The sequence below is a fragment of the Vigna unguiculata genome, chromosome 9 (assembly GCF_037176805.1).
Source record: "Vigna unguiculata cultivar grain cowpea cultivar isolate G323 ecotype 2 chromosome 9, ASM3717680v1, whole genome shotgun sequence".
NCBI classification, from domain to species: domain Eukaryota; kingdom Viridiplantae; phylum Streptophyta; class Magnoliopsida; order Fabales; family Fabaceae; genus Vigna; species Vigna unguiculata.
In genome coordinates, this window is record NC_140800.1 from 15,602,014 (window position 1) to 15,746,192 (window position 144,179).

The 144,179-nt window shown below is 34.9% G+C and overlaps 6 protein-coding genes and 1 pseudogene across 8 annotated transcripts; 1 reads left to right on the forward strand and 6 right to left on the reverse strand.

Annotated features, from left to right (window-relative positions):
* Nucleotides 1-6,408: 6,408 nt before the first annotated feature.
* Nucleotides 6,409-7,264, reverse strand: LOC146883605 (uncharacterized). Its single transcript, XM_085666643.1, has 4 exons — nucleotides 7,130-7,264; nucleotides 6,955-7,056; nucleotides 6,810-6,866; nucleotides 6,409-6,720 (listed from the first exon to the last, which is right to left on the reverse strand). The coding sequence occupies exons 1-4, from the start codon at nucleotides 7,262-7,264 to the stop codon at nucleotides 6,409-6,411; spliced, it is 606 nt and encodes a 201-aa protein (XP_085522769.1).
* LOC114195926 (uncharacterized) lies at nucleotides 7,262-10,289 on the reverse strand. 2 transcript variants are annotated; one of them, XM_085666062.1, is made up of 11 exons: nucleotides 10,120-10,289; nucleotides 9,417-10,043; nucleotides 9,216-9,341; nucleotides 8,637-9,034; nucleotides 8,469-8,553; nucleotides 8,298-8,387; nucleotides 8,101-8,223; nucleotides 7,894-8,022; nucleotides 7,704-7,807; nucleotides 7,523-7,613; nucleotides 7,262-7,429 (listed from the first exon to the last, which is right to left on the reverse strand). In XM_085666062.1, exons 1-11 carry the CDS (start codon nucleotides 10,201-10,203, stop codon nucleotides 7,319-7,321), a joined length of 1,968 nt encoding a protein of 655 aa, XP_085522188.1. In that variant the 5' UTR covers nucleotides 10,204-10,289; the 3' UTR covers nucleotides 7,262-7,318. The 2 variants fall into 2 exon arrangements, 1 of the variants encoding a protein (XP_085522188.1); XR_003606600.2 differs by lacking the exon at nucleotides 7,262-7,429 and having other exon boundaries at nucleotides 7,528-7,613; nucleotides 7,894-7,943.
* Nucleotides 10,290-14,272: 3,983 nt separating this feature from the next.
* LOC114164097 (zinc finger CCCH domain-containing protein 67-like) lies at nucleotides 14,273-18,562 on the forward strand. The gene is made up of 6 exons (XM_028048612.2): nucleotides 14,273-15,004; nucleotides 15,326-15,391; nucleotides 16,812-16,934; nucleotides 17,059-17,331; nucleotides 17,541-17,810; nucleotides 18,196-18,562. The coding sequence occupies exons 1-6, from the start codon at nucleotides 14,459-14,461 to the stop codon at nucleotides 18,370-18,372; spliced, it is 1,455 nt and encodes a 484-aa protein (XP_027904413.1). The 5' UTR covers nucleotides 14,273-14,458; the 3' UTR covers nucleotides 18,373-18,562.
* An 8,959-nt stretch (nucleotides 18,563-27,521) lies between these two features.
* On the reverse strand, nucleotides 27,522-84,237 carry GSL8 (glucan synthase-like 8). Its single transcript, XM_085666465.1, has 51 exons — nucleotides 83,774-84,237; nucleotides 81,902-81,999; nucleotides 81,599-81,762; nucleotides 80,842-80,965; nucleotides 80,417-80,527; nucleotides 80,083-80,208; nucleotides 78,507-78,596; nucleotides 74,054-74,151; nucleotides 73,851-73,968; nucleotides 71,434-71,562; nucleotides 62,538-62,614; nucleotides 62,380-62,467; nucleotides 62,185-62,277; nucleotides 61,464-61,566; nucleotides 61,256-61,379; nucleotides 59,583-59,772; nucleotides 59,433-59,485; nucleotides 58,985-59,045; nucleotides 57,856-57,937; nucleotides 57,322-57,371; nucleotides 50,322-50,408; nucleotides 47,269-47,354; nucleotides 46,755-46,782; nucleotides 45,471-45,568; nucleotides 45,014-45,095; nucleotides 44,743-44,909; nucleotides 43,909-44,029; nucleotides 43,221-43,315; nucleotides 42,334-42,424; nucleotides 42,095-42,255; nucleotides 41,886-41,995; nucleotides 41,349-41,483; nucleotides 41,200-41,268; nucleotides 40,927-41,098; nucleotides 38,348-38,459; nucleotides 38,052-38,171; nucleotides 37,501-37,616; nucleotides 37,316-37,399; nucleotides 36,510-36,622; nucleotides 35,741-35,793; nucleotides 35,476-35,652; nucleotides 35,337-35,384; nucleotides 33,989-34,147; nucleotides 30,342-30,455; nucleotides 30,159-30,247; nucleotides 29,909-30,067; nucleotides 29,365-29,467; nucleotides 28,980-29,099; nucleotides 28,746-28,796; nucleotides 28,471-28,653; nucleotides 27,522-27,953 (listed from the first exon to the last, which is right to left on the reverse strand). The coding sequence occupies exons 1-51, from the start codon at nucleotides 83,979-83,981 to the stop codon at nucleotides 27,717-27,719; spliced, it is 5,727 nt and encodes a 1,908-aa protein (XP_085522591.1). The 5' UTR covers nucleotides 83,982-84,237; the 3' UTR covers nucleotides 27,522-27,716.
* Nucleotides 62,629-71,427, reverse strand: LOC146883606 (uncharacterized; annotated as a pseudogene). The gene is made up of 4 exons (XR_014984570.1): nucleotides 67,569-71,427; nucleotides 67,292-67,481; nucleotides 66,816-67,115; nucleotides 62,629-66,731 (listed from the first exon to the last, which is right to left on the reverse strand). The product of XR_014984570.1 is annotated as an uncharacterized LOC146883606 (transcript).
* Nucleotides 84,238-89,071: 4,834 nt separating the features above from the next.
* LOC114163488 (uncharacterized) lies at nucleotides 89,072-91,248 on the reverse strand. Its single transcript, XM_085666644.1, has 2 exons — nucleotides 89,732-91,248; nucleotides 89,072-89,639 (listed from the first exon to the last, which is right to left on the reverse strand). Exons 1-2 carry the CDS (start codon nucleotides 91,246-91,248, stop codon nucleotides 89,072-89,074), a joined length of 2,085 nt encoding a protein of 694 aa, XP_085522770.1.
* A 23,263-nt stretch (nucleotides 91,249-114,511) lies between these two features.
* Nucleotides 114,512-131,713, reverse strand: LOC114177317 (uncharacterized). The gene is made up of 4 exons (XM_085666645.1): nucleotides 130,427-131,713; nucleotides 129,541-130,372; nucleotides 115,799-115,905; nucleotides 114,512-115,021 (listed from the first exon to the last, which is right to left on the reverse strand). Exons 1-4 carry the CDS (start codon nucleotides 131,711-131,713, stop codon nucleotides 114,512-114,514), a joined length of 2,736 nt encoding a protein of 911 aa, XP_085522771.1.
* Between the last annotated feature and the right edge of the window lie 12,466 nt (nucleotides 131,714-144,179).

The window sequence follows — 144,179 nt, forward strand, 5'->3', positions numbered from 1 at the left end:
TTCTTGCACTATAAAGTTATGATATTATATTATTTTATATATTTTAAAATTATTTAATTATTATGATTTTAAAACACAATATTATATTAGTTACGGTAATTACAATGGTTTTCATGATCCGAAAATTCAATTTGATAACTCAAACTATAATTATAATATTGAAATTACGAAAAATATGAAGTTATACAATTTTCCATTTTTAATTCATTAAAAATACACTAATTCAATGATAATTTAAATTATTTTTCATAACGAGAAATGTTTATTCCTATGTCAATTATTTAAGGCATGATACAACTATAAAAGTAACACTAATTATAGAATGTTTAATATTATGGTTTAATTGACATTTGAATTACTTTGCATATAAATTTTCAATTTAAAATAGAAATACAATATGAAATTTAAGAAGGAACAATAAAAAATCCATTTGATTTTTATAATTTGAAAAATAAATAATGTATTCAATCAAGTGAAAGAAATATTAATAATTAATGCTAAGAAAATAAGTTATTATGATAAATTGGTATCATTGTCTTTCTGAGCATGCATCTGACATGCACAAGAGCTCACAATGCTTTTATCTAATACTTTTATCTAATACTTATATGCTTTTATCTAATAATTATCTTACAATATTATTAAATAGCTTCAAAAAATTATATTTCATATACAAGAGCTTATAATATTCTTATTTTGTTTTCTAATTACCTCTTTATATATTTTATTTGATATGTGAAATATGTTCAAAATCATGCGTATCATAATTTTTAGGTTTAATTATTTCATTATTCATTGTTTTTTAAGAGATATCAAGTTGGTTCTTTAGTTTTGTTTTTCTCAATCTGCTAATAACTTTTTTTAATATGAATTAATTTGGTTTTAAATATTTTAAAAGTGATTTAATTTAGTTATTACTGTGAGTTTTTCACATGTAATGTTAAAATTCGTGACACGTATTAATTTGTGATTTTTTTGAATTTTCTTCTACAAGTGTCACCTCAGAGTTGTACCACGTGGACATAATCAGTGTGACATGATAATAAAGTGTGAAGTGATAATGACATGTGGATAGAGTCTCACTTTGGTTCTTATATTTGTTTTTTAGATTTATTTTAGTCCAATTTTTTGTAAAAATAGAATAATATTGTCACTCTTTAAATTAAAATAATTTTTTTTATAAATCTTATGTTGATGTATTTACTAAAATTGACATTTTAATTAAATATTTCTGAAAATATATTTAAATTAACTTTAAAATCTATACGAAATTTTTAGAACAAGTTGCATGGATGAATTGATAATGGAGTTAATACTTGGATCTTAAGAAATTATACTATTCAACTTCTTAATTTTAATTTGTTCATTTATTTTCTGGTTACATGATTTGTATTCTGTTTCACATTAGATTTAATAATCATATTCAAACTCTAACTAACATGAATAAAATTATATAGATTTTAAAGTTATTTTAAAAATATTTTCAGAAATATTCAGTAAAAATGTTAATTTAGTAAGAATATCAGTATAAGATTTATACAAAACATAAATTGAGTCTCAATCTAAAAAGGGATAATACTTTATTTCTACAAAAATTGGGATGGAATTGAATATAAAAAACAAATGTAGGACCAAATTGAAACTTTGCCCATGTGACATTATCAAATTACAATGTTATTGCCACGTGACACAACTTGTGAAATCATGTGTAAAAAAATAAAATTAAAAAAATTAAAAACATAATCAAAAACGTTTTTAAGAAAACCATGTATTGACACGTGACATTGACTTTAATTCCATTTGTGAAAAAACTAACGAAAATTACCACATTAAATTATTTTAAAAAAAATTAAGATTGAATTCAATCAAATTAAAAAAAGGAAAATGATATGCTGACCCCTTATTTTGACTCCATAAGTGACTCCATGACGTGGCATGCACAGGTGGAAATAATTTTTTAAATTAAAATTAATTTTTGTGAACCATTTTACTCCAGACGTGGCTTGCAGCGGATAGTGGGGTTGGGCGGGTCATAATCGGGTCAGAAGGCGTTTTGGATAGTGGGTTAGGGCGCGTCTTAATTGAAAGGGTAGGAAATTAGGGTTTCGTGTGGAGAGTGGGAGCAAAAACGAGATTTCAGGAGAAGAAAGAAAGAAAGGGAAAACCCGTTCGAAAGGAGAAAGGAAGAAAGGAGAAAGGAAGAAAGGAGAAAGGAGAAAGGATAAAGGAAGAAAGGAGAAGACGAAGAGAGAAGACGAAGAGAGAAGACGAAGAGAGAAGACGAAGGGAGAAGACGTTCCTTCCAGATTTAGGGTTTTTTTTCGTCTCCATTGTTGGATTCTTGTTCGTGAAAAACGAGAAAAGGGAAAAGAAAGAAAGAAAGGGAAAACCCAGTCGAAAGGAGAAAGGAAGAAAGGAGAATACGTGTGTTGTAGTGAGTCGAAAAAGACGAAGGGAGAAGACGAAGAGAGAAGACGAAGGGAGAAGACGAAGGGAGAAGACGTTCGTAGGTATGTTAGGGTTTTTCTTCGTCTCCATTGTTGGATTCAGCTTCGTAGTTCGTAGGTATGTTTTTTTTTATCTGGGTTTCTCCACTACGACAACAGGTTTGTGGTATTTTTTTTCCAAAGTCGTGGTTATGGGTTTTTTGGTTAAGGAACTGAGATTTTTTTTTTGGTTTTCGCCAGCATAGTCAAGTGAGTTATTGTTTAAAGACAAATTTAACATCTATCTTGTACAGGTGAATGACCACAACACTGTAATCCTCGACGAAGCTTGCGAAGTTAGGGTTTGTGGTGCTTTCAGTTGTTCGATTCAGGCAGTGGTTGGTATGTTTGTGTTATTTTTCCTTTTCTGTGATTTTGGTGCTTTGATAGATGCATGAATACTAGTTTTGTAACTAGGTTGATGAAATTTGTCTTATTTTATTGTGATGACATGTTTGCTGACAAGTGATGACCTGTGATGCATTTTGTGCAATAATGTGTTAATTAATGTTTTTTAAATTCGTAGCAGTCAATAGTTGTGGTTTCAAACCCAAGTGGAATAAAGCTGTAGGATTTATTCATGATGACCTGTGTGCATCCAAGTGATGAGTTGTGTTGCATTTTTTGCAATCATGTGTGTTGACGCAATGTTCTTAACTTGCATACTATTTTATTGGTTGATTATGTTTGGATAATGTGAGTTAATTTGTAAATATTCCTTAGATGTGTGGTTTCATTGGCAACTGGAGTACACTTGTTTGATGTATGACTGATGACCTGTCTGCTCATAAGTGATGACCTGTGTTATATTTTTTGGAACCATGTGGTATGAATCAATTTTTTCATGTTTCATTTGATAGCACTGATTATGGGGTGTTTAAATCATGGGTAATATGCAGGTGATTTTGTATGGGTAATATGCATTCATACGTAGTTATCTGTTTGATGTGGTTTCAAACCCAAGTGGAATAAAGCTGTAGGATTTATTCATGATGACCTGTGTGCATCCAAGTGATGAGTTGTGTTGCATTTTTTGCAATCATGTGTGTTGACTCAATGTTCTTAACTTGCATACTATTTTATTGGTTGATTATGTTTGGATAATGTGAGTTAATTTGTAAATATTCCTTAGATGTGTGGTTTCATTGGCAACTGTAGTACACTTGTTTGATGTATGACTGATGACCTGTCTGCTCATAAGTGATGACCTGTGTTATATTTTTTGGAACCATGTGGTATGAATCAATTTTTTCATGTTTCATTTGATAGCACTGAATAGTTGATTATGGGGTGATTAAATCATGTATAGTGTGATTTAATTTTAAATTATATGTTTGATGAAATTATGTATTCAGGTCATAAATATGGCTTCATTCCGTGAGGGAAGTGAATTCAATGTGGACCGCAAGGTATGATAAATTTTGTACTTCAATTTATTTGCAAATTTGTCATGTAAAAAATGACATAACAATTTTTTTTTATTCCAGATCTATTTTAGGCATTCATGTCGGACCAAATTGATTTGTAGTTTGAATAACAAGTTAACAGATGAGCAAAAATCATTTATCCGAGGAACACCATTTGGATGGATGGTTGAGTTGACAGAGTCTGTTAAAATATCTAGGAATCTTTTGACTCCGTTAATCAGTAGGTGGGTTGAAAGGTTGGGAGGGTTTGACATGAGTGCACAAGTTGTTGGATTTACCTATTTAGATGTATGTCTTGGTCTAGGTTTGAGGGTGGTGGGTGAGAACATTGATTTAAACCAGGAAGGGTTAAATAGTGATTCAAGGAATTTATTTGGAGCTTCCCAAGTTGTTGATATCGACATGGTATATGATTACATCTTCAAACATATTAAAGTGCTTTGTTTAGAGGATTTTGGTAAGCTTTATGTTTTGTTAGCAATTTCTGAGTTTTTGTTGCCCAATCATAGTGGAACAGTTTTTTCTATTTTGTTTAACATTGTTGATGACCTGGGTAGTATTGGGAAATTTAATTGGGGTCGAGTGGTGTATGAGTTTTTGGTTGGCAGTATATGTGAAGCTAAATTGTTCTTGAAGGAGAAACAAAGTACCAAACACTTCCACGTAGCTGGATGTGTTTATTTGTTACAGGTACTGTATGTTAAATTAAATTAGAAGTTGTTTCATCCGTTTAAAATATTTGGTTGAGTTATGTCTGATTTTGATTACAATTGTGGCAGTTATGGTCTTTTGACCATTTTTTGATACCGAATTTAAAGGATTGTCAGCGCACGACAAAGTTTCCCAGAATCTTGCATTGGATGGAAATGAAAGCAGGGGACAATGTAATTAAAAGGAGTTTGACAAATAACACTGTAGGTTGGGTATTTTGTTTGATTTTTTTCCTAAATCTGTCATCTATATTGATTGAAGTTTGTTGTGAATTGTTTCAGGTTGTTGCAGATGTTGCTGCCTCTGCAGAAGAGCTGACCAATCCCTTCGTTAAAGAAGGGTTTGAGGTATACGGACGTCAAAGTAAGGGTACTAAAATAATTGACTTAATTAAAGTTGTCGAACAACAAGAAAGTGTGCTAGGGGAATTGCAAAAAGAACTTGAGGACTTAAATGCAATGATGATTGAGAGGACGAAGCAGCGCCAACACCAGCAGGGCAAAATGAATTTTTCTGACTTTGGTGAGGCAAGTGCTGGTCATTCGCAAACACCTAATTCGAACCACCCCACTGGCTGCATTGAATTTGGCAATTCTGGTGACAGGGGTCATGTGGAAGAAGTTAATTATCCAAATCAAGAAACACAAGAATCTGAAGAAAGCAACATGTATGTCCGACGAAGGGAGGGTCCTCGGTTGCGTGTTAAGAGTATAGCAATAAGAACTCCTTTTGCAGCATTTAGTAGGAGGAAGCGCAATAAGTAGTTCATTTATAGATTTGATGTAATTTGGATTTCTATTGATAAATTTGGTTTTTTTTATGTTTAGACATTGTTGTCGTGATTGATTACAATTTCCTTGTTTGGCTCACTCATTGATTTATGGAATTGTGAGTGGTTTATGTTAACTGATAGTTGGATGTTGATCATCTTAATTTTGACTGTGATGAACAGCGAATACATATGTTGTCCAAAATTTAGTAATGTTGGTTACCACACAGATGAGAAGTGATTAATTATGTGCAAGATTTTGTTCACAGGTCAACACTTAATATATGATTGATCCACATTTAAAATGTTAGAGTGATTAAGTCCAATTTTTTGAAGCAGGTCACTACTTAATTGTTCTTGAGTCATCATATAATTTGAATACAGATAACAAAAATATCATGTTGGAGTTGTGGATGAATTATGCCACACGTATTGTTGTTGTTTAATACCTTTCATAAACGCAATATAAGTGTTAAATTTCATTAAGTATGGAGTACTTATTATCAATTATCACACGCCTACTTTGGTAAAGTTAAGTTTCGTAGAATTTATGTTATCAGAGACCACGAATTTGGAAGGTGTGCAAAATGTTTATTGTAGGTCAGCACTTAATACTTCATTGTTAACCAATTAATATTGTCAGTGTTAGGCATGTATGTTATATTCCAGTTGTAGCACAATTTTCCCACAGATTCACCATGGGCAGTAGCCTACATTAAATTTTACTCTATTTGTGTGATTGATTGTAAGTGAGTTTCATACTATAACCTTTTTCATATATCAGAAATTATGAAGGTGTGCAAAATCTTTGTCGGTGGTCAACACTTATTTGTACATAGATGATCATATACTAAGTTAAACTGACAGTGAAATGGATATCACAGTGATAAAATAAGTTTAATATCATAGTTGTAGTTGATCATTCCAACAGTGCCATGAAAATTAAAATCAACATCAAAAACACTCAAGTTAAAAATAAATAACCTAAAAATTGAAGACATTAAAGACTCATGACTTAGGTGAGTGATATATTATCCAGAACAGAAGATTGAACTTTGGAAATCTCCCCAACCTCAACACATGGAATATTTGTGGATGGAGGAACCATCATCCGCAGTATGTCCTCCACATTAGTTGTGTTAGTAGGCTCCACGTTGGGATGCAAATTGGGTCCGAAATTTGTGTTGACATTTGCGTTTGGACTGGAATTTTTACTAGGCTGGGCATCAGTTTCCACATTTTGTTTCACAACATAGTTAAGTCGCACCACAGGCATAGAAGTTTGAACTTCTTCTTCAGTGGGATGAGTGATGTCATACTTGAAAACCTACAAATGTTATAAATGGTAATATTGTGTGACTTAAAGACACAATATGAATTAAAAAAAACATATTTGTGTGAAGATTAGTTATTTACCTTGACAATGTTCCTAAGTGTGATGTTGAGGTACCCAAAAGGTCTAAATATAGCAACCTATTGAATCAAAATTCATAAAGTTTAATGAGTAATTGTACAAGAAGAGGAAAAGTAATCAAGAGACATTATTTCATAGTTCACTAACTTCTTTCAACAGTAATACAGAGCCAACACCAATGTCACTACCAAACTCACGATTTGATAGAACTTTGTTGTGTAGGCTTGCCTTGGCTGTATCAGTAGGGTCCTGACAGAGTCATTTTACACGTGAGTAATAACTAAATAATGGAGTGCAAGTAAATCACTAAATCAAAAATCACCTTAATAGTGATGAGCATGTCCCCCAGGCCGTTCGGTTTGCACTCTTTGACAACACAAGCAACAAAACGCATTCGATTCATTGATTTCCTGTTTGATAGTGGAGTTATATTTTTAATATCCCCGTCGTCAGCCATATCAAAAAAGACCTTAAAGTTACACTATTGATCAACACTAAAATATTAACATTTCTACTTCTTTAAAGATGGTTTAAATATTTCAAGTACAGCCTCCCTATGCTTATTTTCTGGGTGAAGAATCCAGTCACAAATGTACTGCTGCCTGAATTGTTGTAGATCCTCCTGCCACCAAAGAACAACTACTTAATTACATATTCATATCAAAATAACTTTATGCAAGTTAAATGTAAACAGTTCCAAGGATATTATACTCACATCAGTGTAAGCTGGCATGCTTTTCCCATCAAATCTTTTTATGCCATCCCATATCTCAAGATACTTCAACACCATAATACCACAATCATGCCTGGAAGTGGTTAACAAAACAATTATTGAAAACTTCCTAATTACGTAACCAAGTTGTATGAATAGGCTACTCAATTAAAGTTGTGCTTACAAATTAGGCTGTTTAGGAACGTCTTCAATATGGACTTCAAATGTTGGCTTCAATTTATTTTTGTCATTTAAGAATAGCCAAAAGAGATTTTCCACATTTTGTACCTATAACAGATATTAATCGAACATAAATAATGTGAACACAATGAACATCAGTAATTGAAATTTTATAATGTCACACATGGACCTACCACGTGAGTATCAATCTGTTTTCGCCTTCGACATTTGTGTGCAAGTGAATCTAAGACAAAGAACTCTTTCGTTTTACAATTAAAAGCATAACACCACCAATGTTCAGCATAAATGACTGGGGCAAACAACTAAATACAAGTAACATTAACAAACACATTTCATTTTGTAACAAAATATAAGAGCATTTAACAATTAAAGATACTCACAAAATCTGTTGTTAATATATCCTGCACTGAAACCAAATCACGTGTCAGGTAATGCCTGTAGTCATCTAGACACCACTCACGTCTATTCACCTTTCTTTTGTTACAATCAAGGATAACTGCATTCTGAATCACAACAAAAGTCAATACTTATACACTAATTTAAGCATAAATAGTAAAGGAACAAAAAAAAAACTTACTGTATAGAAAGGATTGAATATAACCCTACTAATCTTCCCGGTCAGCATTTTCTGTTTATACATGAACTCGTAGGCTGCAAACATTATAGACTGAACACAAAAAAATAATTATATCAGTACATGGTTGTAGTAACAATAGAAATAGTCATAAACTTAAGTTTCATACTTTACCATGTTATCAATCCAACAACGTGGACGAAAACATTGACATTCATCGCTCCTCAATATCTCACCATTCAAATCAACATAAATAGTTCTGAAAAGTAAAAAGAAACAACTCAAAGTGTTAACTATTAGTGTGTGTTGACGTTGAATACATTATTAATAAAAATAGCATACCTGGGACAACCAACAGCAGTCACATCCTTATACAATTTAGCCTTATCTATAAATAGTGTATTACTTTGACCTTCAGTGTTAGGCTTAATAGCTTTGTCGTCTCCATTATGGTTGGCTTTTGGTTTGTCATTGAGGTCATCTTCCTCACACTGATGAGGTTGCGGACTCTCTTTCCGGTGTGAAGGACAAGCCTGGCCTTCATCAGACTTCCATTGCTCAGAAGGACATTTATCTTCTTCATTAACATCATTTCCTTTTCCTGCACAGGAGTCAGGTTCAGGAGCATCAAAAAATTCATCACGCATCTTCTTTATCTGTTCTTTCATGTCAAGAATCATCCGTTCATGTTTTTCAAATTTTTCTTCCAAATCCACTTGCTGTTTGGAATGAGAAACACCCTACATGCCATCATTATTCACATTATATTGCTCATCAATGTGAATGACATTTTGCACTATTGGGTTGTTCCTCTCCTCTGCAGTTAGGGCCCAACCAAACACAATCTACAAATAAAATAAATCTGTTTGGAACACATTTCGTAATAAAACCAAACATATACAAATACAACTCAAATAAAACCTTATTCTTTTCAAAAGCAGACTCAATATTAGGTGTCCTAATCTTCACGGAGGGCCACCGCAGAAATCTTGGGAATTTAACCTCCCCCTCTACATCTTCTAAGCCAAGACGATGAGCAGCCCAAACCTATAAAAATGTTAGACAAATCAATAAATTATAAAAATGCATAAGGAAAATAAAGGTTGCTAAAACATTAATTACCTGAACAACTACAACAGATCCGGCTAAGTTAAGGCTACGAGTATTTATCTTTTCTCGTACAACCTTACATCCACGATTGAGTGCAGAGATCAAAAAACTATGTACTGACTCTGCCCAATTATATTCGCTTAAGTTGTCAACGTTGTCTAACACTTTGAAAGGCATATTGGTCACTGTCCTAGATGTCCTAGGAAAATAAAATACAGTAAAACAAAGTAACAAATACAACCTACACACATTCTCTACATCATCATCACTAACCACTAGGTTCTTAATCTTCTTAATTATGTCTCGCAAGGTGATTGGTTTCTTCTCAAAAAGTGAACCTACTACCCCACTTACATCATCATCAAATTCAACACATTTACCAACCATACTAAGACCTAAGCATACACAAACATCATAAACCGATAACCCCACCAAATGCTGACCTACACGAATATATTCCCCTTGTGGAACCCATCTACGCAACACTTCCCTCAACAAAGGAAAATTTATTTCCAATGCGTTGTCCACCTCCAAACACCATCTAAATGGTGTTGCCTGAATCCGTTTACGGTGGGTGGCTTTTAGTACATTGTTTACTTCAACAATGTACTTGCTTTCGCACCTATGCACAATTCGCACCTATAGCACCATGAACAAAATATTATTTATTAGAAATAATAAAAAAAGTTAAATAACTTAAAGATTCTAATTATACCTGATCAACATTTTCCACCACCTTCTTCTTCTTTCCCTTATTGCCTGCTTCTGGAATACATTTGCGTTCACGTTTGCTAGACATCTTACTTAAAATTCCTAAATAAAACCAAATATAACTGAAAATTTATCACATGGACCAAAGTAAATAACATCATAAACAATTATTGACTGCCATAACAAAACAGATAAAAAATTCGACTAATACTGATTGCAAAAAATGTATCACAGGTCATCACTTGGGTGCACAAAAGTCATCACCAACAAATTAGAAGTCTTTAACCCCACTAATTACAAATCACATATTATTAACAAAATTTTGTCACCCCAAACACACGAATTAACTGCTATAGTATCACTTCAAAAAAATTGAGTAAAACCACATTTTTGTAACAAATGATGCACAGGTCATCATTTACTTGCACACAGGTCATCACACACAAAAATGCTGCTTATAAGAAAGTCAAATCAATGTTGAAGAGGGTCCAACGCAGCAAATGATCCAATGGGGCCTTTAAAGTTATCCTATCAATCTTCAAAAGACTATCAATCTTCAAAACACTATATTTCTTCATTCAGCTCAAAATCCTAGTTTCCCAAAGTATGCAATTATAGCCATTATTGGAAAATCAATTGTTGATATTGTGACAGAATATATTTACATGAATAACAATTATAAAGTTAAAACCAAAAATGTCTTTTTTTTTCTATAAATGGTTATAAGTTCACCTTCTCTCTCTGTATCATGCACTTTTTCCATTACAGAAGTCAAATCCTAAGAATTTACAAACTTAATATCTATTAATAAAACGTAATTAAAAAGGTAATATTGTAAATTTGAAAAGAAAATTTTAATTTGAATATGAATTTTGTAGAAAAGGTACTTAAAAGGATGATGAGTAATTACTTTTTTAATAAACATGAATCATTACTGATATATAATCTAAATGAAGAATATTTTACAAGTTATATATGACAATTTTCACACTTTGTTCAATAACCCATTACCGATGCAAAACTTCAGACGAAATCAATATATACACAAAGGACTATATATCTTATCTTATCTCATCAATGCTTTCAGACAACTACCTTCTAAATTGGTTTCCATCAAGTTTTTGTCCAGTTACCTCAAACAGGTTAATATATTTTATATGATGTTTGTTCTAAAATATAGATTTATGCAAACTTGTATCTAAACTGGTATCACAAAGCTGATTGAGGAATCATGTGAATTTCTTAATCTGATTCAAAACAGACCATCTAATCCCTACTTTTAATAAACGCCATGTTGTCAAATATCTTGCCACCCACACATGATTTAGACTGTTTTTTATGGCCAAGGAACTGAAGAAAGAAATTGAAGAAAATGAGCGAGATTGCATTACTTTAGCTTGTTAAATTAGAGGAAGTCCCGTTGCTGGATAATCATATACACAAATAAAGAACTCCAAAGGAGTGCAGATTGAACCTTAGCCCAAGTGCCATCTCACGTACTAGTCTTTTACTGCAGCAAATGAACTTTTTCGAAAACCAAGGGCTTTAAGTTTCGTAGTTTGTGTCCTTTTAGCTTCCTCCAGCTTGACAATTCCTAATTTGTATGTACGAATGCGCTCTTAGATCACTAAGAAAATTCAGGCTTTAATAATAGTGCTTCTATGGCAATCCTGATAGGGTCTGTTTTTCAAGTGTTAATAATAGGATATCATCCTCAATGCTTTATTACGTTTTAGAGTACTCTATGTTTTATTGATCTTGAAACTAACCATTAGTCTTTCTGCATGAAAAATCTTACTGCCAATGCCTAAATGGATACATTTAATGCTATCTCACAAAGGAAGAGGTGGGGTGGGGTTAAATTATGACCCTTTTAACGACATATAACATTCTTCTTTAATGCTACATTGACTTTTGAACTAGAAGACGTTCTCAACAATTCTCCTCTCTTTATCAACTAAGTCCAAATTGTCAGATTTATTCTGAACAAGGAAATGATCAAAGAAAAACAGAGGTGGTATACCTCTTCACTTGGAATGCTCCGGTGCATTTATAAGGTGCTTAAGGAGTGATAGGAAAAAACGCTTATTGGAAAAGTTATCTACCTTTTTCCCTGAAATTGTAGTGTATTAATTGGTGAGATATGTGTCTTCTCTGTTAAGCCCCTTAGTTTCTCATAGTTGGTGAGATTCGAACTTTCAATCTATATTACAGATACGCACTATCATGGTGGACAACATTGAAAAAATATTGGAGAGAGGTGACCGGATTGAGCTTCTTGTTTATAAGACAGCAACAATGCAAGATAGTGCATTTCACTTTAGGAAACAGTCGAAGCGCCTTCGAAGAGCTCTTTGGATGAAAAATTTTAAACTACTGAGAGTAAAATTTCTTTCATACGTTACACACAAGAAAATACATTTTGGAAAGTATACATTTTGTATCTGGGATTCAACAAATTCTTTGGATTTAAAGTCATGGGGCTGGGTTTTTTGACATAGGGAAACTTCTAAATTATGTGCTACACACAACACATATATTGATATTCGATAACAACCAAACATTCAAAAATCACACACACAGTTTGATCCCAGAGAAAACGAAAAAGTTCAAATCAAATAAAGAAGCCATATCAGACAGATATTCCAGATTCTAATACTCCTCATCTCTGTCACCATCTTCTCCATCGCCACATCCATCAAGTTATCATCTAAAAATTATATTCATGCACTTCAACAACCCCTAAGACAACAAATACAAATAAAATTGGCATACCTACAATCTGCTACAAAGCCGGTCCTTCGTAGAACTGCGGCCTTTCAAAACAGTGGTTGACTAATGGAGGATATGCTTCGTCAGAACTCCCTTTCACTCCAAAAACCGCTGTAGTTGACGGTGACAATACAACCTACAACTGCGACCACAAAAGGGGGTCAAATGAAAACTGATACCAGTGAGTACGGGGGAGAAAGGAAAGAATGTTGAAATCTAAGACCAAACAACCATTCGCCACCTACACTGAACACCTTGCCGGCGGGAACAAAAAAGGCGACTATGCGGAGAGAAGAGGATCTTCCACTAAGTGCGCCGGAGAAACACCAAAGAGAAACGGTTCAACTCCTCCACAGCAAACGCCCTCCCTGTCCGCAAACCCTAACCCTTTCAAGGTTTAGCTGCCACAGAGATTCCGCATACCCACACTGTGCTATCTTATGCTATCTTCCTTCGCTAGACGAACCACTCCAAAATCTGTTCGCGTTGCCGGTGACAACACAACCTACAACTGCCACGACAAAAGGGAAAGTCAGTACTCATACCAGTGAGCGCGGGGAGAACGAAAGAATGTTCAAAATTTTTACCAATAAACCCTTCGCCATCTACAATGCACACCCTGCCAGTGAGAAGACAGTTGTTGTGCGGCGACTGTGCGGAGACTGTTCGGAGACGGAGTGCGCGGGAGAAGGAGCAAATACAAACGTTCAACCCATTCTCTCAAAATTGCTTCTGACCCGAATATTCACGCCCAAGCCCACTCTCCAAAAACTGCTTCTGACCCGAAATCTCGTTTTTGCTCCCACTCTCCACACGAAACCCTAATTTCCTACCCTTTCAATTAAGACGCGCCCTAACCCACTATCCAAAACGCCTTCTGACCCGATTATGACCCGCCCAACCCCACTATCGGCTGCAAGCCACGTCTGGAGTAAAATGGTTCACAAAAATTAATTTTAATTTAAAAAATTATTTCCACCTGTGCATGCCACATCATGGAGTCACTTATGGAGTCAAAATAAGGGGTCAGCATATCATTTTCCTTAAAAAAATCATAAGACTAAATTGAGATAGAAAAAAAAAACTAGACAATCAAATTGTTTTGAAAAAAACAAAAGTAATGGAGTAATTATCCCTAATTTTTATTAATCGCCCATATAAAATCTTCTATATAACCATACATAAAATTTAAACTCATAAAAAGGGTATTAGTTTAATATTTTTATTTATAAAAATAAGAGAAAAACATGAAAATAGTGTTATGTATGAGTTGACATCTCAACGAAATGTGTCATGGCGGTTCTATGCACTGTATTGAAATACGTAGTAAGGTACATGCACCCATACATACAATAATACAAGACAGTGTCCTAAGTAACATTTACTAAACACACACCATTCCCATTTGTGAGAAAGTAACCCCCTTTTCGTTTCACACTTTGTTCATTCTTGGTCTTATGATTTTCCCACATAAATAAATTCTATTCCTTCTCTTACACTCTTCTTTGTGTTAGCTATCTATCATTTTCTCCATTATTAGGGTTTTTCATTTGAAATGTGGAGGTACATCAATGGAGCCCTCTGAATACGAATCAGTTGGTTCCCCCACCAAGGACCCGCTATTAGGTAAACCTTTGTCCCATGTTCGAACACTCGATCACGATCCTCAGCACTCAGATCTCAATCACGTTGCCCAGGATGATGGTGCACTTGGTGGGGAGCTTCAGGACAAGTTGGATTTGAAGGATGAGGGTGAGAGTGAGGATAAAGGTTCGAACTTGGAAGATGGGGGTGGGAAGCTAAGTGATGAAGGTGCTGCACCTGAAAGTGGTAAGGGAGAAGGGAGTGAGGAGGATGGTGGTGGTGGTGATGATGATGATGATTGCAATGGAGGGGACGAGGGGTGTGATTGGATTGAGAATGTGAATGAGAGTGAAAGTGATAAGGTGGGTGGAGATGTTGAGGGAGTAGAGAGCAGGGATGAGAGGAGCAGTGGGATAGCTCAACAGTACCCGTTGAGGCCAGAGGCTGAAGACTGTGCATATTATCTCAAAACTGGAAGTTGCAAATTTGGATTCAATTGCAAGTTCAATCATCCACTTAAGAGGAAAAACCAGGTCTGTCTCCTTGGTTTTCGCTCTCAATCGCACTATTACTAATTAAGTACTGGTATAGTAGCATGAAGCGTGAAATAGTTAAGTTAAGCATCGATAATTAATTATTAGTATGACTGCATTAGGTGCTAAGTAATTGAAGACAGCGAGTTTAAATGTATGCAATGAGTTGTGAAGGATTTTCTAGGCAAAAAAAAAAAAAAAAACTGAAAGTATTATAGTTAAAGGGTTATAACTAGTTCATATTTGTTGAGCATTTTATGATTGGCAATATCTTATACATGTTCACTTATTGAGTTTTAAATGTATTAACACCACATGAAGGCTAAGAAAGAGAATGCGGGAGAAAAAGAAGAACAGGCAGAAAGATCAGGGCAGACTGAATGCAAGGTAATTTCAGAATACTGTAACTTCTGTTCTTTTTTATTTTGTTTTTTTGGTTTTATACATGTATTTTGCATTAGAAGCATTGTTATCTGAGACATGATTTGAAGCTATGAGCAACTCTCTAGTATGTTTTTGTCAGTATCTGTGGATTAGCCCCTCCCACTAGATCCAAATCCCTTGTTGGTTTGCAAATGCTAGATTGTATTACCTGAATTTTGGACATAGGCATGTAGGTTCATGTTAAAATCTAGAAAATGTAGATATCATAATAATATATGCATGAGACAATAACAACAAAGATGGAAGAGATAGTCCTCTGTAAATAAATACAATCAAATAGGAATAAGCCTGAAATAGATTTGCCAAAAGGGTCCCAGCTACAGGACACTCTCTCTATCAAACCTCCCAATATTCTCTCATAAGTTGCCTACCTGTAACAGATTCCCGCACAATTCTACCCAAAGACTCTATACAGTTATTTGTTATTTCCCCTTCCATTCTGATTCTCAATATATTTCCCAATGCCTCTCTACTCAGACTTTGCTAGCTGTCACCCATCCTTTATGTAGTGCCCATTCTTTCCCATTCGATGTATATTTGTCTTATGTATACTTGGGCCAAGGGTGTATCACATGTATTTATTAAAATGTAGGTTCCGTCTGTGGAAGATTGTGTAAGGTTAACTTGAGGAGGTTTAACCATGTATTACGTTTAGGTTTTATCTGGTAATGTTATTGGTTTACAGTTTATGGCAAATAACTGTTTTTTTTATTGCAATGTCAAGTTTATGAAAATTAAAAAAGAAAGTAAATAGTTTTTTTATTTGTATTCCATACAATGCTTTTAGTTTTTGGGACTTTCATATTATTTTTTATTTAATCCCTTTGCCGTTAAGGGATATTTTACTAGATAATGTAAAAATCATATACTCGAGTTTGATTTGGCGAGTGATAGAACCATATAAGGAATAATATTCTCTGTTAGAATTCTGTGATCATTATTCAGAATTCAGTAGTTGTCAAATGACTGATAGTCGACTGATACCCTTTTTTGATACACTTTCTGATTAGGTATTGGTATGTCTTTCTATATGTCATGCATTTTCCATGAACAAAGATTCTGTCATGGTGGATCATGGCATATTAGTCATGGTGGATCATGGCATATATGTCATGCATTTTCCATGCTATACTACTATATGTTTGGCCATTATGAAGTTCTCTGTTTTGCTTTTCTTTTCAGCATTGTGAATCATGTTGGCGTAGCCTTGCTATGTTGAAAAATGTTGGATCCCTATAACAAATTTTGGATGAAACATGCTTGTATATGTATGTTTAATCTCTTTATTGTGTCGTGTTTTTAAAATGTCGTACTATTTATTACAGGTTCATAACAGAATTTTCTTTTCCTGATGTTGTGGCAGTATTATTTAAGATCTGGTGGGTGTAAGTTTGGGAAGGCTTGTAAGTTTAATCACACAAGGGGAAAGTCTTCATCAGCATCCCCATTTGCAGAGCTTAACTTCCTTGGCCTGCCTATTCGAGTGGTATAACCTTGATTCCTACATAGCATGTTATGCTGAAAATTAGTTTGTGTCCGCAATCTTTTGTTTCTGTTTAATGTGTGAAATACTTGTACCTGAAACTTGATGAAGTTGTTTTTCATGACAGGGAGAGAAAGAGTGTCACTATTACATGCGTACTGGCTCTTGTAAGTTTGGAGCAAACTGCAAGTTTAATCATCCTGATCCTACGGCTGGAGGAGGTGATTCTCCTTCTAGATATGGTAATGGAAGTTCTGTTTCATTACAAGGTGTATCACAGTCATCTATATCCTCATGGTCTTCTACTAGACCATTAAATGAATCCACTCCTTTTGTGCCAATGATACTTTCACCTAATCCAGGGGTTTCTCCTCAAAGTTCTGAATGGGATGGATATCAGGTAAATCAAAAGATTTCAATAACTATCTTGGTACGGACATTCTATTGTATTATTCTGCCAATTTTCTATCATACAAGATCTATTCAATTTAAAGCAAGAAATCTAATGTTCTTTTTATCATTTCACTTTCTGTGAGTTAAATATTCTGTATATTAACCCTTATAATTGATTGTTTTCCCTGCTATTTATTCAACTTGGGTTTTCTACAGGCACCTGTCTATCTACCTGAGAGGAATATGCATCTACCTTCAACATATGTCATGAACAACCCAGTTATGGAAACAAATGTTTATATGAATCATCAAAAACAGGTGCAGGTTGAAGAGTTTCCAGAAAGGCCTGGTGAACCTGAATGCAGCTATTTCTTAAAAACGGGGGATTGCAAATTTAAATCTAATTGTAAGTTTCACCATCCAAAGAATCGAATTGCAAGATTGCCTCCATGCAGCCTTAGTGACAAGGGTCTACCTTTGAGACCGGTAAGTTATTTTGTTCTATTGTCTTTTGCATTCATGGAGACTGTAAAATTTACAAGATTCCTGCAACATTTGTTCCACCGTTTTGGTTTAGTTTTTCTCTTTACACATTCAAGACAAATTATTTCATGAGAAATTTAAAACAAAAAAGACTGTTGGTTCTGAAAAAATGCTAGTTCACATCATGAAAAAACAGTTGGTTCTGAACAAGAAAATGTTGTGGTAATATAGGTTCTTATAAATGAAATTAAAACAGTTATGCCATTTAGTGATTATTTCTTTTCTGATTCGGAAAAGACAATATCTTGTATTCCTTGATTGTTCATGAGACAAAAGGTTAGGCTTGCTGGTTTACCTGATCTATGTTGAATGTGTTATGAAAATTCAGGACCAGAATGTTTGCACATATTACAGCCGTTATGGAATTTGCAAATTTGGACCAGCTTGTAAGTTCGATCACCCACCACCCTCAACTATGAGTGGACTTGATCAACAATCCTCACACACAGATTCTGCTAGTGTTGATGTGGCTGAAGATGGAGGTGTCAGTGTTGGGAATCAATAGTCTCTATAAACATTTTCTGGTTTTGAATATGCACATCAACTAAAAGTTGTAATTTTTATTCTAAAAAACATGATAAATTTATTTAATTTCTCTAGTTATGCCTAATGGGGCGAAAGCTTTGCACAATAGCAATATGTATGTTTAATAGAAGTTTTATTACAAGTAATATGTATATTATTATTTTTCTTGAGTTTCTTTTCTCTCATTTGGATCATCATTAGATCATTGATGTGAAAATGAAGGTGTTTATGTATGATGAGTGTTCAATTCAATTACGAAGTTGTAATTCAGAAGGATTATTTTTTTTTTGTTAAAATCGTGAAAAAAGGTAGTATGATTGTAGATCATATGTAGAATACACCTTGGTGAGGTAAAAGAACCAATGTTTATTTTGTTCAAGAACTACTCTTTAACAAGTTCATTAACACGTTACCAGCAAATAAATTTTTATCCCATATTTTGTGATCATAATATCCCAATTTAAGTTTGTTTTATTGCTTTATTTTCTTCATTTTAGATTTTTGCTTTTATTCATATGTAATGTTATAGGCAAGTATGATTTGTATTTTTGGTAAAATGAGAGTTGCCATTTGCTTTGATCTTATAGGTAGAATTTAAGTTGGTTTAATTATGTTTTTATCCCTATTTTCGAATTAAAATATCAATTTAGTTCCTATTTTTTTTAGCCATCTCAATTAGGTCTCAAATTTAGTTAAAATGTTTCAAAGTTGCACTTTCTTTTAAGTTTTTGTAAAAGTCGTTATCTGAACCAATGGTGAAACAATGACAAGGACCAGAAATCAAGTTGATTTAAGAATTAAAAATAAATTGAAATTAGGGTTTGTAACTAGACTGTAACAATTTCCACCCTACTGAATTTGAGAACAATCTTCTTCACCTTTATCTTCAACACCCTCTATCTCTCTGGGCTTTTATTCATGTTCTATGTCATTGACATACTTACATGTCTTTAAAGAACTAATGCTGCATGGATCACACTGAAATACTAACCAGATCATTCTTCTACTTTCGAGTTACACTCTCTTGTAACAAAATGAGTGGAGGCAGCTCAAGTTCAAATGAAAAATAAATTGGACTTTTTCATAATATTGTGATTCTGTTGTTTCACTCTTTGTAGGATCTCTGGTGGGTTTTTCCTACCATGAGAGGGGAGACACTTCAACATCTGCTAAAACCATATCATTCCTCCAGCAAACGTATTGATTCTTTTCCTTTCTTTACTTGTATGGCTTAGGTGTTTAAAAACGTAATGGATAAATTTGTGGGACTGAATCTGGAAAGTTGAAAGCTGGGTGTTAGAAGAGATTCAAAAAGGAGTAAACTTCATGGACGAATTGGCCCACTAGTACCTCCAAAAAGTAAATTGATGCTTGAAGCATTTCTTCATCTGGGTCCCTAGATGCCAAGTGAAGTGAAACATATGAATTAGTTGGCCCACAAACTGATGCATATAGGATACTGAAGTTATTCGTTTGGGCCTGCACTTTTGCATAAAACAAAAGATTTTGCAAGTAAAGAACTCAGAAGGGAAGAGGAAGAAATGTTTCATGTCTCCCGTAGAGAGATGCTAAGCAAATCCCATAAAAGGAGAAGTCTATATGATACAACCAGTCCATCAAACATAGTTTTCTCCACAAATCCAGCATCATCCACTCCCATAATAACACCCCTAGATACTTACAAAACTATTTTAAAATTTTACGTTTGAATTTATAAGGTTGTTATTTTTAAACTAATTCTAACCTTTGTGTATAAATTATTGATATATAAATATTTGAAACATCAATTTAAACTTGGAGCTTATAATATAAAAAAAGTCCAATGTAAAATATAAATTTAAACAAACTTAACTTTGTTAAAAATATCAATTTGAATAAAAATATTATTGTAACATTTGTATAAAAGTTATAAATTTGGTCTCAATTTGGAATGACGTGAAATAACACACGCACACACACAGACACACAAACACACACACAGACACAGGCACACACACACACACACACAGACACAGACACACACACACACACATACACACACACACAAGCACACGAACACACATACACACACACACACATACACACAGGCACACAGATACACAAACACACACACACACACACACAGACACACACCCATACACACAGACATACAGACACACACAGACACAAGCACACAGACATAGACACAAACACAAACACACACACACACATAGACACACACAGGCACACACACAGACACACACATGCACACACACACACAGGCACACACACACACACACAGACACACGCACACACACACACACACACAAGCACACACACACAGACACACACATACACACACACAAGCACACACACAAGCACACACACACACACACACATACACACTCATAGGCACACAGGCACAAAGACGCACACAGGCACAAAGACGCACACACACACACAAGCATAGGCACACAGGCACACAGACACACAGGGACATATACACAAACACACACAAGCACACAGATACACATAGACACACACACACACAAAACACATTTAAAAAAATAAAACAAAAAACGAAGATGAATCGAAGATTGAAATCTTATATATATATATATATATATATATATATATATATATATATATATATATATAATCAATCTAAACTTAAAAAATCATTATACTTCCATTCCATTTAAATTATATAGTCACGAATATTTAAATATTTTAGATTACATATTTTGAATGCAATCTTTCTCCAAAACATTCAATCCAATTTTGTTGCCATTATCTTTAATTTTCTTGTCAATACTTATATTTGCTATTAATTTTAGTCTTCTTTTCAATACTTATAACACCAAATAACAATTTCACGTCTATTGAAACCCTAGAATCTTCATCCTCCAGGAACATTTGTGGAAGTGCGAGACTTTCTTTGTAGCTAAAAAAAGTCACTAAGTGGATGTGAGGGGTCATATCTCGTGAGAGGGAGCAGGAGAGAAATATTAGAGAAGAGGAAAGGTAAACACAAACTTTCAATATTGTCTTCGTGTGTATTGTTTAGAATCATCCTTACAAAGGTTAAAAGCCCTATGTTAAATAGACTGTATAAAAAGGGGAAAAGGGAAAACTAACCTTAACTAACCATAACAAAAAATAGGGTTCCAGTACCCTCCCATCAAGTTGGATGATGTATACTCATCATTTTGAGCTTGGGAAGAATAGTTTAAAAAATGAGCGATGGAGAGCTTTGGTAAAGAAGTCGACGAGTTGCTCGGAGGAGTGAATCAGAAGTAAATAGGAGAGTTTTCTATTAAATTTTTCCCAAACCATATGGTGGTGCAAGTCGATGTGTTTCGTTCGTTCGTGGAAAGTTGGATTGTGGGCAATATTTCTAGCTGATTGGATGTCACAATAGAGGACAACTTGATCATTAGGTTGAACATGTAGATCGTGTAGAGGTAACCGAACCACTATAGTTCACAGGTGGTGCTAGCTAAGGCTCTGTAGTTTGTTTCTTGGGTTTCCAAGAAATCAAAGATGTCACTAAGAAAACACAATAGCCAGTGACACTATGTCTTGTGGTAGGACATGTAGCCCAATCGGAGTCGCTGAAAGCCTTCATTTTCATATCATTGGTAGTAGAAAAGAAGATACCATTAATTGGACTAGTTTCGATGTATCTTAGGATGTGTTGTGCGACTTGTCAATGGAAAATGGTAGGTGCCTGCACACTCGTTCTTAGTTGGTCACACTCATTCTTAAGAAAAGTGGAAACCACCTCCCTTTCCTTTGTTATTAATTCTACTTCTTTCTACAAGGTTTCCTTTTTTTTCATCAAGAAGCTCCCACTCAACTAGAGATGACAAATAAACCCGTCCTCATGGGTATTGCCCGAATCCGTCCCCGTTTTCACAGGGAATCCCCGCATTAACTGGGTATGGGTATGGGTATGGGTATGGGTATGGGTATGGGGAATCCCCGATTTTTTCAACTGGGTATAGGGATGGGTATGGGGATAACATATCCCCGCCATAATACCCGTCCCCGTTTAAATTATTAAAATATTCACAATTAATTAAGTAACCATATATATATATATATATATATATATATATATATATATATATATATGTGTGTATTATTTATTTATTTCGTCTAATTATTTGGTTTGTCATGAAACTCATTCGCATTTCAATTATATTTTTCATCTTATCATAACTTTTATGTAATTATGTTAAAAATATGTATGTCAATTAAATAACTTTTATGTCTCATATTTGAATATTTCTATTTTTTTAATATTTTTATTTATTGTATATTTTCCTTTCACATGAGAATGTTTAATACTCTCAATGTAAGTATTTAATATTTCTATTATATTTAATATTTATGTCTCATATTTGAATTTTTTTGTTATTTCTCAACTACTGAGTATATACGTTGATATTTGAAAAGTTTTCTTAGATCTCTAAGATATTTTTCAACTTATCATACCCTTAATTATACATTTGTTTTCTTTTGTGCGATTTCTTTCAATAGTCTCTCAAATTGTTTGTAAACATTTGTTAATTTGTTAATATTTTTATTTATTGTTTATTTTCATTATGTAGAATACTATTTTGATATATGTTATCTATTTATTTTTTATTTTCTAACTCATTATCAATTATACTGTAATTTTTTCACTATAATTATATAAATAACTTTTATTTACTACAATATAAAAATCTAATGTAATTGTCATGAATATTTTTTTATCACCATCCAACATAATTGAAGTTCAAAAGATATAAGATCTATGTTAAAATTTTATTATTATGATTATTATTTGTTCTTTGTATCATTTTGATCAAGTAATATATTATAACTTTTATTAGTGTATAAAAAAGAGATTCATTAGAATTTAAAAGATTGAAGTAAACAAAAATTTAAAATATATTTTAATTTGAATACTTGTTTTCCTTTTATATTTTTAAATTTTATCAACTAGGTTTCATTAATGTTTGCAAATTTAATAAATGTGTTGGTTCTCATGAAATTTTATTTGGTATTATAATTTAAAATATAAATAATTATAATTTATTTTAAACTTTTATTATGATTATTATTTGTTCTTTGTATCATTTTGATCAAATGATGTATTATAACTTTTATTAGTGTATAAAAAAGAGATTCATTAGAATTTAAAAGATTGAAGTAAGAAAACATTTAAAATATATTTTAATTTGAATATTTGTTTTCCTTTTATATTTTTTAAAGAATATTTTTAAATTTTATCAACTAGGTTTCATTAATGTTTGCAAATTTAATAAATGTGTTGGTTCTCATGAAATTTTATTTGGTATTATAATCTAAAATGTAAACAATTATAATTTATTTTAAACTTTTATTATAATTATTATTTGTTCTTTGTATCATTTTGATCAAATGATGTATTATAACTTTTATTAGTGTATAAAAAAGAGATTTATTAGAATTTAAAAGATTGAAGTAAACAAACATTTAAAATATATTTTAATTTGAATTTTTTTTAATTTTTAAAAAAATATTTTTTTATATTTTATCAACTATGTTTCATTATATTTGAAAATTTAATAATTATTTTGGTTTTCATGAAATTTTATTTGGTACTATAATCTGAAATGTAAACAATTATAATTTATTTTAAAGTATTTGATATCGAAGAAATAACTATCCTTATAATATTGAATATTTGATAATATTATGTTTCCTTTACCATAATTTTTAATTATTTTATAAAAATTATTTAAAATTAATGAGTAGTAAGAAAATGAGTATGGATATGGGTACAAGATTATACCCGTTATCCGGTGAGAATGGAATAAAAGTTTGATACCCGTTGAATTTTGGTATGGAAATGAGGATAAATTTTTTTTACAAAAATGGGTATGGGATAGCGAAACCCGTCCCGCCCCGTTGCCATCCCTACGCTCAACTTCAAACATTGCCTTCTCAGCTTTGAGCTTGTCTACCCAACCAAAAGCTCCAACTTCTGAGATCTGACAAGGTCAATCTCCTCCTTTAATTTCGGTTACAAAATTGACAATTCACCAGTTTCACTTTTCACAACCTCGAGTCTCTCCTTGTCAATATCAACTTGTCTTATTTTATTTTACAGTGATGCCAACTACTTCTACATATCTTGTTTTGCTTCTTCAATATTATCTTTCTCCTTTAGCAAAAGCACTTTGTTTAACTCAATCTCCTTTTGAGGAACACTCAACCTTTGATCCTTTTCTTTGACAGCACTTGATAGATCCTTCGGTCATGCTATTTCTTTTATTGTCTTCATATTATTATAAGATAATTTTTTCATGTTGTTTTTTTGTTAAATTACTCTTTTGATCCCTCTATTTGTTATGAAATTTTAGTTTGATTATCAAATTTTTCGTTATCTCAGTTTGGTCTTCATTTTCTTAAAAATGATTCAATTTGGTCCTCACCGTTAACTTTTTTTTTTTTTTTTCAAATTTAGGGTGGTGAAAATTTTCTCTTTTAAGAACTCTCTCATCAAACTTCTTAAAGTGACATTTTTAAGTAATCTTTTTTCATCTTTTTAAGATGTTACAACTCAAATCGCGACAGGACAACGAACTAAAACAGAAAAGAATTTTAAAAGAGGTTTTGGATTCGTTATCATAATTTATTTTGAAAAGACTATGGAAAACCGTAGAGTAAAATATAGTCTTTTATTGACATTTTTATATTAATTTTAATTTTAATTATTATTATTATTATTTAATTATCTGTTGTTGAAAACATTTTTTATTATCCTTAGGGTGCAGAAGTTAAAAACACATGTAAATATCGAGGTCCAACATAAGTAAGAAAACAAATAGGATGGGGGGGCTTCTCCCTGCACCTCCAATGATTTCTCCTGTACCCCCAAAACTTATCTTAATTCCGTCTTTGCCCATGGTTAAAAAATGAGTTATTATTTTTCACTGCACTGCACCCCCAAATACCCTGTGATTCACTGCACTGCACCCCCAAAAGCAGATTCCCTCCTCTGCACCCCCTGCCCCCTGCACACCTCTTCTCCCTCTTCTCTCTCTTCTCCCACACACACAACACAGCACCCACACGTATCCTCCCTCTTCTCCCCCTTCTCTCTCTTCTCCCACACACACAACACAGCACCACCCACGTCCCCCCCTCTTCTTTTTTTTTTTTTTTTCAGGAAACGGATTACACAATCCGTTTGGTTTAAACGGGTGAAATCCGTTTGGTTTTTTTTTTTTTTGGAAACGGATTGTGTAATCCGTTTCCTATTTTTTTTTATTTTTTTTTTAGAAACGGATTCTGAAATCCATGGTTATTTGCAAATTTTTTTAGGAAACGGATTACAGAATCCGTTTCATACACTGTGAAACGGATTCTGTAATCCGTTTCCTAAAAAAATTTGCAAACTTTTATGAATGGACCACAGAATGAATGAAGGACAGAAAAGGACCAGGGAGAAGAGAACGAGAGCAATTGGAATGAAGAACGACGAAACGCGAGAAGAGAAAAATACTAAGAGAGTCAAGTTTTGGGGGTGCATGAGGTTGGTGACGCAGTAAATGAGATTTACTGCGTCCCAACGAATTTCACCCACTCTTATAAATGAGGGTATAACGGTCTTTTTTGGGAGTACAGAAGAAGTCTTGGAGGTGCAGGGAGAAGGCGCCATAGGATGGTGGAGTTATTACATGAGTGTGCAAAAAAATAAACAAGCAGCATAAACCATGATTAAAAGCGGGTGCAGGGATTAAAAACAAGGGTGTAGAATGACAAGCAATACTACACAACAAATGTTGTCTTAGCCCATTAAAAGTTGAAAAACAATACTACACAACAAATATTTAAGGGTTTTTGTTTGTTACACTCCTTAATTGCTACCTTCACTCCCATAACATTGAAAATAATCATTATAGCACAAGTGTTTTATTTGAATATTGGATCTTCTACCTTTAAGTCTTGTTTCATGGTAGTTGTTTTACTTCGTGCATTGATGTTTCATTACAAGAAAAGTGAATATTACTGACGGATAATTTTTAACATATATAAATCCATCGGTAATTGTTACTTTCTGGCGTTCAACCCAATTTAACAGAAATAGCATAAATAATACCATTTTTTGAAAATGGAAACCTAATAGAGACTTATAAAAATAAAGGGACCAAATTGATATTTTTGAACAAAAATGGACACCAAAAGCATAATTTAACCAAACTAATATATCATAATATAAGCTATACCTATTCAAAACTATCTTTGTGTCAGTTTCTCTTCCAATCCAGCCTCACAACTACTCCGTTGTCATACCTACACTATCATTTGCTCACACGAATTTTCATGATCGTGACAGACAGATAACAATGTCATTCATAAAATACACAGGGTAAGCTAGAGATGATTTAAAACTTATAAGTTTTAAATAAAAATAGAACAAAACTACTAATTCATAAAATATTCACAAACAATTTCTAACCATGTATCATCCATAGTCATATTAAACTTTTACAAATCATTCAACATCATTACTGACACAACCTCCATATGTTATCACCCTAAGATTTTGCACCTGTTATTGCTCATTCATTCTTGCTTCACAAGAGCTATAACTGTAACATATTTAGACTTCTCTGATTCATACTCTACCATAGAATGTGATAAGGTGAATTTTATGCCTATCAAACTCGATTTCTACCGGCATTAGACAAGAACCTCGTTTGACTCTCACTTCTAACCCTTTTCCTCTATTTGTTTTCAAGTATTAGTAGAGTCATCTTAATCTTATTTCAATCCCTATCATCAATACATCTCACACAAACCACAAACCAATATGATAATATTCCACTTTGAAAATAACTAACTTCACAACTCTTACAATGATGTAAACCATATAAGCTTACTCAATATATCTATTGTAGAATGAGCCATGATCATTGAACTAAAATACAATAATTATTGATTTTATTTTAGTGACTTTTGTATTTGTAATAGTAGATTGAATGAGTACAAATACGGTGACAAATGCATTTTGGACACATCTTAATTTAGTGAAACTATTAAATTTGTTAACATAGTATTCATGATGAATAATACTTACAAAACTAAAGCTACACGAGAGAATGGGTATTTCATCTAAGCCAACCGGACAAAATGCATTATACAACTGAAGTCGTCAAGAAGACAAAATCTAACAGATCCATTAAAAAATACCTTTCATTTTTTTTAGACTAAATGTACAAAAATTCAACACTGAACTACAAAATAATATACATGTATAATAATATACAAGTCCCGCATGGATAGAATATAAGATGGAAAGTCCTAAGCCTCAACATTGGCTTTATTTCCAGCAAGGATGAGAGAGATTTCAAGACCACGGCTGAAGGCTTGATTGAAGAGAAGCCGAGATTGGAAAGTGGAAATGAAAGGAAACCATGATAAAAATGCTATTGGTGCAAAGATGATCATACCCATTCCAGCATCATACATTCTAGCGAACTCACGGACAGAATCCCACAACCCCAGACTCCAAACTATCTTCTTCCATGCAATTGCTATCTGAAAAGTGTACAAAATTTAACAAACGTTAGAAGCTGTAACTTGCTTCAAATGGATCCGTTCAGTCCTCCTCCTGGAAGATTTAAACGTGTATACACAACGTAGTGTGATTCACGAAAAAGGAAAAAACAGAATTTTAGAATGACAGTGACAATCTGAGGCACCAAATAAGAGTGAACAATGAGTTTTACAGTACTACTTAGGCGAATTATTGAGACAGTAATACCACAACTACATCATGTAATATTGTATTCCTGGTGAGAACTTTTTAGGGAAAACCCTTGCAAAAATACCATCCATCACACTTTATTATAAAAATTATGGGATTTTTATGGAACGCCGTTATTTGTTCTTGAAAGAAACATCAACAACCCTTTTCATTTGATGTAGGGGCACCAAAACACGGGCCTTTTCTAGTTACTAATAGCTAATTCCGATAGGCTGCAATTAAGGTAGCTTTCCAACACAGACATCTATTGTCAAAAGAAAAATCATATAGAAATAAATCAGAACTTACTGACAATATTCCCCATCCAGTAGGGATAAATGCAAGGATGCTTGCGAAAAGGTCAGCTATTGACAATCTAGTAAAGGCAACAACAAGACACACAGCTGTAACAAGGCCTATAGATACGACTCCCTGGGAAAATCTCAACACTAGCTGAAAATCGGCCGACTTTTTTGGGCTATAGGTAAAGATCTGCAAAGCAAGGAAATATTAGAATACTAAAATAAGATGTGTTTAAAAACAGAAATTGTGAAAAAGATCATATTATTAGGAAAAGTCCAAACCTTGAATATCAAGACAATTCCAACCAAGACAGCCCACGAGAATCCATATACCTAAAAAAAATATCGAAGACAGTATATAAGCTCTTATTGTTGAAATACCAGAAGCAATAAGCCTTTTCATAAATACGAGTAGAACATATAGTTAGTACAAAGATGAAAGAAGACATTTATATTATGGTTTATACAAGGACAAAATACATGACAAATATCTATTCCACAGACGAAGATTTTTACCGCAAGCGATGTATCTTTTCCGGTAAGATGCAGCTTATACACAATACCATATTGAAACAAGAAGAACCTTGCACTTAAAATTGTCTCCAAAATGCGACCCCTCAAAGTTTGGATATGCATCTGCATAAAAAGTGAGCACTATTAGATGTTAAATTAATAGATCCGGCATCTGCATGAAGGTTATTCTAGCATGTTGTACATGAAAAATATAAGAGATTGTATATACGTGTATATGGTTGAAAATTTAACTAACTGCTTTATAATGATATAGCTCGAGTGAAAAAAGTGTTGCTCCATTTAGAATAACTAAACCCTCAATCAACTTGAGCATTGCTCTATTTTGACCCTAAACTTATTACAATCAAGTGAAAAATTAAATGTTAACCTGTTCTTCGTCCCACCAAGACTCCCAACTATTTTCTCCTTTTACCCCTACACCTCCTTTGTAAAGAAGCCAACTTGTCCAATCATCAAAATCTTCCACAGTCCTGTTTACCAGCAAATCATACTAGGATGATCAACAATTATTCACACAATAGTATGATTTCAGCACCTTTCCAAAAACATAATGACCCATTTAAAAATCTAGCTGCAATCAACTAAAAAATCAAGGAACACGTATTTTGGTCCTCTCAAAAATACATAACTGCCGTAGTTTTCTCCTTTCATAATGAAGACATCAAAGTGGCCTTCCATTTGTCAATACTTTCATATCAAATTAGTCATCAAATGCCACTTTTGACATCTAATTGGTCCACCAGAAGGATTGGTTTGACATCCAAAATAAAAATTGAAGGAACATTTTAATATATTAATAATAAAAAGATCAAAATAACATTTATTCTCTTTCGGAGGGCCAAATGAGGTGTTTACCATCAAGAAAATATAACATTAAAACCAATGATGTAATCAAGTAGCAGGTGACTTACTTTTGCCACTCGAAACCAGAGGGATTGAAAATGTAAGGTGCAAAAAGCCAAGAAATGACAAGGAACCAACTGCTAAGAGTTACCAAAACATAGGTAACAGCACCTCCCTCTGCATACCCATATGCTATATAAACTATAAGAAGCAGTGCCACTTCAAGCCTGTTGCATTGCAAATAATTAATAATCAAAATGCAGTTTCCTTCAACCTCAACCAAAAGAAGAAATTATAAATCAAGAAAAAATTTCTCACGCTTTGACAAAGTGGCTCCTAGAATATAGTCTGTAATTTTCAGCAAACTTTATGTGACGGACAACAAACCCTCTCCCAGTAGCTCGATACTGTGGTAAAAAATCCCAACACAAATCTAAGTCACTCAAAATAACTATATATGTGAGCTTTTCAAAAAAGTCAACACACAAAAAAAAACCTTACTTTTGCACCTCCATGGAGAATGGTACGTCCAAAATAGTGAGTTCTAGTTCCCAATGAGAACGTAAAGAAGACAGAACACAACTGTAGTTGCATTGTGATGAAACTGAAAATAGCCTGCAAACATTTTATAAAGACCTCACAACCATGTAGAATTATAGCAGCAAGATTAGGGAAAAAGCAAATGAGAAGAGCAAGTTCTATAATAAAACTGAAATATATTTGAGAAATGTAATAACAGAAAACATAGTAGTCAAAACCACACCAAAACAATCAATTCTATCAGGAACCCTTCACCAAAACTGGCATTGCGAATAAATATTATAAACCAGTTCAATTACAACCCTCAATACAAGTTTTAGAAATAACCGTTCAAAACTGGGCAATACCATCCATACTTTTTATTTGGATCAGTTTTGATGTAAGTAGAGAATTATTAGGACAAAATTATCCTTAGAATCTACACATTCATTCCAATAGATTTTATTTCCTCTTTTAAGACAACGTGATTGTTAAAAACAGATGAGTTGAGAATGTAAATTAATGAAATATTTCTTTATAGTCTCACTATTCAAGTTGGTATTAGAGCTACCAATCTTGAGGTTTCTATTTCCACTGCACCATCCGCCAGCTACTGCCATTGCCTTCCCTGAATATAGTGGTGGGACAGAAGTGATTCACACCAGCAATCATAATGGCAGAAGGTTCGTAGCCTTCCGAAAGCTCATTTTGAGTAGATCTGAACTTTTTTTAATCGGCAAACTTGTCATAACTTCTCCCACCCTTTCCCTTTCAACTTTACTACTAAGCCACCTTATAACTCTTGAGTAGATATGAGTGTTTTTCTAATCGGCAAACTTGCCATTTGCTTTTTTTCCCCTATGGCTAAAAATTTGCTCATATGGGTTCTAATGATCTTCCAAATGAGGTGGCTACCTGCCTGTTTGATGGTCAAATAATTATTTGCAATGGAGCCAACACATTCCAGAGGATTCTAAAAGGATGGTCAAGACCAGACAACATAGATTGTGAAGGACCTGGATGTGGCATTCCTCTGCTAAAGAAATTTGGAATTACATAAGTAGCACCTTTTCATAGAAAAAGGATTTTGTTGCCTGTTATGACATTGAAAGCAGGGTGCTTAATTCCAAACTGGATTCTCTCTACATCAAAATATCATGAAATTTTGACTTGATTTTGAATTGAAATAGACCAATATCAAAATCTGAAGATCTACAAAACAAATGCTACCACGCATGATGAACCTTTTGAAAGAGGAAGAATCTTTCAATTTCTATATGGATGGCAGTGTCCTTTACTGGAGGAAACTGCAACACAAGCTTTTCAATGACAACAGGAAAAGGGGCTGTCATGCAATCAAATATTCGAGGAAAGCCCACTGTAAAAGGCAACCATGGAGAACATTGCTCATACAGTACAATATCTAGGCATACTAAGGAAACATGCTTCAGCCTCCATTTAGCATATTAGGAACATTAGAGCTCATTCTATTACTAACAAAGATAGGTGCACACTTGTGTTTAGCAACCTAACACACCTCACCATTAAACCTATTTTCTAAAAAAGAAAGGTGTCCTAGGTGACAATGGAATGATTACGCTTTTTCTTTGTTCATCATGGGAGACTAAAAAAGATGGGGTGACTTCCAATAAGAAAATTGTGATCCTCAATGTAGTAAAGGTCATTCATTCTCAAGCATTACATGAGAGACCCTCCGCAAGTTTTTGTATAGAAACTAAATTGGTAGACAATCTACAGACATGAAAGACATTTTTCAGTATTATGGACAAAACTTATTTGGATCTCTCCTTGTCCCGTTCTAATTATAAGGGTTTCATCCGATGTGGAAATATTCTTTTATTGCTAGAGCATGGAGAATATGGGAGAAGTATTAGGAACTCGTAGTCAGTGGTTCCAGAACCTAGTATCCAATAATGGGTATATTAGAAACATTAATTCGACTAGAGGAACATGTACTTGTGGGCTTCTCCAATTTACTAAGGAGGGATCCTATTGTTTCAATCTCCTCATGATTCAGCTGGACAAACTTTCTCTCCCATTCTCAGCTTTAAGGTTTTTCATGTAATTTATAGTACTTATCCTTTGTGTAGTGTGATTTGTTACAATAGGTACACTAAATCCACCCGTTTTTTTTCCAATATGGGAAATCCACCTTTCCTTTGATTAGCAACCATGGCAATCCTTTTTCAACCACGAATGTTGAACTCCCAATATTTGGAATCTCCAGCATCAACTCTCTCCTTCTTTTTTCACCCTGAACAATATACCACTTCATTATGTTTTGTGATTTTCTCCTTTCCCAGGATTTGGATTTAGACCTAGTCATATATCCATGTAATGATTCAAATCCATCCATAGGGCCTAGAGTTTATTGGCATATTTGTAACTGATTTGTTTCCTTGTCTTTTTTATAAGATCATGTTAGGCATTACAATGAAACTTTGACAACCTAGTTGGCACATTAAAGAGCATGAGGGGATCAAACGGAACCTTATGCAAAGAAAAAACAGCCACCAAAAACTAACAAAACCTAAACTCCGGGAGGTTTAAAAAATTTCTAAAAATAGAAAAATGAACACAGGAAGGTAAAGAATCAAACAAAAGAAAAACCAGTCTATTAACAAGAGCAATGTCAGCAAAACCATCAGCATATTTATGACCCTAACGAAAGATATGGGAGACTCTAAACTCCATATCTTTGCAAATGTTAAGAACCTTCTGCCAACTAGCTTTCAACCTCCACAGTAAACCATTTCAAACTAAAGAGGAGTGACATTGAAGTTAGAAGCATTTCAAGATTTTAGCTTTAGAGATCTCTATTGCAAGAATGGCAGCCATCAACTCATCACATGATTTCTAGCTTTCCATCTAATCCAAACAACGAAGGTTATAGTAAGCCTAATGTCACAAATTATAGGGCTAGCTCTTTTAGAGAGAAAAAACAAGAAAAATTAGGAAAAACAAAAGTTAACCAGGAGAAAAGATTCTTAGCAAAAACACACTCAGAAAAAAATGACTCAAACTTTCCTCATGAAGATCACATAAAATGCAACTCAATATAAGCTAATGCCTCGTGGTATAAACGATCATGTAACAACATCCACAGAACTAAAGGTTTAGCTAGTGGAATGTTATTAGACCAAATAGTCTTCCCAAAGAATGAGAAACAAAACTGGTATTAGACCAACATCACGAGCAGTCTTCATATTAAGTGTCCATCATCTAAACAGGTTCATAAACCTTGTAATAATAACTAAGAAATTGATGTTACCAATATCCTCAATATTGCTTAAAGAAATTGGGATGTGCAAACCAAGGTCATTCTTGGCATCACAAACCTTAGACCCAAAACAACAGAAGATGACCCATGATGCTAAGACATAGAAGTATTAAAAAGCCGAGCATCACTCCAGAAATTAACAGATTGATTGTTACCAATGATCTATTTAGAATTTTGGAGAGAAAAATCATGTTAATCATTAATACCAGGCCAAATAGATGAAGGCTAATATAAAAATACAGAATAAAAATACAGCAAGGCTAATATATAACTTCCTAAATGCATCAGGAGCAATCACAGTTTTGACATTCTTAACAAGTAAACTAACCTTCAGCAGTCCTAATTCAAGTATAAAACCCATTATCATTGGTACTGCAGTAAAAACGCCAATCTGAACCAAAAATTGAGCATTCAAAGCTGCATCAAGTGCTGTGTTACCCGCCAATTTTGCCTTATCTGAGACAGCTTCGTCAAGACCAGAAAATGCCTGAAAGAGGAAGCATCATCAAGGAAGAAAATCAGTTTTTAAGGAAAAGTGAAGAGTAGAGATTTATGGCCAAATTGTAGACTTTAGATAAATTTCAGCAAATTATTTGCATCACAATTGCAGATATAACATGCAAACCAGATGAAAATGAAATCTTTACCTAACTATTAATTTCACAACGCTAAAAGGTGATTAAATAATAAAACTTGCCAACTGTCTCATTAGGATTTTGTTACACATGGCAAGATAAAAGTCAGAATATCTGCTACTAAAATGCCAATATACAAGTCAGTGCAAGAGTGATTTTAGTACTACAGAATAAAGGGTGAAGCCAAATTAACAGGTAACCTAGCATTGAATTTTATGAAAGCCTCCACCCAAATGAATTCCAATTTATCTTGCTCAAGTTCATGAAGCCAATGCAACCCACAACTCTTTTACCATAATTATAGCTCCATATATGAAGTATATGTCAATTAATCATCAACATAGAACTAATCGTTGTTATTCCTCAGCAAGAACTTATTGCATTACACTAGTCAAATGATCACCCAAGTTCTGAAGACTAATAACTGAAAACAGCTATATTGAATGGCAGTGAATAATTTCACGAATAATTACAGTAACAGTTCTACTATTTGAGCACAAGAAAAAATACACCCCTTTTGGGGACAATAGTTGATGTTCGAGAAACATTTAGTTAATCTAACTTCTAGAATAAATAGTCCTAAATGGGATTTATTGAAAGATACTATGTGCTTTGTGCTAAACCTAGTTCCTAGATGTATCTCTTAGAATTCTTTTCTCTTCCCTCTCATACATTGTACCTGATGTATCCAAAATGATTATAAATATGAGATCCTAAGGGAGGGAAACACACTCTTAAATTCCTTCTAATATTCTTGTGTATCTTTCTCAAGTCTAACAAGTTACAAAGCAAGAAAGAAAAGACGATCATCTCAGCAAATTTACATAGAAATAATAGCATCAACTTATTTATGCAAAAAGCAAGGCAATAAATTTATCAGTATAGAAAAGAAAAATTGATAGAGGGAAACATAGATATCAAATAATCAGGAGGATATTATTTAAATCCTTCTACAGTAAGGTGATACAAGAATGCATAGCAAAAGGAGTCCAAAAAGTGGTGCAAGACAGAAAGATAACTGAACAAGTCGTGTTGAATTACCAGGTATGCTCTTCCATATAAGAATACATATACAGTAAGGACTGTCATCTGCAAGAGTAAAAATAAAATTTATTAGACAACCAAGACAAGTTAATGTTACTCATTTTCAACAAAAAATTTCAGAGACTAAGAACTATACCATGGTGCAGACATAATAACCCACAGTTGTGAAGAAGAAAGAAAGCATTCTGAAGAAATCAAAAAGTTGTCCAAGCCTGTAAATATCCCTGCTAAGAACTTGCTCTCCATTACCACCGGCCACTTTCCCCTCAAAGAGTGCAATCTGATTCAACCCAACATCCCTTCCTTTTCCAACCTACAGAAGATAGCAGTTAGAATAAGAGAAAGAAGAGTTGCATTGAACCGAATGCAGAAAGCATCCAATAGCTACATATATTTTCAACCTGAATGTATTCATGGTGTGTGATATTTCCAAGCCGCAATGTGGAGTTGAAACCTGTAGTATACCATGACTTGAATCCATAAGATTAATTACACAAAAAAGGTCAACATAAAACTAAAAAAACACTAGGAAGATAAAAGAGTTCAAAGTAGAATATCATATCCATTATGCCTAACAGAAGGTAATAAGAGACAAACTCCAATCCTATGCATTTTATAATATTACATTTTAAAAGCATATCATCAATTTGATAGCAATTACTCATTGTCTAACTTTGTCCATGCTGTTTTTTAATTTTATTTCTTCAAAATTAAAAAGTAAACCCTTAAAGTTCAACAAAAGATTAAATTCCATTTTTAAGCCAGTTTTTCTATGTAGTTGTTTCCCAAGAGTTTTCATGCTCTTCCTGTAGATTTTGAGTACTGGATTGGTATCCTCTACATCAATTTTTGGGGACTCTATTGGTCTTTTCCTCAAATGAAAAAAATCATCTTTTGTAGATTCTCTCATGTTTGCCTTAATAGATGAACTTTAAATTTCTATCTATTCCTCATCTTATCTTTTGCCTCGATTGCCACTCATTCACAATAGCATTGATCATTGGGAAATACAGATTCCTTTTGAAAACACATGATCTTCATTCAAAATATGGCAGTTATCATTGTAATAGGATAGTTCTTAAATAGATATGAAATTAACTGAATAGGATGTCTTAAGATTAAAATTCCAGGGTGACCTCAAATGAAAGTAGGTCGCAATGTAATTCTTACCAGCATATATATCTTCACTAATATTAATAACACGGGATGCCTTACTAATCCCTCCTCGAGTTATGTGAAATATTCTGTCAAATACATCGGGGTGTCCATAGTGCATACGAACTCTGCAATATTTTTATTCCCAATTAAGAAAAAAGGATGAATTGATTCAAAAGATCTACAAAAATGCATAGCTTCATACAATATAAAATTGAAAATGACGATACTGACATATCTTCTACTGAACCAATGCATAAAACCATAGCTGATTTCTCGGTTTTAAAATATTTTGGTATTACTACTCGGTTTGGAAAGCTTCATTTTATAATAGGTATCAACTTATTATTATGTACAGGAGTATTTAGCTTCTTTTGAAGCTTGTCGTGTATTTTTTTTATCATGGGTTTGGTCTAGTTCCCTCATGATGCCTTATTCTTTATTTTTTCCTTTTAATATTATTTTTCATGTAAAGGCAAATGATAGATGTGCTTTGAGATTCAGCATAATTGAGATGCTAAAGTGCATAATGATTCCTAGCATGAGTTTTTGATTAAAGAGCAAAACAGCTGATTTTTCCTCAGGAGAATGATCATATATAGTTTATAGCAAGATAATAAGCCTTGTACTATAGCTAATTGGATCGTAAATTCACCAAATTAATTCATTATTAAATGGCATGGTTACAATGTTATGCTTGTACAAATCCATAGGCATGGTTGGTTATAAATGTCCAGATGTATTATGCTATGAATTGGCCAATTTTAAATAATGAGAAAATTTTGCTTTTCCATTGACAATGAACCCCAAACTAAACTTACTTGAGAGGATTGGCTAAAACTCGTTGTGCCAAGGTTACAAAACTAGTTTCTTGATTTGACATGAACCAAGCCAACGATGAAACACTGCAGCAGGTGTGAAGCAAGCAATATATAAGCAAGATAAAGACAGTGAAAGCTCAATAATACCACCTTGTTTATCAAATTCATAAATGTCAATGCCAAACCTTCCGGTGAAAACATGTTCCCTTACTCCAAGAATGCTTGGAGGGCGAAGGCCATGATTCGCATGAAACTCCTCCAGAAGATTTCTCATTTTCATTGCTTCCTCAAGATAATTGTCCTTCAGATTCAAATTATCAGATTAAATTACATAAACTTAATTTGCCAAGTCAAACAAAGACAGAGAACGTACCATACTTTATAATATGTTTAGTCTTTAAGAGAAACATATATCAAGAAAACATTTTTACTTTTACATGGAATTAAGTGACAGAAATACTAATTTAAAATATGAATACAAGTAATTTAAATATTCAATAATTGAACAGTGCAACCAAATAAGAAAACTTTAACCAGATTTTATATAGCTAATTAAGGCTTTTGAATTTATAGTGGAAAAACCAAAACATGAAAATTTAGATGAAAAGAAAAGTCTATACCTTAAGTCCTTCTCATTTGTTGTATCACAATTTAAAACATCTTGTAATAAAAAAATGTATAAAAGATGGCAAAGAGAACAAGAAAACAAATGATATCATATGAAACATGTCTTCACCTGATTCATGTCAATAGTTTGAACAGCTTCACCACGAGTGAAAATTATCGCGTGGTTTTGATTTTCAGGTTTTCCTTCTCCAAGCTTTGGATCTCCAGGAAGTTTAATAGAATATATTTCCTGTGTACAAGGTGAAAATAAGGAACATGTTATAGAAATGAAAAACAAAGACGACAGTAAAAAGTAAAATATATAAAACAAAACTAGTATTTTTCTTCATTAGAATGGAATAATAACTTATAATTGACAACACAAGAATATAATATCCCAGACTAGAATATATAGTTTTTCTCCACCTGATCTTTCCCATTTATATCGGCTTTGACAAGCTTTGAATAAAACACTTTCGAACTATTTGCATCAGATGGTTCATCAGAATGAATAAAAGCAACTCGAAGTGCCTCATTCCTGATAATGAAGAAAAAATCTTAATATTACATAATATATAGCACCAAAAGTATTGAAGAAAAATGAAAAACTGAAATTGTAATAAAGAAACCGTCTATTCTTGAAAAAAGTTACTAGAGCCCCATTCTATTACTTGAAGGGTTGTGAAACTCGAGAGTTTAGAAAACTCGTGAGAGCTCGTAAACTCGTAATTTCAGTTTTGAATTACAACATTAAAAAACTGATAAAGCCAACTAGGAATACAGGGTATTCGAAGATTGATAACGAACAATAGGGATTCTAATGTGAGAATAGAATCCGAATCTCATTCACAGGCAAGAGTATAGAGGATACAGAAGGGAAAATTGTTCTCTGAAAAGAATGAATGAATGCCTCATAACAGAATGCATTCTTCCTATTTATTAGTTACTAACAGCCTTTAACTAACTTCCTAACAGAAACAGCAACCACTATACGTATTTTATACTCTTATACGGTCCTTATATACAATGATCGTATCAAAAACATATTATACAATTATTAAATAACTAAAAGTAATCCCTAATTCTTAATTAAAAAAAGAAATTAAAAGTCCTAATTAATTAAAAAATCTAATATATATTACCTTTCCTAAAAGCTGTAGCACACCACCTAACAAATTACAACCATTAATCCCTTTCTCCAAAAGAGTGCGGTGCAACAGCTAACCAGAAAAAGACCCGCCTTTTTGGAATAGAAAACAAGACCCGACACTTAGATGGGGAAGAATGAAAATGGAGACCGGCGACACGAATGACTGTGCGATGAGCGATAACGCAGTGAGCAAGCGGTGGCACAACGAGCGGCGAGAGCGACGATGACACAGTGAGGAGACAATTGCGCGGTGAAACCCTAATCTAATCACAACGAGTTTTTCTTTTCTTTTCGAGTTTCACACACCAAACTACTATTGTTGATGTTGTTTTGGATTCAAAAATTTTCTGCTTTAACAAACTCGCGAGTTTGGGCGAATTAACCGAGTTCACTCCCGATTCTACCGAGTTTATACCGAGTTAACTCGAAAGCGGTGTGTAGAAACGTAAACTCGTCAGAGTTAACTCACAAGTTTGATAATCATGATTAATTGAAATATGAGCATTGTTCAGTTGCCCTCACTTAATAAAATCTTTAGTTTAGAACCTAATCTTGCAAATTTCATTTATTTATATTAGAAACAGAAAGTGATATTGCATTACTTGAGAATAGACTTTTGTAGAACATGTTGAACTGGCCAAGTTGCAACAGAAGAAAAGAAAACATAGAAAACTTAGTTATCTTTTGTTATTGATGGAACATACAGTTATCTTTAAGTCTAACTCAACCCCACAAAATTAGTTTGTAAGATGAGGTTTACACCCACATAGAATACATATAAATTTGTCTTATCTTTAGTCGATGTGGGATCTTCAACATACCTCCCTCACACTAAGAGCATATACATCTTTAGCGTGAGACTAGATATTAATGAGTTATCTGATAGCGGATAATACGATAGATCCAACAGACAACAAATTTGACTAGGATAGACTTCAGATGGCTTGATACCATCTTAAGAAGTAAATCTTATCCCTAAGTCAACCTTATAAAACTGGTTTGTAAGGTGAGGTTTACATCCACTTTTATATTGTAAGTTGACTTATTTCTAGACGATGTGGGATATCCAATAGAATTAAAGATGGAATGCACTACAAGGTTACACGGAGAAGGTTCATCTCTTTTCCTCTTGTGCGGCTTGAGGGCTGGCATGAAAGTGTTCCTTTTCAGAAGATATAATAAAACCAAAAAAAAAAAAACATAAAAGACCAAATGCTCCACAGAACATGATCGTGTTGTGTCACTCCACTCTTCCGCAATAGCAACTTGACTTTAAAATACAACACTATTCTCTACAAGTGCAATTGACTACTATAGAGCAATTAATCTCACAATTTTTTTATCATCTCTAACAGTTAAGCTACGCAATGCTATGGTACTGCTATATAAGATGTGAAAACACTAAGCTACTGCTGGACAAGATCAAGAAAATGTATAGGAGTCATTCTCTATTTTTCTGTGAACAAATTATGTTCTTATTATGCAGATCAAAGACTACAATGGAGTGTTTATAGAGTCAGAGGCCACAACTATCAATGCTAATATCTCAAGAACAAGAACAAGGGGTAACTCAATAAACTTTCAGTGATAGTGATTCCACATGAAGTTCATATCACTTGGATAAAAAATGAACCCTATGAGATGACCTATCAGTAATATCCTTCCTAATTAGAACAACTTCCACTATAAAATAATAAAATTCTTAAGCAAACAAATTAAGAAGTTTGGAGTTCCAAGGCTTCCTCAAAACACATGAAGAGGTACACAGTATGGAATCCCGTATATAACATACATTCATATTATTAGAGTATTTACTTGATTAGCACTTGGAAAAAGTGAGCACATAAATTGATACCTCTGTAACAATAAAGCTATATCTGCAGCCTCTGGTGCCTTCCTCTGCTTTTGTTGACCATAAATTTGGCATGATACAACATAAGTAAACTTCAAATCTGCTTGTGCCCGTGATTCACGAGATAATTCAAAATCTTGACTTGTAATGAAGTTGTTTTGAGGATAATTGTCCACTGTTAAAAAAATAGATTGCCAGAAAAATATCTATGTCAAACTTCATTAGAACCAAAATCAGAATAACATACTGCAGTCCACAACATTCATATTCAGATACCTCCAAGTGATCTGCCCTCCAGAAAACTCTGCAGCATTAAAGCCCTCCTATAGTACATCATACCACGCACTGGAAATACAGTAATTATGCCTCAACTTATGTCTTATGAAAACAGAAAACACAAATAAGAGATCTTAGAAATTTCTAACCTGTCCTAGCAAGAGTCTGCCCTCGATAAGAAGCCCAAAAACGAAGTTCCAAGGCATCACTAGAACTTTCTTGAAGTTCTGCATCCCCAGTGGATGCTCCTCGACCAATTCTTTCAAGAAAGTTTTCCCATTCATCTAAAATACAAAATTATTCAAACTCTATCCCAAAATAACATGATCAGAGATGAAAAAAAAACGTCTCCTGTCCTTCACCAATCTCTAAATAGATTCTGCTTTTAGTATAACAGCGTCTTGACAGATATTAAGGTGATAAATTCACTTTCCTTTTGTTTCTTCACCCTTTAAAAATGATTATAATTGGAGTGACCATGGAAGTGATGTATTTTGCATGGAAAGCAACTAGGAATGAACATTCAAGAACAAAACAACTTTCAACAAATAAAAATTCAAGAGCAATTGACATGTGAAGAAATAATGAATGTATAATAACGATAACTAGAGCCAAACCAGTGTTCTGAACTTTGACATGTGTTTATTCTTTGTGAGGGGAGAGGATATAAGAACAAGAAATATTACCCGGAAATATCTTTTGAAGGTAGAAAAGAGTAGATATTCCATCTTCGTTCTCTTTATGCAATTCGGAAGTACCATAAAGAACAGTTTCGCTATAGTATGGAGTGAAAACACTATACAAAATAAAAAACAAAAGGAAAAGGTGAATATGGAGCACAAGAAAGAAGTAAAAGAAAATTCACCACAAACCTTTTGGATACACATGCGTATACCTGAACGGCAACATTTCACTAACAGGCTTTGCTGAAGGCATATCCATAAATAATGAATTTGTAAAAAACTCTAATCTTCTCCTGGCTTCAAGATTTTTTGGAACATTTGCTGCTGAATCCTTTACTGTAAGAAGAAGATGCAACCGCTTCACAAGCTCTTTCTACAACCAGAAAAATTACTTTAATGTATTTAAATATAAAAAAAAGGGATGAATTGAATGGAAATTAAAGGAACTTACAATTTCAGGATCATTAGGCCAAATTATCCTAGAAAAGAGTCGTCCCTCGTCCCTAGCTCTAGCTAAAAGGTTCCATGTATCGAGATTCTCCCTGGAAAATTAAGAAGTTCACAAAGGTTGGTTTCAATTTCCTCGGCTAACATTTTCATATCATTTCTGTTCCTCTATCGTGGTGTTTCTCACATTAATTCCCAAGAAACTCCTTGGAAATTGGGTTATTAGTAACAGCAGCCTGGGTCATATTGACACATCTGATCCTCGAAGAGTAACCCACAACTTTAAAGTAAAGGTTGTACACTAGACAAGAGGAAGCACCAGCAAATTTGATCAATTATTTTCAGAATGTAAGGGTATATTATTCAAAGCAAAATGGCAGAAAAATAAGGTTCCATTGAAAAATCCAATTCATTATCCTACTTTTCTAAATGAAGTTACAACATGTTGATATGTTGATTGCAATCCAGTATCTAGAGGAAAGCACAATCAATCTCAAAAATTATTTAGTGAAAATAAGGGACAAAAAATGTAAGCATTAAATTAGCTATGACTTGAACCTCTGGTTTTAGATGATGAAATTACATAATTTTAGTTATCATAAAAAAGTGTTTTAAATTTGGCTTTTGCCAACTTTAACCTCCATCCTCATCTTTTGATGAACTAACCTAGTTTGGGAAAGAAGAGGACTTTCAACTAAACAGTAAGATCTAACATTATTATAGTAGAGGGACAAACGCCGTAAGAAAGTATAGGGTAGAAGACTGAATTGATTCAAACAAGTATAGGACAAAATCAAAACAAGCACACTTAAAGTCAAAAATTGCTAATTTTTCCCCAAAATGCTACCTAGTCTAACAGAGCATACATATCATACTTATGCAAGCATATACCTTAAATCTGAGGAAACCAGTTCATGAGTTACAACTTCATACAGGTCATGTACAGCTTTTGCAGCACCTTTAGCAAGTTCAGGATCATTTCGAATCTGAAATAAGTATATGAAAAATGCATCCCCATCAAATAAATACATATTAAGAATGCATCCACATCAAACACCGCTAAATGATAGGATAGTCTATATGGTTCTATGATTTCGTTCATAAAATATTGTACCATAATAAAAGCAAACACCATAATTTATTAAAGAGCAAACAGACACCTCACATACAACTAAATTTAGTTTTTTCAGACTTTTAGAGATACTTCTCTTTTCTGTTTTCTGTGTCTCCTTAATAACAGTTGTATAAGTTTCTGTAATAGAGAATTACAACTCTTTTTCAGTTTGAAAACATTCTGTTCGCCATAAGTTTTTTCATTCAATACACACGTGAATGAGGTTGTTCAAATAGTAAGCAAACTCACAAGTTATATTTCTTGGCCTAGAAACCAGTTAAAATCTTCACAACAAATAATAAGAGATTTAGCCAAACTCGTACAAAAAAAAAAAAAACACATCAAAAGAATTGGTTGACCAACTTAAATTCAGGGAAACATGAGTTAGAAACTTAATTCAATATATACAGACACAAAAATATTCAAATTCAAATTAACAAAAATAGTAGTAAACAGGCAAATTACCAGGAGTCCGGACAATGCTGTAAGTCTTGATAAAACAACTGGAAGCTTCTTTAGAGACAAGGTTAAAACAAGTGAACCCTCTACAATACTGTTATTGATCTCACGAAAAATTCTTTCCACCCTGTCAAAATATTGGTAATCTTTCATGAAACATATGTAAGCAAAGCAGAAAGCAATGCACTGATAAAGAGAGAAGAAAATTTGGAAGTTGACATAGTGTTAGATCAGACAAAAAAAACCTAATCACAAAATTTGATGCCTGAATCCCATCTTCTATCGCAAATTAAGGTAACTTAACGTAGTGTTAGATCAGATAAATAATTAATCCATAATGCCCTGGAATTTAAGTCTAAAAAGTTAATCATTTTTGTCATAATTGCAGATTTAACTCAGCAGTTGTTGCCACAAAATTAAAAAAAAAAATCATTGTCTTAGTAGACTACCAACTTCAATTTCAATCCTTTTATAGGTTTCTTTAGCTTTTGTTGATGCGTTTGTTTTTGGCCATGCGTAATGTATATATTTTTCTTTTTCTTTTGATAAATATAAGTATGCTGTAGACAATTAATGCTATCTCGATTATTCTGGATTGAGAAATTCAAGTATATTTCTCCAGTCTGTTTCCCTCTAGCATTTCAAAACATACTCCTCATGTGGATACCATTTATAATTGCATGGACTGCATCTAAACCTCCTCTTTCACAACAGGACAAAGTTCCCAAATGTTGTCAGAATATTCCAGTTGGAATAAGATTCCCCATTTTATGATCAAAAGGTTTAAATATTTCAAATAGAATAGTGAAAATTTCAGAGAATGAATAATGAAATTCATACCAAAGTCTTCCTTCATTGTCATTGCCAACTAATGAATATAATATTTTTTCAACACTGTAATAGCATTCCTTCACTGCATAGGCCATGTATTCATCCTTACTTATCCTGTTCCACAAATCTGCCTGAGTATCTTTGCAGTCTAGAGCCAAGTCAATCGCCAACAAGATCTGAACATGAAGAGATTAACTCAAATCAATACATGGAATCGTGGTAAACTATACAAGCCTTCATTATCCATTACAAGTAATTCATATTCCATACGAAGTTCTACCTTACTGCTAAGAAGAAACAGAGGCCATTGAACTAGTCTCAGACTTCCTGCATTACTAGGTATAGAAAGCAGGTCCATTTCTCTGTAATAGTAAAAAATAAACAAATAAGCCACCTATAACTGGCTACACAAGATTTTGGAACCCAAAGATACAGAGCAAGCCTGCTTATATCACAATTTTTGACAAACAAAAAGGTATTTTATCAGAGATAAAAAAAGAAACAATACGAGCCCATAAAGTCATTGAAAAAACAATGATCACTTGAACTCCATTCCATGTAATTGAATAGAAAAAAGAGCAAAGGATTTTAGTACAAGGGTGCCAATATAATTGTGAATTAAATCCTTACACTATAATTCCCCGTTACTTATTAACTAACTGATTGTATTAACTTCAATATGCAGTTTATCTTCGTTACACTACACACCGTCAAGCATCTAGTTTCCTTTGACTAACCTATTACTAATAAAATCTTCCTCACGCAGACTTTTTATTATCTCATTCCAAAATGGAGCAAACATGGCAGCATATGCTTTGTTCATATCTTGAGAATCCTGCACCAAATCAACCACATTCATTAGCCAAACTGAATGTCAAAAATTCCAAGAGATAGAAATACATAGAAATAAAACAAAATTAATTAAAATATTCAAACAATATTATTCAGATAGCTTAATATTCCTCTCTTAAGTTCCCATATTTATATTATAGTAGTTGTTCTCAGATACAATGATTAGAGAGAATAGTAAAAAACAATAAAGTCACATCTAGAGTCTTAGGTACACACAAAACAAAATTTTAATAAAGCTTATTTAAGGCCTATTCAAATACTCCCTTTCAAGTTGGAGCTTACAAATTGTATTTACTTGGCTTCGAACAAAAACTATCAATCCAATGTCCTGTCAAGGGTTCTTTTAACACATCTCCAAGTTAATCATTGAATCCAACAAGCTCAAAACAAATTTCCTTGCACAACAACTTCACCCGAATAAAATGACAACCGATAACTGTGTTGGGTCCTTTCATGGAACACGAGATTGGAAGCAATATAGAGTAGTGTTATCGATATTGGATAACAGAAAATATATGAGCTGAATCACACCCGTCTCTTTTAGGATAAAAAACCTATTTCACCTGACTACTTTAATACTCAAGAAGTATTTGAGACTTCAAAGATCTTTGGGCTGAAAATGATAACACAAGTGTTCCTTTGGTTGAGATATTATAGCAATATCATTCTCTTTAATGACTATATCAACATATATATCATTCTCTTTAATGACTATATCAACATATACACCAGTGTCTAATAAGAGAAAGTGATGATGGAATAGGAGGATTTTGTTTGGGATTTGGGCTGTTAAGAGTAGGAGAAACAAAGGATAATAACTACTTGTATTGGAAGAACTTGTTAAGTGGAATGAATTGGACAAACATAGGGAAGAACAGAGTGTACTAAAGATATGTTGTACTTCTTGGATTCAGGAGAATAACAACAACTCAATAAGACACACTTGGCAGCTTGAACATATCATGGACAAAACATACATAACCATAACCAAACACATGCAGAGATATATGAAAGAAGGTTCAACTGGAATGAGAAGAATACAATATTCTATTTAAAAGAAAACAAACAATTAGGACAACATAGCCCCAATGAGGGACAAGTATAGTGGCATCAAAAAATAACGTAAGAGCAATATCAACCAAGTGTCTATTCTAACAAAACCATAATACCTGGGTTGATTGTCCACTCAAGGGAATCCTGAAAAAAAGAACATAAACAACCAAGGAATAAGACATCCTATGTCAGAAATAATTGTAATAATTAATGTTAGAAATAGTTGTATCATCCAAAAGAATAGACAGAAAACAGTTTAATTTTATGTTTTCCTCTTGTACAACTAAAACATATTTATTATTTTATTTATATAATTGTTAGGTGTGCTAAGTGCCCTCCCTCAGACAATTTAAAGTAATGCCACTTTCTAGTTTGTACGCTTTCAAATCTCCCCTTGCAGAATTGTCCTTGAACAAAAAATATATAGCCCCAAACAATAGTAAAATACCAAAGATGCTTTTACTAGAAATACTTAGCACCTAAACAGTGTTCAAATAAGAAAGACAAATCAGATTCCCTAACAACTAAATTATACAACCCACCAGATCTATATTACCAAGCCAACAAGTACATTAAGAATAGATACAGAGTTAAGATAATCATATCTACTAGCTTACATAGAAAACCCACCTTTTTATTTGTGGTGACACCAAATTTTTTACAAAGGCCCCGGGGAAACTTTCAAAACGCTTATGCACCATTTCAATTGAACGAATCTGCAATAAGTCATTAATAAGAAATGTTTTCAGTAAGAAGAGAAAATCCATGAATAAAAATAACTTCAATATTCATATTAATTTTAATTTCCTAAAAGAATAAAAAAAAATACCTCCTTAGAAAAAAGATGTAGAGTATAACAAATCCTTAAAAAGGAAAAGCAAAAGATAACACAGGTCATCTAAAATTTTCTTCTAATCAAAGTTTCACCTACTAACTGAGTACATCTCTCAATTCTTCACTATCTCTAGCATATAAAAGAAGTAAGCATGTGTATTTGAACCAAGGAAGCAAAGGCAAGGTAACTTTCTGTTTTGGGTCTTCATGAAGCCAAAGCTTGCATTGTATGTCGTATAAATTTAAGTTCAAGTCCAATTTAGAATAGAGGTCATCAGAAGCTAACATGCAGGCAAACCTTTTACTAAGAATTAAAATAGAAGCTATCACCTAAAAAGGAAAGTTTTGATGAAGAAGGCAAAATCAAATTAAAAGTTTACAAACACGTTCGAAAATATGTTTACACTAAGATTATTTTTAATAGAGTATGAATTGCAAGGATTTTCATGTAACCAAACACAATAAATCATAATTTATTACATAAAAAGTACTCCAAGATTTTATGTATAAAAGGACTACATTGTTTAATAATTTATTACCTAGTGAAATAATCAATTCCATCATAACTAACTTTTTCTATACAAAGGAGTTCTCTCTTCCATTTCATAACATATTGGCAAACACAATTATAAGTTCAAAATTGCGAACACACTCAAACAAGAGATTGAAACGAAACATATCCCTGAGTCAAGACCTATTAAGCAATCAATCAAAAGGTTTGAAACATTTACAACTTTTCTTCAAGTAAAAAATTGCAAGTAGTTACTTTTTGTCTAAATCCTTTTATTTCATCATTTGATCAGGGAATATTTTTCCATTGCATGTCTTTAGAAGGAACTTGTGTATAATATGGACCAAACTCAAAAATGGATGCATAAACATACACAAAGTAATAATTAAGATCAAGATAGAAAACACCAATACCCATTTTAAGGATGATGGTATCCCATGTAGACACATTTAAACAATCAAAGAGAAAGTATATCTGAACCACGTGTGAGGTCATGTACCAAACTGCATTGAGGGAAATAAGGAAAAAGACCAAAGTAGGGTACCCCTTCATGAAAGATGGCAACTAATTGATGAGATAACATGTTGTAAAGATAGCATCCCCAGAAATAGTGAGTAAGATGATTTGTGAAGAAGTGTATGAGAAGTTTCAAGAAGAGCCTTGTTCAACTACATTTGGTTGAGAATTATGAGGACATGATGTTTGATGAAGAATACCATTGGATGCCATAAATTGTTGCTATTGTTTAGATATCTAAGGACATACCATTGTTTACCAAAGCATACCCACCAAAGTAGTTACTAGTTGATTGGTGTGTCTCACACCATTTGCTAGTGTTCATATGTTGTAAGAGTCATACAAAGGTAGATCAGCCAGTAGCATAGGAGCAACAATTGGCTGAATAATAGATGTCTAGGCAATATTGGGTGATCAAAGGAGGTTTTCCATGCAATTTCAAATGCCATGTGAAAAAGCAATCGGCTAATAGACAGCAAATTGAAAAAACAATCAGGGACCAAAAAAAGCCAACCGTCAAAGATAAGAGCGGTTTGACGGTACTAATGGCACAAATTTGTGTAGTTGAACCATTTTGATCAAGGGGAAATTGGTAGTGGTAGCAAGGAGCGGAAAAGAGAACGATTACAAAATATATTATCTATGTGTCCAATGTGTTGACAATGTTTACATTTTGAAGTGATTGTAGAATTACATGTGTGAAACAATCCAAAGTTACTACTTTGGGATAAAAAGGCAATATTTTACCCTACAATTGAAGCATGTGTCCTTGTGTTCATTTTTAAATAAATACAGAGGAGCATATATGACACAAAAGTCAATTGTAGACTTTACTAGTGATCCCAAATTCAAATCAAAGGTAGTAGCATACTCTTCCAACATGTCATACAAGCCCAAGGCCATAAAAACAGTGGTGTCGTTCTCAAGTTCCTTCTTTACAACTACAGATGGTGGAAGGAGATAACTAAAATCATGTAAGGTAACATGAAATCAATAAAGATAAGAACGCATAAACCCCTCAAAATGTCATGGAGCAAAAACAGTCAAGAGATTCAGACACACTATGAAGGCAAGGGCCCCACTCCAACAAACTGACACACATGCTTCATGGATAAGGAATATAGGTTTGAGTGCGGTGTGAATACCCTACATAATTGAGCATCAAAGTTTATCCATTGTTCAGATTGTGCTATAGGAAAAGATTTCAGATTCCAAGTTCAATAGTTAGATCTATTCATCTTCTCAATACTAACAATCTGATTTAGAAAATATTTGTAAAATTTGTTTCAGATGGTGTAGTACAGAATGACACTTTTTTTCTGTTTAAATAGAGAGACAAAGTAATAAAATAATCCAAGGAAAGATAAAATTAGATTGGACCACAAAATGAACTCCAAGGAATCGCGACCTAGGCACAAAGGAGGCAACCTAACACAGTTAGTCAGCCGTTAAGCCTTTCATTGCATGTGCCACCCTCGCCGATCAGAAATATAAGAGCATGTGGATGGGTAGTTCCCGTCACTGATTGGAGGGTAGGTTCCCATCACCAATCGAGGGGATGGATAGAAATAGACAGGATGATCCCAACCCTATGTTTGTTGGAGCAAACTGTAGTTGACAGGATGATCCCAACCCGATGCGAACCTGACATAATTAGGTCTTTACCTACTTTCTAAGAATATGGCTTGAGTGCATAGTATACAAATACAATAGTTAAAGATCCAAAGCTACAAATCCTTTTCATGCTTGTTCCAAACACCTTGAAAGAACGAAACAAAATGAGATCAATCCTGAAAATGATATCAATTTGAAACTCAAATACCTCGCCTAGCCGAGCCCGTGCACCAATCACACCACCAACAATTGCTGACATGACAGTGTAAAAAATGAGAATATCCATGAGATAAATCTGTAGAACGAGAATGCATTAGCAAGGTAAATCATAGCCAAGTATGCATGAAAACAGAAAGTAAAAAATTAAAGAAAAATCGTAGTTGTTAGCTCCTAAGATCACGATCTTCAGAGGAGATCATTCAGACAACAAAGCATCATGTATATAGGCTACTTGGAATAATAAACATCAGAGAAACTTTCATCTCCTAAAAAGTTCCAATTTATCAACATTTTATTATGAGATAAAAGGGCACCAGAGAATAAGAATCCTCTCAGTCAAGAACTAAGGAGAAAAAGTTTACTGATGTAGTTAGAGTATTGATGAGTTAGTTAGTTTGTTAGACAGCTTAGTCAGAAATAAAAAGGGGAAGAAGTATATAAGAGATGCAGATTAGTTAATTTTAATTAATAATCTATGAAATTTAAATTTTATTACAAAGGTACATGTTCAATCAAATGATCTTTTTTATAATTTATTAGTCTTCTCTAAGGCTACATTTGGTTTCAGCAACAGAAAGTCAACATGCGAAGAAGTGCACTGATTTCACTAATAACGAGGAACAAAATTACAGAAATCGAAAAGTAATTGTGCTGCAGACTTTCCTCGCTCCTATGCGAAGAAAGTGAGGAAAGTTGTTTTTTATCATCTTATATTAACATTTTGACTTATAACATAAACTAATAATCTATTGAAAATTTAATCAATTAAAAAGATATAATCTATAATAATACATTTATTCTTTTATTATAATATAATAACTAAAGCAAAAGTTTTATATTATTTTTTATTTGAATTGTAATATATATAAATATATATATATATATATATATACACACACACACACACACATGGTTATCAAACTCGCAAGTTAACTTGTTTACTCAGACGAGTTTACATTTCTATACACCGCTTTCGAGTTAACTCGGAAGCAAACTCGCGCTTGGTGTAAACTCAGTAGAATCGGGAGTGAACTCGGTTCACTGAGAGTTTGCAATCGAGTTGGCGAGTTTAAAGGAGAAAATTTTTGAACCTAATACGATATCAACAATAGTCGTTTGGTGTGTGAAACTGGAAAAGAAAAGAAAAACTAGTTGTGATTAGATTAGGGTTTCAACACACATTTGTCTCCTCATTGTGTCACCATCGCTCTCGCCGCTCATTGCACCACTGCTTGCCAACTGCGTTGTCGCTCGTCGCACAGTCATTCGTGTCGCCGGTCTCCATTTTCATTCTTCTCCAACTAAGTGCCAGGTCTTGTTTTCTATTCCAGAAAGGTGGGTCTTTTTCTTGTCAGTTGTTGCACCACACTCTTTTGGAGAAAGGGATTAAGGGTTTTAATTTGTTAGGTGGTGTGCTACAGCTTTTAGGAAAGGTAATATATATTATATTATATATTAGATTTTTTAATTAATTAGGACTTTTAATTTCTTTTTTTAATTAAGAATTAGGGATTACTTTTAGTTATTTAATAATTGTATAATATGTTTTTTAATGTCGTAATTCAAAACTGAAATTAGCAATCAATTTAAAGTACATCTAGGAATGAATCAAATTTAAATTTAATTGAGAGCATTCTATGTGTATTCCATTTCTTACAAATAGAAGTAAAAATGCTACTAAAGTAGTTAAATATCTAGAGTACTTTGTATTGAACTTGTATTTGTATGAACTTATTTTCTTTAACTATTTTGCTTAATTATTTTATTGTAATATTTGATTTAATATGATATTTAAAATTTTTTTATAGAAAGTAAACTCTTGAGTTTATGAGTTAACTCTATGAGTCGAGTTTACTCAGCTGTCACGAGTCTACGTAAACTCTCGAGTCGGGTTTATGTATATATATTTCATTTTTATCTATTAAAATATGTTTTTAATCTATTAAATTTATCGCATCATTCACTAGCTTGCATAAACTTTCATCTCAAATCTCCTCACTTATCACCATCTTTCTCTTAATCCAAACACCCTTATATTCACCTCCTTTTCCCCTCAAATCTACTCTTAATAACGAATTTAAATAAATACTAATTTCTTATTTTTATCAATTAAAATATGTTTTTAATCTATCAAATTTATCACATCATTTACTAGCTTTCATAAACCTTCATCTCAAATCTCCTCACTTATCACCATCTTTCTCTTAATCCAAACACCCTCATATTCACCTCATTTTCCATTCAAATCTACTCAAATTCACTCTCCCAAATCTATCCCTCCATCCAAACAATGCCTTAGTCTTGAATATATGATACAATTTCAGATTCAGTTATAGTAGATTCAATTATTGTAATGATATTAGGTGGTTATGTTGGTTTTAATTGTTGTTTATTTTAGTCTTTATAATCATTCTTTCAAAGTCTCTTCATAAGACTCATTTGTGTATATTCACAAGTGTTGAATAAACCAGTTCTTCAGTTTATTTCCCCATGTTTATCAGAAGCAAATTACTAATCCATGATGGGTAATCCTATTTACTACCCATCTGCTTACCCATTCTTTTCACATTCCCAATCCGACAAACTTGATGACTTCAATTACCTCCATTGGAAGTAGCATATTGAACCTGTTATTAAATCCCATAAACTTCACTTTGTTGTCAATTTGTTATACCTCTAAGATTTCTCTCTGAAGAAAATAGTGAAACTAGCACTAGAAATATAACCTAAGAAGAATAGGAGGTTCAAGATCCACTCTTACTTCCATGGCTTCAAACCACATTATCCATGAATATTTTGACTCAAGTCATTGGTGGTGTTCACTCTTACCAGTTTGGGAGCAAATACATGATCATTTTTTTCACTCAAATGAAGGCATGTTCATCTCAATTACACACTGATGTACGTGCTAGAATCTTCACAACAAAACTATGAATGAAATATTCAGTAAAATGCAGTCTATTGTAGATAACGTTACTAGAATTGGTTGTCCAGTCAAGCTTGATGAACATGTTGATGCCATCCATGAAGGTCTTCCGCTTGGATATGTTACTATGATTTCCATTTTCGAAAGCAAATTTGAGACATCTCCAATCATTGAGGCTCTCCTTGTATATGAATCCCGGACAACTTGTCACCAACAGAAGTTTCTTCCACCTTCAACTCACTATTCACAACCACCTTCCAATTTTGCATCTTCCAAATTGTTTGGTTATGGCAATTCCTTTAAAGCATGCTCAAATCATGGTGGTAGACATATTAGAGGCCGTGGTTCAGGAGTTATGCAAATTTTCTGTCAAATTTGTCTCAAATATGGTCATACAGCCAATGTATGTCTCTATCGGGGTGCCTCCACTTTTCAACCCCCTAATTCTCTTGGTCTTTATGCCCAACCACCAATTAGCCTTTGCCCTTTTCCATCCCTCAATCTGTTTAGTCAAAGTCCCATGCTTGGATTAATTCATCCACAAAACCCTTAGTTGATGTTCCCAATGCTATGCTTGCCAATTCAACCCTTAAACCATGCTCCTCTAGTTGGATACCTGAGTCTAGGGCTTCGTTTTATGTGAGACTAGAGACTCTCCAAATATTCAGCATTACATCTGACGAGCCTAAAAAAATTTATGTTGGCAATGGTGAAGGTTTGCCTATACTTGATTTCTCCTTACATGAATTTCTGCTAGTTCCCTTCAAAATAAATTAGTCTGTGATAATAAAGTTTACTTTGAATTATATCCTCACTTTTATGTTGTTAATCTAAGGCCACCAATCAAGTTCTTGTTAAGGGCTTTGTTGGTTCCAATGGGCGCAATTCCTTTTTGCTTTTTCGCTTTCTACACCCTCATCTCCTGTTATGTTCAAGACTCATCAATTTCATACTACGACTAGTTCATTTGTTCCTACAACTAGTATTGTTTCTCCATCCTCTATTGTTTCTAATTTGTGGCATGATAGGTAAAGCCACCCCAATGTAAACGTTTTAAAACTTATTCAGAACAAATGTAATGTTTCCACTTCCAATAAAGTTGTCGATTCTTTTTCATCTTGTGTCGAAAAATCTCATAGGTTACTTCTTCTTTACCAGAAACAATTTATGATTCTCCTTGATAATTAATGTTCAGTGAACTTTGGAGTCATCTTTGGGGTGCTTCACATGTTCCATCCTCTCACGGTTATTTGTATTAGGTGTTTTGTTGATGCTTTTTCACAACTCACTTGGTTGTCAAACTAAAATCTGAACCCTTCAATGTACTTCAGTGTATTAAAGCTACGGTTGAACTTCAATGCAATACTAAGTTTAAAACTATTCAAACTAATTGGGGAGGTCAACTTCGGTCATTCACATATTTTCTTACTACTAATGGTATTCTTCCCAATATTATTGGTTTTCATACTCATCATCAAAATGATGTTGATTGAAAACATAGGCACATCACCTAATTGGGTTTAACTTAATTGCATCATGCTTCTCTCCTTTTAAAGTTTTGGGATTTTGCCTTCCAAACAGCATTTTACTTAATTAACATGTTACTTGTGCCTTATTACAGTTTCGGGTCCCTTTCATTTTCTCCACCATAAAACCATCACTAACTCGATTTTTCAATCCCATGAGTGTGCTTCTAGGTTATTTCCCTTCCACAAAGGATATTTAAGTCTTTCTCTGTCTACTCGACTTTACACCTCTAAGAATGTAAATTTTAATACCCTTATTTTGATCCATTCTCTCAGCTTGCTATCCTCGAGTCTAATCTCAATAGATATTTCACTCTCACACCACATTTGTTTTATCCCCTCTTTGATCTTAGCGTACGATTCCGGAAATTGTTCCCCTCGTGTCTGCTCCTGTCTCTAAGCCAATAAATACTCAATCCATGCAAACCCGATTCAAAACATAATGGTCATTATTGCTACTAACTCATATTGAACCTTTATTTCTCTCATAGGCTCTCAAGAATCAACATTGGGGTTGTTGTTGTTATGCGGCAAGAGTATGATGCACTTCTTCATATTAGCACTTTAACAAATAGTTGGGATTTGTTTCATTTGAATTGTTGCAAGTCCCACATCGACTAGAAATAAGACCAACTCACAATATATGTGGGTGTAAACCACACCTTACAAGCCGGTTTTGCGGGGTTCAATTAGGCTTAAAATCCACTTCTTATCATGGTATCAAGACTATGAGTTAAAGCCTATCCTGGTGGGATTAGTCGTTTGTTTGGCCTATTGCGCCACCCGTTATCAGGAATTTGCAGTTTGTTGGATCGATTGTTTCACCCGTTATTGGACCGCTATCAGACCACCCATTAATGTCTAGTCCCACGCACGACATGTGTATGCCTCAGCGTGAGTGGGGGTGTTGAAAGTTCCACATCGATTAGAAATAAGGTCAATTCACAATAAATAAGTAGATGCAAACCTCACCTTACAAGCCAGTTTTGCAGAGTTGAATTAAGCTTAACGACTTACTTCTTAACATGGATGTTAACAATGCCTTTTCGAATAGGAGTGTGGATGAAATTATTTATATGTTACAGCCTCCCAGATTTGAATCTGCAGACAAAACTCTGGTTTATTGACTCAATAAAGGCATCTATGGTCTTAAACAAGTTTCGAGGCAATGGTTTTTACAAGCTTCAAACTGCCCTCTTGAAACTCGGCTTTTCTCCCAGCAAAGCAGATCCATCTCTATTTGTTTATATACATCTTCAAACTGCCCTCTTCAAACTTACATTTTTTACATCTTAGTTTGTGTTGATGACATTATCATCATAGGTTCATATGCTCCTCTCCTCCATCAAATTACTCGTAGTTTACATTCTCACTTCTCTCTCAAGAAAATGGGCAATTTTGAGTATTTTTCAGGCATTGAATCAATCTTACAAGTCTTTGATGCTGACTTGAAGGAAGTACATACGAGATCTTCCCAATAAAACCAAAATAGTTGAAGCTCATTATGTTTCTTCTCTTATGGTGTCCTCAAGTAAACAGTCTAAAAATGGATTTGATACCTCTTTTGATCCCACTCTATCGATCAATTCTTGGAGCATTGCAGTATGGTACTCTCACTTGCCGTATATTAGTGTTATATTTTAGTCAGTTCTTGTTTACAATCTTCTGGTGAAATTTATGCACGCAGGCATTCTTCAAAGAATTATTTATTTCTTATTCCACTCTTCTAATGCTTTGTGATAACCAAAGTGCAGTTCCATAGCTCATAAACACGTTTTTTACTCTAGAACAAAGCATACAACAATTGATGTCTTTTTGTGTTCAAGATCAGGTGTTGTCTAAAAACCTTGTTCAACATCTTTATTAACATCACACACTGAATCATATGTTTCAGTGACTTATTTACACGTCAGTAACTGACAGCTGTTATACTTGACAGCTGGACAAGAAAATAAAAGAGATATACTACAATAGCCTCCAGCTGTACAATACAAAATAACTATAGTATACTAACATTTATTTCAGTCTTTATATTCGGCTCTGTATTTGGGTTGTGCATGTCTCTTGTGGAATCCATTCTTTCAGAGTCTCTTAATAAGACTTATATTTCTGTACATTCACAAGTGTTGAATAATCCAGATGTTTCATTTATTTTCTAATGTTTATGTTCACTTCTCCCCTCAAAATATATCTAACTAAACGATTTTAGTTGTGGAAATATTTCATGACACTAACATAATTAAAGAGGAGATTTTCTTTAGACCAGTGAATGTGACTTATGTTGTTTATAGGCTAATAAATGCATCGAAGAGTAGATGGAATTAGTGGGCATCTCATTAATTAGGTTAACAATAAACTATAGGTATAAAAGACAACTAACAACTAATACATCTCAAAGACATGCTTATTATAATTAGTACCAAAAAATGGAGACATTTGTGTCTAATGCAAACATAAAACAATCTCAAAATCAATTATAGCATGATCGAGTACCACTTTGTTCAGATTGACACAAATGAAGAAAAAAGAAAACTCACAGCCACAACAGGCGCCCACAAGCTAACAATAGTAAAGGCATTGTTATTGTCTGCAAATTTTAAAATCATAAATCAGTAAAAAATATATTTCTGAATATTATATTACTTATAATACAAGCAAAGAAATTAACCGAGATAAAATTAACATCAAGGACACTAAGAAAGAATATTTAATAATGAGAAAACACCTTCAACATACATTAAGAAGGATGTCTTCTTTTAGACAGAAGAGGGACGTACAAAAATATCTTCATATTGCAGTTACGTTACCATCTATAATAGCAGAAATTTGCTCTATCACCTAAAAGATTCCAGTTCCACAAACCTTCCATTTCATATTTTAATCAATTAATCTATAATTTAAGAGAATCAAATCAAATTGTAAAGGAAAAAATACATTTAAAAATACATAAAACACTTTGTTGCCAAGGTTCATAGTGATCTTTAGTAAAAAAAAAAATGCTGTACAGAAAAGACCAATGCCTTAAAATTAACCCACTAAACCAAAATCAAATAATAAAATAATATACTTACTCTTTGAGATAAAATCATGCCATGAGTAAGTCAAAGACGGAAGATCAACAATAATATTGGTAGGTTCAACAAGAGGTTTAATCTGTAATATCAGGTAGAAATACATGACAATTAGTAATGACTTTTTTTTATTTTTACACATACAATTTACTATACAAATAAGATGTTATTTACATACTTTATATTCATGAGATTTTACCCCCAATCAAATTAAAAAGGGCATTTCGTTATACGGCCATTGCTGTCAAATATGCCCAGTAACACTATTCACTTTTATTCGACTTTTCAATTATAACCTCATCTCGGTGTCTCTTTCAAAATAGAGTCAAAATCATTTTAGTTTAATCTCCAAATCTCATGGTGAGGCTATACACACACTCATACCTATTCATGTTTTCAATTCTTTTCGTATATACATTATATGGGAAAAAAAACAAAAGTAGAAAACTAGATTTTCTTAAGTTATAAAATGAATTAATAGCATACCCAATAAATGCAAAATGTATTTAATTAAAATATTAGAAAATTAAATTCAGAAAAAAAAAATGTATTTATAGAAAATATTAAATTTAATTTTCACAATATAATAAAGAAGTACAATACATAATAAAAAATCAATCTTATAAAGCTAAATAAATTAAATTAAGAAAAAAACACTTTATTATCATTTCAACGGTTCACTAAATAACATTCATAGTAACACACTTCACCAATTTATGTTTTGTACAAGTTTAACCTTCTTGTCAGTTGTATTTTATAATTTATTTATTTTAAGTTTTCGAATTTTTTAAGAATATAAAGAAAAGTCAAAATCAAGTGAAGTAAAAAGAAAAAAATGAATTAATTTCCCTCTACAGTTTTCTCTGCTCCTGATATTGGTATTTTATTACCAAAATTACATCAATATCTTTATAATAAATAAAAAATGTATTTTTTCACTGTGAAAAAATAGAATACTTATTTACTAGAAAGGTTATTAAATTTGTCCACTAACAAAATAAGTTTATTGCAATTATCATATATTTGTCTTGTAGTTATGAATAAATTGAGGTTATGTTTATTTTTCATGTGTACAGTCGTACGAAGGAAATGAATTTGAATTCGAAAATAGTAGAAACAAATGCCATGCCTGGAGAAAGTAAGCAAAGGTGAATTTGCAGGCAAGTACCACCAACCAAAACGCCACATACCTGCGCACTTAAAACAGACGTGTTAAATAACAATTGAAATATCAATAGCACAGAAGCAGCACTGCTGACAACATAAAAGGTGACACACGTACCATAAATAACAATTGAGGAAATTCTGAATAAAAACTTCGTATTCTGTAAAATTATACATGTATTCTACACAGTATTTATAGATAAACAGATAGAGCAACTATGTTCTAAATAACCCTAACTCAACTAGTGGCAAATTGACAAGCTTCAAGAGCAGTTCACATGTTCTTTTAGAAAGATTTTTTGAAGGCTCAATGCATTGAAGTAAAAACCCAGCAACAAACAATTAAATAGGTATCTCTTCATATTAGTAACTGTTTTTCACAACAAGATTCCATTTTCAGCAAGAAAACCTACCTGCAGTAATCACTTATTCCTTCATAAAGACCACGTCCAACATAATATCGTTCCTGAATTATGTCATCAAAAAGGTGTCAATACCAAGTCATAACATAACAGAAATAACTCAAAATAAATAAGTCAAAAGTAAATAGTAAAATAACCCACTTGATAAATCCACTTAAAAAACTGAAAGAATGATTGATCAGACATTTCCGAAAGCTTATGACAAGCTGGAAATTTGAGCAACAGTGCAAAGCATAGTCGTAATGCGGCATAAACACCAAGAACAAGAAGGTATATCCGGAAATAGAATGAATTATCAGAGTTCCGACTATTTCTCTCCTGCAAAACTTTCCTGCAATTAAGAAAAATTATGACCAATATTAACATAGCTGAGATGTACTCCAAATTACCAGGTTTTTTATATGTGGTTGATATAGCCACCTACGTGCGGAGGCAGGACAGGAAACAGACTCATTGCTCCAGATGGTCTGAGAGCAAATTTGGTAAGGCAGCCACATCAGGGCATAGTGGTTCATGCAGTTACATCATGCAATTTTGGTGAACTAGTTTACCCAAAGTTAAAATGTTTTGAAGCCAATAGGTTTATCTAAAATTGTATTTCAATCTACTATAAAAATATATGAATACCCCAACATTAGGGCATGATTGTATCTGTCATGCATTACCTGCAGTCCAGAAACTGAAGCTCCCTTTATTCTGTAATACTTCCAATATGTGTCTAACTTGGCCATTACAGTTACATTGGGTTGGATGCGCACTTACATGGTGTTGCTCAAAAAGTAAGAAACAAAGTGTTCAATCTAGTGCAGAAGCTAAATATCTATCTATGCACCTGGCTACATATGTATTTGTGTGGATTAAACAACTTCTTCAAGAGTTGAAATTTTGTGAAAATGAACAGATGAAGTTGTATCGTGACAACTAGGGAGCTCTTAATATTGCATCCAATTTGGTGTTACATGAGAAAACAAAACATATAGAAAATGATTGTAATTTTGTTAGAAAGAAACTACTATCCAAGGATTTTATTACTGAGTTTGTCATCTCTAATGAACAACTTGCAAACATTCTGACTAAATAACTAAGGGGGGCCTAGAATTCAATTTATGTTCCAAGCTTGGTGCATACGATCTATATGTTCCAACTTGAGGGGTAGTGTTAAAATGTAATGTTTTTCATTTATTATTTTTCATGTATGAGAACCCAACTTTAGGGTTAGGGTTTTAGGAAAGTACTTGCCCCTTCTTTGTATCCTATAAATACATCAGTAGAAGTGTAACAGTCTAAGGAAAATATACACTGTTTTGCTTCATCTCATTTATTCAAGTATTATGACCACAAAGTTGTCATTCATAGCCTCTAATCAAGTATTTCAGGCAGTAATAATCCAGTATTTTTTATGATTGAATCCATCAGCTCAAACAATCAACTAGCAGAGATCTTGACAAAGCCACTGAGAGAACCACGCATTAGCTTATTTGTTCCATTCCATGTTTGGTACATTAAATTGTGTTGTGCGTGTGTCTGTGCGTATATGAATTCTGCTGCTGAGTATTATTTAGCACACTCAAGCATGTAAACAAGTTTTTAGTCTTAACAACTGAAATAGTCTGCTTAGTTTGCATTTATATTATATCTTGGTTGTAGTTTGTCAATAAAAAAATGGAATCAGCATAGTCTCATCAAATCAACACATTCATGCAATCACTGCCTCATCAAACCAAAAAAATGCTGAACAGCTAAACCCGTTCATTGCCACAATATAACTCTGTTAATTACATGACAAAATAGTAAAGGGAGAATTATAAACTCACAGGTAAAGATATGTTACAGCAACAGAAGTCAAGCCGCCCCAAAAAAACCTTATAACTAGTCTTGAAACAGCCATCCCCCTTGCAGTCGTGTATGCCCCAAATGTAAGTAACACATCTAAGAAACCTATTCATCATAACATAACAATAATATTTTAAGAAACACTTGCCATTTGAAAAAGTAATAACTGCAGAAACAGAAACATCTTACTTTTGGAAAAATTCATGATTGCAAATGATGGCCCAATGCTAAGTATTGTTTTAAAGGTATCCAAATTGATATGTCCATGATTGAAAGCAATGATAGTCAAAGCCTGCATAAAACAGGAATTAGGCATGACCCAACTAAATCTGTTGTTTGCTAAGTAGAGACTGGAGTGTTCAAGCTAAAACAGTCTTCCAAGCAGCTATTTACACTATCATTGCTTTTATTTAGCAAAGCAGAGATTCCATTCAAATTGACAATAAGAAAATAAGGTAAATATTTGGAACAGCAATTAGCATTGTGATGCAAAAGCATTAGCATCTTTTATTTTAGTCCAAAAAAAATGAACCTCAAAATATTGTGTTAAGCAATACTCATAGAACAAGTACATTATTTCATTTTTTTTTATTTAATTTCTTCACGATAGCAGTCTTTAATCAATAATAGGTGTTGACTAGGTCTATTAAGTCATAATCAAGCCATGTCGTGAGATGTCCAAAATGCGTCAAAGTGTCTACGAAAAAAGAGATAAATAAATAAATAACTTAATTGCAACATGGTTGAGGTGGTGGACATGTGTCGAAAGTTTGTGTTGTATCCTAAAAGTGTTAAACACATCCAAAAAGAATTAGACACATACACACAACCAAAAAGGTGATGATGCTACCTATATCCATAATCAGGGTTCAAACTTCAGAGTAACAACTATGGATGACAAAAAAGGAACCTGAAACATTAGTGCCAAGAAGATCCAAAGTCGATGGAAGCTTCGATACAGGTGAAGAAATGTCCTATGCTCAACAAAACTGCTTTTACCAGTCTGCAAACGACAATTGAACATACAAGAAAAGACATAATATAAACATCATAATTATGAAGAAAAATCAATAAAAATAACAGTTGGAAAAAAGTTATAACTAACCCTTTTTGACCTTTTCGAAAGTGTAGGTTTCCGCAAGAACGGAGAATCTGTTCTCATTGGCCAATTTAATTCAAAACAAGCAGGGGACCTACATATTATTGCAAATTAGAATAAGTCCAACTAAAAGGAAAATCATTTAGCGGTATCAAAGTGGCTACCAAAAGTATTCATTGAAGTCATCATAATTCCTCCATGCTGAATGTGCAGCTTTGCCATTGTTGTTTCTAGCAGCTTCCTGCATAACGTTTTATGGGGAGTCAGTGCCAAGTGATGGAATACATAAAAAGAAATAAAAAAATGTATATAACCGTAACAATTCCTACGCATTAGTGATAGGAAAGGTTGTTCTTGTTAAAAGCTTGCATCACCTTGAAATCTCAAAGTCTATGGTTAATTGACTTAGGTGTTTCCGATCACATTTCTAATAACACTTCCTTATTTTCTTCCATTTCTCATCTAAAATTCCTTATGTTATTACTTTAGCCAATGGGTCCTAAGTCTGCCAGAAAAGCACAACCTTTCCATAACAGTTAAAAGCTTGCATCACTCAAACCTTGGAATGTCAAAATCCATATAATTAACTCAGGTGCTTCTGATCACATTTCTGACAAGGCTTCCTTATTTTCTTCCATTTATCATCTAAAATTCCTCATGTTATTACTTTAGCCAAGGGCCCTAAGTCTGCCAAACAAACACAATCTTTCCCCAACTAGTTAAAAGCTTGCATCTCTCAAACCTTGGAATGTCAAAATCCATAGATAATTAACTTCGGTGCTTCTTATCACATTACTGACAAGGCTTCCTTATTTTCTACCATTTCTCATCTAAAAATCCTCGTGTTATTACTTTAGCCAATAGGTCCAAAGTTACTTCTCAAGGAATTGGTCAGATCTCCCTTTTTCCGTCTTTGAACCTAAAGCATGCTATTTTTGTCCCTAATTGTCCTTTTAATCTAATTTCCTTAAGTCAATTAACTAAATCTTCAAATTGTTCTATAACCTTTGATGCAATTTTTTTTGTTATACAAGAGTGCATTATAGGTTGACAGATTTGAGAAGGACATGAATATAGGAAAGTCTACTATCTAGGCACTAGACCAGCAATGTTATGTTTAGCATCCCCATCTCTTAAGCTCCTACATGATTGCTTGGGTAATCCATATTTTCAAAATTCAAAGGAGGATAGCTAAAGTTAGAACACTTCAAGTCCTAGAATGTGAGTCATGTCAATTACAAAAACATATGCAGTGTTTTTTTTTTCGAAAAATAACTTAATCAAGCTGCAACGTTTCTTTTCTATAATTTATTATGATATTTGAGTCCAAGTTGAGTCTCATCCTTTGGGTTTCATCATTTTGTCACTTTTAATGATGAGTATTATCATTGTACATGGGTAAACTCAATGAAAGATTGATCTAAACATTTGAATATCTTTGTGCATTCCTTAATGAGATCAAGAACCAATTTAACCAAGTGATCAAGATCTTAAGGAGTGATAATGCAGAATACTTCTCTTTTGGTTTTTCCACTCTTTTAAATTCACATGGCATTTTATACTAGTCCATATATACTCAAACACCTTAGCAAAATGGTATAAAAAAAATACACAATTCAAACTAATTGTATCCTACTATTTGGAGCAATTTACTTGTGCATCACTAGGGTGGTGGCATTCTTATTACCAGCTATGTTCATAATAAAATTCCCTCTTCTTCTTTGAACTGAAGTTCCATATCCCATTGTGTTTCCAAATGAACCTTTGCTTCACATTTCTCCTCAAGTCTTTGGTAGTGTGTTCGTACATGATGTCTCTCCAGGTCAGATAAACTTTTAGCCCGGGCTATCACATGTCCTTTTTGAATAATTTTGTCTTCAAAAAGAGTATTGATGTTATTCACCTAATACTAAAAAATATTACATACCTACAAATGTCACCTCTTCAGAAGAAACTCCTTTATTCTCTTTGTTGAATATAAGAAAATATGGTTTGAGATTAATCTCCCTTGTGTAGAAAATACACATAGGGGTTGTATTTATAATAAAGAACATATGGGCTAACCCAAAATATATAGAAAGAATAATAACAATAGAAACAGAAAATAAGATATTAAAGATATCTTAACACTCCCCCTCAAGCAGGTACATACAAATCGTATGTTACAAATATAACTAATTCTCAGTCCCCGTAAAGACTTAGTAAAAATATTTACTAACTGATCACTTTAGTTAACAAACTCAATCTTAATGTCTTCAGACATAATCTTTTCTCGAACGAAATGACAGTCAATCTCAATGTGTTTAGTCCTCTCATGAAAGACAGGATTAGAACTGATATCAAGAGCAGCTTGATTGTCACATATAAGTATCATTTGATTAGCGTCTCCAAACTGTAACTCTTTGAGCAACTACTTAAGCCAAACAATCTCACAAGTGGCTGAAGCCATGGCTCTATATTCTGCTTCTGAACTGGACCTTGCCACAACACTTTGTTTCTTGCTTTTCCAAGAGACATAATATCCGGATATAAACCTTCTATCAGAATGAGATCTTACCCAATCAGCATCTGAATAACAAACAACTCTTGTATGGTTATTAGAACCATATAACAACCCTTCACCAGGAGATCCTTTAATATACTTCAATATACGAATGACTGCATTCCAATGATCTTCGCACGGAGAATTAAGAAATTGACTTACCACACTGACTGCAAAGGAAATGTCAGGACGAGTAACTGTAAGATAATTCAATTTTCCAACTAATCTTCTATACTGTCTGGGATCTGACATAGGATTTCCTTGATTTGGTAGAAGTTTAGTATTGAGATTCATGGGTGTGTCAACAGATTTTGAATTCATCAACCCAGTTTCTTCCAAAATATCCAGTGCATACTTTCGTTGAGAAATAACAATACCATCTTTGTCGGACTGTGCCACATCAATACCCAAGAAATATCTGAGTTTTTCAAGATCTTTGGTCTAAAAATGATCACAAAGATGTTGTTTCATCTAAAGAGATGTCATGGTTATCACTGCCGGTAAGAACAATATCATCAACATACACTATCAAGTAGACACATCCAACACTTGAGTGACGATAAAAAACTGAATGATCTGCCTCACACTGAGTCATACCAAATTGTTGAACAACATTGCTAAATTTTCCAAACCAAGGCACAGGAAAAAAAAAATCCTTAAGCTCTAGATACCATGTTGAATATATAGAAAATATGGTTTGAGATTAATCTCCCTTGTGTAGAAATACACATAGGGGTTGTATTTATAATAAAGAACATATGGGCTACGGCCAAAATACATAGAAAGAATAATAACAATAGAAAAGAAAATAAGATATTAAAGATATCTTAACACTCTTCCTTCACAAAAAGTTGTTAACTATGTCAACAAGTCTTGCCCATGCCTTTAGTTGAGCCATTTGTGTATCCTACTCCTGACATTGTTCCAAAGTCTCTAAATAATTCTAACTATTCTTCCCACCCCAATTCAATAGACCACTTCCTCCTCCTTTTACAACCTCCCAACAACGGACTCCAATGATCGGTCCAATGCCACACGGTGACGCAACTGCATCAAGGCCTTAACCATCATGCTTCCATACTACGTCTCCTGATAATTTAAGATTCCATTTAGCCTCCTGCCATTCCAAAACATACTCGCTCTATATGCAAACATAATTCATTTGACAATTTTTTAAACTATCATTGTTTCTCCATTTCTTATAGTTCTTTTATCCCCTCTGGATCTTCACTACCATTCCCAATAAAGGGAAAGAGGCACTTAATCATCTTGGATGGTAATAAGCATGGTAGTTGAATCGTGAATCGTATCGTGTATCGGAGAGCTTAAATTTTGAATCGTGAATCGTACGATTCATAAACATTAAAAAAATTGTAACATATACTTAAATATATAGGATATATAAATATGCAAAGAGACAATTAATAACAAAACAACCTCATAGTCAAATAAAGTAGTTGTATCTATGTATATTTTACCACATAGATTCACAATTTCAGCAACACAGCCTTCAAATGACATTGTGGTTGCTGCCTAAGATTCCTTTAACTATGGCTATATGCTACTAAACAAGTATTGCATTATACCCATCCAAAAAATAAGTGTTTTTGTTGCTTGTATCCAAAAGAACCTCAAAAAAACAATCTAGTCTAAATCATTCATATTTCATCATCATCATCTCCAAGATCTACATCACTTAAGTGATCTTCATCTTCTAGTGAAAGTTCTTCCCCTTCATTAATGTCTTCAAATTCCTCCTCATCTCCTACTATGGATTTTCCTTTTTTATTGGTCTTGGCATTTAAGTTTCTTGGCCCTATATTAGCAAAAAGAATAAGAAATAAAGTTTAGTTCTAGTTTGGTGACATTCAAATTTTAACTTGTGAATAGAAATAATTACCTCTCTTCCTTTTTTTGTTTGGAGCTCCCTCTTCATCATCAAAGCAATCATGTATATCCATCCATGAGAAATCAATAGGCAAACAAGGATTTTCTTTTTCTGTAATCCATTCATCATCTGATTCAATATCTGACAAACATATGAGATCATAAGTTTCCCCCTTCTCTTCTCTACTCTTTTGTCTCAACTCAAGTTGGAGATTGTACTTTACATAGACAAGAGCATTTAGTCTTTGTTGCTCCAATCTATTTCTTCTCTTAGTATGGACTTGGTCAAAGGTGCTCCAATTCCTTTCACACCCTGTTGCACTACATGTGAGACTCAAGATTTTCATGGCTATCTTTTGTAGCTCTTTACTTTCTCCTCCATAACTTTCCTACCAAAGAGCTATCAAAATAAAAATCTATTGAATTATAATTTAATGTAATTAAAAATTATAAATCATATAAAAGTGGTAATGAGAGTAATTTCATTACCAGGTTGTTTCTTGTTTCTAGAAGCTATTGCCATGTACATTCCAAAAAGCCCTTTAGCTCCCTTGAACTTTTCAAGTCGTTGATCAATTGTAACTCTTGTGCTAACATCCAAAACCATTCTTTCAAATGTTTCATATAAACCAATCAAGACCTCCCTATCCGAATTGAAATTTTTTTGTCATAGTGATATCTAACACAACAAAAAATAAATTGAAGACATGAGAAGAACGAAAATAGAGGTACTTGGTAGAAAAAATTTAGGTGAAATATGCATTACCTAGGATTTAGATAATAGGCTGCTGCATGGAGAGGCCTATGTAGTTGCAAATTCCAACTAGTGTTAATAATCTTCCACACTTTTTTGTACCTCGTTTCTATCTTTTGGAAATTTTCAGCAATTTGCTCCTTTGCTCTATCCATTGCTTCATAAATGTATGGCATGGCTAGTTTTGCATCACCATCTACAAGCCTCAACACTTTTACGAGTGGAATCACACATTTTAAGCAATAGGTGATTGATCTCCAAAATCTACCATCACTCAACACCAAATTCATAACTTGCTTACCCTCACTTTTATTAGCATGTGGACTAGTAGCCCATTCCTCTGAAGCAAACATTGATCTAAGAGCATTGTTTTGTTACTTAATACAATTTAATGTGAGATAAGAAGTAGCAAATCATGTGACAGTTGGTCTTGCTAATTCTCTTCCATTAGAGTAGCTTCTATACAAATTAAGAACCCATGTATGCCTATATATGTAAGTGGTGATTTTCTTTGCATTGCTAATAGTATTGTAAAATACTGGAAGCTCTCCAATATCTTCAAGAACAAAATCAAGGCAGTGTTTTGCACATGGGGACCAAAATAATTTGGTTCTCTTTTCCATTAGCATTCTTCCAGCTGCCACAAGATTAGAAGCTCCATCATTAACTACTTGGACAACATGCTCCTCTCCAATTTCCTCCACCATGTTGTCCAACAACTCAAGCATTTTCTTCCCATCTTTAATGACATCACTAGTATCAATAGATTTCAAAAAAACAGTCCCACTTGGACTGTTAACAAGAAAATTAGTCAATGATCTTCCTTTACCATCCGTCCATCCATCACACATCAATGTACATCCCCATTTTTCCCAATCAGTTTTATACTTTTGTAGACATTGTTGAACATTATCCACAGCTTTTTTCAAATATGAAACTCTTACCTCATGATAAGAAGGAGGTTTTAATCCTTTGCCATACTCTCTAACAGCCTTCAGCATTTGTATAAAAAGAGGGCTCCTTACAAGGTTAAATGGCAATGCATTGCCATAAATACAGCTGCAAATTTCTCTAATTACATCTTCTCTATTTTTATATGATGCATTGATTGTCATTTGTTGAAGATCATTTTTTCCCTTTGTCACTTCTCTTGCTAATTCTCCTCCACAATCAAAGCTGCCATCCTTTGTCTTTTTTTCTTTTCCTTTTAGCATCTTCACAAATATTTCGTTCACATCGTCAGGGACACTACAACACAGAATGACATCTTCTTTTGTTCTAGCAAGGTGTTGTTTCATTCTTGCTATACCACCCCAACAAGTGTGAGAACAAAACTTGCATTTAACCTGTAGCCTATTTGGTGGAACACTGTCACAGTAATTCCATGTAATGTCGACCTCCCTTTTTGACTTACTCATGCAAATAAATCCCCTACACAGAAATGTGAAAACAACCTCCCTGTCCAGAAACGTCACAAGGAGAAACGTCAGAACCACCACGCAACCACCACGCGACCACCACAGAATCATTGCGCAACCACCACAGAACCACCGCACACACGAACAGAAAGACAAACAGAGGCGTTCACGAGACGAAACGCAACCACCACCGGGCGACCACCGCACCACCACCTCGTGACCACCGCACCACCACCTCACGACCACTGTGCGACCACCGCGCGACCACCACAGTACCACCTCGTGATCACCAGAGTGAAGCAAAAGTCGAAAGTCGAAAAGTCGAGAGTCGAGAGGTCAGAACAGCTTTGTTCGTTAACGTTAATATGTTTTAAGAGAGAGAGTTTCAATGTGAATAAAATAAAGGGGGGGGGGGGGAAATTTAGGGTTTTAAATTGGGGATAAATTGGCAGGGGGAAATTTAGGGTTTTAATTTGGCGGTAATTTTGTATCGTGAATCCAATCATGATTCTTACGATTCGCACTTATATCGTACGATACGTTTACAATTCGGGAGTAAAAACGATACATCTCACGATTTGTACTGCGGAGGGGCTGTATCGTATCGTACGATACTTACTATAATGGTAACAAGCCATGATTGATGAAATGCAGACTCTTGAACGTAATGGTACATGGGACTTAGTTCCTCTTCTCGTTAGGGTTACACTATTAGGTTTACATCAAAAGTGTTTTCCTTCATGCTGCTCTAAAAGAGGATATTTACATTGAGCAACCTACTAGTTTTGTTGCTCAAGGGGAGTCGGACTTGGTTTGCATGTTACATCACTCTCTCCATGGTATCAAGCAATCTCCTCGTGCTTAGTTAGGAAAAAAACACAGTGATGCACATTATTCAGCTTTTTATTTTCATACTTCACTTGGAAAATGTGTTTACTTAATTGTGCATATTGATGACAAAGTTATTGCAAGAAACGATACTGCAAGAATCTCACAGTTAAAGGAACACTTATGTAATCACTATTCAGCTTTTTATTTTCATACCTCACTTGGAAAATGTGTTTACTTAATTGTGCATATTGATGACAAAGTTATTACAAGAAACGATACTGCAAGAATCTCAAAGTTAAAGGAACACTTATGTAATCACTTTCAGAGTAAAGATCTTGGAAGGCTCAAATACTTTATTTATGGGCATTGAAGTCGCTCAATAGGAAGCCATTGTAAATTCTAAAAGGAAATATGCTTTAAATATCATAAATAAAACAAGCATGACTAATTGTAGATCTATAAATAGCCTTATGGATCCAAATATAAAATTAATAGCAGGTCAAGGTGAACATTTCTTAGATTGATAGAGATATAAAAGACTTGTTGGGAAAATTATTTCTCACGCTATTAAGAGACCTTATGTATCTTTTGCAATGAGAGTTGTTAATCAGTTCATTAGAATGCTATCATTTGCATCTTAAGATACCTCAAAAAGGCTCTAGGACAAGTTTGTTGTACAAAGATAAAACGAATACCTAATTTTCTTGTATTTTGGTGTTGATTAGGCAAGATCTCCTATGGATAGACGTTGTACTATAAGAGTATTTTTTTTCTCATTTTAAATAAGTACTAAAAAATGAAAAGATACAATTAATAACAAACAACCACATAGTCAAAAAGAGTAATTGTATATTTGTCTATTTACTACAAAGTATGTCCAATCATTGACTTTAATAAGCAGAATATTAATTTATTTTACCAGTTTTCCTTCTATGACCTTGACTTATTATTAAATAGCCACGACTTATTAACCAAGAACCCTAACAAAATTTTGTACCCCTTAAGTTTTGTCTTCATGTATATTTTTTATTAATAGAAGGTCTTACTCAAGAGGTAAGTAGTAATCTATTCTAATCAAATACAAAAAGCTAATTCATAGTCATCGATAATATCTCTTCAACCCAAATTAAATTTACCTATATATCTATAGATTAATGTTCTACATAATCGTTAGTTATTAATTATATCTATTTAAGTTATTATTGCCTAAAATTAAGTCAATTTCACTACATAGAAAATATAAATACAACATAAATGGGTTACAATACAAAGCACTAAGACCAACTTATAAACTACTAATATGGGACAAGAATTAGTATAGAACAACTATTTTGAGCCAAAATCAACTAAACTAACAATGATAAGACCACTAAACCTATTATTTTGGCAGCAACTACATCCAGTTAACAAACAATCCTGTAGTTCCACAATTAGAAGGAAATTCCTTAACGTGAGAAATTTTACCACAGTAGTTTGAATGGCCAAAAAGTGAATACCGGCATGGATGCTTTCTGTTTACAACCAAATGGCAACGTGCTACCATTTCACCAAATAAATTAACGGTTGTGCATAATAAGATTTGGAACATAAAACTGCATTATAATAAGAGAGTGAATAAAGCAACTCACTTTAGCTAGCGTGTCATAAATAGGACAAATTATTTTCTCAAGAAATTTTGCAGAACCGTCATCAGTTACGCAGCTGAGAGCAGGTCCAGCTTCTCCATGATCCAAAATAGCATCCAACTCTTTGGCCATCTATATAACACATCATGGCTAATTAGCATTAAAAGTGATTGGAAAGGTTTATAACTAAACTTCATCTACCTAAAATATTTAATATTAGGAAAATGGGAATAACCTCAGTAAAATCAAAGCAGAGCGACACACCACATATTCATCAGAAAAAAAGTGATCACTACTTTGATACAAGGAAGATAGAACCTCACAATCTTCTTGTGTCTAACCCTTTTAATTCAAAATATACATTTTAATTTTAACAGGTAGATCACAGTGTCAATTTATTTAAAGATTTTAATAAAATGTGACCAAAATAAGGAGGTTTGAAAATAAAACCCTTCTTTTTCAAGAGGGTACCAGTAACACATACCTATTAATTTACAACAAATAAAAATAAGTCCCTAATAAGTGGAAGACAACTAGTGTTGTCGATATCGAATAATGCATATAGATAATTAAGAAAACAAAAACATAATGGTAATAGTGTTAGTGGCGGCAAGAGCAGAATGGCCAATGGTGGCAAGCGGATGTGTCATCGGCGGCCGGTGGTGGCAAACAGTTGCACCAGCAATGGCAAGTGGCGGCATTGAATAACAAGGTTGCTGTAATGTAGACAGGATATTAGGTTAAATTGTAATATTTTTATTCGGTCTGGTATGGTCCAACTTTTAAGAAAATGATAATTTGGGCTGATAACCCAACAAAAGACTAAGAGAAAAGAGTTGAAATTCCAAATTTGTGGGGTGTAGCTAGAAATTGATGGGGTGTAGGGGGTGTACGAAGCAATATCCAATAGGTTTCTCTCATTGGTTGCTGCACTTTAGGGTTTATCTAGGGTTTATCTCATGCAAGCTGGAATGATAGATATACATTCATCATTTTATCCAAGCATACAGTCCAATGCCATTGGATGTGAAAGGGTGTGTCAAAAATCCCACATCGAATAGAGATATGATCAAATTATAGTATGTAAGTAGGTACAAACCTTACATTAAAAGGCTGGCTTTCTATGTAATATAAGGCTAGTGAGGCAATGGAGACACACAAAGCAAGGTTAGTAGTGAAAAGAATCAAACATACCTTCAAAATTGATTACATAGAAACCTTAGCCGGTGCTGTGAAGATAACTCCAGTAAGGGAAATAATCTCTTTTCCTGTCAACTATGGTTGCGAATAACAGCAATTTTATGTGAAGATTGTTTCCTTTCATTGGAATATTGAGGAGAAAATTTACAAGGAGGTCCCACTGAGATATGGCCAAAGTATTGCTGTCAATTTTGTTTGTACGCTAAAAAAGGAATCATATGTTGATTACATAGAAACCTAAGCCCTTGTTGCAAAGATAAATTGTTGCAAGTAGGATTTTAACTAGAAGTTGGTAGAATATTAAATGTGTTACAAGAAGCTAATAGAAGTTGTTAGAAGGTTCTAGAGATCTCTTCGTAATTATTACTTTAGGAGTAGAGTTCTCTATATATAGAGACTGATGTACTGTTTCAGAGGAACCAATTTTGAATAAAAATCTTCTTTCATTCATAATTCTTTCAAGTTAAATACAGTCAGGGAAATAATGTCTCTTTCTGTCAACTATGGCTGGGAATAACAGAAGTTTTATGTGAAGTGTGTTTTCCTACATGGAAAGATTAAGGAGGAAATTTATAAGGAGGTTCCACTGAGAAATGGAAAAAGTGTTGCTCCAAATTCTGTTTGTAGGCTAAAAATGGAAACATATTGGCTGCTCCAAGCGTGGTTTAGAAAAATCATAAAGGGTACAACCATCTAAGGGTACCAACAAAGTCAAGAAGGCCACAATTTATTCATAAAACACTCAACGACAGGGAAGTGTCTGTGTTGCTAGGGGTATGTAAGGCTCAGCATTTCTTTTCTCCTTGAGAAAAAGTTGGGCCAAACACTTTTTATAATAAGTTCTTAAAATATAAATAGCTTACTTAACATGAGCTATACTAAAGAGGTCCCCGCAACAGCTAACAGGAGCTAAAAAAGAGCCTTGTGACATTTTTATAAGCCTCTTTATAGCTTATTTCAATGAACTTCACAAAGAAACTAACCAAATATGCCCTTTCCACATTATTTCAACTAGTTTCTCAATCAAGTTTATTGTAAGCTCTAATAAGTGCTTACTTGAATCGTTTAATCAAATGTAGCCTAAATCCCAGCAGCACGAGAGAATCACATAAAAAGCAAGATCAAATATGAGAAGTAATTCTAAAACTATTAGCGAAAATAAACTAACAATGCTAATGGAGGAATGGCCTAAAATATAAAGAGCACAATTACAGACTTACATTGTGGAATATATAGCAAATACACTCAGGAAGAAAACGAACATTTGCAGCTTCACCCCAAATAAGAAAATACAAGGAAACCAAAAAAAGCTTCCGATCCCGGTTAATAGCTTCTAAACTGCACGAAGCATAAAATGGAATGCAATCAAATAAAATGTGAAAGAGGAAAGCCAATCAAAAAATGAGTGAGTTGAAGTAATAACCTATTCCAAGCAAGACGAATTCTCAAGTATCTGCACCACCTGATATAGTTATCTAGCACCTTCAAGAATACTTCATTGATTGTTTTCTCATCTATTTTCTGCACATTACAAAATTCCACAAAAAGAAAGGAATATCACAAAGCAATGAATTGTATTATTGTACATTTACCATAGGACCATACTGAGCATACCTACAATGTAGAAGTTGTAAAACACCTATTATGCAAGATTTACATTTAAATGTCAAACTCAAGAGTTTAAGTAACCTTGTAAAGCTTCAATAAACATGACTAGTATACTTGACTTACAAACTTGTAAGAGTTTATCAAAAAGATATTGAAAGTACTATATAATCTTCAAGCATAAGGTACAAACTCATCATAAGTCATAATAAAGAAACAATGAATAATGGACCAGCATGTCTCCATGCATGATCAGTAAGGATAAGAATAATAAAGAAAAGATAGAAAGAAGTGTATATAAAAGTTCTGAAGTGACTTTGAAAAAAACTCAACCCTAACTCCATCAAGAGCTAAGGCCCACCAACTAGATGTTAGTCAGTTTTTGCTAAACCCTAAACTCTAAACTAAGGCTTGTCTTAGAGCCTTTTCAAGATATTTAAAAATACATATTATAACATTCCAATGATCAATTCAAAGATTTTGCATTAGTTGACTCACAACTCCCACTAGAAAAGACAAATTTGATCTAGTAATGGAAGATAAATAAGTTTCCCAACCAGCGTTATATATCTTTCCAAGTCAAAGAAAGCTTCTCCTTATATTGCCATTAATTTCTGATTTCAATCCATAGCATAGGACAATCCATTGGTTTACAATCAATCATGCTCGTCTCTTTTAAGATGTCAAAAGCATATTTCCTTTGACAAATTACAACTCCATCCTCTGCTTAAGCTACTAGTATGCCAAGAAATATTTTAGACTTCCAAAATCCTTGGTCTAAAATTGATTACATAGGTGTTCCTTGAACTAAGATATTTAGCACCATAAAGACTATTGTCAACATACACCATTAAGCACACACATTTTCTAGGGGAGGTGTGACAATAGAAAAACAAAATGACCTGTTTAAGTGCATTTCAACCCAAGTGTTTGGACGTAGTTGTTTAATTTTTCCAAACTAAGCACATGGAGACTGCTTGAGACCATAGAGAGAGCGCCGCAATTTGCAAACCAAACCAGACTCTTCCTTGAGCAATAAACCCAAGTGGTTGCTCCATGTGAACTTCTTCAAGATCGTCAAGTAGAAAAGCATTCTTAATACCTAATTGATGAAGAGGTCAATGACAAATGGTTGTCATACCAAGGAAAAGTCTAATAGTATTCATTTTGGCCACTGGAAAGAAAGTATTACAATATTCAATCCCATAGATATAGATATATTCTTTGCTACCAATCAAGCTTTAAGGTGATCAACTTCACCATTAGGTCCACTTCTTATTGAACAGACGCAACGAAAGCCAATTGCCATCTTTCCAAATGGGAGAACCAACTCCTATGTATCATTTTGTTCAAGGGCCTGCATTCCAACAATCATGGCTTACACACAAGACAATCAAGTGCCTTTTTCATATTTATAGAAATGGTAATAGAAGACAACGAGGAGATAAAAGAACAATAAGGAGACAAACGATGATAGCTTAGAAAATTATAAATAGGATGATTGTTTCATGCAGACCGAGTACCTTTGCGAATGGCAATAGACCAGCTATAATTCTCATTATCAGGTCTTGATGAAGAGCACTCAACATATAGCATTAGACCAATCACTGGAGTAAGTTGTTGGGAGCTGATAAGAGGAGAGATGGTCCAGGTGATTTAGGCTAATTAGAAGAATTTGAATTATTTGGAGACATTGGAACATTGTTAGGAGTAGGATACATGAAGGGCTCAAATAAAGGCAAAGGCAAGTCTAGTTGAACAAACACACATTTGATAGCTCGAACTAAGTTTATCCAAACCTTGAGATACACCATGTACAAAACACACACAACAAAAACTCAAGGAGAAACATGAAATAAAGGTGCATTTAGAAAGACAATGGAATATGGAACGCTATTGTCCAAAGAAGAAAAAACAATTTTATTAACAAGATAACAACCACTAAGAATGGGATCACCTTAGTGAAAGAACATTGGCACTAAGCACTGACATACGAACAATTTCACCAAAGTGTCTATTCTTTCACTTTGCCAGACCATTTTGCTAAGGTGCATGAGGACCAGTGGACTAGTGTAAAATGCTTGTTGAGTATAAATGAATGGGAAAAAAAAGAAAAGTATTCTTTGACATTATCACTCCCCAAGATCTTGATCACTTGGCCAAGTTAGTTCTTGATTTCATTAAGGAATGACATGAAGATATTCAAAAGTTTAGATCGACCTTTCATTAAGTAACAAAATATTCATCCAGAACAAAATAACTAGAATATTTATCAATAAAAGTAACAAAATAACGAAACCTAAAAGATTAAACTTGACTTCGACCCCAAATATCATGAAGAATTATAGAGAAGACAGAGTTGCACCTTGATTCAACTCTTTCTGGAAAAAAAAAATGTTTTCCTAATCGACATGACTCACTCCAAGACTTGGAGTTTGATAATTGTGGATGAGCCAAACTATCATGTAGTAGCCTAGGAGATGGGGATGCTAAAGCAGAAATTGACGATCTAGTGCCTAGATAGTCAAGTCCCCTAGATTCATTTCCTTCACCAATCAATTGACTTTTATTGCGCTCTTGAATAACAAAAGAATTTGCATCAAAGGTTATAGAACAATTTGAAGATTTAGTTAATTGCCTAACTGAAAAAGTAGGTTAAAAGGACAATTAGGGACAAAAAGAACATGTTTTAGGTTTAAAGACAAAAAAAGGGAGATTTGACCAACTCCTAGAGAAGTAACGTCGGATCCATTGGCTAAAGTAATAACATGACAAATTTTAGGATGCGAAATGGAAGTAAATAAGAAAGCATTATCATAAATGTAATCAGAAGTACCTAAGTCAATTATCCATGAACTTTGACATTCCAAGGTTTGAGAGATGCAAGCTATTGACAAACTAGTGAAAGATCGTGCTTGGTTCTCGGACTTCAAACTGAGATATTCTTGATATTCTTCATAAAAAAAATGCGGTTCAACCTTAATAGATTGGAAGATCTTTGTTGTCTTGCTAGGAAAACCATGCTAGGATAAGCATTTATCTTGAGTGTGGCCAATTCTCTTACAAAAAGAACATTGAGGAAATTTGTATCCACTTCGAGAAAAGGAAGAAATATTTAAGAAAGAATTCACCAACAATCAGAACTACGGCAACAATCTACACTCCCAAGCCAATGCCAACTACAAAAGATGGAAAATAGTAGGGGACAAAGAGTATGAGAGAGAGGAGAGAGGAGCCTCTCAACCAAAGCTGAAACTAGAGAAACAAGAGCAAGGAGGTCCGACAAGCCTTGTGAAGAAGACATGGAGTTGTTTCGGTGACAAAAAGGTTGGACAGCAGACATGGCTGCCAACCAGCAATGGCTGGCAAACTATGGAAGACTAATGTGATTGGCAATGGCTGGCAAACTATGGAAGACTAATGTGATTGGCAATGGCTGACGACTTAAGACTGAAAATATGAGCAAAAGAACTTATCAATAAATCACATCCAAAATTATTTATTCATTTAGATTGTTGCTGCCATAGAACTATTTGAAGCGATTAGTATTTGGGGGTTTGAATTTATCATAGAGATACATCTGATAATTATATTAGAATAAAGTTAAAAACGCCTAATTATAATTTTAACTTGCACCACACGTGTGTGGGAGACACACAAAAGGTTCGCCCACAGGGGTATAGCTCTGCCCACGAGAGTATGGAAGATGCACTTAATCAGAAATTGCATGAGATCCTTCCACATAGGTGTGGAAAGCGTATTAGAGAGATTATTCTACAACCTCATTTAAGCATTTTTCTTTTTGTATTCAATTACAAAAAGTGGGTATGAAAGTTGTAACTTGGATCTAAGCTAACTAATGGTGATGGTATCACTTAAAATAATATTGAGGAACTCAAGCAATCATTGTTTCAGTGAGCAAAGATCAAGTTTTTAGGACTAGCGAAAAAGTTTATATTCTCATTTGAGGCATAGTAAACAATTGAACTACACCTTGAGATCAACAGCAAAGAACAAAATTCTAAATTTCAAAAAGCTGTTACTATATCACTGCCAGACCATAGTAAGTAAGAACTAGTTTGCTTCTATTTGTTAATACCAACCAACTTCAAGCTAAAGTTTGTTCCATCCGTTACTGAAAATCTGATTACAAACAACTATGTTTCTTTTAAGACAGATAATAAAATAAAAACAGAATGTCTACAAACTGAAAATTAAATAATACTCCTGATAGTAAAACTACACCAAAATGGATTCATAAAAGAACTCACTGGATCAGTTGCAGCAGGTATTCCAAGTCCAGACTGCTTATTTGCTATCATCAAGATAACATTTTCGCGCTGGTTCCTTACATTGTCTTTCTGCATGTGCAAAAATTAAGATATAACCCAGACCATTCAACACTTGCAGCAAAGCAAAACATCTAATCAGAGAAAACTAATAATAAAAGAAGTAGCTTAATCATAACCATGAGTGTCCGTTTTCCCCTATTATTCTAAGAATTGAGATTCAGATGCTAAAAGAAATTTCTTGTGTATAAATTCACTCAACAGATCTCAATTTATATAGAACAAATCTATCTCAAGTGAAGAGTTTGTTAAAATGTGATATTTCTAAAGAGTTTCTCATAATTACTATAGAAATATAGACAATTTTTTAACCTAACAATACTATGTACAACAAGGATCCTTTATTAGGTGATCATGATACCCCTAGCCTTGAAACCACAGATTCATTAAAGCAAACCAAGACAGGAATTTTTTTCCATTGAGCTTCTCCGGTGTTATGGTAGATATCCATGTAGCTAAAATACAAGACCAGAAGAGGGAGTCATATTGACTCTAATGAGGGACAATGAGCTCATAAAGGGAAGAGCATAAGCCCCCTGTTCTAGAAGATGGTAAGGGTACGACCAGGGACAAGGGGCAGACAGCCTCTTTTGAAGAAATAAATGCAGGACATGACAATATTACCCTTTGTCATAATACTATCATAGACACTGACAATGTAAGTGTGCGTATTATTTTTCAGTTTACTAAATCTAAAAATACAGGGTCTGTTTGGGAAGCTATGAAATTAGATTATTTCAATAGTTGATTAAATGCATAACAGATTATTGTTATAATAAACTATAATAAGAATTAGTTTTTGATGTGGGTAAGTTTTGCTAAAAATGGTTTTCAAATAATTAACTTTGTTTTGGATGCAACAAAAAGCCAGCTTTTACATGAAAAAATAGTATGGGTGACGCTGATGATGGGAGAAACTGTTGAATAATAATTGTAAGCAATAAATTCAGATTCAAGAAAACAATTTTTTTTTCAAGAAAAAGTTTTTTTCAGGAAAAAAATAAGCTTATACAAAATTTCATATTTGTGCCTCAAAAAATCTAGCTTACTTTTAAAACGGCTTATTTTCAATCAAACAGCTGAAATTGATGGGAAAAGCATTCTCAAACATGCTCCAAGTGTAAAGCAGCCAGTAGACCATGCAAATTAATCTTAGCTAGTAAAACAGAGCTTAAGTGCGAAAAGAGACATGTAATTTCCAATACAGATGAACAATGTCAGTAAGAGGGCTATTTGGAAATGGAACAGGTAGAAGTCCTATGTTTAGTGTAAGAAAATCCCCTCCTGTTATTTAGTAGTAGCAAATATTCATCTTTTGCTAATTATTGATGTAAAATATTGGGAATGGGAACCACCATTTTGTATCAGTAATAAAACTTTAAAAAAAAATGATCAATCCAGCAGGAACATTGAAAGTGATCTGTTAGTTACCATGCAATTAGCCATGATACACAGCCATAATAAACAGAATTAAAAATTCCCACTAATCATTACAAACCTGAAAACCAAACACAAATTCTAGAAGATCGAACATATCTGCATCCCTTTGTCCAGATACTTTAAATCCAGCAGGAAGACTAGGGAACTGATCAGTATACCTAATTGCAGATATTGCTGCTTTAACCTGATATTGAGAACCAAACCTCAGCTTTAGAAACTACCACAAAAAGTACATGAATTAAAGGGTATTACAGAAATCATGCAGCAACCATAAATGGATGTGTCAATGTCAGCAACTCCTAGTTATTGTCAATACAGTGAACGGGTCAAGTACAAGCTACTTGAATGAAAGAAAGAGAGGACACAGAAGTCTTATAAAGCATTCAACTTACTTCAGGGAAAATTCTGATAGGATTGGTTAACGACGGTGCTTCCAGAGGAATAATATTGTATGGTGTAAGCTCTCCAGATAATGTCACACTTGACTTCTTTAATTTTCTCAACTAAGAAAACAAGAGACAAATATGATGAGTTAATTACAAATCATAATCAGTTAATAAAAAATAAGTTCACTAAGAAGTTTTGCCATGTTCAAATAGAATTTTAAAAGAACCAGATGACAACATTAAGTAAAAAGATTTCTATATTCCTATTTTAGATGTCAATTAGCAATACAAAAAAGAACGACAACTAGTGGCTTATAAATTTGAAAGCAACCAAATTAATCATCAAAATAAAATGAATAATTGAAGCATCCAATGCATAATCAGTAAAGTTAATTTGCTTTATGATAGACATCTTAACACAAAAGGAGTACCTCCTCCATTATGAGTCCTCCAACTCCGCTGGGATCAGCATCCTTACTAAGTGCCTCCAGGACCTCCACTAAAGCCCGTAGTGTAGCAATGATCTTTCTCATTTCTGATGATCTAAGCTTCAACCTACAGTATTAAAACATTTCACACAAAAGAAAAAATACAACATAGATAAATATATATATATATATATAGGTTTTTAATCAACAAAATCTAAAAAGTAAATAAGAAAGACTTTCTTCATATTTTAAGAATTTTAGTTAGGAGAGGAGAGCAGCCAACAACAGTTTCACTACCGCACAAATTATGTATAAGTATAATTACTCACATATAAGACATAAGAAAAGAAAACTGACAGTCTATCTGCTGTCTTAGCAGTTCAACATTACTATTAGTTTTTGCATATTAACACATTGTATTATTTTTCACCACCTTCAACACAATGACTTCTTAGCCACAGAAACCTTCTGTTGCCTTTTAATCACCTATCTGGAAAAGAAAAATAAACCAAGCCTTGAACCAAAATGAATAAACCAAGACTTGAATTCTGATTGACATATACAAGCAACTCTACAGAACAAACAAGTTGGTAATTTTATCCGTTGAGAAAATTTAAGGCAATAATTGCAAATAAGCATCGAGCTTTATCAACGCAGCGTAAACAGGAAATAACCTCCTTCTATTTTACTGAAGAAATAAACTATATATTTGTAAGTTAAATTAAAAATAAAAAATAAAAAAATTATGGGTTGGACATACTCTCCCAGTGAGGAGCTAAAAGTTCCAGATTCTTGCAATCTCTGTTCTTCTCGTTGGATGTCATCCACTCTATGACGTTGCTTGTAGTGAAGATAAAACTTCCAAAGGTTTTCCATGTCACGATTGCGATCAATCCGAACCCCATCCTTCTTAGCAAGTTTTTGCTAAAGAAGATAGCAAAACGAAAATAATAATTAAGTGAGCTGATAATACCTTTAAATTCAGACAAATAAGAAAATATAAAAAAATCAATTGAAGAAAAAGGTAATGTATCACCGAAAATACACCGATCGTGACCAATACCTTGATTACAGACATTAAACCGGTCTTGAATTGTAAAACTCCCCTACCATCACTGTTGGGATCCAGATTTTGAGCCATACTATATGCCTGCTCGCACACTGAAGATCAAAAGTAAGAGGTCATAATGATGCATATCACAAAAGGAACACTATCAGCTGATTCAAGCTGAACCGATATTAATCTATTATTTATCACGCAACAAATTATGATATCTTTCTTCGTATTTCACATGACAGACACATGAACTCTTAAAATGTGAATTTAGACCTAACTGAACCCTGCAAAGCCAATTTGTAAGTTGAGGATTGTCTCCACTGATATCTCTTTTCAAGCTATATCTCTAACCAATATGGGACTCAAGTTTTCACAATATACCCTTTCACGTCCAGCACTATTGAGTTTGGTACGTGGATAATATGGTGGGTGACCCTTTTAATGGATCTAATACAAACTTTGATACCATCTTAGAATGTGAACTTAGGCATAATTCAACACCACAAAACCAACCTTTTAGGCTCTATCTCTAGGAAATATCATACTTGGCTTTTTCCCAATATGAACATTGAGAAGCTCAAAAAGTAATATGGTTTACGTAAAATTTTAACCAATACATGAGAAATATCAGCAATTTAAGTAGAAACTTTAAAGACAATACTTGAGCTAAGAGAATGTAATAGAAGACACATACACTACACACATGTTTATATTGTGGAGTGGTTAACTAAATTTAAATTTAACGTGATCAAGTGATATTATATTTCCTCCCTGGGCTGAAAGAATGCAAATCTTAGGCTTTGAAACCAATCATACTTTCTCTCAGGCTGCTACTACTGCGTCAATTTGGTCTTTTCTCACCATGACTAATATTTAATGATGGCTTCTTCATCACCTTGAAAGAAAAAAATGTCTTCTTACGAGGTGATTAACATCAGGCAACTACTCTTGTAATCATGATGGTACCAACTACGTAAGGTAACTGGAAAAAATAAAATATAATGTGGTCTGACTACGACACACAATTCAGCATACTCTCTGATTTCAAATACATAAAACTCAAGGTCTTAATCCTGCATAATAGACAATTTTGAAAGACAAGAAAAGCACAAGCTACGACAAGTCCATAATAAGAGGTACACCACCCAATATAAAGAGAAAAAATGAAGGCAACTCCAAAGAACATACATAAAAGACGATGTGAAATATTGCAATGTGTTTATAAATTAGACCAACAAACCCCTACCCTTTGTATTCCAGTGAGCTTAGCCTAATCCATGATTGTCAATCTAGCTCCTAATTGACGTTGAATATCCACTAACCAATCAAAAAAGTTCAAATGTAGCGAAACTAAGATCTAGTCACCTACTTTGTCCACTTCAACTTTCCCACTTCTAGAACAGAAAATTCCCATTACAGGACAACATGCGTATCAGGCACTCAGTCCTCCTTCCATCCTTTTAGCTCATAAAATCCCCCTTCCATTTTCATATCCACTTAATTCATCTCACACACAATATCAAACCATGTTCACTTCCGCACTAAACATGACTATCACGACCACCATTTACCTCGTCTAAAAATGACCCTGCCTTCACCAAATACTTCACTTCAGCCACCACTAAATTCAAATTCCCGCTACAAACAAGTTTCACTCACTCCTTAATACTACCAGTTCCGCAAATTAAAAATAAATAAATTAAATAAACAAGCTTAACTTCTAGAAGAGACTCACTCACTCCCCTTACACATAAAACTAACTCCAAGAAACACTATAACGCACGAGCAGATCTCATGTTCACAGACAACGTTAACGCACGCAGCATAGAAACTTTAAACACGCAAACAGATTCCAATTGAGCAAGTTGAAACACTTACAGATCCTAGCAACGTTAGGATCCTCCGATTGAATTTCATCGGCGGCCTGCAAGATCAAATCAATATTGGTAGTTTGAGCGAGCGACGGAGGAACCGCGCCGGCGATTCCACTGGGGACTCTGGCGTGTCCTTGGCCTGCATTCCTTAGCTGCTCCCTCTTCAGTGTCGCTCGAACCAGCTTCTCCCAGTTCTCGCGAGCCCTAACCATGGCGGCGGCGGATTCGCCTGCTCTCTACGAACTCGAACTTCACTGTGTGCTGCGTGCAAGCGCGTTTCCGGAAACAAACGAGGGTTTAGAAACTATATTGCTCAAGGTTTTGTTGCAACGAGAACTTAACTAGTAAGGTTCGCTTCAGAACAGACGCGGATCGAGGGCAATGGCAACGTAACAAGTGCGTAGTTGGCTTTTCCGTTCTTTTTCCTTTTTACTTTTTTGCTCTCGTCCTTTGCTTGTCGTTTTCCGTGTTTTGAAATTTTGAGAATGGATTGAACAAGTATATACTCAAACGCGGAATATTTTTACGCTGCCCTTTTTCTTTTGATGTCTCTTTTGTCCAAAAACGACTGATTCTTTTCCTTCTGCTCACCATAACGGATTTCTTAATGAGTATATAAATATTTTAATCCTGCATTTAAATTTCAGTAGTTTTTCTTTTTAATTAATTTAACACCACATTTGATAATGGTTAATTTAAGAGAAATAATAATTTGCTTAACGGTTTGTTCAAAGAATTAATTGAGTATTAGTTATGTTTTAAAATAAATTAAATTAACTTTTTCGTACGTAGTTGTTAGTATGCGTCCATGTTTAAATCTTTGGTTGAAGACTTCTGATCAACCTTTGAAATTTATTGTTTAGGTCCACTTGGGAAAGAAATGAAATGTGAGAGAAAAAAATAAATAAATAGACGTGAGTTATTAGTGAGAATAAATATTGTTTTAATTAACGAAAAAAAATAAAGGGTGCAGATATTTTTTTATCCATTTGTTTGGTTGGATATAAATATTAAAAGAAATAATATATTTAATGAAAGTAAATTTTTGTCATTATAATAACAGTAAACATTTACAATAATATTTAACTATCTATTTTTAAGTATTTTGAGAATTTGTGTTAGTTATTCTCTTCTTTTTCTTATTATCTCTTTTACATATAATATATTACTTCTATCTAACACGTTTAAATGTCTATTTAAAAATTTTCTATATAATAAAATTTTATTATTTTTTTAACATGTATTTAGTCCTAAATGTAACACCTCATTTAAATAATAACCTTAATTAAATGAAATGTCTCACAGAATAATATAAGAAGCAAAGTCATAGAATATAAACGCTACTCCTTACAGTTTTTCCCATAATACTTAGAAGGAGACTAAGGCACACCACGATGCCAATAACGAGTCAAAGAAAACAATTTAACAGTATAAAAGTATATGTTCTAAGAGCAAGGAAATACATGGGCTATAGCTCTAAAAAAGAATTCATAAAAGGTGGGATCTGGCCCCAAACGAACTAGGCAGCGAAATCTTCATTATCATGTTGACCATGAGGAGTTCTCGTATATGCTCACATCAATAAATTGATGATCATCGCAAAAAGAGAAAACCACACATAGAACACACAAACAAGCAGAAAAGGGTAAGCTAGAGTATAAAACGATTTATCATGCTATTTCATACAATTTTATAGCCAAAGATACATACATCAACCAAACATGTGAGGACTCGCAAACCAGACACTAAGACTCAAGACACGACTTATCCGGATGCATATAATTAGTTGGATTCACCGGATGCTTGCACTTGTGGTGGCCTCTACGGCTCTGGAGAGCCAATTGCCAATGGGTTTCACCCTACCACTCACAAGGTTAGCCTTCAAACATCTAAGGTCATTATCCTGCCAAAGACTAGGGTCTCCTACTACTCACACCACTTGAGTCAGTACACTCTGTGAGACTAACTGACTCTTTAAAGTGTTAGGATGCAATCCTTACTTGAATCCTTACTAAATTATATAATGAGGCACCACCACGAACTTCGTGGAATTACGTCCTAAGTATGAGGCACCACCATGAGCTCCCACTAATAGGGGTCATGGAATTACGTCCTGACCATGAAGCACCACCACGCAACCATCGTGAAATTACGTCCTGACCAATGAGGCACCACCATGAGATCTCACATAGAGTCATAGAATTGTGTCCTGACCAATGAGGCACCACCACGCAACCATCATGGAATTATGTCCTGATCACACCAAAATCATGTTTCTCCAACCAACATAAAGTCATTATACATACTAATTCCATATCACATTTATAACCATCCATCCTTTCATGTTTCATGCCAAGATCATACCAAACGCATTAATCCAGTCCATAACATTAGAGATTTCACGCATATTTGCATACTTCATACTTTAAATAGAGCAAACTAGCCAAATCATACAATTCATAACAATCATGCGAGAAAACAGTGTGGTCTGCGTCAAGTCTCGCTCAAGCCAGAAACCCTCGCTTAGGCAAGAGGAGTGCTCTCGCTCAAGCTGCAGGCTCTCACTTAGGCAGGACTGTGAACAAAGGTCCTGAGGGTTTCACGAATTCTCGCTTAGGCAAGGTCATCTCGCTTGAGCGAGATGGTTTTTCGCGCAAAACTCAATTTTCCGCCTGAGCGGGTACTCAAGCGAAAACCCCTGGGCGAGTTTCTGCCACTCTCGCCTAGGCGAGACGAGCTCGCTTGGGCGAAAATAGCATTTCTCCCTCACTGTTCTACACCTGCAAAACTCGAGATTCATCCAAACAGCAAACCATGCACATTCATTCCATCGTGGACATCACACAAGCACTAGAAATGTAAAACATAACCAAAAAAATAGTTGGATTAGATTTAAAATACGAAACCCTAGCTTTCCTTACCTGGAAAGAGCTAGCAAAAGAGTTCGACACCAAACAGCAGAGCACAACAGCTCTAGGAATAGATTAATGAGTTGAAAAATAGCAGAACAGAACAGAAACAAGGTCATTGAGATAAGCCTCAAGGGAAACACAAAAATACGACTAGAGAAGAACTAGTATAAGCTGATAGACAACTTACGTGGAGTCGAAACTGGTTGAGTCAACTTGAGTATGAGTGAGCTCCAAACCCTAGCAGAGCTTTTGAGGAGAGAAAAAAGAGAGTAAGCAAGGTACTGTTTTTGCAAAGTGACAAAAATGAGGGGGGTTAGACTGCTTTAAGGGCTTTGGACACCCCATGGGCCAATCCTATGCCCAACTGATTGGGACATCCCTTAAACATTAGGGTCGAAATATAAGTGGACCTTACACTAAACTTTGATGTGAAATTGCAATTTGTCATGTTCCAAAGTTTGATATAATTTGGTTCAGAAATTAAAAAAAAATAAATAGTTATAGTCAATGGCGGATCTTCAGCCAATATTTTGGAAGTGTCTAAATTTTGGTTGAATTAGTCTTGTGGTCCATTTTTTCGTATAAAAATGTCAAGTTGGTCATGTAATGTTTTTTAGTTTCAATTTGGTTGTAATTTTTTAAAAATTGATGCAATTTAAGTTTTTCGTTAAATTTCTTAAAACGGTGCAAGAATTTTTCACCAAAATTGACACGAAGAATATGTCAATTACACCAACAAAATAAATCATCCTTATTCACAACTTCAATCTCGATGAAAAAACCTTTGTCCGATTTAAAAAATTTAATGAAATAAAAATGATAATATTAAATAAGTAGTCACTTAAAAGATAATATTAATAAGTCAACTAAGGTCAAAGTCAATTCAACATAAGTCAACTTAGAAAAAAAATAAAAAGAAAAAGAAATGGAAAATAAAGATAGGAAAGAAGGGTTAGAGGTCTCCCTTGTAGTCATACTTCTAGTCACTCTCCTTTGAAGGTTCTTTATTGTTTCATTATGCGTTTCAGGGTGAGTCATGAGCTTATCATTTCAGCTCAAATGTGTGTGTATGTGTGTATGACTAAGCTTTTGTTATAACATAGCTCCCCCAAAGTTTTCTCATTTTATTTTTTATATATATTTTAAAATTATATTTATATATTATTATATTATTTATATTATGTTTAGAAAATTTTGCTTAAAACTTGAAAAACCACGTACAACCCCTCCTCTACAATTTATTTTTCTTCTTTCATTCGTTTCTCTTTCTCATACCTCCATATTTTTCTCACCTCTCCTTTCTATCTCAATTTTTACCATAGATCTCTCTACCTCCATATAAAAATTACTTTTATCTCTTATTAACTTAAATACCAAAGTCTTTTGAAAGTATATTTTTGTTTGGGTTAAGTATGTTTTTAGTCCCCGAACTTTGACCCAAATTTGAAATTCGTCCCTGTCTGAAACTTCAATATATTTTGGTCCCTAAACTTTAAAAATGAATGAACATAATCCTTTTAACTCAATTACAGTAAATTTTTTTGAAGTGTCGAACATATTTCTCAGTAGATATTGAATCAATAATGTGTCAAACAGTGTTAAAAACTCCAATACTAATATAAGAAGTGTTTGACACGTCAAAAAAAGTTAACATAATTGGGTTAAAAGGACTATATTCATTCATTTTTAAAGTTTAGGGACCAAAATGTATCGAAGTTTCAGACATGGACGAATTCCAATTTTGGGTCAAAGTTCGGGGACTAAAAACATACTTAACCCTTTTTGTTTGCATTCAAACTACTTCATTTCAATGTATATATTTATGAAATCCATAGTTCAACAATATAAATTTACCTTTCTTGATACAGTGCCCAATGAAACTTCATTTTTTTTGGTAAGAACATATGGCGGTCATCGTAGAACTCAAGTAAAACTTTCTCAAACAACATGAGTTTATTGTTCTTTTTGGAAGTTAAAATATTATATCTCTTTCAAACGATGTATGAATCCATGTTCCAAGGCCAATGCTCTTTCAAAAGGCACATAGAGCAATTCATCCAAAATGATGACAATTAGATAATGGAAGCGAGAATGGTTGGTATGTTATAAAAGAACGAGAACAACATAGCGCAATTATCCAAAAGCTAAAGCTCATTCGACTACATACAATTACATAATCACTTAAAATATATTGGTATGGGATCGTCAAAGACCTGTGATGCCCGGATACGGATACGGATATGGACACGACACGGACACAGATACGGAGATACGACGAAATTGAAAAAGTATAAGACACGGACACGACAATATACATATTAAAATCTAATAATTTTATTTCATAATAAAAAAAACATTTAAAATATCATAATGTTTGAGTCTTATATATGTTAATCTTCATCAAAAAATACAACTTCTAATTCTGGTTCATCGAGAGATAGGCTAACAATATCAAGAATTTCATTATCATCCATTGAAAAATCATCTCCAGCAATATCCCACAGGCTAGTTTCCTTTTCCTTGTATTTTGAAGAGTTTCTTGAAAGAAGACGAAGATTACTGTGGACAAATACTAAATCTTCCGCCCTTTTAGGTGTCATCTTATTTCTTTTTAAAGAATGTATAAAAGAGTAGGTGCTCCAATTTCTTTCACAGCAAGAAGAAGAACATGGTTGTCCAAGTAGCTTAAGAGCTATATTTTGAAGTATTGGTGCATGAGATCCATGAATAATCCACCATGACTTTGCATCCATTTTGCCTTTATCCCTTAAAGAGTCCTCATCTGCAAAATCTCCCAATTTACCTGAAAAGTTTGCGAACTCTATATTCACTTCTCTCCTCACATCAGCGTCATCAAAGTATCTCTTAAAACATTTTTTCCTTTCTTGAGTAAGTTCAAAATCTTTATGTGGGGCACATCTTTGTGGGTCTTCATTTAACCATTCAGGACTGTAATATCTATAATTTTAAAAAAGACATAAAGATATATTAACATAATATTATAAATTTTAATAAAATATAGTCATAAAGTAATTGAACTACATAATTACCTTGGATTTAAAGAATGAGCAAGGCAATGAAGAGATGTGCTACTTTTAGTCCAACGATCAATCAATATTGAATTTACCACCTCAAAAAAGGATGAATGTTCAACTTCTGTCTTCCTTTCATGTTGGTATATGATCTTTCTAACATTTTCAATCATTGAGTCCCACATTTCATATACCAAGTGAAGAGTAGCCATATCTGTATCTGTTTTTCTGAGAACATCATAAATAGGAGCAGTAAAAGCAAGTATGTAGTCAACCTTCATCCACCAATTATCATTCAATAAAGTTTCTTTCACACATTGTGCACTGTCCACATTGTCCTCTTTATAAGAAGACCAATCATCACTAATAACCATCTCTTGAAGTCCTTTCTTCAAACGTTGAAACCTTTTGAGCATGATAATGGTTGAAGCAAATCTTGTAGAAGCAACAGAAAGCAACCTGAATGAGTTGGAGGTATTGAACATTGACAATCTCATAGAGTGCCCCACAATAAAGTTTTTGATAAATGTAGCATCATCAGCAATTTGTGTGATCCAAAAACATTCTTTATAAGTATCACTATTTCTTTCACAATTTTTTGCTGCACAAATATTTTTCAATGCAAGATTCAATGTATGCACTACACAAGGAGTCCAGTAGATTGAAGGAAATTCTGCTTCTATAAGCATACCTGCTGCCTTACATACAGCTGCATTATCAGTTATAATTTGTACCACATTTTTTGATCCAACCTCCATAATTACATCTCTCATGTGTTTAGCAATAAAATCTTTGTCCTTTATCTCACCAGATCCATCTATTGACTTTAAAAACATTGGACCACTCTCATTGACAGCCATAAAATTTATAAGTGATCTTCTTTGAGGATCAGTCCACCCATCACAAACAATTGTCACACCTTTATCATTCCATGAATCTCTTATGGGTTGTAGAAGATTTTCTACGTGACTTCTTTCTTTTACAAGTAAAGGACCTCTCAATTTATTATATGTTGGTGGTACATATCCACTAAGATTAGAAGTACTGGCAGCATAAGAAAATGCGCTCCTGAAGTGAGGATTTTTTGCTAGATGAAATGGTAGTCCTGCAGAATAAAACATCCTTGCAATTTCATAATCAAGAGTATCTCTAGCTTGGATATTGAAAGAAGCTTCTAAAGGACCTTTGTGTTTTGGATTAACACTGCTATTCATCTGCTTTCCTTCATTAGATACAGATGGTAGAGAGACCTTTTTCTTCTTTGAATTTTCTATTTTCAATGTTGCTTCATTGTCTAATCTTCTAAACTCAACAAGTTTTGATGTAGTCACGTTTGGACAAATTCTAACTCCTGCTCCCGTAATTTTTAGCAAATGAGATCTTACTCGAGTGTAAGATCCATTGAATGATAAATCATAGAAACTGCATTTAATCATATTATTTCCACCACCAGGAGTTTTTCTTAACTTTGTAACATATCTCCACAAAGGTTTCGTTTCATCTTCTTTTTCGATGGCATGACTAGGTATACTCATCTTAATTTCCTATAATAAAATAAATTTTCTATTAAATTAATTTATTTGGGTATAAAAAATAATAATATCACAAACTAAAAAGAAATTATATAATTTAAATGCAACAAATATTAATTATAACAATAAAAAACTAATATTTTAATTTAAATGGGACAAATATTAAAAAAAAAGATATAATTCAAATAAAAAATAAAAATTTAAATATAAAAAAAATTATTCGCTCTATGTAGATTTGTTTCATTTTACTTTAAACTTATCTTTTTTATTTGAATTTATATCTTAACATTATATAAAGGTGTTTTAAATAATAAAAATATAGCAATAAAAAACTTCAAAACATAAAAAAATGTTATTTTTCTTCTATTCTAGTTAATTTGATCTTATAAAATTTCAACAATAGATATATTGTTCCAGCAATTATACAATTAAATTACATAATTTTAAATTTAATATAATAAATAAATTATAAAATACAATAAAACATTATTTAATAAATACTAACAACATTAACAAGAAAATTGTTCAGATATACAAATATACACTGTATAAGAAAAACTACGATAAATTATTTTTACATAAAAAAAACTATGAAGGATATTTATTTAAATTATAAAAAAGAAAGTTTATAAAGTTACCTTTTCTAGTCTTTCTTTCTTCTTCCTTTGGTTCTGCAACCGTAAAGCAACAACTTTCTTTCGTTCTACAACTGCAAAGCAACAACTTTCCTTTGTTCTGCAATTGCTAACAAGTTTTCTAATTGTATTTCCTCTCAACTCAAGAACTCCATTCTTTCTTTTGTTTTTGTTACTTGTGATTATAACATCTCATTTTACTCTAATTTATAGAATAATTTATCCTCAACTCAAGAGCTCCCAATCTAGAATAATTTATTTTTGTTTATCATCTTGATTTTATTTTATTTTAATAGAAGGTATGGAAGATTATTTTTTATCTTTTTATTTCCATTTTTATTTAAATTTTTTTGGATTTATTTTAATAGAAGGTATAAAAGATTATTTTTATCCTTTTATTTCCATTTTTTTTAATTTTTTTAGGTTTATTTTAATAAAATGTATGGAAGATTATTTTTTATCCTTTTATTTCCATTTTTATTTTAAATTTTTTGGGTTTATTTTAATAGAATGTATGAAAGATTATTTTTTATTTTTTTATTTCCCTTTTTATTTTAAATTTTTTGGATTTATTTTAATAGAAGATATGAAAGATTATTTTTTATTTTTTATTTCCCTTTTTATTTTAAATTTTTTGGATTTATTTTAATAGAAGGTATGAAAAATTATTTTTTATTTTTTATTTCCCTTTTTATTTTAAATTTTTTAAATTTATTTTAATAGAAGGTATAAAAGATTATTTTTTATTCTTTTTATTTTCTTTTTTATTTTAAATTTGTTAGATTTCCCTTTGTTCTCTAAAAAAATAGAGAAAAAAATATCATACCAATCAAATAAAATATTTGAGTAATAAAGAAAAAATCAAATAAAATATTTGAATAACAAAGAAAAAATCAAATAAAGTATTTGAGTAATAAAGAACAATCAAATAAAATATTATAGTGACACTAAAAGAAAAGGGCGTGAAAAGGCGTGAACAGAGAACCATCTTCCCTCGTAGAAACATTATCAGAGGTGTCCGCCGCGCATCCGAACAACTATAGGTGTCCGCCGGCGCGTGTCTCCGAGCTGGTCGTGTCTGATCCAGAGAGAAGCCTCCGACACTGTGTCGTGCAGGTGTCCGCCGTGCCTCTGCATCCGTGTCCGCTTCGGGAGCGGGAAGCGCCGTCCAACCACCGTGTCGGAGCATCACAGTCAAAGACAACACAATATCAAGGACAATGCTTCTGGAGACTAAAAGCCAAGTAGATGTGGGAATTAGAAAGTCTCACATTCTACTCATAAAAGAGTGAATTAGTTAATGCCTTAATGAATATGTTGCAATGTTGGGTGGTTATGAATGGGTAGAGCAAGTAAAAAAGTCTTTAACAGAGGATGGGATGCCAAAGGTAAGTTATAAGTTATTTTACATGTTAGTAAGTTATTGGCAATTTTAACCTTGTTATAATCTCGTAACACATAATCATTTATTTGTAGGTTTATGACAAGTGGATGACTATATTAATATAGGTCACATGATTGCTAGTAGATTTAAGGTTGTATTAGATTCAAAGTTATCATTAATGTATCACTCCAATCAACCAGGTAATAAGAAAGTGAAATTAAACTCTTTTTATATTAATTTTAGTAAATTTATGTATGCTTTATTAATTTTTATATATTTTTAATTATATATTATTTTATTTATTTTTATTTATTTTATTTTAAAGTATTATAATCTTTATTTATATTTATAATATATAATTTATCTTTAATTACGCATCGGTCGTATTTATTTAATTAATTAATTATTTTATTAACCTTAATTGCACACATTATTTATTTATTTAATTAAAATTACTTCCGATTATACAATGGACTTATGTATTTATTTAATTTAAATTACCTACAATTGTACACTAGTCCTATTTATGTATTTAATTTAAATTATCCCACTTACATATTTGTCATGTTTATTTATTTAATTTAATTTATCTTCAGTTACGCAATTTATTTATTTTATTTAATTTATGTCAAGTTAAACATTGTTCTTATTTATTTATTTCATTTCATTCATCCCCAACCATGCACTACTACTTTATATTAATTTATATTTTTATTATTATATTTGTTTATAACACTCTAATATTTATTTAAAGTTCTTGTTCTTATTTATATTTTATATTTTATTAATTTAAAACATCATTGTTTATAATTCAATATATATATATATATATATATATATATATAAAGTAATGAAAATAAAGTATTATGGTTGAAGGTCCAATCATAGATCTTTGGTGTCTGTATTGTTTGTTAAGTTTGTTAAGATTGATAATTAAGCCTTATAAAGACCCCACTTCTCTAATATTTTTCTTTCATATGTATCTTGTACAAGTATAAGAAGAACCTCTCTAAGTGGAGAGCTTTTATATAAATTGATTTGTGGTAATATATAGAATAAAGCAATTAGATAGCCATATTGTCCAACTCTTGCAATTTATATAGAAAAGGTATTGTGCTTTCAATTTTGTCATTATACAAGTTGAAGTTCAAATGTAATTTATGGTGATTTCATTTTTTTTCCAAATTATACACATGGACAAATTTTTTATGGAAGAAAGTTCATTTACACGTGACGAAAAACCTATTATCCGAGATATGATTTATAATTTTAGTGAAGGTGACGTAGATCACGACTTGATCTTTAAAGAACATGATCTTTTTTTTTCCAGCACATGCACCCGACCACCACAACCATCTAGTTAATTTTTGAATATCATTGAACATGGTATTGTTGAACATGTATTTTCAAACAAATTATCGTAGCAGGGGTCACGACGGGACGACGAAATAATTATTTTAAAATAACAAAGGAGTCGCCATCATAGTTTATTAAAAAATATTATAGAAAAACCTTAAAGATTTTAGTCTTTGAAACCGAGTTTAGATTCGAGAGTCGGTTACTTGTGGGAAAGGTATTACCACCCCACAATGTTCATCCAAAAACGGTTCCTTTTAATTAAGTGTGCAAAATTAATTCAATTTTTAAAATATTTAGTTTCCTGCAAAAATCAAACAAACAAACAAATACAATATATTAAAGAGAATATTATGAAAATTTCTAGTTGGGTCAGACAAGAATTGACCTTGCTCCTACGTATCTCCATTTGTAATGGAGAATTAGGGTTACGTAGTTCTTTAAAAACTATTTGGAAAAAAGATCTCAAAAACATTTTAAATTTTTGGGAGGTGAACCCGACAAGGACTTGACCTTGCTCCTATGTATTTCCATTTAAAATAGAAAATCAGGGATTACGTAGTTCTAAATAAAAGATTATGAAAAATGATTTTGAAAAGATTTTAATTTTTTTGAAGGTGAACCCAACAAGGACTTGGCTTTGCTCCTACGTATTTCCATTCAGAATAGAAAATCATGGATCACATAGTTATAGATGAAAAAACTATTTAGAAAAGATGGAAGGGTTTGTAAACTTGAATTGTTTTTAAGAGGTTTTGTAAGTTGTAAAAGGTAATTATACGACAAGTCTGAGACCCGACAAGATAATTTAAAAGTATAAAAAATAATGATTATCAAACGAGTTTGGGATTCAACATGAGAATTAAAGTTATAAAAATAATGATTATCAAGCAAGCCCGAGACTCGACATGATAATCAAAGTTATGAAAATTAATGATTATCAAGCGAGTGTGGGACTCGACATGATAATTAAAGTTATGAAAAATCATGATTATCAAGCGAGTCTTGGACTCGACATGATAATTAAAGTTATGAAAAATCATGATTATCAAGCGAGTTTGGGCTCAACATGATAATTAAAGTTGTGAAAGTTAATGATTATCAAGTCAGTCTAGGACTCGACATGATAATTAAAGTCATGAAAACTAATGATTATCAAACAAGTCTGGGACTCGACATGATAATTAACGTTATGAAAAATGATTATCAAGCAAGTCCGGAACTCGACATGATAATTAAAATTATGAAAAATAATTATTATCAAGCGAGTTTGGGACTCGACATGATAATTAAAGTTATAAAAAATTAATGATTATCAAGCGAGTTTGGGACTCCACATGATAATTAAAGTTATGAAAAATCATGATTATCTGTGTGCAGCAGTTACACTTTTTCGCAAAAATACTCAATTCGCATCGCAGTTAAGGCGGTTCTACTTCATTTCTCTATAAAATTCTTCCTTTACAGGTGAATGTCATCCCTTTTGCCTGTAACTGAAACCCCATTTTTGGTTTTGATTGCTTTCATTCCTTTGTTGGCCAAAGTTGAGGTGGTGGATGAGGTGTGGGTTGAGGGAGTCGCTGAAGCAAGGGGTGGGTAAATCCCGTTCTGAATGCTGTTGTCGTTGTAATTTCTGTAGGAAAGGCGCCATTTTTGCACCGATGTTGTGATAGAGGCCGTACCCCACCAAATTAAAACACTTAAAATGCAATATGTGACAGTTGAACCAAGTTGTCTCCCAACGACCAATATTTTTGTCCAAAGCTTCAAATTTCCAGATTCAAACACAACACAATAACACATTAAGCATGAACATAACTTAACCCAAACACATGACTTTGTAAATTAAGCACAAACAGATTCATCACATGCATTCCCGAATTCAGAACAAAGAGACATGGCAGATTTCACAAAACAAGCACAACCTCAAAGTTTCATTGCATTTTTCATCAAGGAGTCAATACACGAATTTAGCTAGACATGGAAAATGGAGCACACAAACTCTTCAAATCTGGAATCACAAAAACAGAACCGAAAACCCTAACTTCAAACTCTCCAAACGTAATTTCAACATCAAAAGACGAATTTAAGAGCTTCAATTAAATGGAAAACGATGCAATGGTATAAAAATAGAAAACCCCATCAATGGGTGTTGTTCCAAATAAATAAAGTCTACAAAACAAGATGCCCAAGCTAGAAAACAAAATCAAAATGTAAAACCCTCAATGGGTGCTATCAAATGTGCATAAAAACGATAAAAACTAGGCAAAAACGTGAAAAATCGCAAGGGGCACTTCCATGGAAGCTTGGAGCACGGAAATGGTGGTTGGAGAAGTGTGGAAGATGAAGTGTGCGGCTGGTGCATGGAAAAGAGACCTAATTCTCGTGGTCCCATCACCCCTTGCCATAGTAATTACAAAAATGTCATTCTGCCACTCAAAATTACAAAAATACCACTCCTGAGCCTTTAATGTTGGCCCATTCACTCAGATGACGTGGAAATGACGTGGAAATGATGTGGCAATGATGTGGCAAGTCTCTTCAACTAAATATTAATGTCCAAGCTCCAAAATTGCTTCACCCAAATACCTAAAAATAATTAAAAACGAAAATTAGGCCAAATAATACGAAATTAATCCAAATTCGGAATAATGACCCAATAAAGCCCAACCGATGAAAACACACTAAAGATGAACAATTAAGCACTGAACAACTGTCAAATGGGTACACAAGGGCTAATGGAATGAAAGAAAATAATGACTCATCATGTTGTTACTGGTTTGAGTATTGGAGGAGCTGCATTTGGTCTCTATTTTGAAGAAGTTTTTGCACGGTAAGTAAATGATTCATTCCACATTTCTCTATTTGGTTGGGATGGTGGGTTGTGATGTAGTTATGATATTTTTCTGAAAAGGGATTTCTGATTTGGTTTAGGGTTGATTTATATAAATGTTGGAGTTATTTGGTTATTGTTGTGGAAGAAAGAAATGAGGTTACTTGTTGGAGTTTATTTTTGGTTCGTTAGTGCATTTTGGTTTTGGGTGTTTGTTATGTGTTATTGAGTTGGTATTTTTTTAAAGCGAAATGGTTTAGGGTTGATTTATATAAATGTTGGAGTTATTTGGTTATTGTTGTGGAAGAAAGAAATGAGGTTACTTGTTGGAGTTTATTTTTGGTCCGTTAGGGCTGATTTGGTTTAGGGTTGATTTATATAAATGTTGGAGTTATTTGGTTATTGTTGTGGAAGAAAGAAATGAGGTTACTTGTTGGAGTTTATTTTTGGTCCGTTAGTGCATTTTGGTTTTGGGTGTTTGTTATGTGTTATTGAGTTGGTATTTTTTTAAAGCGAAATGGTTGGGAAACGCAAAAGAAATTCATCATCACAAGAATTGAAGGAGGATGTCAATTGAGGAAAGTCATCTGTTAGCACAAAGAAAAAGGATGTCAATAGAGGAAAGGCACCTGGTAGCAAAAAAAAGCATTTGTGAGTGATGCGAAACCTTGTGATAACAAAGAGGTAACTTAAATGATTAATGTATATATGCGTTAAATTTGGTATATTTGTTACATTGCTAAAGTTTGTGTTAATTTTAAGTTGAAATATATTTTATTTAGGTCCGCATTGAGCACCGCTGCCAAACTAGATACATTGTTGAAGCAAACGCCTTACTTAGCAGTAGTCACCAAGGCATTATTGAATTGACCCCTTTTTCATCATGCCTAAGGATAAAGAAAGAGTTGAACATCAATTGTGCGTTGCTTAGAGAGGTTTTGATTCGGTGGGTTCCTACTGGGAATTCATCCAAGTTAGGCAGCAGTTGGTTAAGTTAAGTTGTTTAGATGTGAGCATATGTTTGGGCTTAAGTGTTGGGGGTGATGATGTTGTTTTTGATAGTGAGTTATGTGGGGAAGTTGGTTTGCTATTTCCTTCAAGGGAAATAAAGGTGAGTGACATCATTGAGAGGATGCACGATTTGGTTGGTGGGGCAGATAATGTGGAAAATGTTTGTCGCCTTTATGGGCTTTTATGTTTTGCTGTTTTGTTTTTCCCTAGGACGTCTAAGAGCCTTACAAACCTACCTTTTAGGTTATTGGATAACCTAGATACACTGAGGAAGTACCGGTGGGCTAGTCATGTGCACAATTTCTTTTATTTCTTCTTTGAATAGATCATCGACAATTTATAGAGAGAAGTCAAATGAGCACACCATATTTGTGTCTGGCTCAATGGTCGTTGTTCAGGTACATATTTTTTGAATTGTAATATTTAGTTAATGTGTTTGTTAATTGAGGTGCATGAATAATGCCAAATTTCATAAAGGTGTGGGCGTGTCAAAGGCTTGGTTTGGGAAAAATAAGTGGTACAGTTGCCTTTACCAGATATTTGTCATGGCCGCTTGTAAGAATTCGGGGTGAAAGAGTCAAAAAGTGTTTTGAAGTGAACCAGATGCGTTATAATTGTGCATGTAATTGTAAGTGTAGAACTGCCAACCTATATCTAGTCATTTGCTGAGTGGCTGTGTTTTAGAACTTTTAATGCTAAGTAAGCATTGTATAAGTGCGAAGTCATTGGAATTTGGAAAAAAGAAATTGTGTTTTTTTATAATGATTTTGAAATGTAGCAGTTACCATGATGTGTCATTGCATTAGTGTAATATAATTACTGCATGTACAAGATCAATGATGTTTTTGTACAATAGTACGTATTTGCTAAGCCATGCAATATTATTTGCAGAATTTAGTTGAATTTGAATTTGACATCATGAGGCTCAATGAATTTAACCGCAAACCTGTGTTTTTGGAATTGCAAATCCATGACATGTGATATGAACAAGTGTTTTATTTGTTTTTTTTTGCTACATATTGTGACTTCCCATTTGGATCCAAACTGTTTGTTTGTGCAGGTTCGAATGGATTAGGCATTGACCCACAAGGAGAGTAACCTTCCGATCTTTTCCGATGAGGCACCTCCAATGAAGAAGAAGAAGAAGAAAAGTGAATTGGTGGAGAAGCTGAATGCAAACTCCAAACTGCTGGTGGAAATGAAAGTAGATTTGGAGAGGATGGAGAGAGATTTTAATATCAAGGTTGCAACACAAGGATTTCATGAGGAGCAACCTGGTTCTTCTAATGCAATTGACTTGAGTGGTGGCAAAGATGATGCTCTAGATGTTAAAGCTGAAGAGGGCCAGAATGAGGCTGAGAAGACAGGTGGTGCAGAGGCCCCAACAAAAGCAATTGACAGTGAGGAGATATTGGGTGATGCAACAAATGAAATTGATGAAAGTGTTGAAGTTGTTGTACCATCCAACCTGGAATCTGGTGACATTGGCGTAGCATCTCCATGTAAGACTGGTGCAGGTGAAGGAAGTCCTGATGTAGGAAATTTTGGCATTGAGGAACCTGAAAATGCTGCTGAAGGTGGGCCAAGTGCTGAAGAAGAGAAAACTGTTGAAGAGCCCAAGGATGTTGTGGATTCCAGTTTAAGTGAGGATGCTTTGATAATTGTTGAGGCATTAGCCTTTGTTTCGCAACAGATAGGGGATCTAGAAGTTGACAACACAACTGATAGACATGTGTGTTAAACTAATAATATATACTTTTAGTAGGAAGGTTCTAACATTTTGAAATTTGTGCAGATGTGTGATGAAGAAGGCCATGATTCCTTTGAGGAGGTGGCAGTTGCTATGTTGAAGGAAGAGAAGGTGATGGAGACTGAAGAGTGTGATGACAACCCGGATCTACTAGCAATTGTGCCTTACGTGAATCCCAGTAGCCATCTTCATCAAAAAAGTAGTCTTGTTGGTGAACCAATTACTCCTCTTTCTCAAGTACCTGCTCCCCACGTGGAGAAGTTTTTTTTGTATCAAATTGTAACTTCCAAATCAAGAGGGTAATGGGATTCAAATTTTGTTTTATTATTGTTTGTGTTATTTTAATGACTTTAATATAAACTTATTGACATGACATATGTTTATTTGTCGAGATCAATGACCAGATCTTGACAAGTACTGAAACGAGAAACTTTGCGCCTTGTGAATGGATTGACAATATGGTAAGATTGGTGGTTTATGTTATTTTGACATGGTAAGGTTGGTGATGACTTTTTTGTTGTTGTGTGTAACATCCTGCTAGGATATTACTAATTTTTAATAAAATAAAGAAAAAAAATAAACATGTCGCATTGAATAATACCTCTTTTCCCAAAATGCGGGAAAATTTAAAATTTATTAAATAAATAAAGAGTACTCAAATCCATAATTCTCAAAACCAGAATGTTATAAAACAGATACCGTATGGGTTTACAACTTATTTCAAAACAAATAAAAGTAAAAATAAAAGATTCCCGAGCTATCCTCTCTTCGCAACTAAGCTCCATCAGAACCACCTGCATAAACATCATCTGCTCATGTGTACTGCGTACACGATCATCGCCAATCACAAGCAGATAGGGTGAGCTTAACAGATAAAGCATATAAAACAACACAAACATATATAACCCATTTATATATAGGCAACCCAACCAACCAAATGCATTCCATCCCTTTTAATTCATACAACTTGGCCACCACCAGGATATTCGTGTTCTACCTCTTTTAGTGATTACTTCAAGATGATTTGCTGCCATACCTATCGACCACAACTGATAGAGCACGTGCGGGAAACCATGTCACAGATCATACACCATAACGCCATGTGGAGTTTCCAAATATGAGTATAACTCGTAACGTCCCAAGATTACCAAACTCGTTAGTCAACCACTAAGTTGGGCAATCTATTTGGACCCATCCATACTGGCCACAACCAGCACACTCACACCGGCAACACTCACCAACCTGAGCCACAACTCAAGGGTTCCTCGTGTTCATCTGCCATCCCGAGCCACAACTCAATAGATGCTATTCTGAGCCACAACTCAAGGAATACCACGTGCTTTAACCCCTATCCCGAGTCACAATTCAAGGGATACGTTCCGAGCCACAACTCAAGGAACACCAGCAATCCCACCTTTGAAGCATCACCAAAAGCATCGTAGATCACGCCAACAAAATCAACAACACCAATACTGCTGCAGTAAAATCACCTAGCGGGGGACACGCACCGCTAGGCGCTGCCTCCTTCCAACCGCCTGGAAGGTGTGACGAGTCGAACCTTGGCTCACATTCATTAATTAAATTTTTGGGAATTTAATATTATTTTTGCGCTTGAAAATTGTATGTAGTTGCATACTATATTATTGGATATTCTTGAGTTTAATAATGCAACTGTAATTTAATTTAGGTCCTTAAGAGTGTAAATAATGAATATTTTAATTCATAAATTAAGTCCCAAAATAGGAATTTTGGAGAGAAATAGTTCAGGTACTAAATGCACCCCCAATTCTCATGTTTACACCCCTTTTCTCCAATTGGAATATCTATTTTTGAAAAAAACATTTCTAGAACTAACTACACCCCCTATTTTCAGGTTTACACCCCCTTCTACAATTGGACTTTTTATTTCTTTTCTGCACCCATTCTTTTTACTAATTTACACCTCTGATATCACTTAAACTCTAGTCCACCAGATTGCGCCACGCGGCAATCCTCTACTTACTAAATTAACCAATTAGAGCTTGCCACGTCCTCAATCCCCCACTCACTAAAATAACCACTCATAGTTTGCCACATCATCAATCCTCCACTAACTCAAATCACCAATCAAAACATGCCACCTCATCACTCACTCACTCTCTCTCTCTCCTTCAGATAACAAAAACCCTAACCCTAATCTCCTTCTCCCTCTCCATCACTCTTCCACCGTCGGCATCCCCCATGGCCGCCATGACCGCGTCCGGCCACTGCTGCTCATGCCGGAACGTAGTCACCTCGTCGCACCATCACCGGAAAACACCGTCTCTATTGTTGCACCAGTGAGCTCGCGACTGCATCGTCTTCTCCTCGCTCCTACAACCACCACCGTGTCTCCTTCATCGCGCCTCCATTGCGCCACCGTGAACCACCACTGCGTCTTCTTCATCACGAAGCCACCACCAGCGGGCGCACACCATAATCGCAACCCCTCCGTCTTCACATCACGCCGGCATCACCGCGCTTGCACGATTCTCGCACACGTCAAGACCAAACACTACTGCATCATGTCTGCTCACGAGATCTGTAGTGACCAACTCAAAGCTCTGTTCCGTTGCCTTCACCACCATCGTCTTTGTTCAGCATATTGTCGGAACCACCATTGCAGCGACACTCGCGGGACCTGTAGCAGCCATGGCCACTCATGAAACCACCACCAAACCTTCATTGATCTCATTCACCGTGAACCTGCGGGGCTGCGTCTTCTCCATCGCGATGGCTTTGCTGGCAGGAGATACACTAAGTCCTCATGAGCACGTTCCTGCAACAGCAACAATTCTTCACCATCACTGACATATCAACAAGCTCAATGCAGATCATGTCCTTCATCGGAGAAACCATGGCCACCAGCGGATTTGCAAAACGCATCAGTCGACAACCATCCTAGCAGCCAAACCCTAATTTCGGAAAGGAATTCTGATTTGTGAGAGACTGCTCTGACACGTGGCAGCCTCTCACTGGATAATCAAAGAGTCAACACTGGTCACCTAGTCAACTCTAGGCAATGGTGGTCAACGTTGGTCAAACATGCTATTTTTAGCATGTGGTTCCTCTACAGGAACCCTAAATGGCCTAGCAAGGAAAGGATAGTCTGGCGGCAGTTCACCACAAACCAGACTAATTCTAGAATTTCCCAGAACCACAAACTTTAAAAAAATGGAATATCCAATTCATACATAATCCTACCATACTTATCATGCCAATCAGACTTAAAATAAACAACACCTGAAATTACCCTATTTAGCATGCCAATTACATTTAAAATAAGGTTAACATGTAAGGTATTCTAATTATCATACCAATCAAAATTAATCATAAACTTAACGCGTAAAGCTCCCATAACCTGGTTTTCTTGCTTAAAACGCAAAATGCAATAACTCCCCCTTTGATCACCAATGGTCTCCTTAGCACCACCTCAATTTAGCTATTCTAATTCACTTTCTAATCATTATTTTTTCTTAATTTCGTGCACCTTACAATGCTCTCAAAAATCCAGCCTCCAAACCCCTCCATTCTCTCATAATTTGTCTTTTAATGGTGTCTTAATTAACAATAATGAAGGGAAAACGAAAATGACTTGAAGACTGATTTTAATTGTCATTCAAAGTCACTTATGGACTGTTTTCTCAGCCTCCCTTGGCTGCTCATTCATCTAAGGTTTTCTCCACCCTTTCACCTTCATGCCAAAACTAATTTTAGCAAAAAGAAAGTTTAATTTAGAATTAACAAGTTTCGAACCCATGACCATGCTAATGCCAATTCAATGCACAACCATTCAACCAAATAATGTTTCATGATATTTAATATAATTCTATGATGATATTATCACTCAACATGATCAAGCATATTATTAAAAATAATAATAAATTAAATAACACACAATTAGCATACATATGACTTGAACCCAAGTCCTCTAACACAACTAAGTACTCTCAACCACTTAAGCTAGTACTTTTCCACGTCATATAAATCAATAATTAATGCCTTAAAGGCTCCCACTACCTGCATTTATTTATTAATTATTTATTTAGTTATTTAATTTTCACGGGTCTTACATTGTGTGTGTATGTAGTCCATTCTCTTTGCAGCAGAGACATTTATGTTCAAAGAAAAATGTCAAACTAGGAGTATTAGTAGAGTCATATTTAGTCCAATGTACACGATATGTGTTGTGATTTTTTGATATACAATTTTAATTTGTTTACCAAACTTAATTATATTAATATTTTATGCAGGATAAGGTTATCCGTGATTGTGCAAAGAGGAAGGTGAACAAACGGGTCTGGTCTTTACCGGACTACAATGATTTTTTTTCCAAATCGCCTTCTTTCTATCCATGATCTTTTGACAACAAAATATGTTAGTGTTGTTATTTTTATTTTTCTTTGTTGTGGCTATATTTAGCTTGTGTGTACCAATTATGTGCTTCTAAGTTCATTTACTTATTTCAAGTAATGGCACCCGTGCTTCATGATAACCACTGGTGGTGCTATACCCTTCACTGGGAATCCAAAAAATTGTTTGTGCTTGACTCCCTGGTGGAGCTCCAAAGGTGCGTGAAGAACTCCATGGGCAACGGAAATTGGATGAAGGAATGGAGGCAAGTTGGAAGGCAGTTGCAAGCAATGGAAAGTGAGAGAGGTGATAAGATTTCCTAATCTATGCTAGCCTAAGGAAGGTGGCTAGAGGTAGAGAGAAGAAATCTCTAGAAATGGGTGTCTCTCAAAGGCAATAGAGGGAGGAGTGCTCTCAGTTCAAGTTGCATCTATTGCTTAAAATTTCAAGAGTGTATACAAATGAGTGAAATTTTGGCTTTTATATGAAGCCATTTACACATGAGAAAGGAGAGCCATTGGATGGAGTGGGCCTTGATCTTGGCCCTCAGATCAAGCTTGGAGAAGGAGGCAAGATCACGCCCCTTAGATCTTGGCTTGAAGAACAAGAAGGATTCTTAGCCTTTAGATGTGATGACCAACCTTAGTCAAACCATGAAGCAAAGGATCCTCCTTGTCTTGATAATCTCGGCCATGTATGAAGAGAATTGGGTTGAGCCCAATTTGAACCCCATCCTATGTTCCTTTCATGTCTTATGTATTATTGGAAAGCAAAGCCCAAACAATGGACCAATTTAAATCTACACTACTAGATTTACATGAACTTCTTCAAGTCTTTGTGATCTCTTTGGCCCATGTAAAGATTGTGAGAAGCCCATTGAATTTGTAATCATCTAATGGGAGGCCCTTTTGAATCTTCATCATCATTGATCTTGTAATTGCGCCTTTTAATGGGCTTGGGCTTGAAGGTGCACTTGGGATTGGTGGGGTCACATCATTCCTCTCCCTTGAAGAGGATTTGCCCTCAAAATCTTGGTTGTCATCCTCGTCAGCTACAGTACCTGTAAAAGGAACTAAGTCAGTGATATTAAAAGTAGGATGCACACCATATTCAGTTGGAAGATCTAATTGATAAGCATTATTGTTGATCTTCTTTATGATTTGGAATGGACCATCACCACGGAGACTAAGTTTGGATTTTCGTAATTGAGGAACCTTCCTTAGATGAAGCCAAACTAAGTCATCCTCATTGAATGACCGAACTCTCTTACCCTTATTTTTTGATGAAGGATCGTCTCGGATTTTGGGTGAAATTCATCTAGAACGAAAATGGGTATGAACCCTAAAACAAAAAGGGGGAAAATGGAGGACGTCGATTGGGGGTTTTTGCGGAACAGAAGGAAATCACGCCACTTGGAGGAGATTCCAAGATAAGTGAGGAAGATCCGCCACTTTGAATCGGAGATTCAAAGATAAGGATCGGTGGTTCTGAGGAGAACCTCGAGACTTGAGAGAAAACTCACTGTTTCATAAAACTCAAATCTGAATACAAATGTGTCTCACAATGGCTTATATACTATGGGCCGAAACACCAAAAAGGCCCAACATAACTAAAGGTCCGGTAAAGCCCAAACAAAAACATTACAAGAATTATAAGAGTTCCTATTCTATGATCTAAAGCTAATCCGAGATCTTTTTAAAGGTCTTGGGCATGATCCCATCAACTGCTCTGAAAACCATGTGACGATCCCGAACCACGCCTCCATCATTGCCTCCAGGTTGGAGAAAATTCGACCTCGAATTTTAGCACTTTATTTCCTACAACCAAACACACAAACATAAGTGTGAAAGCACACAAAACCATAATAGTCTAAAGACAGAAATGAAATGCTATATATATAAAAAATGAGATTGGAATCATAAAAGAGGCCAATCTCTTATTATCAAGGTGTTAAAAGATTGTCTTCCAGGATCAAAGATAAACCTGCAGAACACGTCAAAGAGTTTAACCACAAGTATACTATTCACTGTGGAACAAAAAGGAGAACAACCCATAATAATCAGAATAGAAAAAGAGTGTCCCTGAAATCCTTCAGGATTTTCATGATAGGATAAACACACAATCAAATGATTAAAGGCAGGTTCTTGTTTGGCCCATGTTGTTGTTGCCTTTTCTATTATCTTTTCCTCACCCCATTGCTTATGCCATTGTTCCTTAATGTATAAGTCTTCCCTAGGCATTAAGACAAAAAGAGATGGGTTAGTAAGTGTTCCCAATGAAAATTCAATATCATGATGTGAATGGGAGCAACAATTTAACGCATTATCATCCCTCTTTAAGGATTTCATCTCAACCATGCATGTCAGGGGTGTGAGCAGAGACTCCTTCTTGTGTTTTTCTCTTTGTTCGTCTTCTTCCTTTTCTCTTTGCTCTTTCTCTTCTCGCTTCTCTAGCTCTTTCTCTTGTTTGGCTTTTTCCCACATTTCCTTTAGTACTCTTTTTACATTTTCTCTCTCCCTTTGTGCTTGTTGTCCTTGTTTGACTTCGAGCTTTTTCCTAACACTCCTTTTCACCTCCTTTAAGTATACAATGTAATCTTGGAGTTCCTGAAGAGTCATGTACTTGGCGTTCCAATTAGGACATTGATAATTTTCGTGTCCATAACCTTCACACTTGGTGCACCTAATAGCACTTGTTTTGTCTTTTGGCAATGATCGTCTATCTTCATGGTTCTCCCTTCTAAGATTCCCAAGTTTGCTATTCAACCTGATAATTCTAGACACAATGAAGTTGATATCTTCTATCAAGGTCGAACGTGTATGGAACATTCTGGAGTGCTCAGAATTCCTAATTCCTGCAGGGAAAGAGAGAAAACAAGAACTAACACAAAACACAGTAAGTGGTTAGCAAAAGTAATGTGGGTAAAATTCTAAAATGGGTTTCATCACTCCTTACGTGTTTACACTCAATTCCACTCGTGTTTCACTCTCAACGTGTATTCACTCGCTCTCAAGTTCCTGTTCAGCTCTTCAAAGAACCTCCAATCAACCCATCAAGAATTCAACATCAAAGTGAAAGATGTAACGGGTCTAAGCTCAACTCAGGAGGCCAAGGAAAGAAATATCTAAGACAAAACCAAGGAAATTTGAAGACAAACTAGAAAGCACCAAAATCAAGAAATGGCTAAACCAAAAGGAGTAAATATGTGACAAAACTAGATTATGACAACGAGAAAAGCACTTTTAAAGACAAGAGTAATCTAAACAGTGTATTTAGAATTACTACTAGAAATATGAAACAAAATACTCAAGCTAAAATGTGATGATTAATTCAAACTCCCACAAGCAATACTTCCAACAATTTAGCTTAAGGTACATTGTTCCACAACACGAGATATAAGGAAATATCAAACTCAAAGGAATATGATAGACAAAAGACTCAAGCAAAGCAAGGTATTCAAGAAAAGTGACTTATGCTAACAAGGAATTTGATCCAGAAATAAGCATAACATGCAACATGTATATCAATCATAACAACATCCAAAAATCACCTCAATTAGTGGCCCAAACCAACGGTCAAATGTGAATGAGGTAGCAGCACAACAACACTCTGGATTTTTGTCCAGACAAGTAGAAACCATACCCAAAATAGCAGCAAGAACACCTCTAATACGAGTCCAAAAAGGAGGAGTAACGCCCATAAAGCAACATCAGAATTTTGCTGTTTTCAAGCATCCAAAAGTGCTCTGTGTAGTCACTAAAAAAAAAAAATACCAACAGGGTCCAGAACGTTACTAGTTGTTGTCTCAACACTAGCCAGAACGTTACTAACACCTTTTCATGTGGCAATTGAATAAAAGTGGACAAGGCAATTGCAGCACCGAAACAGGTCCACCAATCAAACCTCAAAACTTAATCTGATTCCACCACAAATTACTGCACCGCTTGGCAAAACATTTGAACAAACTTCTCAACTGCACTCACGAACTACTAATTGCAATATGTTGTAGTTGTATTGCAAACCTAGATGAGGCATGAATTCCAACAACACCAAATCAATACATCAATGCGCCACTTCATGAAATCAGCACAAGCATGCCTAAATTCAATGTGAAAGTTATTTTGAACTACACAGTCCGTTAATCCTGCATATGCAATTATCTACACCTAGAAAAAGATCAAATCATTTCACGCAGCAACGCTTCACACTAAAACAACACACCAAATTAAATGCCACCACTTCCACAAGGCCAAAAGCTTGCTATTGTCACGCGTGAAACAAAATCGGTATGTTACTCTAGCTAGTTCACTGTAGTAAATTGCCTAGAAAGGCTGCCACCGAATGGAACAACCCACAACACCACTACCAATTCAACGCCGAATGGAGCAAGGAGCCAACCACAACGTTGCTGTCAAAGATGAAAGAAGACTAATGAAGGATCACAGCTTTGGTTGCTGCCACACAATTGCCACTGCTAGCTTAATTTAATGTGCCAATAACAATTTGTCCTACAGCAAAAGAATGCCACCGATTGCAACGTGAATAACACCTCACATAAAGAAATTGCTGCACCAAATTTAATTGCACCAAATGGACCAAAGGCATATGTGGCTGACACCGAATAAGCCTTAAAGATGTCCACCAAATGCCTAGAAGAGTTGCTGCACTACACCGCTTCAAACAGCCACTAGCTTGGAGTTTTTACAAACTATTGGCCCTTTGAATGGATTGGCTTGGGAAAAGGGACCAATCACCAAAGACATCATATGCTGGAATGTGCTATAAACTTTTCTAGTACCGCACCAACCAATTTCAGTGGCACCTAATCACACTTCAATAAGATATTTCTCACACAACCATCAGCTGTTTCACGCAGTATAAGTTGGACTTTTTGAGTTCGTGTGCCACGCACCAACCAAACAAGCACCTCAAGCTTCTACTACAGTTGGTCCGAGTTGTTTTAACACATCTTGCTGCTTCACCAAGTTGCTTGTTGCAACGTCAATTGAGTGCACCACCCTTTAACATCCAATTTCCCAATCAAACCAAGAGTGGACCACTATTGAAACAATACTACTGCACTAAATTTGAATGTTGTTCTGGACTAGGCAACCAATTTGGACTCTTTTATCTTCACAAAAACTTCACTGCACTGCATCAAATATTTCCTCCACGTGAGTAAGTCGGATGGACCAGCTTCTCGAACTCATTCACACCTTAGCTACTGTCTTACTCCTTGATTGACTCAAGCAATTCACCTTCCAAAAAGCGCTATAAAAAAACTGGCCACTTGAATCAATTTAGAACACCTCAACTTCAAGTTTATCTTCAATGCACCATTTTCTCAAACACGTGGTATGTAATCCATTACTCGAGCCAATTCTGATTGTAACACCCAAACTTTACGCAATCTACCACAAAGCAATGAACTCAACCAGCAACCAAAATCCATGAACACTTCCACACTACTAGCTCATGAATCCGATGGAGTAACCCAAGCACCCTATTGTTCTTCCACATTTGGAAAAGAAATGCCGGTCAATAATTAGCTCCACTGGAGCATACTAGAAGATATTTTGGATGCAAGACGAACCTATGACCCACCTTGGAAGGAAAAACATAAACCCACAATGAATCTTGAAGGAGAGAAAGCAACCTAGCAATTTCGCTTTGGAGCGAATACGGGAGTGTACGACTGAAGGACGACCGAGAACACCAAACACAGAAACACGAAAACAAATCCATGGAAAACAAAATCCGAAACGAAGAGAATCCAACCGAGCTCTAATTACTAGATGATGAAGGATCGTCTCGGATTTGGGGTGAAATTCATCTAGAACGAAAATGGGTATGAACCCTAAAACGAAAAGGGGGAAAATGGAGGACGTCGATTGGGGGTTTTTGCGGAACGGAAGGAAATCACGCCACTTGGAGGAGATTCCAAGATAAGTGAGGAAGATCCGCCACTTTGAATCAGAGATTCAAAGATAAGGATCGGTGGTTCTGAGGAGAACCTCGAGACTTGAGAGAAAACTCACTGTTTCATAAAACTCAAATCTGAATACAATTGTGTCTCACAATGGCTTATATACTATGGGCCGAAACACCAAAAAGGCCCAACATAACTAAAGGTCCGGTAAAGCCCAAACAAAAACATTACAAGAATTATAAGAGTTCCTATTCTATGATCTAAAGCTAATCCGAGATCTCTTTAAAGGTCTTGGGCATGATCCCATCAACTGCTCTGAAAACCATGTGACGATCCCGAACCACGCCTCCATCATTTTTAGAGTTGGCAATCTTTTCCATTTGAGCTTGATTTGACTCTTAACCTTCTCATGAAAATCTTTGATAAATTGAGACTTAGAAACCCCTTCTTTATGAACAAAGTCAATAGAGGATGGAAGAGGGAGCAAGTCTAGAGGAGTGAGAGGGTTAAAGCCATAAACAACCTCAAAAGGTAAGAGTTTGGTGGTACTATGGACCACTCTATTGTAGGCAAACTCAATGTGGGGAAGATACTCATCCCAAGATTTCTGGTTCCCCTTAAGCATAACCCTAAGCAATGTGGATAGGGATCTATTGACTAGCTCTATTTTCCCATCAGTTTGAGGGTGACAGGAAGTAGAAAAAGAAAGTTTAGTTCCAAGCCTAGACCATAAGGTCCTCCAAAAATGGCTAAGGAACTTAGTATCCCTATCAGACACAATTGTCTTGTGTAAACCATGAAGACGAACCACTTCTCTAAAGAACAACTTTGCAATGTGGCTTGCATCATCGACTTTGTGGCATGGAATAAAATGTGCCATTTTCGAAACATGGTCCACAACCACAAAAATTGAATCAACACCCCTAAAAGTCCTTGGAAGCCCTAGGAAAAAGTCCATGCTAATATCCTCCCAAGGGGTGGAAGCCACAGGCAAAGAAGTATACATCCTAGCAGGCATTGCGCTAGACTTAGCATGCAAACAAGTCAAACAACTAGCGTAATGTTTTTGAATATCACATTTCATGTTGGGCCAAAAGAATTTTTCTTTAAGCATTGCCAACATTTTGGCGACCCCAAAATGTCCCATAAGTCCCCCCTCATTCATCTCAATGATTAAAAGTTTACGATGAGAACCACATGGAACGCATAGGCGGGCTTCTTTGAAAAGATATCCATTTGAGACATAGAAGCCGCCTTGGGACTTATTTAAACAATTAGAATAAATAGGGGCAAAGAAGGGATCTTGACTATACAATTCACATATATTGTTAAACCCAAGAATTTGAGATCTAAGTTTGGCTAAAAGAGTATATCTTCTACAAAGTGCATCAGCCACAACATTGGATTTCCCTTTCTTGTGTTTGATGATATAAGGGAATTGTTCTAGAAATTAAACCCATTTTGCATGCCTCTTGTTGAGCTTGTGCTAGCTTTTCAAATACTTGAGAGTTTCATGATCAGTGTGAATTATAAACTCTTTAGACATAAGATAGTGTTCCCAAGTATGAAGAGCTCGCACAAGAGCATACAACTCTTTGTCATAGGTGGGGTAATTACGAGAAGGGCCATTGAGTTTTTCACTGAAATAAGCAATTGGATGGCCTTCTTGTAATAAAACCGCACCTACTCTAACCCCAGAAGCATCACATTCTAGCTCAAAAGTTTTCTCAAAGTTTGGAAGAGCTAGAACTGGTGCTTGGGTGAGTTTAGCCTTGATCTCCTCAAAGGCATGTAGTTGCTTATCACCTCACACAAAAGGTGTGTCTTTCTTGACAAGTTCATTGAGGGGTGAGGCAATTGTGGAGAAGTGGGGTACAAACCGTCTATAGAAGCTAGCTAGCCCATGAAAGCTACGGATGTCCCCAACATTCTTTGGCACAGGCCATTCTTGGATGGCTTTGATTTTGTCGGGGTCAACATGTACCCCACTTTTATTGACCACAAACCCAAGAAAGATGACACTCTCTACACATAAAATGCACTTGTCTATATTTACATAGAGTTGATGGTCTCGAAGGAGAGACAAGACTACCCTAAGGTGTCCTAGATGAACTTTGAAGCTATGGCTATAAATTAAAATGTCATCAAATTAAACAACCACAAACTTCCCCAAACAATCCCGTAGTTCTGAAAGCGGTTTTCCACTCATCACCTTTGGCAATTTGAATTTGGTGATAACCACTTTTGAGGTCTATTTTTGAAAACATTTTGGCCCCATGCAATTCATCCAACATATCATCTAGTCTAGGAATGAGGTGCCTATACTTTATGGTAATATTGTTGATGGCCCTACAATCACAACACATGCGCCATTTGCCATCCTTTTGGGCACCAACAACACGGGAACAACACAAGGACTAAGACTCTTTTGGACCCATTCTTTGTCTAACAACTCGATCACTTGAGTCTCTATCTCCTTAGTCTCAATTGGATTTGTCCTATAGGCTGGTATATTAGGTAGACTGGCCCCTGGGATAAAATCAATTTTGTACTCTATTCCTCTAAAAGGTGGAAGGCCTTGGGGGCCATCCTTAGGGAAAAGATCCGCAAATTCATGGAGAAGAGCACGGACAGAAAGAGGTAGATCCTTAAGTGAAAGATGTTGGAGACATGTAAGGATAACATGACACAACAAAAGGTAGGAAGGGTGTTCAACATGATGAGTTTGTAAAAGAGTTTTATGAGTGAGAAACACTTCATGATGAACATCCTTAGAAGGAGAGACTTCCTCTACCTTTATCTTAGAAGCCTTGGATAATTTAGTAGAGTTGGTGGAACTCTCTTCCTCCCTCCTAGCTCTCATTTGAGCTTGGTCACTAGCAACTTGAGTAGGAGTGAGGGGATGTAACACAAAAGTTTTGGAATGATGTTGGAGGGTGATCTCATTGGTATGGTCATGGTGGGTGGTTTTGCGGTCAAATTGTCACAGCCTACCTAAGAGAATATGGCAAGCTTCCATTGGAATTACATCACATAAAACTTTGTCTTTGTACTTTCCAATAGAGAACTCAACCAACACTTGATGCTTGAGTTCGAGATCCCCATCTTCATTAAGCCAATGAAGTTTGTAAGGTTTAGGATAGGGTAACAAAGTCAAGTTCAACTTCTCAACCATTCTTGTGCTATAACAGGACCCACTATCAATGATCAAAGAACAAGTATTGTTCAAAACGTCACAACGAGTGTGAAAAATGTTTTCTCTTTGATCATTGAGAGGAAGGGTTGGTTGGTTATTGAGAAGCCTCCTAATCATTAAGAGAGACCCTTCTTGAGGGTAAGAATGAAGTTTGTCTTTGGATGACATGTCACTGTGGGAGTCACTAGAAGAGGAAGATTCCTCAGAAGACTCCTCTTGACTACTATAGAGGTCTTGGTCCTTTAGCATAATGGTGCGCTTGGTAGGACACTGTGATGCCACATGATCTCTACCTAAACACTTAAAACACTTGATCTCACTACCTCGCTTGGAGGTCTCACCCTTATCTTGACCTTTTGCTGGGTGTCTATGAGCGGTCTCCTTGACATGATAAAAATCTTTCTTTTGAAAATCAGATTTTGAAAATGAGAGTGAAGAATCCTTGCGAATAGGTTTCCTCAAGAGTTGTTGCTCCACTTTGATGCACATTTGAACAAGTTCATTTAAATTTTGATATGGGAGCAACTTAACTCTATCTCTTATGTTGTACTTTAGACCACTCAAGAACCTATCAATGGTTAGATCTTCTTCCTCATCTATCCTAGCCCTCAAGATGTACAACTCCATCTTTTGCCTATATCCCTCCACAAACATGGTTCTTTGCTGGAGCCTTTGGAGTTTATCTATAAGCTATCTTTTGTAGTATGAAGGAACATGGCGAGCATGGAAGGCCTCTTTGAGATCAAACCAATATTCAATCTCGGGAAGGCCTTTTTTTCGCTTTTAGAGGACAAGAGCTGTTCACCAATTTAAGGCATGACCTTGGAAGTTGAGGACAGCAAGAGAGACACGTCTCTCTTCCTCAACCACGTGGTTGCCAAACAGTTGTTCAACTTTTGCCACCCAATCTAGATATGTCTTAACGTTGTCTTTTCCATGGAAAGGAGGCAAATCTATTCTTGTTTCTTTGGGGTGGGGAGGAACACGCCTTTGTCTCCTAGTGTGAGGAGATTGCCTTGGAAATGGGCGTTGTAAGTCCTCCTCCTCGCCACTAAGATCATGATGATGTCTTAATGGGGGGTGAGAAGATTTAGGAGAAGCACGGTGAGTGTGTGGAGGATTCCTTAATTGCTCAGATATGAAGTGCAAATTGGCTTGCATGGCAGCCATTTGAGCCTTGATGTCACTCACCTCTTTTGTAAGTTTGTGAAGCATACGAGGGGAAACATCACCTTGATCATCCACACTGGTGTTATGTTGTGTGGGTTGTGGTGAATTTATTGGGTTTGCACCCTCGCACGTGTAGCCCTTCTAGTGCTCATGATTGACACGATCTAGAACTTTAGACAAAGTGTGAATATAAGTTTGAAGAACACAAGTGAACCTCCAGGTAGGTGAGGTGAGTCTAAAAAGACCACTTAATAACCAAGGCCAATCCTAGCCAAGGTACACTTGGGCAAGTTTGAAAGAAATTCACACAAATGCTAAGTGCTAAATGATGAGAATCACTAGACACTAGTTGTCAACAAATAACAAAGAACAATGAAATCTATAAAACACTAAAGACGGACCCCTAATTGGCCAAAAATATGTAGAGACTTTGGTCTCAAAATTTTAAGCCACTAAACAACGTGAAAACTTGAATATAAGCTATGCGGCCTAATGTAAGGTGAGAAAGCACTTAGAACTTTCAACACACTTACAACTAAAAACGAATTACTAATGGATGATAAAGGTTCTACTTAGGAGATGGGATTGAACACCTTGTGGTTCCCCAAGACACCTAAGTAGGCCAAAATACAAGTTCAAAGAGAGTTAAAATTGGTACACAAAATTTAGGCAAAGAGGAGCAACTCAAGAGCACCAAACTTTTTAGAGAACTTTGAGTAGAAAATAAGGCACAAAGGATGCTCCAAATTGACCAAAAGAAGTGACCAAATTGTAGAAAAACTAGTAAACTAAAAGATGCAACAATTACAAGCCATAATGGCCAACAAAAATGCTTGAAATTGGTGTTGGAAGCTACTCCCGAGGCCAACTTGAACACCACAATTTTTTGACAGCAAAGTGATGCACTCCCAAGAGCACTTTGGTGCCAAATGAAGCCTTTGTTGATGGCTTTGAAGTATACACCAATTGGAGGAATATTTGGACCCCTTGTGGACGCAAAATGCCACACCAAACAACAACAAAACCTGGCCAAAGTAATGAACAAAAACAACAAACAAACTATGCCAAAGGCATTGGTTAGCTCTCACTCAAGTAAGAAATTGATGGCTCAAAACTTTCCAAAATATCATGAAGGTGAGAGGAAGAATTCAAGCACACTCTCTAGATTTTTACTTCTCAACCACCACCTAAAATGCTACCTTAGACTAGCAACCAATTTGGAAAATAAAATCACTTAATTCATAATCAAGAGCATTGAGGCCAACATTACTTGCCAATTGAAATGTATAACACAAGAAAAGCTAATTAAGAAAGCTAAACCACATTGAATATGATTTGACAAGACTGAATTGAATAGCCAAAAAGAAGGACAAGCAAGAAATTAAGGCTTGAAATAAAGGAAAGCACAACAAAAGGAATACTAGAATGGAACTAGAATGGAGTAAAAACCAAAAACAGAAACTGCAGTGCTTATAAAATGCTTATGGTATTCATTACATGTGTGCCAATGTGAGGGAAGTAATCCACTCTAAATGAAAGCAATTGATGGCAACATGACATACACACATAAACAAGCAAATGTATAGAGCAAGAGCACTGAAATTCTGAAGCAAAACACACCAAAAACGCACTAAACAGTGATTTTCCCGAAAACACAGCACCAAAAAACGATGATAGATGCCTTAACTTTGAAGATTTATCATATTTTTTGTACTGGACATATTTGAATGATTCTTTTTGCTATTTTTTCTTCCAAATGTTAAGAAAATTAGGTGAAAATCCGAAGGTCATTCGGTGCTATGAATCGTTCCAATTAAATCACACAAGAAAAGTGTGCGTCAGGACACAAGTGAAAATAACAACAAATTGGCACTGAAAAACGCATAAAGTTGCCTCTACTTCAAAAATTTGTATAGAATTCAATTTTCAACATAATTGAATGATTATTGTTGGAGAATTTTCGTCTATGACTTAGCTTTTCAAAGCAACAATCAGCTTAAAATTTGGTGCATTGAGTCACTCGTGACACTTCTCAAACAGAAGGTGTGCAGTGGAAAAAAAGGTTGAAAACTTTATGAAGGATTATCTTGTTCCTTTTTAAGATTATTGAATATGGTGTGAGTTGATTAAGAAAGCTAAGTGAAATCCCCACTGGACATTAAGATAGCAAGCTATCTAGATGTGAAGGTTCCTTTCACAAAGCTCAATAGAAGAAGATGATGGGGTGATTCAAAACAAAAAGGAAATGGAAAGCACATAAACCATAGAAAACCAAGAACAATTAAAGGAAGAAGAAAACATAAAATGGAAAGGAAAGAAATGGTAAAAATGTGAGAAGTACGCCACTACAAGGCTAGGCTAGAAGCCATGGCATCCTTGAAGATGAGTGGATGTGTGCCGCCACTTGCTATGCAAGATAAGGCTTAAAAGTATTCACTCCCAAAGGGAGGAAACTCTCACAAATGGTTGAGACACAAGAGTGTTTTAACTTCAAAATGTTCAACCCTTTTACATGTCTAGGAGCACCCCTTATATAGAAGAGTTTAGGGGCCTCTAAGCAAATAAAAGATACCTAAGGATGTCTCTACAAAAACCTAACCCTAGCTTCTAGAAACTAGGTCAAATAAGGTTACAAAAATGAGAGACAAAAGAGCCAACTATGGTGTGTGCAAGGCTAATTTCGTTCTAGCACAAAAGGAGACAAAGAATGTGTCTCATATGTCTCCAAAAAGTGGCCAAAGTGTGCGAAAAACAAAGGAGACCAAAGGTACATAGGTACACTTGTTTTATGCCTTTTACTTTATGCTTTATGCCTTTGCTCTACTCTCTCCTCCACATCATTTATGCTCCCCAATCACCATGCGCCACCTAGCATTGCTTTCTTACTCCTAATTAACCTACAAAGCAAATAAACATAGATTAGCATGTTGGCTTAAGTCAAGTCAACTATAGTCAACAAGTCAAACCTAGTCAAAGGTCAACAAGTCAACTAAAGTTGATTCAACTAAGCCAACTTAGGGAATCAAAAAATAACAAACACAAATGAAAGGGATGAAGGATTAGTGAACTTCCTTTCTAAACATGCTTAGTCTTCTTAAGCATGTGCCTCCATCCTTGGTTGGGGTTAATCCTTCATCATCCTCCCCTTTTTGGAGAGAATTTGACCACAAATTCTTTAAGCCTTTGTGGATGGAACTTGACTTGATTTGGGGGAGGATTTGCGCCTCCCTTTTATGAGCTTTTGTTCCATCCTTTCTAAGGGTATTACCCATAGCTTTGGTTAGGCCATCTTTATTTTCTAGACTATTCTTCCTCTCTTGCTTATGCTTTGGGCCTTCCTTTTTGGCTTGGGAAGAGAAGGAAGAGTGATGCACATCTTGCTTTGGAAGAATTTTTTTGTAGGCAAGTAACACCTTGGTGAAAGCTTGCCCCTTTTCTTTTTCTTCTTTATTTTTTCTTATTTTATTTCTATCCCTATTAACTTCTTGAGGTGATAGAGGTAGTAAAGTTGTCTTTTTCCCATTTTTGAAGAAAATGTATTGGTTGGTATGACCATCATGTAAAGTTTGTTTATCAAATTGCCATGGCCTACCTAGTAAGATATGTGTGACTTCCATGGGAACAACATCACATAGCACCTCATCTTTGTAGCTTCCTATAGAGAAGTTAATTAGGACTTGTTTATTGACATCTATTTCTCCCTCTTTACTTATCCAAGCAAGCTTGTAGGGCTTAGCATGAGGAATGGTCTCTAAGCTAAGCTTTTCCACCAACCTTGTGCTAGCTACATTGGTACTACTTCCTCCATCAATAATTAGAGAGCAAAACCATTTGTTAATTTTGCATCTAGATTGAAAAATGTTTTCTCTTTGAGTTGGCTCAAGCTCACTTTGATCTTGACCTATCATGCGCCTTAATAACATAGGATCTTTCTCAAAAATTTTAGTTTTACTAGAGGAAGAAGATTCTTTTGAAAGAGAATGGGGAGATGAGTGTTCACTTTCAACATCATTACTCTTCTTTAAGATCATGGTCCTCTTGGTTGGGCAATTTAAAGCAATGTGATTATAACCCAAACATTTAAAACATTTAATGGAACTTGATCTTGGAGAAGTGGAATGGTGAATGTGATCACTTGGTGACTTACTTTTACTTGATGGTTGTTGATGAGAGTTAGAAGGGAACTTATCATGTTTCTTTTTATCCTTTCCCTTCCATGAGTGACTCAAGTAGTGGTTGGGTGAGTAACTCTTCCTTGCCCATCTTTTTCTTTTCAATTGAATTTCAGTCCCAAGGGCAAGTGTGAAAACATTTTCAAGAGTGGAGTACTCATACAACTCTACTTGGTCTTGTATGTCTCTCCTAAGACCACTCACAAATCTTTTTATTTTCTCTTTGTTAGTTTCTTTTATTTCAACCCTACGCATTTGAGACTCTAATTCTTTAAAGTACTCACTCACACTCATAGGACCTTGGTGAAGCCTTTGGAGCTTCAAAAGAAGTTCCTTCCTATAGGAGGGAGGAACAAATCTAGCGCGCATAAGAGTTTTAATGTCCATCCAAGAAGCCGCGGGTGGCCCTTGGTCATAATTCTTACAAACTTTATGCCACCAAGTATTGGCATACTCCAAAAATCCTAAAACTACTAGATCAACTTGTGTTTGATCCTTTACATGATTTTCATTGAAAATTTGATCAACTTTAGCTTCCCAATCAAGGAAGACTTTGGGATCACTTCCTCCATAGAACTTAGGAATCTTTGGAGTTTGCTTCTCTTGTGATGGGTTGCGCCTAGAATGCCCTCTTTTCCTAGCCTCTCTTTCTTGCTCTTTAGCTTCAAGCCTTTGAATGTGCTCTTGGATTCTTAGGTCACTTTGCTCCTTGTCCTTTCTCAATTGTTCAAAGGCCTCCTTCCTAGACAACTCCAAATCCCGAAGCAATCTCATCAATGTATTATTTTTGTTTGGTGTAGGTGCATTTGATGAACTTTCCATGATTCCTACAACAAAAACACTCAAATCCGAGACAAAATAAATGGATTAGGGGTTAGACAACATGAAAATCGAGACCAAATCCAACCCAAAATGCAACCCAAGTGTTTAGATCACACTCCCAAAGTAACAAGGCAAGGCTAGCACTCAAAATCCACCAAAGGAGCGAAGCAAACACTTTTAAAAACTTGTTCAAAACCTTCAAATGCAAGACAAGTGATTCAGCCACAACACCCCAAGAGTTTCAAGAAAAGAAAACTACTAAGACAAAACAAAGAACACCTAGTGACAAGCAAGAAAAGTACAAAAACAAGGAAAGCTAAACTCTAAGGAAAGAAAAATATTGGTGACAAAACTTTGAACAACACTAACACAAGAAAAGCAAATTTTTAAGACTCTATGGAAAGTACTTGACAAGCATCTTCAAGTCTTAAATCATGCATGCACCAAGAAAGATCATAACCAAGTTAAAGCATGGAACTAATTAGCCAATATCACCCAATTCTCAAGTATGAAAACTAGTAGCATAACACCTAGTGAAAAACACACTTTTAGTTCACCAAGGAGCAAGGTTGCTCTTGGTTTTTAGGCAAAAAATTGGTGCAAATTTTTCTTCTTTCACAACTAGTTTCATAAAATGGTGAGAAAGAGTTTTAGGTGGCTTGGACACTTAGTTCCTCAAGTTTTAGGCCAAAATCAATTTCATGGAGCATACATCAAGCAAGACATAAAGTGAAAGCAAGATTCAAATACTTGGAAAAACAAGAATAAGAAAACTTCAAGCTACAATATGACATATGACTCAAGCAAAAGTTAGGCACATTTAAAGACTTAAACATGTAGCTATCATGCATTTAAACTTTTGGAAATGAAGGTCAATGATTAAGCACACAAAGACATGTTATCCAACAACATTTAGGAGTAAGAAGAGTAAAAAAATAGTAGCCAAAACTGTCCAACATAACCTGAAAAACGTTGATTCGCGGTGATCTCGGCAGCTCTGACCTTTGCTCACTATTTCAATCATAACTCTCTCCACAGAACTCCAAATGCATTGGTTCTTTTTTTGTTAAAAACTAGACTAACAGAGCTTTCTTTGGACATCAAGAACGTAATTTTTGGACCACTGAGCAGGTGCATTTTAATCTTTTAAAATCTTGAACAGTTTCTGCCAGCATTGTTTTTATGTGAACCATTAAAAGATAGCTACACAAGACAAGGTTAGAACATGAAAATACCATATTCAAGGACAACCAAAGCTCTAGATACCAAATGATGAAGGATTATCTTGTTCCTTTTTAAGATTATTGAATATGGTGAGAGTTGATTAAGAAAGCTAAGGGAAATCCCCATTGGACATTAAGATAGCAAGCTATCTAGATGTGAAGGTTCCTTTCACAAAGCTCAATAGAAGAAGATGATGGTTGATTCAAAACAAAAAGGAAATGGAAAGCACATAAACCATAGAAAACCAAGAACAATTAAAGGAAGAAGAAAACATAAAATGGAAAGGAAAGAAATGGTAAAAATGTGAGAAGCACGCCACTACAAGGCTAGGCTAGAAGCCATGGCATCCTTGAAGATGAGTGGATGTGTGCCGCCACTTGCTATGCAAGATAAGGCTTAAAAGTATTCACTCCCAAAGGGAGGAAACTCTCACAAATGGTTGAGACACAAGAGTTTTTTAACTTCAAAATGTTCAACCCTTTTACATGTCTAGGAGCACCCCTTATATAGAAGAGTTTAGGGGCCTCTAAGCAAATAAAAGATACCTAAGGATGTCTCTACAAAAACCTAACCCTAGCTTCTAGAAACTAGGTCAAATAAGGTTACAAAAATGAGAGACAAAAGAGCCAACTATGGTGTGTGCAAGGCTAATTTCGTTCTAGCACAAAAGGAGACAAAGAATGTGTCTCATATGTCTCTAAAAAGTGGCCAAAGTGTGCTAAAAACAAAGGAGACCAAAGGTACATAGGTACACTTGTTTTATGCCTTTTACTTTATGCTTTATGCCTTTGCTTTACTCTCTCCTCCACATCATTTATGCTCCCCAATCACCATGCGCCACCTAGCATTGCTTTCTTACTCCTAATTAACCTACAAAGCAAATAAACATAGATTAGCATGTTGGCTTAAGTCAAGTCAACTATAGTCAACAAGTCAAACCTAGTCAAAGGTCAACAAGTCAACTAAAGTTGATTCAACTAAGCCAACTTAGGGAATCAAAAAATAACAAACACAAATGAAAGGGATGAAGGATTAGTGAACTTCCTTTCTAAACATGCTTAGTCTTCTTAAGCATGTGCCTCCATCCTTGGTTGGGGTTAATCCTTCATCAAAACTGAAGCAAAAGCAAAGTGAAAGTGGAAGATGTTCAATAGACAAATCAATTCGATTTGGAGCTTGATTATGATCTAGAAACAAGCATATATGAAGATGAACATCTTAGGACACTCTAAGGCACAAACCAATCAGTGAAATGGCATTAAAACAGTGAGGAAAGCTGACTCAAAACAACCCACACGCATAACATGAAGCTTCATTGCATTTTGGAGTGGAGTTTGGCACAATTTCACTCAAGCAAGTGCGGAAAATGATTGTAAACGGTGGAAAATTGATGAAACATGTAAAAGAAAGCATGAACAAGACATAAAACACAACTTGAACGGTGGAAATTGAAAAAAAAGAATCACCAAATAAAAATGACAAGAAACACAATGGAAGCAATAAATGGTGCTGAAATGTAAAGGAAAGCTAGTAAATGATGTGAACCATAACAAGCAAGGAAATCTACAAATAGAGTGTAGAACACTCTTGTAGTCTCATAGTTGCATGGAATCAATGGAGAAACAGAAAGTAATAGACAATGAACGGTAAATGTGAAAGAGAAAAATAAAATAGAAGGTGAAGAAGATGAGAACAAGACGAAAAAAATGAAGGCAACACAAGACTAGGAAAGAACCTTACCAAACCGTGAGAGACCATGGTTTGATGGCTCTTGATACCATTATGGTGGAGCTCCAAAGGTGTGTGAAGAACTCCATGGGCAGCGGAAATTGGATGAAGGAATAAAGGCAAGTTGGAAGGCACTTGCAAGCAATGGAAAGTGAGAGAGGTGATAGGATTTCCTAATCTATGCTAGCCTAAAGAAGGTGGCTAGAGATAGAGAGAGGAAATCTCTAGAAAGGGGTGACTCTCAAAGGCAATAGAGGGAGGAATGCTCTCAACTCAAGTTGCATCTATTGCTTAAAATTTCAAGAGTGTCTACAAATGAGTGAAATTTTGGCTTTTATATGAAGCCATTTACACATGAGAAAGGAGAGCCATTGGATGGAGTGGGCCTTGATCTTGGCCCTTAGATCAAGCTTAGAGAAGGAGGCAAGATCACGCCCCTTGGATCTTGGCTTGAAGAACAAGAATGATTCTTAGCCTTTAGATGTGATGACCAACCTTAGTCAAACTATGAAGCAAATGAGCCTCCTTGTCTTGATAATCTAGGCCATGTATGAAGAGAATTGGGTGTTGTTATGTTGTTGAGTTTGCAGAATTGATTTATAATTTCTTTAGGCTATTAACTAATATGACATGATACTTGAATTCGTATGTTTAAAGGTACATAATCTGGAATTGTTGTTCTCTATGCTGATGTCTCCCAACCCGAAAGAGAAACCAACTTTCAAAGTAATCATTGAAGACTTGCCACAACAACCAAATTTGTAAGTTGTTGTGTTTCTGACTTCAAAGTCTTGTTCAATGTTGGAGATGACGAGTGATATCGCTGTCGTTAGGCGATCAAATTACCACTACTTTAGCAACTTCAGTATTGCCAATTTGTAGTGAAGAAAATAGTTAGGGTTAAGATAACCCTGAGTCGTCTCACAACGAATACGGAATTGATCTCAAATATTTGATTCTTAAAAATGCAATTAAAACTAGCAACTATAAAAATAGGGGGATTTTGATATGCAAAGAAAATGACACGGAAGATTGTAAACACAGTAATAGTAAATAGGTCAATTCCACTGCTTTTTCTAAATAAGATTCTTCATTGGTTATCTAGAGATTATTGTTAAATTAATTATTGTTGTTGATTTACAAATCAATCAATGTAAAGACTCAATTAATTTGTTGGCATCCTCACTTTTAATCAAAGTACAGTCTCAATTAAAAGTGAGAATTGTTTAGATTGTCCATAGTAAATTTAATCAAAGTACAGTCTCAATTAATTTTACTATGCCTAATCATGTCTATTCCTTTGTTTCTTTACCAAATAGAAAACTTAATTAATCAAAGTAGAGTCTTGACTAATTTTAGTTAAAGTAATTACCTCTAATCAAATTAAAGTCTCAATTATTGGCAAAAACTTATTTAATCAAATGAAAGTTTCTAAACAAAATCAAAGTAAAGTCTCAATTTAATTTAAAAACCTTTTAACTCATATGATTAGCATGCATGTAGATTCAAAATCATTATTTTCTATTCGATTAAGAAGCAAAGGACATAGATAAACAAAAACCACAACAATAATCAAAATAACAAAACATATAAATTCATCTAACCTCAGAATCCATTTGAGAAATTACAGTGGAATCAACCCTTAAAGCTTAGCCCTCCATGGCTTTGATGGAATACATGATGATATGAAAGAAAGAAAATGAAAGAAAGAATGAGAGATGTGGTGCCAAAACCAGAGAGTTCTAAGTGTCTAAGCTGTCAGCTGTAAAAATTGTCAGTTTCTCCGCTTCTGCTCCCTTAAGTCTCTTTATATAGGCTTCCACTGGACTTTGGGCTTTATCTGTCAGTTGCTAAATTCTTTCATTTTTATTTAATTAATTAGCAACTCAATTTCTGTCCAATTTCCAATTCTGCCCCTCTTATTTAAGCATTTTTACAAAATTGACCAGAGTTTGACCAGTTTGACCAGAGTTTGACCAGAGTTTGACCAGTTGACCAGTTTGACTGTCCAATAGCAGCCTGACACGTGGCGCAGAGTGTCTCTCTCCAGAATTAGGGTTTCACTCTCACACTCTTCTCCCTCCCTCGTGACGGCGCGGCTGCCGGCGTGGTGCTGCTCCGGCGAGCTCTTCCGACGCGGTTCCTGTTCGAAGATGGTGGTGAAGCTGCGGTGGCCATGGTGGTGCAGTGGTGCGGCGGCGAGTTGCAGAGAAAATGAAGCTGTCTCATCACACACCCACACTTATCCTTTTGCACTCCTGGGCAAAATTGAACAATTTCAAAACTTTTTTTGAGGTCTTTTATTCCATATTTTCAGTGGATTAAAGAAATGAATACCAATGGAAACAGATCAATCTTCTAGAAAACATGTTGTCATGCACAAACAAATGGATAAAATTCTGTTTTTCACACATGAGTTAATCTTTTGAGTTTACAAGATAATCAAATATGAAAAAGAAACACTCAAGTCAAATGTATATTTTCTCACCAAGATTCGCTCAAGTGTTTTGGCTTGTGTTTTCACTCAAAATACCCATGCAAGTAAATACTCTCAATGCTTAGCAAGACTCTAATATTCACAGCTTTCAGAAAACATGCATTCAAAAATCATGAGGACTTTTAACAGGTTATAATGAGGCCAAGGCAAAGGTAGGAAAAACTTTAGGATTTGTGTGTTTTTGAAATAGTAAGGAAGAAAGAGTTATGGAGCACAGTTTCAAAAACAATCTTTACTTCTTCTTCTTTTTTTTTTTTTTTTTAATCCTTTGTTTCTCTTTTTCAGACAGCAATCATTTTTCATTTCACACTCTGTCATCAACAATTATTTTCCTTTTTGCCATTTTTACAACTTTGTGGGGGAAATACTCACCCCCACACTTTATTCCTCAACCAATCTCAACATAATCCACTAGCTCCTTCTTTCTCCCTAAGGTAAGGAAAAAAAATGGTCTTTTTCTTTTTAAGGTTTAACAGTTTGCTCAAAACAAGAAAAAGAGGTTTAAGCTCAAGGGGCTACCAATGGATCAATGTTATGGTTAGCTTATTTGGCCAAGTAGCTAAAAACAAGAAATGCCTCAGTCATATCAAATCATGCATGTCCACCTAAGATGCAAAACAACAGAATCAAGCTAAACATTTGAGTACCAACAAGACATGAGCAAATCACACAAGAAAAATAGGAATGACACACAGTAGTTCATCCTTACAATAAAGCTCAAAACTCACAAGGTCAAAAACTCTTTCACAAAAGATTTATTCCAGAAACTCTCAAATCAACTCAATCAGTAATTCACAGAAATAATCCATTCATAGCACATGACTCTTATTTTCCCAGAATTATGATTGTTCCAATTAGTAAATCAAATCAAAAAATCCAATGTCAATATGTTTTATTGAAAGCAGAAACTTTTTTTTTTTAAATAAAAACAAACAAAAAACAAAATTAGAAAAGGAAAAACAAAACAAATAGAAAACAAAAACAGAAAAGGGGGAAATCTCCCCACACCCCCACACTTTATCCATGCATTGTCCTCAATGTATTCAATATGTATAAAATGCAAAGAAAAAGTATGAAGTGTACTTACCTCCTCAAGGTGGAAGGTATGAGGGAGAAGTCAAGTTCATCCCATCCATCGTCTTATTCAGCATATCTTGATTTTCATTGAATATCCGAAGACGATGCCCATTAACTTTAAAAGTTCTTGCTGAAGATTCTTCCTTGATCTCCACTGCTCCATAAGGGAAGACTTCTGTAACAATGTATGGTCCTTCCCAAGTAGAACGCAACTTACCACTCATGTGACCAAGCTTGGATTTGTATAGTAACACCTTCTGGCCTACCTTGAAATCCTTTCTAGCCACAAGCTTTTGGTCATGGAACTTCTTGGTTTTCTCTTTGTAGAACTTTGAATTTTCATAGGCTGCAAGCCTAATCTCCTCTAGTTCTTGCAATTGAAGTTTTCGCTCAGTTCCTGCTTCTTCCAAATCCAAGTTGCATGCTTTCACGGCCCAATAGGCCCGATGTTCAATCTCCACAGGTAGATGACAAGCCTTTCCAAAAACCACCCTGAAAGGTGACATACCTATAGGTGTTTTGTAGGCTGTCCTGTGTGCCCAAAGTGCTTCATCCAATCTTGTGGCCCAATCCTTTCGACTAGGCTTCACTACTTTCTCTAGTATCTTTTTAATCTCTCTGTTAGAGATCTCTGCTTGTCCATTGGTTTGGGGGTGATATGATGTAGCAATGCGATGTGTCACCCCATACTTCTTCAACATGTTCTCAAGTAGCCTATTACAGAAATGAGTCCCCTGGTCACTGGTGATGGCTCGTGGTATCCCAAATCTGCAGAAAATGTTAGACCTGACAAAACTCATAACAACTCGAGAATCATTAGTCTTTGTAGCTATGGCTTCCACCCATTTGGAGACATAGTCTACAGCAAGCAAAATATAAGAAAACCCAAAAGAAGGAGGAAAAGGACCCATAAAATCAATACCCCAAATATCAAATACCTCACAATATAGCATGGGTTGTTGAGGCATTTCATCCCTTCTTGTAATGGATCTGGCTGCCCTTTGGCACTGCTCACAATTTTCATATACCCTCTGTGCATCTTTAAAAATGGTAGGCCAATATAATCCACAATCTAACACCTTCCTACCTGTTCTTTGTGTGCCATAATGTCCACCAAAAGGAGACGAATGACAGAACTCAAGCACATGAGGTATCTCGATATCTGGAACACACCTCCTTATGAATTGGTCACTACCAATGCGCCATAAGATTGGGTCTTCCCAGATATAGTACTTTGCCTCACTTTTTAGCTTGATTCTTTCATATTTGGAGAAGGAAGGAGGAATAGCAGAAACAACCAAATAATTAACAATGTCAGCAAACCAAGGTTCAGGAAACATACCTTTCACAGCAGTCAATGCTAGGAGGACTTCATCAGGAAATTCATCCTTAATAGGAATGTTATCTTCTCCATTTTCAATCCTGCTAAGATGATCAGCTACCAAGTTATGTGCTCCACTTCTGTCTAGAATCTCAATGTCAAACTCTTGGAGCAGTAGCATCCATCTGATCAACCTTGGTTTTGAATCTACTTTCTTCAGAAGGAATTTTAATGCTGCATGATCAGTATGAACAATTACCTTGGAATCAAGTATATACGGTCTGAATTTGTCCAAGGCAAACACAACGGCCAATAATTCCTTCTCAGTCGTGGTGTAGTTAGCCTGCGCTGTGTCCAATGTTCTGGAAGCATAATATATCACATGTGATAGCTTCCCATCTTTTTGTGCAAGCACCGCTCCTACTGCAAAGTTTGATGCATCACACATCAACTCGAACGATAATGTCCAGTCAGGTGGCTGGATAATAGGAGTAGTGGTAAGCGCCTTTTTCAATGTATCAAACGCATCTTTGCACCTCTCTCCAAAGTCAAATACTACATCCTTTTGCAACAAGTTGGAGAGAGGGTTGGCTATCTTGCTGAAGTCCTTGATAAACCTCCTGTAAAATCCTGCATGTCCAAGAAAAGATCGAACCTCTTTCACAGAAGAGGGGTAAGGCAATTGTGAAATAATATCTATTTTAGCAGGATCTACAGATATACCATTCTTGGAAACAACGTGACCTAAAACTATACCTTGTTCCACCATAAAATGACATTTTTCAAAATTTAGAACAAGGTTAGTTTCTTCACATCTCTCCAAGACTCTAGCAAGATTAGACAAGCAATGATCAAAAGATGAACCATATACACTAAAATCATCCATAAAAACCTCAATACAATGCTCCAACAAATCTGAAAAATACTCATCATACATCGCTGAAATGTTCCAGGAGCATTGCAAAGGCCAAATGGCATTTTCCTATAAGCATATGTACCGAATGGACAAGTAAAAGTAGTCTTATGTTGATCCTCTGGGGCAATACAAATCTGAAAATACCCAGAGAATCCATCAAGAAAATAGTAATGAGACTTACCTGCCAATCGATCTAACATCTGGTCCATGAATGGTAAAGGAAAGTGGTCCTTCCTGGTGGCCTGGTTTAGTCTTCTATAATCAATACAGACCCTCCAGCTATTCTGAATACGAGTAGGAATCAATTCGTTCTTCTCATTCTTGACCACGGTGATCCCAGATTTCTTGGGGACCACATGTACAGGACTCACCCAAGTGCTGTCAGAAATGGGATATATAATACCTGCTTGTAGCAACTTGGTGACTTCTTTCTTCACAACCTCCATCAGCTGAGGATTCAGTCTCCTCTGAGGTTGCCTCACTGGCTTAGCATCCTCCTCCAAGAGTATTCTGTGCATGCAGAAAGAAGGACTAATACCAGGAATATCTGCCAAAGTCCAGCCTATTGCTCGCTTGTGATCTTTGATAACCTGCAATAGCTTTTGTTCCTGCTCGTCAGTAAGCAAGGCAGATATAATAACAGGGAGTTTCCTATCCCTCTCAAGATAAACATATTTCAAATGAGATGGTAAAGGTTTCAACTCCAAAGTGGGTGGCTGTTCCACAGATGACAACATTTTATTGCCTAAGGTAATTTCAGCCACCTCAGCATCATACTTGGACGCCACAGAGGTATCAAATAGTGACACCACGTCCTCAACATCACTGTTTTAAAATTTTCTCTTTCGTCTAAAATTGAACCCGAAATATTCGAAAGAGAAAAATCCAAAGAAGAAGAAAAACCAGATAAAGTGTCCAAAAGTCCAAAAGCATAATTGTTTACTACATTACTCAATAAATCAATACAAAACAAGGAATGGTCTTCAATTGGGTGCTTCATGGCTTCTAGCACGTTGAACTGCACCTTCTCATCTCCTATCTCCATAGTCAAGGATCCTGCATGCACGTCTATCTTGGTACGTGCTGTCATCATGAATGGTCTTCCCAAGATGATTGTGGTTGAACTCATTCCTTCATCATCCTTCATATCCAAGATATAGAAATCTGCAGGAAAAATTAACTTGTCCACACGGACAAGCACATCTTCTAGCACACCTGCAGGGTTAACTGTGCTACGGTTGGCCAACTGAATGACCACACCAGTAGACTTAAGAGGTCCAAGATGAAGTGAAGTAAAAACAGATAAAGGCATTACATTAATGGAAGCTCCTAAATCTAACATAGCATTGTCAAACTTAGTACTTCCTATAATGCAGGGAACAGAAAACATACCTGGATCCTTACACTTTTGTGGCATTCTGACTGCAGGCTTCTTAATTAAGCTAGAGACATTTCTTCCCATGTTCACTACCTCTTTGTCCATAATACGCCTTTTATGTGTACATAATTCTTTGAGAAACTTGGCGTATTTAGGAATTTGTCTCACAGCATCCAACAAAGGAATGTTTATCTCCACTTTCTTGAAGGTATTCAGGATTTCTTTGTCTAACTCCTCCATCTTTTTAGTTTTTGGTTTCAAACGGTTTGGATAGGGAGGAGGAGGAGAATAAGGAGAAGGATTTTCAGAGGAAGTATTAGGGGATACCAACCTGGAGTTATCACTGGGTGCAGGCATCTCAGATGTTGCTTGTGTTGCTTCATCTGATCTTCCTCTTTCATCATTAGGTACAACTTCATTGTCCTTATCTTCATCTTCTTGGGCATCCCCAAGACCTTGTATTTGCTTACCCGATCTTAAAGTAATAGCACTTACATTTCTCGGGTTGATTACAGTTTGTGCAGGCAAATTGTTTGAGCCTTGCTGAGACTTCATCTGATTTAACTCATTTGCCATTTGTCCAATCTGGTTCTGCAAGTTTTGATTGGTTGCTTCCATCGTCTGTTTTAACTCATTGATTTGTCCCTTCATCATGTCAGCCATCATTTTCATCATTGCCTCCATGTTTGAATCACCAGAGGTTGCAGTTGGTTGTGGTTGTTGCCTCTGTTGAGGTGGAACATAGACTTGTTGGTGTTGAGGCTGTTGATTCCCCCATTTCTGGCTGGGATATTCCTTCCAATCTGGGTTGTACTTGTTGGAGGACAGATCATGGTTGTATTGCTGCCGAGGTGGTCTATTATTGCCATAGATGTTTGCAGCATATGCCTGAGGTTGTTCATTGTCTAACGTCCCTGTCTCTTTTAACATAAAACAAGCCTCTGTAGGATGATTAGTAGAAGCACAAATTCCACATAAAGTAGAAGGGATAGGCTTTTTCTGTAAGTCTGTCAAGGTCCTTACCATGGCTGCTAAGTCATCCAACTTCCCTTCTAATTTCTTGTGATCTGCAACATATGAAGCTTCTACTCCATGGGTTCCCTTCAATAGAGTTATAGAATTACTCCTTGTGGAAAATTGTTGATGGTTCGATGCCATAGTTTCAATCAATTGTCTTGCATTTGTTGGCGTTTTGTCCATCAATGACCCTCCACTTGCAGCATCTATCATTTGTCTATCCATGATACTCAATCCCTCATAAAAGTATTGAATGAGGAGATGCTCGTTTATCTGGTGATGAGGACAGGAAGCACACAACTTTTTGAATCTTTCCCAATACTCGTGAAGACTTTCTCTTTCTTGTTGCCTTATCCCATAAATATCTTTGCGAATAGCAGCAACTCTAGATGCTGGAAAAAACTTTTCCAGAAATAATCTTTTCAGAGTCTCCCAGGTATTGATGGATCCTGGCGGAAGGCAGTATAACCAATTCTTAGCGGCATCTTGCAATGAGAATGGAAAAGCCTTAAGCTTGATATGTTCCTCTGTCACTGTTGTAGGTCTCATGGATGAACAAACAACATGAAATTCCTTCAAGTGATGGTATGGGTCTTCTCCTGCTAATCCATGGAATTTGGGTAAAAGATGGATTAACCCAGACTTGAGCTCACATTCTCCATCTGGATATTGGATGCACATGTTTTGTGTAATTGCTGCATCCGGTGAAGCCAACTCTCTTATTGTTCTTTCTTCCATTCTATCTTCTTGAATTTTTGGTTCAGGTGATGGATCAGAAGATATGTTAATCACCGGAGGTGATTCTAGTGGTACACTTTCAGTGGTAGGTTCAAATGATGATGGTGCTCCTTCAGTAGAACACCTGAGATCAAGTCTCCTACGTGATTTACGCAAGTTCCTTTCAAGTTCTGAATCAAGTTGATAAAATTGACCCGGATTGGCCCGAGTCATGCACTATGCAGGTCCACCTGAAAGTGTTTCCCTGTGTGTTGTTTTTTTTTTCTCTTCCTATTCTTGTTTTGGAGAAAGATTTCAAGAAAGAAATGAGTTAAGATGTCGTTGGGTCTACTCCCAGGAAAGAGAGGTGCGTCACAGTGGACAACTTAAATACCAAGTCTTTCCTAGACAGAGTTTTCCAAACTAGTCTCAAAAAAATTTCTTAAAAGAAATTCTTAATCAAAACAAAAATAGAAATTTGCTTGGAATATATTGAAAGAAAACTAGAGACTACAAAATAACAAACTATATTAAACGTATATGCGTAAAATAAATAAAAAATAAAAAATAAAATAAAATAAATTAAATTAAAATAAAATAAAATAAATAAAAACAGAATCAAAATAAAAGAAATACTAACCGTATTCCCCGGCAACGGCGCCAAATTTGATATCGCTGTCGTTAGGCGATCAAATTACCACTACTTTAGCAACTTCAGTATTGCCAATTTGTAGTGAAGAAAATAGTTAGGGTTAAGATAACCCTGAGTCGTCTCACAACGAATACGAAATTGATCTCAAATATTTGATTCTTAAAAATGCAATTAAAACTAGCAACTATAAAAATAGGGGGATTTTGATATGCAAAGAAAATGACACGGAAGATTGTAAACACAGTAATAGTAAATAGGTCAATTCCACTGCTTTTTCTAAATAAGATTCTTCATTGGTTATCTAGAGATTATTGTTAAATTAATTATTGTTGTTGATTTACAAATCAATCAATGTAAAGACTCAATTAATTTGTTGGCATCCTCACTTTTAATCAAAGTACAGTCTCAATTAAAAGTGAGAATTGTTTAGATTGTCCATAGTAAATTTAATCAAAGTACAGTCTCAATTAATTTTACTATGCCTAATCATGTCTATTCCTTTGTTTCTTTACCAAATAGAAAACTTAATTAATCAAAGTAGAGTCTTGACTAATTTTAGTTAAAGTAATTACCTCTAATCAAATTAAAGTCTCAATTATTGGCAAAAACTTATTTAATCAAATGAAAGTTTCTAAACAAAATCAAAGTAAAGTCTCAATTTAATTTAAAAACCTTTTAACTCATATGATTAGCATGCATGTAGATTCAAAATCATTATTTTCTATTCGATTAAGAAGCAAAGGACATAGATAAACAAAAACCACAACAATAATCAAAATAACAAAACATATAAATTCATCTAACCTCAGAATCCATTTGAGAAATTACAGTGGAATCAACCCTTAAAGCTTAGCCCTCCATGGCTTTGATGGAATACATGATGATATGAAAGAAAGAAAATAAAAGAAAGAATGAGAGATGTGGTGCCAAAACCAGAGAGTTCTAAGTGTCTAAGCTGTCAGCTGTAAAAATTGTCAGTTTCTCCGCTTCTGCTCCCTTAAGTCTCTTTATATAGGCTTCCACTGGACTTTGGGCTTTATCTGTCAGTTGCTAAATTCTTTCATTTTTATTTAATTAATTAGCAACTCAATTTCTGTCCAATTTCCAATTCTGCCCCTCTTATTTAAGCATTTTTACAAAATTGACCAGAGTTTGACCAGTTTGACCAGAGTTTGACCAGAGTTTGACCAGTTGACCAGTTTGACTGTCCAATAGCAGCCTGACACGTGGCGCAGAGTGTCTCTCTCCAGAATTAGGGTTTCACTCTCACACTCTTCTCCCTCCCTCGTGACGGCGCGGCTGCCGGCGTGGTGCTGCTCCGGCGAGCTCTTCCGACGCGGTTCCTGTTCGAAGATGGTGGTGAAGCTGCGGTGGCCATGGTGGTGCAGTGGTGCGGCGGCGAGTTGCAGAGAAAATGAAGCTGTCTCGAATGGAGGACCAAAGTGTGGAGGCGCGACTGCCGGCGTTGCGTTGCTGCGATGTGAAGTGCGACGCGGTGGTGTTGCGGAGGCGCGAACGAAGAGATGCGACGCGGGGGCTGATGCGCGGTGGCCGTCGGCGCTGTTTCGCAATGAAGAGATGCGCGAGGTGCAGAGATGGAGGTTGAAGTTTCCGGCGAGGACAGTGGTTGCGGGTTCGTGGTGGCTCTCTGCGGAGAAGATGACCGCGAGTGGCACCGCTGGATGGTTCGCGGTGGTGGTGGTGATGACGCGTCGCTGCAGAATCGTGGTGGCCGGAAACGGCGGTGGCTGCCGTGGAGGTTGATGGTGGCGGCTAGGGTTTGGGGAAAATTAGGGTTTCTGTTTTGGGAGATGAAGATGATGACGTGGCAGAATCTGATTGGTTAATTTGGTGAGGGTAGGATTATGACACGTGGCTTGTTCTGGTTGGCTAATTTTAAGAGGTGGGGATTGCCACATGGCATGATCTGGTTTAGTGGAGTTTAAGTGGTAGGAGGGGTGCAACTTAGTGAAAACTGGGGATGCAGAACAGGTTTTTGTGGTCCACTTGAGGGAGGAGTGTGCAAATGAAAACTGGGGGTGCATTTAGCTCCTGATTTATTCTTTTTCAGAATTTCTTGATTTTGGACTTATTTTGTAACTTTGAATATTTCAAAATCACATTATTAATCGACCAAAAATAAATTCCAGCTGCATTAACAAACGTTAAAATATCCAATAATATTTTATGCAACTAAAATCAATTTTTATGCCACTTTTACCAAACTTACTCAATAAATCCAATAATCACAAATCATAATTAAATCAATCTTTAAGCACAGAAAATTCAATTAAATCCCCAAATTTAAATATTAAATGAGGGCAAAAATTTGAACTCATCAACGAGTTTTGTGATACTTGATGTTACTGAATTTGGTTTTCATTTTCAGATTTGACTGTGGTATTATGGTACTGAAATATCTTGAACATTGGGAAGCTAACAAAAAGTACAATGGCCAAAGTATGCCTACTTATACTAGGGTAAATTTAATGTGCAAAGAGGAAATTTTTTCATTCATGCCTTGAATTGAAAAGTTAAGTTCAATGTATTGAGTTTAATGTATGAAAATTTAAGTAAAATTTATTTTAGCCGTATCATGTCATAATTATACACATTGTAGCCATAAAACACATTAGACTTAAGGCTATAATGTGACACCACGTAGCATGATCAATCAAAGTAAGAGAATTTTTTTACATGTCTCATCTTTGCATCTTATACTCTATATAAATGAATGCATTAAGCCATCAATCATAAAAATATTTGAATAAAAGTACATATCAATTAAAATTCTTGCAACGCATGTTCTACCAGGGGTGCAGCCTATTTAACCAAACCCCAATATTGCCATTTTCCATGCGCCATTATTGTACAAAATCTAAAAATTAATCATAAGCAAAAAAACAATATACTTTTTAAACATATTTGATTTATTCTTCTAGAATTTTCTTCAAATGTGTGCAGTTATGGATACAAATTATGAAAAGCTAATAAAAAATATTGATTAGAAGAAGCAAATACTAGCCTTGAGTTGTTGAACATATGTTTGAATAAGAAAATTAGCACATTGTTGGGGTGTGAACTACTTACTGCTAGAATAGACTATGTTGTGTTCTCATCACCTAATAAATTTACAATCTGGCACACCATTCTTTGATAATTTGTACCTGCCCCCTCACATTGATACAACCACCCTACAATTTAAGTAAAGTAGAAAATGTACGCGCAATTATAAAAAATAACCAAATGGTTGCCAAATTAATGAAGGAAAAGGTTATGGGCCAATATATGAATAAATAAGCACCAATTGTTGTCGAGTTTCCTCTCTAATGTCGGCAACTGTAGAAGTATAATTGACTCCCCTAAGTATGTCTCGACCTCTAACTGTTGTAAAGGGACTTACGTTGAACCCCAAAATCTTAGCTGTTATAGTTTAAGAGAGAGTTAGATAAGAGTAAAATATTTCATATATGATTTACCATACATGAAACTATTAAAGAATCCATTTAGTCCATGTCCATAATACACAACTACTTTCCTCTCATCACCCTTTTCATTTTAGTATTACTATGTCAGCATTTCTAGTTGATTTTTCTATCTGGTGCTTTTTCCCTCTTTACTATATCCTCCTTTACCACTAGCTAGGTTTAGTCCAAGGACTACACCAAAACCAAATTTTCTTAAATTGCAAATTCAATGCAGCCAAACACACACAAATGGATTATCATCAAAATTAAACACCTAAAAATGGTCATGACTCATCGAAAATCATCAAATGAAGTTGAATTCGAACACGGAAACACCCAAAGATTGTGTCTTATCTGATGAAGGATTGACCGGTCAAAGACCAATTGAAACTCCCCCAAGAAGAATTACAAGAAGCATGACTAGAGGGGAGGATCCTTCTTCTATGTCTCTTTCTTTATTTTCCATCTTAATTTTGTGATTTCTCTAAGTTGACTTAGTTGACTTAATTTTGGTTGACTTGTTGACCTTTGACTAGGGTTGACTCATTGACCAAAGTTGACGTGACTTAAGTCAACATGCTAATCCTTGTTTAATTTGTTTTGTAGGTTAATTTAGTAGAAGGGAGCATGATAGGTGGTGCATAGTGATTGGGGAACATGAATGATGTGGATGAGAGAGTAAAGCAAAAGCAAAAAGTATAAAGCAAAAGTAGACATTGTACCTTTTGTCTCTTTTGTTCTTTATGCTCTTTTGACATGATTTTGAGATCACTTTTGTCTCATTCTCCCTCACTTGGCCGAGAATCCATATGGGAAGACACACCACCATTTCATTTTGTGCTAGCTTTTAGATGCTTCTAGAATTTAGGTTTTTCTTGCTTTTATAGTTAGTCCCTTTTACATCTTTTGTATTTTGCTTAGAGACCCTAAGACTATCTAAAGGGGAGCTCTACTAATTGTAAAAGGGTAGAATATTTTGAATTAAAACACTCTTTGTTTCAACCTCATTTTCGTGAGCTAGCCCTCCTTTAAGGAGTGGAGAACTCTTTGCCTTATCTTGCCTATGCAAGTGGCCGCACCACATCACTCATCTCTAGAGCTTGGTTTGGCTATGCCCCCTCTAAGAGTGGCGCGCTTCACTTCTGTAGTAATTACTATCTATCTCTTCCATTTTGCTTTTATTCTTCTTTATTTCTATTACATTTACGTTTTGGGTTTCCATCCTTGTTCTTTTTTTTAATGCAATTTGTCTCCTTCCTTTAAGCTCTTAGAAGTGAACCTTCACATCTAGATAGCTTGCTATCTTAATGTCCAGTGTAACGTCCCTATTGAAAATTACTTAATTAAAATAAATAAATAATAATTGAAAATCAAACGTCATAATTTTATGGGTTAAGTATGTTTTTAGTCCCTGAACTTTGACTTAAAATTGGAATTCGTCCCTGGTTAAAACTTTGATAAATTTTGGTCCCTAAAGTTTAAAAATGAATGAATATAGTCCTTTTAACCCAATTTTTGTTAACTTTTTTTTTTTTTACGTTTTGAACGCATATCTCAGTAAATATTGAGTCGAGAATGTGTCAAACGGCGTAAACAACTCCAATAATTATTGAGAAATGCTTTCGAAACTTAGAAAAGAGTTAACAAAATTGGGTTAAAAGGACTATATTCATTCATTTTTAAAGTTTAGGGACCAAAATTTATCAATGTTTCGACCAGGGACGAATTCCAATTTTAGACCAAAGTTGAGGGACTAAAAACATACTTAACCCTAATTTTATTATTCCCAAACGTGAGAAAATTTGAAATTTATTTCTCACATTTAAAATTAAATAAACCAATTCATAAATGTATTACAAGTTCCAAAACAAACACCAGTTTAAACCAAACATAAATAAATCCCTAGTAAAGGGTCCCAAGCTATCCATCTCTCTGTCACTATATATCAACAACATCATCTGGAATATCATCTGCTTCCGTGTGATAAGTCATACAATCATCGCCAAACATAAACAAAAAGGGTGAGCTCATAATAATTAACACATAAGTTAATAAAATTAATATACACCCAACTATTTTATTCTAGTTAGTTCTTGGCCAAGACCTTAATACCCCGAGGCTTTTCAACCTTCAATTAACATAAATAATTGACCATGAATTCAGGATATATGATGCTCCCATGAACTTACCCGCTCGTGGTCGTCCCTTTACGAACGTCCCCACTCATAGTCCTGCCTCTACGGACCTCTTCGCCCGTAGTCTAATACACGTGATCCACCAACTACGAACCTCCCCGCTCGCAGCATCTCTCAAGTGTGAGCACAGAACATATGAACCTCCTCGCTCGTATCCCTACACGAGAGTATCAAGATATGAATCTCCCCACTCATATCATCACATGTTCACCACTACCCATGAACCTACCCGCTCATGGCACAATATCTCCTGATCCAAGTCTCACATCACAACATGATAACAGAAGAAAAAAAGAGTTCTTGGTTGAGCCCTATCGCCTAGTGTTGCCTAGGTGCCACCAGGAAAAAATACTACTCAAAACCGCCTGGCGGGACACCATTGTCGCCAGGTGCCAAGCTGCTTCCAGACCCATTAACTTAGGGTCTATCGCCCAGCGGATCCCTTCTTATCGCTAGGCGCCACACGTTCTAGGGAGATCCCTAATGGTCCAATCGCCTGGTGGCCATGCATGTGTCGCTAGGCACTGTATCAGTAGCGAGACTCTACTGGTTTTAACACCCAAAATAGATTGAACTTACAATCTAAAGTACTTCCAAAAGTCCAAATATACACTCGTTAATCAAGGTCAAATTCTTGATACCCTACCATCCCCACATAGTTCCAAGTACCTATAATTCACATTCCACAATTCCTCCATGCAAGACCTATGATTTACCAAATACTCTACCATTGCATAATGACTCAATCAACTTATGAACTCATCATCAAACAATCTGCTTCTACAACACTGTTATAGTACCCAAAACCTTTCTCTCAAATACCTTCCAATTGAATCTACATAACTATAATTGAGACTTTATTCTACCAAATCGTGATTATCCAATATCTATAAACCAAATCAAATAAAACTCACATTCTCCTAGTGCCCACAACTTTCATTACCCTTAATCTTCACACTGCTTTCAATATACTATAAGCACACTTTCATAAGCACATACCACTACCATAAGCACACCTTCATAATCTTTTCATTATAGTATTCCAAATTATCGAGGCTTAAGGTTAATATTCTCATTCACCTAAATTTATCAAAATGACCCCTACGCAACTCTCGGTTTCTGCACCATTAGAACACTAAGCTGGAAAAATTCCAGCTATTGCTTGGCGGCAGATTATGCGCTGCCAGGCAGCGTATCAGATTCTGGGAATTTCCCAGTTTTTCCCTCTGTGCGAAAAAAATCCCTAAGCTTCCCTAACCCCGTTTCACCATACCACTAGGCCGAATCCATACGCACATCCAGAAAATAAAATGCAAATATATGGATACGAATAATTAACAATCAGACGCTAGTAATCAATTCCTTATTGATCTCGCTCAACCCCTATCATAATTCAATGATTACACCCATACCCTTGCTATGAAGCTTTATCATACAATCTAATTATTCAATTTACATTATTAATCATCAAACACGGTATACACCAACATATTCCAAAAGTCGTAATGACTCATGCACCAAAGCACAACAAAAATAGTACAGAACAACATCGCGCCGCTTGGCGGTAGTTTATTGTCGCCAGGCGGTTCATAGTAGAACCCAGAAACTGGGTCAAATCTGATGTGTCGCTTGGCGGCACACTCATGCCTGCCAGGCGATTTCTGGGAAAAAACCCAGAACTTACGGAAAATAGTGTAAACAGGGGAAAATTCATGCAATTGGTTCATAGCAAGGCATATTAATTCATTCATGAATAATACATAAAAGAGCAGTTCCCCTTACCTAGTAATCCTTGCTCCAAATAAACTTATAATCTTTGCCTTATGATGCCAAAAAGCCTTCCTTTGCTTCTCCAAAATCAGCTCTCACTCTTCCAAAAGCACGTATGATAACTCTCTCAATCCTCCCTCACTACTCACATGAACCAGGGCTGCACCTCTCACAATTCTTCCTTCTCACTATCAATTACTATTCCAATAATTTCTCTTTAATTTCCCTAAACGACTTTTTAATGCAAAAATAGGGCTTAATGACCCATCAATTATCATTACTAAAGGGTTTCCTCAGCCTTCCCAACTGCCACTTTCTGATGGCTAGGGTTTTTGACCCTTCCCATCCTAGCCAAAAAGAATTTAAGCAAAAAGGAAGCTATTTCGCGTATGACAAGGTTCAAACACACAACCAGTCAATTATAAAGTCAATGCTCAACCAATTCATGTTTCGTGATAATCCTTACACCTTTAGGAATTTAATATCACGGACAAAGATAAAATATATTACTAAAACAACAAGCAATTAGATTAATTACACAATTTGGCATACCTAGGACTCAAACCCAAGTCCTTTCAACACAACTAAGTATTCCCAACTATTTGAGCTAGTACTTTTCCACGTTAGAAAGACTAATAATTAATGTCATAAAGATTTCCATTACCTGCATTTATTAAATAATTATTTAATTTCCTCGGGTCTTACATCCAGTGGGATTCTTCCTTGAGTTTTCTTAAATAACTCATCACAATATTCATAAATCTAAAAGAAAACAAGATAATCCTTCATCATTATCTCATACAAATATCCGAGTCAAAACCTACATAATTACTCAACCGCACATCGAAATTGAGTCAACATCAACAATGATTCATATTAATCGCCAAATGAGTCAAACTTTCAAAATCAAATTAAATCATTCTCCAACTCTTGTAATCCATTCTAGCACCGAAAAATGTAACCTTTGGGTTAAATAAATGAAAATTTTCAACCTATATGTTCAATGTCATCAAAAACAAACTTTTGCATGTTCAACTTTCGGCTACTCTGTTCCATAAAATTAAACAAACAAAATAAGGGTTTTGGAGGGAGGAATACCTTTCGACGAATACGCAAGGGGGAAAGAGGTGTAATGGACTCACAAAACAGTTGAATGGTACGGTGGGGACAATGAAATGGTTGCCATCGACAACTTTCGATACTCGTTGTCTCCGGTAACCCACACACACAGATGCAATGCTTCACTTCTCTCTCTCTCTCTCTCTCTCTCTCTCTCGCTGCCTGCAATGGTGCTTCCTTTCCACAACTTTGCAACACTCATTCTCTCTCTCTCTCTCTCTCCCTGTCTCCACCACTTCCGAAACTTTCTCTGTCTTTCGCTCTCTTTCTCTCTTTCACGTTGGAAAACCAATCCTCCCGCACGTGTAAGGAATCGTTTCATTAAAGCATTTGCAAGAAAAAATTAAAAACTCCCTTGCCACGTTAGTAGTGTAAAAAACGTGTCAAAAAAATTTGTTCAAATATCATTTTTGTTTTTTTAATTGAACTGCATGCATTGGCAAGGTGACGTGGCTTGTATTTCTGACTTGCATTTGATGAAGATAAAAAAATTGTCTTGGACGAATAACCACTGGGAAGTGCAGTGCGGTTTCTTACAATTTGAAAGTTTGGATTTTTTTTTCTCTCCCGCTTCTTCGTTTTTGCCTTTCTCCTTTTGTATTTCCTTTTCTTTCTCTTTCTATTGTGTGGTTTATGGTTGTGCATTGTGAGTGAATTAAATTTAAAGCAAAGGAAATGGAAAGTATTGTCTGTGGTGAGAAGAAGAAATAATAGAGGAGCATAGGTGTTTGTGGTGTGAAGAAGGAATGGTAAAGGAACATAGGGTTCATCGAGCAAAAAAAAGAAAGGTTTGTGTGGCCATTTGGCATTGTTGTGGGGTTTGTTGTCTTCACCATTGAAGTAAGAAAATGGAAGACTTGGAAAAGATTAGGGAGAATAGTATTGTGTCTGTCGTTGGGGTCAGGGAGAACATTTGGTGGTGGTTGTTGTGTGGCGCAGAGGACCAAAGCGAAAAGACGTTGACTTGAATGGGTATTCTTCAATCGGTAAGGCGAAGCGCCTCCTCTGCCGACATTTGGTTGTTGTCACATTGTTTTTCGAGGTTCGAGTTCTTTATCTGTGTATTTCAAAGCCAAAAGCATTGATTCTGTTTTTCTTTAAGTTTTGTGGTTTTGTACTATACTATGTGTTAGCAGAGAGAGATGGAGAGAAGAGTATAATGCATACAATGATAGAGAGCAGAGAAATTAGAATGTATTTCTCATTGCATTGAAAGTGGAGGGTACAAAGTATTTTATACAGAACAGAAACGTAACAGAAACTAATAACTGCCAAACTCAATGCAGTTATTACAGTTATGTGATATTTTGAATTACAACAACAACACACCCCTCTTAATCCAAAATATTAATCAGTTTCAAACCCAACAACTCTCTTAGCTTTTCAAATCGACTTTGCCTTAGAGCTTTTGTAAACACATCAGCCACTTGATCCTCTGTAGGACAGTACACCAGCTCCAATATGCCTTGGCATATTTGATCTCTTAGGAAGTGGAACTTTGTTTCTATATGTTTACTTCTTCCATGGCAAACAGGATTTTTTGACAGACTGGGGGCAGATTTGTTGTTCACTAAAAGCTGAATTGGTTGTCTGCACTCAAGTTTTAACTCTTTAATGAGTGCTGAAAGCCATAAACATTGACAGGCTATTTCAGTAGAAGCAATATATTCTGCTTCACAAGAGGACAAGGCTACAACATTCTATTTCTTGGAGCACCACGAAATAGGTGCATGCATGTATCTAAAGAAATACCTAAATGTACTCCTTCAATCTATTCTATCCCCACACCAGTTTGAGTCAGTCCAGACCTCCATATTTCCTTCATCCTGACTTGTTCTTCTCGGAAAGAAAAGTCCAAGTTCTGTTGTTCCCTTTAAGTATATGAGTATATGTTTTGCTGCAGCTAAATGTGATGTCCTTAGGCTGTTCATGAAACAACTAACCAAACTAACCCTATAGCTAATATCTGGTATGCTATTACAAACATATCTTAGAGACCCTACAACCTGTTTATAAAGAGTTGCATCAACCAACCTTTCATCTGTTGCTTCACCCAATTTCAGATTAGCAATAACTGGTATAGGAACCGAATTATAATCTGCCATGTGGAATTTACTCAGAACTCCACTGATATACCTTCTCTGATGCAGCAGAATTTCCTTGGAAGTGTGTTTGAATTCTAGACCCAGAAAATAATTCAATCTCCCAAGATCAGTCATTTCAAATTCTGAATTCATCTTCTGTTTGAATAGCTCAATCTCAGGTTGTGAATCTCCTGTTACTAGTAAATCATTAACATATAGGCAGATCAATAACAAATTATTGGGTGAGATAACTTTCACATATACTCCATATTCAATTGTACATTTACTGAATCCAATGTGCAGTAGAAATGCATCAATGCATTTGTTCCTGGCACGTGAGGCCTGTTTTAAGCCATATAAGGCTTTATGCAGTATGAACACCTTATGTTCTTCTCCCTTCCTTTCGAATCCTGGTGGCTGCCTCACATAAACCTCCTCCTCTAGGGGTCCATTTAAGAAAGCTGATTTGACATCAAGCTGACTTATTTCCCAACCTTTCCAACTTGTAACAGCTATCACAAGCCTTATTGTTTCAAGCCTTGCAACTGGTGCAAAGACATCCGTGAAATCAATTCTTGGTTTCTACAGAAAACCTTTTGCCACCAGCCGGGCCTTATGTTTTGCTATGCTCCCATCTGGTTTAAACTTGGTTTTGAATACCCACTTAACATCAATTGGATGTTTATGATGAGGCAAGTCTACTAATTCCCAAGTCTTGTTCTTCTCTATGGACTTTAGTTCTTCAAGCATGGCCTCCTTCCATTTTGTTATGTCAACAGCTTGCTCCCACATTAGTGGTTCTGGATGAGCCAGGAATGCCAGATGCACGAGTTCTTCGTCATCTCTAATTTCACAATAAGCCATAACTTCATGATCCGTTAGTCTAGTGGAAGGAAATCTCACCCTCTGTGACCTTCTGTTGGTGTCATTTCCACTGTTGGTGCTGATTGTGGCAGCAACTTTGTCTTCAAGCAGACACGGGATGTGGCTTTTCTCAACAGTTACTGTCATAGGCTCCCAATTCCACTTTGTAGCCTTATCATCAACTACATCTCTACTTATCACAATTTGCTTCTTCTCTGGATTATACAGTTTGTTGGCACCGGTTGAGTGATATCCAACCAGTATAAGGGCCTCACTTCT

What these genes read in the sequence shown, in the direction of transcription:
- LOC146883605 (XM_085666643.1), bottom strand. Translation starts at nt 7,264, where the DNA reads ATGGCTGACGACGGGGATATTAAAAATATAACTCCACTATCAAACAGG. An exon ending in CTGTATTACTGTTGAAAGAA is followed by an intron (nt 6,867 to 6,954) that starts GTTAGTGAACTA and finishes TTGATTCAATAG; the next exon opens with GTTGCTATATTTAGACCTTT. An exon ending in CACTTAGGAACATTGTCAAG is followed by an intron (nt 6,721 to 6,809) that starts GTAAATAACTAA and finishes TAACATTTGTAG; the next exon opens with GTTTTCAAGTATGACATCAC.
- LOC114195926 (XM_085666062.1), bottom strand. Translation starts at nt 10,203, where the DNA reads ATGTCTAGCAAACGTGAACGCAAATGTATTCCAGAAGCAGGCAATAAG. An exon ending in GATCTGTTGTAGTTGTTCAG is followed by an intron (nt 9,342 to 9,416) that starts GTAATTAATGTT and finishes ACATTTTTATAG; the next exon opens with GTTTGGGCTGCTCATCGTCT. An exon ending in ATATATTAACAACAGATTTT is followed by an intron (nt 8,023 to 8,100) that starts GTGAGTATCTTT and finishes ACTTGTATTTAG; the next exon opens with TTGTTTGCCCCAGTCATTTA.
- LOC114164097 (XM_028048612.2), top strand. Translation starts at nt 14,459, where the DNA reads ATGGAGCCCTCTGAATACGAATCAGTTGGTTCCCCCACCAAGGACCCG. An exon ending in CACTTAAGAGGAAAAACCAG is followed by an intron (nt 15,005 to 15,325) that starts GTCTGTCTCCTT and finishes CACCACATGAAG; the next exon opens with GCTAAGAAAGAGAATGCGGG. An exon ending in AGGGTCTACCTTTGAGACCG is followed by an intron (nt 17,811 to 18,195) that starts GTAAGTTATTTT and finishes ATGAAAATTCAG; the next exon opens with GACCAGAATGTTTGCACATA.
- GSL8 (XM_085666465.1), bottom strand. Translation starts at nt 83,981, where the DNA reads ATGGTTAGGGCTCGCGAGAACTGGGAGAAGCTGGTTCGAGCGACACTG. An exon ending in GAGGACTCATAATGGAGGAG is followed by an intron (nt 80,528 to 80,841) that starts GTACTCCTTTTG and finishes TTGTTTTCTTAG; the next exon opens with TTGAGAAAATTAAAGAAGTC. An exon ending in AGGAGCCACTTTGTCAAAGC is followed by an intron (nt 30,068 to 30,158) that starts GTGAGAAATTTT and finishes GCAATGCAACAG; the next exon opens with GCTTGAAGTGGCACTGCTTC.
- LOC114163488 (XM_085666644.1), bottom strand. Translation starts at nt 91,248, where the DNA reads ATGAGTATACCTAGTCATGCCATCGAAAAAGAAGATGAAACGAAACCT. An exon ending in GCTCATTCTTTAAATCCAAG is followed by an intron (nt 89,640 to 89,731) that starts GTAATTATGTAG and finishes TTAAAATTATAG; the next exon opens with ATATTACAGTCCTGAATGGT.
- LOC114177317 (XM_085666645.1), bottom strand. Translation starts at nt 131,713, where the DNA reads ATGTGCATCCAATATCCAGATGGAGAATGTGAGCTCAAGTCTGGGTTA. An exon ending in AAGATAAGGACAATGAAGTT is followed by an intron (nt 130,373 to 130,426) that starts GTACCTAATGAT and finishes GCAACATCTGAG; the next exon opens with ATGCCTGCACCCAGTGATAA. An exon ending in ACTTTTGGACACTTTATCTG is followed by an intron (nt 115,906 to 129,540) that starts GTTTTTCTTCTT and finishes TACTTTGGCCAG; the next exon opens with GTTTTGTTGTTGTTTGGTGT.